Here is a 144,179-nt window from a genome sequence, read left to right as displayed (position 1 = left end):
GACTGGCTTTGTGATTTTAGGAAAACTTGATGTCTGGCCCCTTCTGGCCATTCCCCTCTACTGCCAGCATTTTTTCTATCAACAGAAATCAACACAAGTAATTAAATTGCTATCCCTGCCTGTCTTCTTACCTGCCAGGGTGGTCTATTATTCCCTATGCTTTTCAGGATTCTGTCTTTCCTGAATTCAAGTCTTCCTTGAAACTTAGTATTTCCTATCAGAAAAGGACAGCTCTCCCTTTTGTCTTTTTAAAAAATAAAAAAATAAAATTCCCCTCTCTACAATAATTTATTTTCTCTTCCGTAGTCAGGGTCTATTTGAAACTGTATATAGTACTCTCTCAAGACTGGCTATAAAGCGTTACCAGACCTGCCATTTAAAGTGATACATTGCTGGCTAAAATCTTTGCCACAGGTTGGTTCCAAAATGAGTCACAATGAAATCTAAAAGATGGTACAGTAACTCTTTCCCCCAAAATAATTTACTCCTGATACTGTCCCAAAGATTTCACCTAATTATACAGACCTCTTCATTTTCCTGTATTTGCCTCTAACCTTTGAGAGAAACTTTTATCTGTCAGAGTAGAAACAACATTTATTGAGCAACTGCTGGGCAGCTGGTACTTGTATTAGGCCCCGAGGATCCAAAGATGAAGCCCTCAGGCTGTGCCGGACACTGTGACCTCCGCCGGGCGGACCGGAAGCCGGAGGTCCGACTGGGAATGCAGGGTGAGGGTTCCCGCTCTCATCCGCTCCCCCGGATTCCAGGGTGCAGCACAGGGTGTGCCGCCGGTTACTGGGCAAGATATGGAACGGGTTCCTTTCCTGTTGTTAGGATGCACTTTTAAAGGGAATATCTCTATGTATTTTTTCCTCTGCCACTTTAGAAAACTAGGCTGTGATTGTGCTAAACTTGATGTTTTATCCCATTCCAGCTAGTGCAGTCTTTATACCATCAGCTACGTATGCTCCCTGACTTTTTCTGGCTGTGCTTTGTCCCCTCTGAGAATTTATATTTTTGTCTCTCATCCACCAGCCTTTCCCATGAACTCTCAGGCACATAATTTATTTCAATTTTCTGTAATTTCATTTTCTAACACCAATAAATAATTCACCTATCTCTATGAGGACCACTGACCTTTCTCTTCTTATTGGCTTGGCATAGTTTTATTTTTTTTTGTCTTTAGTGTGTACACATTTTTGTTTCAGTTCTCTGGTCTGGGTTATTTTTGTGCACCCTGACTGACTCCTGAATTTGACTTCTCAGACGCCAGCTTCCTCTTCTGTTTCCTTGCAGGGTCCTCTACCCCCAGGCTCTTCTGCATTTCTCACCAGGGGCCTGCTCTCTGCTTAGCTGCTGGGATTCCAGTTTCTCTGGGGCTCAATTCACTTATCCCTCTCCCCTTATTCTCCTCCTTGTCTCACCTGTGCTCACTGGATTACTCTTCTCTTACCTGAGTATGCAAAACAGGACATCCAGAGGTTGGGAAGCCCTGACTCACCTCCTCCCATCACTCGCTCATCCACTAAGACCCATGGAACAGTGGGCACTCACCACAGGCTGATTTTGTTGGACAATACTGTGAGAAATATTGGCAATGACTTACAGTGTCTCCCAGACACAGGGTCCCCTGCTCCCTATCTTTTCTTTATTGGCTCCCAGGAACATATTATGCCATGCAAAAGAGATTTGTTTAGTCCCGCCTGGTGTGGCTCAGTGGCTGAGTGTTGACCCATGCACCAAGAGGTCACTTGTTCGATTCCCAGTCAGGGCACATGCCCAGGTGGTGGGCCTGATCTCCTGTAGGATGCATACAGGAGGCAGCCAATCAATGTTCTCTCTCATCAATGTTTCTATCTCCCTCTCCCTTTCTGCCTCTCTAAAAATCAATAAAGAAAAAACAATTAAATTAAAAAAAGAATGATGTGTTTAATATTTTGATAGTCCCAACCTTATAGAAGAGAATAGTAGAAAAATCTCCATATACTCTGGACCTAGAGCCCCATTCCAATTTTGCTAAATGTCTCAGCAACATCCCGTATAACAGAAGGTCCACACCAGGATCACCCATTAAGTCTGATGTCAGTCTCTCCAGTCTTTCAACCTGGAATGGTCCTTCATCTTCCCTAACCTCCATGACATGGACATTTTCAAAGACCACAGACCAGTCCTTTTGGGGCATGTTTGTCGATGTGGGCTTTCCAGTGCTTCCTCATGACGAGGCCCCGTTGTACATCTTACAAAGGGATATCACTCCAGTGCATCCCATCCAGTGGCACAGATGTGTCTGCCCTATAAATGGCTCACGTAATTGAGATGGTGTCTGCCAGGCTTCACTGCTGTAAAATAACCCTTTTTTCTTTGTAATTAGTAAATTTATTGTAGGTGATATTTTGAGACTATATAAAATCCTATTCTTCATCCAATGATTTGTCCACAAATTTTAGCAACCTTTGCTGTGTTCCTTGCCTGAATTAATTATTGCTGTGATAGAGATGGTGGATTTCCACTACCATTATTCCTTTACATGGATTAGTTGATTTCCAATCCTAAGTAAGAGTGAGCTTAATTGTATTAATTTATTCATGTATTTATGTCAGTGTAGACTGATGGTTTCCTATTCTGTTCAGCATGTAATACATTCTCATATTACTTATTTTAAGGCTCAAATTGTCCATGTTTGGGCAGTGGAACTTTTGACATGTCCCATCATTTTTGTTTTTTAAATCATTTTCTTACTTTCTGTCGCAAAAACAGATGTTCCAGACTCACCTTGTTCTTTGTCTGACCCAGCCCTAGGGAATCAGTCATTTATATATAGTATATATGTGTAAGTATATGTGCGTCTGTGTGTGTGTGTACATATATATGTACACACACACACATCCTATATTTATTCTTTATCTGTTTAGCTATACTGGAAACCATTAGTGCTCCCTGATTCATCCAATTCCAATCTAACAGCACAGGGTTTACTCTAGCTTTCTTTCTTCCGGTATTTATATTTCCCTCCTCTGAGAGTAAGAAGCCGGCCCCCAGTACCTGCCTTGCCCAGTATGTAAGTGCTCTCCTGGCCCCACCTGCCGCTGCCCTCCTTTTCCACACCAACCCCTGCTGTGGGCCTGCCTCCTCTGGAGCAACTACGTATCTGGAACTGCCTGAATTGCTTCTTGATAAAGGGAGGAAAGAAACAAATGCTTTTTTTTTTTTTAAAGAAGAAAAGGGGCAGAGCCAAAGAACAGTGCTAAGAGTACTTACCCAAACTACGTTTGTTATTTCTGTCTCTTCGAACTTAGACAATTACTTAACTATTTATTTATTTATTCTAAATAAAATATATTTTGGGGGTTCCAAAATGGTGGCAGAGTGAATGGAAGCTGCACAGACCATCTCCCAGGACCTAACTGGAATTACAACTAAAATAAAGATGAATTGTTGGGAAAAAGCAACAGAAAAGCAGCTGGAGAGGATCCATATAAACAGGGACAGGAAAAATATGACACTGAATTGAGCCTAATAGGTCTGTGGAGGTGCAAGAGGGTGAGCTGGGAGCCCACAGACAGCAGCTGTTTTAGCTGTAAGCAGTTCCCTCAGGTTAAAATCCCAAGCTGACTCCACAGCCCAGAGGGCTGGGACAGAGCAGTGAATTAGCTACAGCCACTCACCTTGGGCTCCAGCAAAGGGAGGGCAAAGTGGACTGGAACTGTGTGGAGACACTCGGGATTTGGAGGGTGCTCAGAGTTTTTGCTGAGTCTTGGTCACACAAGATAGGAGCCATCTTGCTCCTTCCCAGAGCGCTGGGGAGAAGCAGCAACCCCTCCCTCGGTGATTTAACCCCACCCAGCTGGGCCAGAGAAATGCAAATTGAGGCTCATTGAAAAAACAGCATCTGCCCCACCCTCTGGAAATCCTCTTACCCTGAACACCTAAGGGAGTTTTTCTTTCACCTAAGGTCTACAATCAAAGGCTCATCAAGTAACTGAGCCTCATAGCCTCCAGGCAAAAAGCTAGAGGATAAGAACCTTTCCTGGGCTTGCAAATCTACCCAGGAAAGTAAGACTTGACAGTGGGATTTAACGTGGGCCCTCCCACACTCATCCAAACCCAGAAGAGGGAGCCACAAACAGCAGAACAGCAACACTCATAGGGAAAATAGGAAAGGCTCAAAAACCCACTGAGAAAGCCAAAATGGTGAAATAAAGAAACAAATCCCAAGTGAAGAAACAAGAGAACTATATTTAAGATGAGATAAATAAAATGCAGTTAAGCAAGTCATCAGAGGTAGAGTTCAGAGCCATGATCTTGAGGAAGCTCAACAGCATGAGTAAGGACATCAACAGCATGAGTAAGGATATAGAAACATTGAAAACCAACCAATGGAAATGAAGAATAACATAGCAGAAATAAAGAACACATCAGAAGGAATAACCAGCAGAGCAGATGAAGCTGAGGACCAGATCAGAAAATTAGAAGACAGGGTAGAAAAAAATCAACCAATCAGAAAACCAAAAGTAAAAAACAGGAAGACAGCCTAAGAGAACTGTGGGACAACTGGAAACATAACAACATTTGCATCATAGGAGTTCCAGAAGAAGAAGAAAATGAGCAAGGGTTAGAGAATATATTTAAAGAAATAGTGACCGAAAACTTCCCTAATTTGGCGAAGAAAGAAGGCATTCAAGTTCAAGAAGCACAGAGAGCCCCAAGTGAAAAAAACCCAAACAGCCCCACACCAAGACACATAGTAATTAAAATGCCAAAAATTAAAAACAAAAACAGAATCCTAAAGGCAGCTGTAAGAAAGAAAGATCTCTTATCTTTTGAGACAACACGGAGAGACCTCAAGAGTATTATGGTAAGTGAAATAAGCCAATCAAAGAAAGACAAATACCACATGATCTCATTTATTTGTGGAATATAATGAACAAGGTGGGCTGATGAACAAAATAGACCCAGAGACACAGAAAGGAGTATGGTTCAGACTGACAAACCTCAGAGTAGGGGGCAGGGGGATGGAAGAGATAAACCAAAGAATGTATATGCATGTATGCATAACCAATGGACATAGACAACAGTGCTGGGGAGGGGGGAAGGGGAGGAGGGTGTCTAGGGGGGAAAAAGGAGAAACATCAGTAATAAAAATAAAGTATTGAAAATTGGAGAAAAAATTAAATAATATATATATATATATATATATATATATATATTGGACTTTTTTGCTCTAATATTTTTATTTTGTTGACAGAATGTGTGGTTTCCACAAATAGTCACTGCTCAATAATCTTCGAGAGTGAATAGGAATATGAGACACCCAGTTTGGTGCTGTGAAGAGAATGATTTCTGTTTTGATTAAAATGGGTTGTTAGGCTAAACAAACATCCCTAAAATCTCAGTGGCTTAACACAGTGAAAGCTTAGTTCTTGTTCATGCTATGGACTGAAAGAAGGGGATGGGGATCTCCAAGACCTAGACTTATAGAGACTTCATTTCTAACTGTTCCCACGATCTGCATAGCTGTGGGAAGAGACTGGACTCCCTGCACACTGTTTCTACCAGGAAGGGAACCACATCATTTCTGCTCACATGCCATTGGCCAAAGCACATCCCATGACCATGCTTCCCAGGATGGGGAGAAGTGCTTTCCTATCAGTGTCTTGAAAGAAGAAAATATGAAATAGTCAGAGAAGAGCACAAATTACTCCCATAGTGTCCTTGGACAAGGGACAAATGTTGGTGCTCTGACTTTGGCTCAAACTACCAGTCTGAGTTTCTACTGTTTCTATGTCTTTATCTCAAAGCAGGAAAACCTAGCTCATGTTGTTATTATAAAAAAATACTGAAAGTGTTTTATAAAATATAAATACTATAAGAATCAGAAGGACATCATAAGTACCATTTCTAATATAAAGTCCCCAGTGGCAAGTACCTTCCGGAGAGCTGTGTGACCAGTGCATTGTGGACTCCAAGTGCTGAGGAAAAGTCTTTTTCTGATTATAAAAGTAAGAGGTGCTGAGTGTTGTTCATTTGCCCAATACAAAAACATATAAATAAGAAAATACCAACACCCATTATTTCAAAACAGAACAATGTTTACTTTTTTTTTTTTATTCTCACCCGAGGACATTTTTTTCCATTTTTTTGTTTAGGTAGAGTGAGAGGTAGAGAGAGGAAGAGAGAGAAACATCAATGTGAAAGGGACACATCGAGTGGCTGCCACCCGCAGGACCAACCAGGACCGGGGACAAACTGCAACCGAGGTACATGCCCTTAGTGGGAACTGAACCCGGGTCTCTCTGGACCGCAGACCGATGCTCTAACCGCTGAGCCAAACCGGCCAGGGCCAATGTTTACTTTTTAATATTCATTCTTCCAGCTTTTCTCTCTGTATAGTGTACATAGTTGAAATTATGCACAATATTTGTTGTAGTTATTTACAAAATTTGAACTTCTGTGCAATATTTTTCTCTTAAATTTTAAATATTTTTAAAACTTAATCTTAAACATTGACTATTTTCTCATATAATTACAAGTTTTTTTATTTTGTTTTTCAAAGCCGCATAGTATTTTATAATCAATTAAACATGTATCCATCATTGGGCATTTAGGTTGTTTTCACACACATGACATTCATGGTTACTTAACTCTGCTGATGATGAGAGAAGAAGTCCTTGCTTCTACATGGTACCAGGCCAGGACCTTAAATTCATTCCATACCTCCGCTCTGTCTGTGTTACAGGTCCCAGGGTCATTCGGCTGCTGGCCGGATCCACCGAGTGGAAGGCACTAACAAGTCTGCAGGACAAGGGGAAGGCAGGTGCCCAGCTATTTCTCCCCTTCCATCTGCCTTGGACGGTTCTCTGGCAGCAGCCGCGGCTCGTCCTTGGCTCCAGCTCTCACCAGACAGGGTGCCCCACATGACCCAACTCCTTGGTTCAAGTAACACTCCTTCCTCTGTGTCTCTTGCCTAGGGTAAGACAGTGACTTCCTGCCGTTGCTAACCTCCCCATTATCTCATTCTCCCCGGGCCCAGCTGCTTCGTCACCTGGGTTACCAAGCCCCTGCATTCACTTCCCTCTGATGGAAATATGGGGTGGGGCATACCGTTGTTTGTACGAAAAATAACACAAACATTCATAAATAATAACACAAGAATAAACTCTGTTTCTCATACTCACAACTGTTAACCTACTTTTGCCTCACCCTGTGCTTGGAAAGCTTCGTGTTTTCCTGGCTAGACTCCCCTTTATTCTCCCATCGGGCTCCTGTAGTTTCCATCACACTTTCTTTCTCAGGGGGACCCAGTTTAAGAAACAGAGAGCCATGAAGACTAGCAGTTCAAACAGACAAACAAAAAGGAGGCAGCCCCTGGAAGGATAAAGAAGCAGCACCCAGCACCCACAGGCAAGAAGTGCAGCTGAGAGTCAGCAGGGAAAGTTCAAGCTGCTCCCCTCAACCCTTTTCTCTGCGGAGCAGAGTCAACAGGAGAGAAAGTTGTACGTACCTGCAGCCCCATTTTCTGCTCAAACCCAGTGGTCAAGATGAACTAAGGAGATCTCTGTTTCTCCATTTTTTAAAAATTTAATTAACTTATTTTTGTTACAGATGTTTCTCCTTTTCCCCCCATTGACACCCGCCCCCCAGCATTGTTGTCTACGTCCATTGATTATGCTAAAATGCGTGAGTTCTTTGGTTTATCTCTTCCCTCCCTCCGCCCCCTCCTCGGAAGTTTGTCCGTCTGAACTCCATTTCTCCAGTTTTTATCCGTCTCCCTTGTCTCAGGTGTCTAAAACTGAAGCCATCGGCTGACAGCAGGAGTGGGGTGTGAACCAGGTCCCGCGCTCCCCTGCGCACTCGGCCGGATGCTCGGAGAACGGCCGCGGGAAAGCCCGCACCTTGACTCGCGCGTCCACCTCACACCTGTTATTTAGTGATATTAAAAACTATATGGACTTTCTGTTTCTGAAAATATGGCCTATCCCTGCCATAGAACACCCCTAAGACAGAGCACATAAACCTGCAGGATGAATGATGAAAGAACAGCAACATCAACACCCTTTTAGTTCATGGCTGAGCAGGCAGTCAAGGTAGGAAAACCACTGGGGCTGAAATGAAGGAAACTTTCCTCTGTGAATGGGAGGAGTGGGGGAAATTGATCAAGAGATGGATAACAAGTATTGGCATCGGTGATGTTTTATTAGATAAGCTTCGTGGTCAGTATAAGTGCATTCACTTTACTATTACTATTTAAACTAAGTTCAATGTGTATGCTTGCACATATGATATATTTAGTGAAATAAAGTTAATGTAATGTATATAACCTGGAAATACTTCTAAATCGCAGTTCATAACTGGACAAAGCTTAATTTCGAAAGAATACAGATTTCTAAATGTGCATTCCCTTGCTCTATTTTTATTATTGCGGCTCTAGGAAATCATTGACAGCTGCAAATCTCCACATTTTTTTTTTTCTACTCTAATATGAACATTCTTTCTAGAATGATTGTTATGAAATGCCTCCTTCTGTTTACTACTGTGGGAAGACGTTACTAAAAGTTTTCTTATCTTTTTGATGAAAAGAAAGTCATCTGTAAGACTCATTTTAGGACTTAAAGGTCTTGATTCCATGGTCATTTCCTGTGTCCCGACATCAAGCAAACCACCTGGCCGCAGCCGCTGGGGATGAAAGGAGTTCATTTCCCATCTCACTGGGCTTTTGTTGTTTAATGATTAATTCCTACTCCAAGTGAACTCTCTAGGGAAGGTGTGTCCACAGGTCCTGGGTCTTTGCATGAGTCACTCCTAGAGGTTTCTAGTCTATCGTCTAAATGTCTATCCTTCAGTCCTATGAAGTCCTCCAGACTCCCATTCTAGAGGAAGTTGCCCCTTGATCTCCCCAATAATTGGAATATTAGCAGAGCCTCTGCTTTCATACTAATTTCCAGGACAAAAGGTTGCTTATTTTAAGTGCTTTTATTTTATCGTAACTCTTATTTTAAACAAAAAACTTTTATTTTTTATTGTTGACAGTATTACAGATATCCCTCCTTTTCCCCATTGACATCCTCCTTCTTGCTCCCACCCCCCTCCTGCCTTCCCCAGCCTAGTGTCCTTGTCAATTGGTTGAGCACATATGCATATAAGTCCTCTGGTTTATCCCCCCCCCTCCCACCCCCACCCCTCGGAGGTTTGTCAGTCTGTTCCCTACTTCCGTGACCCTGGATCTCTCTTGGTCTCTTGCGTCACTCATAGCTGTACTTCTGTTTACATTAGCCACACTTGAGAGTCGGGTCAGGCTCTGCTGTCAGTCATGGTCACCGACTCTCCAATTTGGGTCGTCAAGTGTCCCTCAAAACATGGCATCTTTCCAATTTCCCCAGGAACAGCCTTTTCTAGAGGGTTTACGTCTTGCCACTTGCTCTCATGTGGCATTTGCAGAAGTGTGCCGGACGGAATCGGAATCGCTAGTGAGAGCTGATTGTTAAATATTCAGCAATTTCGTAAACCAGTCGTTAAGCCACTGGTCGCTTGATATTAGCCACGATGGACATATTTATACTGCGGACATTAGCACATCCTGTAAGGCAGGGCTTCCTTTGCCCCAGAGAGCCAGTTTCCAGCACACCACTGCTTTAGGTAATTAAAATGTAAATGATTAAAAAAAAAAAAATCACAACAACACGGCTATTCTTGTGAAGATGGAAAATCAGGAAATTTTTATTATTGAGAACACTTAGAAAATATTCTTTAAAATATTTCCATCAAAAAAGTCACCCAAACAGGTAAACAGAGATTTTCTAGAGGAAACAAAAAATGCTAAACATAAAAGAAACAAATCGACAAACTGGACTTTACCAAATCTAAAACTTCTTATTTAAAATACTGCCAAGGAAAGGGAAAGGAAAGCCGAGACTACGGACATATTTGCGATATGCAAAGAGCTTGTAGCTAGAATATGTATAGAAACTTCTACAAAAACGATAAAAAGATGACACAATGAAGTGGGAAAAATATCTGAATAGGCACTTCTCAAACAAAGACATGCAAAGGGCCAATAACTACATGACAAAGAGGCTCAGCTTCATTATCACCAGGGACAGGAACATGAAACCACAGTGAAATGCCACCTCACGTCTACCAGAATGGCTGAAATCAAAGACTGTGTCCAGGATGTGGAACTCCCAGAGTGCTATACTCGGTTGGAAATGAAAAATGTAACCGCTTTGGAAAAGTGTTTGGCAGTTCCTTATAACGTTAACACACGTCTCCTCTTTGATCTTGCCATGCTACTCCAACCCAGGAGGAATGAAAACATACCCACAAAAAGGCTTGCACAAGAATCTTTCCAGTAACTTTATTCATAATAGCCCCAAACTGGAAACTACCCAAGTGTCCATCAACAGGAGAAGGAATATACAAGTTCTGGTACATTCATACAGTGGAATACAACTCAACAATAAAAATAAACAAATCATTTACACAGGTAACATCATGGATGTATATTAAATACTTGTTGAGCAAAAAAATCAGGCACCAAGACTATATACAGTATGCTTCTATTTAAGAACAGATAAAATTAGCCTTTGAAATCAGAATAGGGGTTACCTGGCAATGCAGGGAGGTGGGGGGGATAACTGAGAAAGGACACAAAGCAACTTTCTGGGATGATGGGAATATTCCATGTCTTGATTAGGGAAGTGGTTACATAGGCATTTATCAAAACTCATTATCTGAATGTAAACTCAGCTTAGTAATAAAAATAATAGAAGGAAATAGCAACTTAAAGAACACAGCCACAATGAAGTAATTTGATCAAGTCTGAGGACAATGAAGAAGTAACACTGTATCTGGTTCAATGACGGAAAATACACATCATCAGGTGGTATCACGCCGAGAGTCAGACCAGAACACCGAAGGAGCAGAGAGCGGAGAGCAAGTCCACCTTGTGCTATTCCACAGTTAGCATGATATTACACAAAAGCTCTCCACCAATTATTTTATTTCAGCTTAACGGTATCTCAGGAGTTGTAGTTTCATCTCTGACCTTAAAAAAAAAAAAGCAATTTGGCCTGTTGACTCATATTGGTGGAAGTAATAAATCCAATAAATCATTGCAGCCTCCCACGCACCTTGGCTGGCGGGAGGCTGCTGACGCAGGCTGCTAATGGCTGCGCACCACGGAGATCTGTAGAGATTTGAGGAGAGGGGTTAAGGAGTTGAGGATGTTTCTCTGGGAATTTGTGGGGCCGGTATAGGCAATGACATCAGCATTGACGAAACAGACGTGGTTAGTCTGCCCTGCCGCGCACTTTGGGTCTGACTGTGCCCATAGACGGAAATGGTCTCTGTGTCACCGGTCACTAGGAGTGGCACTTCATGGTCTGGGGACTCAATGTCCTCCAGTCCTCGACTTTTGCGTTAGCTGTGGTTTTATTATTAAAGTGAGAGAGCTCCAGCCACCCCTCATTTTGACGATCACAGCTTTCGTGCCCTTCTGGGCATTTCTGAGAAGTCCTGAGTGGTCCTCGTGTGTCCTGATGTCACCCGTGAGCACCCTCTCCTAACCGGGCTCACTTTCTCCGTCGCCTTGGGCCTCCGGGGTGCTGGGACCTGCGACGTGAGCACAGCCACCCACAGCAGCACTGCCACCAGGTGGACCCTAGCCCTCACCGTTCACCAGGCTCTCTCGAAGGCTGGAGAAACGAGGGAGGGATCGGAGCCCAAACTGCAAACAGCGATGGTGGCCGTAGAACGTCAGGGTTACCGAACCCTCGCTGACCTGATTGACTCCCTTTCCTCCACTCCCGTCCTTCCTCTGTCACTGAGGCTGGATCAGAGGAGGCAAAACCTCATTTCTCATGAGCGCAAGCTCTCAGTCTCACCATCGCCTTGCTATGCACAGCCAGTTAGGTCCTTTTTCCATGACAATCCCACACCAGGCCGTGTCCCCGCCTCCCTGACCAAAACCCTTTGCAGGAAAGAGGAGCATCTGCCCGCCCTCGCTCACGACTTCTGCGCTCACAGACATCCTGCCTGTTGGGCTGAAAAACTGTCTCCGGTTGCATAAAGTGGTAGTTTCCCTACCTGTTCCTATATTCATTACACACTTTGCGTTTGCTCTCTTACTGCTGGGCCGGCTAGGCTGGACGATAGCGGCAGCTCAGCGTGCTATGGATCGCAGCCTAAGCCAGGGCCAGACGGACGGGCAGGAGAGCACACAGCTCACCCTTTCGCTGCCTGCATGTCCTCTTGCCTGGCCACGAAGCCAATTTTTATTTTCTTACTTTTCAGGTCTTCCTTTAATTTTCTCTATTTTACGGGCACTCAGATGAGATGAGTTAGTGCCTGCCTCAGTCACCGAGGGCCCTTCCTACAGGCCGGTGAGGCCCGTGGATACACACCGTTTCCACACTCAGCAGCGCAGAGCCCACGCTTGTATCAGATGCTTTGCCGCTGGTCAACTGCTTTCCCACCAGCTCTCCTCTCTGATCCTGCGTGAGGGGCCGGTAGAGGAATCACGGTTCTCCTTGCTGCTGAATCTAGCCTCATCGAACGCTTCCTGACCAGTTTTCTGAACCCCGGTCTCCCAAAGCTGTTTTGGAATAAGCTTTGCCAAATGATTTGGTGTCAAATAAAAAACCACCAAGGCCATTTACTCTTAGCCCCTGTGTCAGCCACCCTTGGCTTTCACGTTGCAGCAAACTCTTCCTCCACGAGACTTCTGACCCACCAGTGAGGCCGGAGCAGGGGACGGGGTCACTCCTGGCGGCCTGGCCTGAGGGGCCGGCAAGCTTGCCCACTGAGGCCAACTCGAAAGGAACCTGGACTAGCATTTTCAAACAGGCTTAGCAAAAAGGATAATCATTTGTGATAGAAAAACACCACTGATCACAGCACTCTCGGGCTGCCTACACCCAGGGACATCGTCCCACGCCCATGTTCAGCATTCCTGGTACCACATTATAATATTTACCAAAAAAGCTGAACGTGAACATGAGACCTCAGACATCCCACGTTCATTAGCCTCCTGTCTCTCTGGAACTGCAAGGAATAGAGAAACGGAAGCTGAACATAAAAATGTTCACTACTATCTTCTACAACAGTGCACCAGGAAAGCTCTTTTTTTTTTTAACAAGTAGCACTAAGAATTTCAGACATACAGCTCAGCGTGGGCAACTTTAAAAGGCCACCACCAGATCCCCACCAAGATAAGCGGCCCCCACGCTGAGGCGCTGCGTGCCTGATGCGGGGCTACCTGGGGCCGCCCCCAGGAGCCCAGGAGAGATGCTTTTACACGAACAACATAATGTGGCTCCCCGAGAAAAGGAAAGGCAAGATGCAGGCTCTGTTCCTTTTTCTCTCCCTTGCTTGCCTCCCTGGGTGGAAGCGTTAATAGGCTTAGTGCCTATTAAGGTGAAATAGAAATGAGAGACGGAGAAATGGCACAAATGATACCACTAGAGACCTCAAGTTTAAGGGTTTCCAGCTGGCTCCTTGGTTTCAAGGAAGGAGACTGGGGGAGCCCCTCTCTGCCTCAGTTCTGCTTCAAAAAGAAGAAAGGGGAGACGCACACAGCTCATGTCCACGGTGTGATCCAAAATGATGGGAGCGATCCCTTTACACTGCAACAAATACTGAACGCATGTGCCCAGCGCTGTGCTGGAGATGGGAGCTGTTGAAAAGGCTTCGTCGCCGATGTTGCTCTTAGCATGTTCATAACCTGATGTCTCCCGAGGTTGTCTTTGTGAAAGGAGGCCTTCCATTCCCCGACTGCGAGACAGCCGCGGGGGTTCACAGGGACCGGATGCTGGCAATAGTTGAAATGTCCAGTGGAGGGTCATTTCTGAGTCTCTGCAGTGGACTTACTGCAGTGATTTCAGGATCAAGCTAACCCACTCGAATTTGGGAGCTGTTTCTCTTTGCCCCTTTCCGCCGACATCCCAATTCCAACATGTTTGCACCGCACGGTCACCATTTATGGGGAACACGAACCCGGTTCCTTTCCCACATTCGACCTCCGTTTCTCCGTATGTTGTTACGGAGTCATCTGGCTCTCTGTCACCCCATCTCTTGGCAGCGGACCTTTCAAAGCCAGGACGTGCGTGTTTCAAGTCCTTACGGTTCAGTCCTGGCCTGTCAGTCAAGTGTATCTGCTTAGTATCTTTATGTGTTATAGCTATAAAGATGCCTTACTGGAAAAAAAAAAAAGTCCCTGGAAATACTCACCTGCTTCACAGTCTCTTTTCCAGTGACTGGGCGTTGTTTTCTGTTTAACAAATACCAAGTTTTCAGAAATATGGTGTGTTGTAATTTAAGGTCAAGACAGACTGACGTCAGGAAGAGCTGTTGGAATTCTTCCCACCGGAAAATAATCTGGCTGTGTGATACTACCAGCAGCTGTGGATGGCCATGCTCTCTCTGTTGTCTCTTCTAAGCTTGGCAGTGTGTGTGTGTGTGTGTGTGTGTGTGTGTGTGTGTGTGTGTGTGTTTGGAAAATGGGAATGGAAATAAAACTAGACATTTTTGCAGAAATTTAAAAAATTACTATTTGCGGATATAATGTCAATCCATAAGTGAGTCTTTCCCAGCATCAAAGCACATCACTTGAAAATTTAAAAACTAGCCACCTCATTGAGCGAGCAGATGTGTTTGTTTAGGTGAAGCATCCCAGAGTTACCTGGCCCCTCCCGCGAACCCGGACTGCAAAAGACAAGCCCCCCCGTGCCCGTCTGCCCAAGGAGGGCTCAGAAACCTCCACCGCCCATGGCCCACGGTTCTGACAGCAAAGTGAATCACTTCTGGGGAAGACAATGACTTGTTTACTTTTCATTGAATTGAAAATTGAAGATATTTCATAATAGGATCTGGGAAAATTTGCCAGGTGTTTCATTTCACTGGGTTCCTCTGGCAGGCCTACAAGACAGAATGCTGAGAAAGGCTAATAAATCAAGGTGGGTATAAAAAGCTTAGGGACAAAATTCATAAAGCTTGAACTGCGGGAGGACACCTTTCCCGGAGCTGCTGGAATGTGAAATTTTCTTACCTTTTTGCTGCTTTGGAGGCAGCTCATATAATCTATAGATCTCATTTTTACTCAATTCTCTTTCTCACCTTCTCTTTTCCTCCTTCTTCCCTTTCTTCTGCTCTAATTTTTTTCAATCAAAGAATCGCTAAGCCCAGAATTGGAAAATGAATCTTCTAAATTACTTGAAAGGATGATCATACGAATACAGAACTGTAGCTTTGACTATAACATCAACTGGAGGACTTTTTCACTTGGCCCAAGGAAAGGTACCCAGAGACAAGCACTGAATGGAAAGCATTGGGTTCATGTTCCTCTCCTTTCTCTTCAGATATTTCGAGACGCTAATGCACTGTGGCGTGACCTAGAAGAACACTGATTGAGACTTTATATTGGTCTTCTATTACTCTGGACCACTGTGTATCACGGTGACCACACTCCCAGTTGTCATAGTTACTGCATAACCCGTTACTCCAAAACATAGTGGCTTGAAACAATAAACCTATTATCTCACATGTGCTGCTGGTCGGAAATTTGGGAGCAGCTTATGAAGTGCTATGGCTCGGAGCACCCGTGAGTCTGGACTCAGGGTGTTGGCTGGGGCTGGAGGACCTGCTCTCTGGATGGTGCACTCACCTGGCTATGGGTGGGAGCCTCAGCTCCTCACTGTGTGGCCTCCTCACAGGCTGCCTGAGGGTCCCCACGCCATGGCAGCCGGCTTCCCCCAGAATGAATGCTCCAAGTCAGAGAGTGAAAGAAACAAGCATTAAGCCACAGGGCCTGCTCTGAACTAGTCTCCAAAGTCACTCACTGCTTTATTCTATTTGTTAGAAATAAGTCACTAAGTCCTGTCCATAGTGAAGGGGAGGGGAATTCATCTCCATTTCTGAAAGGAAGGTGTATTAAAGAATCTTCAGATTTATCTTAAAATCATCTCACTAGTTAAGTAGAATTTCTAATTTGTGCAGTTGATAGGGAGATATCAAGAAACAGTATGCAAAATGAAGAAGAATAAAAAGGAGGAGGAGGAAGAGGAAGTGGAGGAGGAGGAGGAGGAGGAGGAGGAGGAGTTGGAGGAGGAGGAGGAGGAAGACTTGGAGGAGGAGGAGGAGGAAGAGTTGGAGGAGGAAGAGGAAGAGGAGGAGGAGGAGGAGGAGAAGGAGGAGAAGGAGGAGGAGGAGGAGGAGGAGGAGGAGGAGAAAACTGCATTCATGTCACTCTCTATCCTGTTCCACTAGCTTCCATCCCAAGCCCCATCCTATCCCTTATCCCTCCTCCCTTATTCTGACACTGCTCATGGCTTTAACTAACTTCTCCACTCCAATCGTTGTTGAGATCTTACAGCATCCTCAACTTCTTGGGCTAAAGAACCCAATATAGGCAGAAGCCCAGGTACCCCTGAAGCCTAGACAAAAATCTCTGAATGAGAGAACAAAAGTGAAATTATATATGTAAAGAGAGACTTTTTCACATCTGTGGCCCTTTAACCTGACGTCTCCTGGAGTTCTGAGAGGATACCTTTGGTCCCTTCTAAGGACAAGAGTAGGCCATCTCACGTGTGCGGGGCCAGCGTATCTGATTTCTCATTCATCACCCCGCTGCAGCTCCTCTGAGCGTCGTGGGCCCAATGCTTCCAGCCTCCGTTGAGCAGTAATCACTGCACTAAATCACTCTCTGCCCATTATTCTCTGGAGTCGGCCCATGGACGTCTTTATATCCCACCAAGAAGTCTGTTCTGATCAGCCATTCACCCACCTCCTTTCATGCTTGCACCAGGCCAGGAGAGTGGCGTCAGGGACCACCGGCTTGCACGGTGCAGCCAGTCCTAATGGCCTATCACTCGGCTACCTGCTCTTCCTTCCCAAAGGGAACGCCAGTTAGTGTCTGTGAGGCAGCAAGTCTGACGGAACCATCCTATTACTGTTTTATATAAAGCACTTACTGAATTCCTAGAGGGAAAAGGAGCCTCCGAGGGGACTTGTCTCATTAAACCACTGTCTGCTCTGTAAGCAGGGGGTGAGGATCTGAGAGGTGGTGAGCAGAGAGGCAAGACCTTTGGGGGCCTTGGTGGTGCTAATGCACTGACTTCTGAGCACAAGGGCAGCATAAAGGGGGAATAACCTCAGAGGAATAAAGGAGAAATGTGCTTTTCTCTTTTGTCTCATCTAATGGGATTGAAATAGAAACAAAGACATTTTTATAGAGTGATAAAAATGTGCCCAATATCAAAGCATCTTGGTTCTTGTACCTAAAAACTCTTTGTGATTTTTATGTCTTTTTTTTTTCTTTTTAAATAAAGAAAATCCTCTTTGACTATCCTGCAGGATTCTCCACTTACCCTAGAAAGCTAAAGAAAATGGTCTCTGAAGATGTGGTCTTTTAAAAGCGAGAGAAGAAACAACAGAAATTTCTCTGAAAAGCCTCTGGCCCAAAGATGTCTTCCAACTTCGATTGAGGTTTACAGGAGCCATTCACAGGAACCCGCTGGAAAATGGCTTTTTTTTTTCTTGCTGAGAAAGCACCACCCAAAACAGGCTGACCCCCAGGCTGAAAGGATGCTGTCTGCAGAGAACTCGGGGGCTGCATTTGCAAAGGCTCCCAGAGCAGGTGGGTGCGTCTGCATGAAATGAACCTCCTGTGCACCTTGATCCTCCTGCTGGGGCTACGTCTGCAGAAAGAGGACAAGGAAGCCCTTGGCACCGTGGAGGACAGTGAAGGCATGATGTCCCAATACCATCTTCCCCCAGAATTGGGACGGCAAGCTTCTACTTCACCCACTTCCTAGCTCTGTTCAGCACAAAGAGGAGGAGTCCAATTCTCCTCCCTTTTCTATGGGTGGTGGTGGTGGTGAAGTAAACACTTACCCTGGGCATTCTGAGTGTGTGTGTGTGTGTGTGTGTGTGTGTGTGTTAGATTGTGCCCAGGGGTAGCACACCTCCCAGTATCTGAGAGCCCCTGGATATCTCCTACGACCTCAGCCAGGGCAAGCTGTGCTCAGAACAAAATGCTTCCTGACCTTCCTTCTCCAGGATGTAACTTCTTCCTTTGGTGATGGTGTATTGAGCCATAGTCATTAGGGCTAAAAGCAAATATGTATTTTTTTTAATTCTTTTCCCCTTTATTGATTTTAGAGAGAAAGGAAGTGAGAGGGAGAGATAGAAACATCGATGAGAGAGAACATTGATTGGCCACTTCCTGCACGCCCCCCACTGGGGACTTGGCCCACAACCTGGGCATGTGCCCTGACCAGGAATCGAACGAGTGACCTCTTGGTGCATGGGTCAGTGCTCAACCACTGAGCCGCACCTGCCGGACAAAGCAAATATTGCGATACTTCTTCTTCAGGAAATTTGGTAGAACCATTTTCCCCACCCCCTGGGAAATGAGCTATGGCCATCTGACTTGCTTTGCTCACTAAAATGTGAGTGGAAATAACTTGGGGACATTCTGTTGAAGCTTTAAGAGTTCAGGTTAATTCATCACCTCCTTTTTTACCTGCCAGGGTGGTTGGCAGTGATCCGGTGATGGTGGCTTCTGAAGGGAGGATGGCTTGGAGCAGAGCATCCCCATCCCCACCCCAACCCTTGATAGACCTGTAGAGAGAGTGAGGACTGAGCTTGTACTGTGAGAGGCTACAAAGATAATTGGATTATCGATTATTGCAGCAGTCTGTCCTGTCCTACCTGACTCTCACAATCCCTCTGGGAAGAGGGGGTGCTTTTAGCTGCCAAGGGGAGTATATTTCATGGGAAGAATCTATATTCATAGTTCACAGGAACATCTCTCTATGCAAAGGTTTGAAAAAGTCCTTCTCACGTCCAGTCCAGGGAAATTTATATTATCTAGGCCACAAGAAAGAGCCAAGTTTCCTTAAAAATTTAGCTATACATGATTTTGCTGTGGAAGGACAGAGAATGAACCGATGTTTTAATTGCTTTGTTAAAGTTTATGATTAAACTAATCTGTCTTTCTTCCCAGGCCTGTGCATAAGCCACAGCCTCTGAAACATATGCACAGAGGCGATTCCTACTCTTATCTGCATGCATTTATTGCTGGCCCGGGATTGGGATGGGAGACCGTGAGCTAACGATCATGCTTCGACAGTGATGAAACCCGGCAGCACTCTTATCTGGAGCATAATCATTTTCTTAATGAACTCTTACTTACATCTGTCCTCTGCAGGAGAGTGGTTGGAAACGATCTAATTTTGAAACCATAGAGTAAACAAAGGCTACAAACAGTGGCCTATCACAACTTCATTCTCACCCAAAGGGCAGTAGGAAGTATTGTGTGTGAGGAGTCTCTATAGTAAGGTTCAGTATACAAGGGCTATGATAATGACTGTTCATTTTTTTAAATATGTTTTCATTGACTTTTTTAGAGAGAGAGAAGAAGACAGAGAGAGACAGAAACATTGATGTGAGAAACATTGATCGGCTGCCTTCTGCACGCCCCTACCGGGGATTGAGCCTGAAAGTCAGGCATGTGTCCTGACTGGGAATCGAACCGTGACCTCTCAGTCCATGGGCTGATGGTCAGTCCACTCAATGATTATTTTAAAAACAGGAAAAAACCTTGAATATGTAGAGAGTTGTCAGGCTGGGTTCCCAGAACAGAATTTAAGGTAGAGGGTAAATGCCAGTCATGCATTGGGGGTGGGACAGGGGGTACAATTGCAGGGCACAGAAGTAAGGCTGAGAAGCAAGTCCAAGGAGGTGGTTTCAGAGCAGGACATATACCGCCAGAAAACACATCTAGTTGCTTCCAGGGCTCGGGACGTGTCTTGAGGAACATCGCACCTCAGAACCATATGCTGAGCGGAGGGCAGGAGCAGTGTTTTCCTGTTGGCTCCTTTCTGCCTCTTGCCTGTTAAGGGTCAGGTGTTGTCTCATTGGGTGTTAATCTTCCCCCTACCCCCTTAAGTCCCTCAGGCTGTGTTCCTCAGCCTTTCTGGGAAGGGGCTCATCCCCAGCCTTATGTCCTGGTGTTTCATCCACACCCCCAAGTGAGGAGGATCTGAGCCTTTATAGATCCAACAAGGTATGAATAGGGCACCTGAACGGCTGCTAGTGGGGACACAACACTGAGTGGCAGCAGCCAGGGTTCTCCACTGAGCAAAATCCAAGACCTAAGGGACATGTGGGGCAGAGAGATCTGCATCTGGAGAGGTACATAAGCTGAGTCCGACACAGATGTTTGGCATTTAATTGTAAGATGTACAATATGTCTACATGGAGACAATGATTATAGTCCCTGAAATTGTATTATATATGGGCAATTAAATACTTGTAATTATGGATGATTTTCAACCTGTTTTGAAGAACTGTCTTCTCAGAGGAAAAGAGCCGGAATGGAGTTTACAGTTAAGATACTGCCCGCTGGGTCAGAGCTGGCACACCTCAAATGCCCTGATTGTTGAAAACCACGAGGCCGTCAGCCTACTGGAAATTTTGAGGGCGATCTCTGCATCCGTTCTGTAAGAGTGGTCAGTAGGTCCTTTGTGGGAAACCTTTCAAAGACAAAAGGCTAGTAGTGATACTCATTGCAACCAAGTAGGGCTCGGCAGCCTACATGAACTACACACTCAAATGAACAAGCAAAGCCAAAGCCTTAGATTGCTGGTCACTGAATTAGTGCCAGTAGTAGGTTATGCCTACTTGGTACCAGAAGTCATCCCAAAACCCAAACTGTGGGCATGGTGTACACCAGTGAGTATCATCAGTGAGAGCATTCTCTAAGCTGCAAAACGACCTGGAAGTAAAGGTCTGTATGATCAAGTACATCTGGAATTGCTTCTGCTGCGTGCATTGCCTTGTCTTGGAACACCTAAGTAGCATGGCAATTCCAAAATATCTTAAGGAACCTGCTTAACCTAGCTTTCCCCAAACTTATTTCATCCTAGATCACTCCTTCTTGTATAACGGTTATCCACCTCCCGAGACACGGGCTATAGAGAAAGGCAGAGTGAGTGGGTAGGAATTCCGGCAGTGGACAGTCTGAGAACTGTGCCCTAGGACTGCTTTCCACATGGACCCGTGACTTTAAAAGCAAGCCACACAACCACATCCGGCCTCTGTGTCTGTTTTCCGAACGGAGATGCTAGCATGTTACGAGGTCAGCAGGAAGGCCAGAGGAAGGAAGAGATGTGGAGGTGTTTTGGAAAATTAAAAGGGAAGGGAAAACAAGTGAACTCGACTCTCCAGATTGGAGTTGTGGTCTGCAACGGGTTCAGTAAGCACTCTCTTTACAGGTGAGGCCCCGGCTGACCTGAGCAGGCCCTGCGTTCCCAGCAGGCTGCCCCAGCTCAGTAAACACACGAGCCCAGCAGAGCAGGTGTGGCCTCCAGAGTGAAGCAAAGCCCCGCCACCAGCTCCCCACCCGAAAGTGGATCCTCGGAACTTTTTATTCAAAACCAGCTCTTTGGAGGTATTAAGTGCTGAATAAATATCACTAAAACATGTGTGTGGCTTCTCTGCTTCGGAGATAGGAAGTGAATAATTGAGTTTTGGGTCCACCCCATCTACATATCTCTTCCTGCACATGTGTGTCCCTTCCTGCATGTTTTTTTCTGAGTCAATATGGAAAAAAAGTGTGAATCAAACCCCTAGAACGGCAGAACGGGCGGGGGGCTTGGGGCACGTCCTTTCCCTCTCTCCAGTTGGCAGAGGAATAAACAGAGACCCAGAATCTTTACCAACTCATCCCTGGTCCAAATGACTGTTGGGAGTGGAGCTCCAAGCCAGTACCCCTCCACTACCACGAAGCCTCATTTCCTGCTCCCCAGGGATCTGCAAACATCACTACTAGAAGCCCTCTGGCCCCTTAAATATAAACAAGCCATGGAGGAAATGTGCTAGAAATTACATAAAACCTCCAAAGGGCAGCCATGTAGCAAAGCAGTCTGCCTACCAGATGAAATGGTTTTTCTAGTAGGGGTCATGTGGCGTGACAGACAGAGGCCAGACAAGCTCAGTCAGCTCCCGGGAAGCAGAGCCTGACACAGCGTCGGGCAGGGAGAAGCCCAGCGAGGAGGGGCTCTTGGGAAAGGCCTCCCCGTGCTGGATCCGCGGGAGAAAGGTTCTGGAGCTCGCCCCACACAGAACAGCTCTCCCTCTTTAGACACGAAGATCGGCTTTCTGCAGGCCCCTGTATGTCAGGCATTGGCTGCGGGCTGCTGGGGAGGGAGCTTGTCCTTCCAGGCAAGAGCGCGCCTGTCCTCCGAGGGCGGTTCTCAGAGAAGGTTGCAGCAGCGAGGCCTTAGCGGCCAAATCTCCCTGCAGATGGGGTCGGTACGGCCTGGGAAAGGGGATCCGGGCCGGCTGCCGCAGCATCTACCACAGGAGCAGGCGTGGGTACAGGACGGGGAAAAGGTTTTAAGATGGGCGGAAAGAAAAAGTCGAGCCTATTATCACTCTCTGGACCCGTCAAGGCTGGACGTGCAATCAGGTTCCTCCATCAGAAGAACACGTTTGTCTTTCCTTCTGGGGCCCAGGTCAGAGAAGTGCGTCCTGCGTGGCTTTGCGTTTCCTGTAGGGTTTCTCCTACTTGTGGATGGCGAAGCCCAGGGCAGGCATGATGATACCCCTGGGTGTTTGGCGGCCATCCCGATCCTTCTGCTACAGAAGCCACCCAGAACCTGCCCGTTCTGCGGAGTGAGAGGGCATGAACACGGCACAGTGCCCCCACTTCGGTACACTGGGGAGCATTTCTGTCGTGCTCCTCCGGTAGGCGGACTTGGAATTCCAGGCCGAGCGAGCCAGTGAAGACGTCAGTGCCATTCTATTTGCATCAACATATGTCAAAAGTTCTCTAAAAAACCATAAAAACAAAAAGCAAAAAAACAAAACAAACCCATTCTTATCACACGGTGAAGAACCTATTAATTCTTTACTTTGGAGAGATCGGGCTAAGATGCTGTGACGTAGCATTTATTGTTGGGAAAGGCTTTAGGACAATTCTTGTCCAACTTTCTTATTTTAAAACGGAGGACGGCGAGGCCCAGAGAAACAGACACGATTCAGCTAAAAGCACAGGGTTATTTCATGTAAGTGTCACTGTTTAAAAAACAACACAAAACCTCCTTCTATGGAGAGTGAAAGTGCAAATCTTGTCCTGTGAGCCGGACATACTAAGTGAATGAGGCCCCGGGAGCCATTGGGGGCACAGCGCACCATGAGCGGCTCACTGAACACTCACCTGTGCTCTGTGTGAAGTCATCGGAGGAGGCTGGGGACACTGGGAGGCAGGGAGCGAGGTCGGCCCGGGAGAACTGGGGGGAAGTCTATGCAGAGGCGGGAATATTTATGTTGGCATTTAGAGGATGAGTCTGATTTTGAAATTCAGGAAAAGGGAGGGGAATCAGGGTGAAGAAGTCACCCCCACAAAACACACAGCCTGAATGAAGGCAGAGGAGAGCTGGAGGGGCTCTGGAGGGGAACTGGTGTGGGAGCCATAGCTTTGGGAACTCACCCTGGAAGGGGAGGTAGGAGAGAGAGAGAAATGAAGAAGATTGAACTCCCAAAGCAGATTTGACCTGTGAGCAGTGATTTAAAGAGCAAAATTAGGGCCTCTTAACCACAGAAATCTCTCTCTAACTCTTTCTAGCACCTTTTCAGCCATAATGCTTAAAATTCACTGTTCAGGATTTATTCCTTTGGGTGCTGAAGATGGCTGTTTCTGAAGTAAGCCCTATTAAAATGCAATGTCTCTGAGTGAGATAAGTATAATCCATCAGATAATACCTCCATAAATTTGTTGACATAGATGACAGCTAGCTGAAAACAAGATCTGGAGGGAAGAAAACAGGACACACATGTGGGGAGGGAACTGAACCCCAAGAGAAAGGAAAGGTGCTGAGAGGGGAGGCACGTGCCCGTGGCCGTCCCTGCCTGAGATGGTATGTAAGGGCCAGACGGAACGCTGTCTGGCCTGGAGACAGAGGGTGGTGCCCGCTCCCGGTTCTGAAGGGGCAGCCCACAGACTCAGGCAATGAGAGCGCCGTTTCTGGAAGTTTCCACCTTCCTGGATGTGAAGAGGAAAGGGAAGGAGTGCTAGCTCACGTCAGACTAGGTTCTCTTCTGCTCGTGGGGAAACATGATGAATGCAACCCCAAATCTGGATATTTTTAGACTGTTCGAAACTGTAAACTGGTACAGGCTTTACATTAAACTTGCTTCAATCATCCCCAGGTTATGCATTGCACTTATCTCCAGATCTGGAGGGTATTTCCTGCCTGTTCTGCAACGAAAATGCCACATAGCTATTAAGGGGCAGACGCAAAGCTCTGAGGCCGTTTCTGTTAAAAAAACAAACAAATATGAGTAATATCTGCCTCGAGGAGTCAGCCCCCAAGGTGGCCCGGGTATTCATGCCCTTGCTATTGTCCCCTCCCACAGGGAACAGGCTGGCTTGTGTAACCAACAGGACAGGATGGAGTGTGATTTCTGGGGCTGGGTCATAACACACAGTGTGGCTTCCAGCGCGTGTTCTTGATCACTGGCCCTGCGGGAAGGGAGGCGGCATGTTATGAGGACCTAGGCAGCCTGTGGACAGACTGATGCAGTGAAGACCTGAGGCCTCCTGCCAGCAGCCCTGTGAGCGAGTCATCTTGGAAATGGATCCTCTGGCTCCACTGAGCCTTCGAACGACTGCACACCGGCAACTACCTAGACGGTCACCCCTTGAGAGATTCTTAGCCACTTCCAAACTCCTGACCCCCAAATACAATGGATAATAAATATTTACTGTTCTAAATCTCTAAGTTTAAGAGTAACTTATTACACAGCAGCAGACATCTAGTATACTGACTAATACAATGAAATTTGGGATAAAATGTAGAACACTGAGTACCAATACAAATAGACTATAGGAAAGACATGGATTTCTCTAAACATGCCACAATTCTAAGAGGGCTTCCAATGAAGGGGCCTAGATGGGCCACTGAAGTAGTAGGGGAATGTGTCTATACAGGTTTATTTCTCTTCAACTTGGTAGATGGATATAAAGGGAAACAGACATGCCCTGCAGGTCCGATACGCAGGAGCGGCTATGAGAGGTACGCCCGATGGGAAAGGAAGTGAAGCAGTAATCCCATGGAGAGTCTAGACTCTAGAGCTTAGACAGCATTACTGTGACCCCCACTGACTTCATGTTTTCCCAGGAAATGGAAAATTAAATAAAAACTGGGGGTTGGGGGTGACTCGCCCCTAGGGAGATGTAGTCGATTTAGTGAGAACATGATTTACACAGCACACCCTAACTAAAACACGAACTTGGCCAATTCACCTCTCCCGCCCCGCCAGGTAATATTCCAGCTGGTCTCAAAACTGTCATTAAACAGAGAGAACTGTTATAGACGTCATACCTCAAGTCTCATGGCGAGAATGGGAGGAAGGAACACAGCAAAGGCAGATGGTCAACATTCCTTCTCCTAAATTTATAAATAGCATTCACTTTTCTTTTGGGAAACTAACTCATTCACTTTTCATGTGGCTTTGGCATGATTACCAATCACTCTCTCTCTTTTTCTGCCAGAGGTCTGTGATCCAAATCTAGTCAGTCAGAATAATCATTTATGAAGCCAGACTGATAGCATCAAGTTTGGGCATGTGACTGTCTCGGCCAATCAGAGTCTTCCCTGGAACTTGTGTTGGTACTCTGAGCAAAGATGCTCTTTTCTCTTTTTTTGTTTGTGGTACGTGCCCCTAGCGGGAATCAAACCCGGGACTCTCTGGTCCGCAGGCTGACGCTCAACCGCTGAGCCAAATTGACCAGGGCAAGATGCTCTTTTCTAAACTGTGTTGCTAAGCAGTAGAATATGAGTCTCGAGTTGGCAGCAGCCACTTGCAGAGAGCTTAACAAATAGATGGAGACTTGAAGACATCAGTTGAGATCCTAGATTTTCCTAAAAATTACATTGTTTTTGGAGTTTTCAGTGATATGAATATATAAATCCACCTTTACACCATGCTAGTTTGAGTTGAGTGTCTATCACTTGCAGCCAAGGAAGTACAAATGAATTCATTGCCACAGAAAAGTTCACAAGATTAGTCCCTTAGAGTCTTAGAGAAATAAAAGATGATGTAGACTTTCTGGAAGAAAAAAAACCCTCAAAAAGCAATAAGAAAGATCAAAGAAAAGATGGTGAGACAGCAGAAAAGTTGAAAAGTGAGCTGTAAGAGCATATAAATGAAAGAGAAAAACGAAACTATTGCAAAGAAGAAAGCCACATAAAAAAAATACATAGCAGAGAAAGAAATTGTATGTAAACATTGTCAGAGACATGGATAGCAAGTCTGAAGGAGTTACCAGTTTAGAATCACAGGATATAATTTTTAAAAATAAAGTGATAGCAATAAAATGATATATATGGGAAGTAGACATATCTTATATATGTGTATGTATATATATAATCATTAATGAAGATATATGTTATGTATATGTTATAAGTTATATGTATATCACACACACACATATATATAGCTGGTATTCATTTACAATAATAATAACTAGTATTTATATAATGCTTATTATACATCAGATATTTTCTAAGGCCTTACTAACTCCTTTATTCTTTATGAAAGTCAGTCTTTATTTCATGGGTGTTATGGACTAAATGTTTGTGTCCTCCCCAAATTTATAGGTTAAAGCACCAACTCCCAGTGTTGGACATGGGGTCTCTAAGGGAGTAATTAAGGTGAAATGAGGTCATAAGTGTGGGGCCCTGATCCGACAGGATTAGTGTCATTATAAGAAGAGACCCCAAAGAGCTTGCTGTTTGTTTGTATCAGGTTTTCTGTCCACATGGTGTTCTCTGTCACTTGACTTGTAAGTGACCTTGGATGAGTGGCAGCACTGAGATTTGAAACCTAGAGTCTGGCTCCAGGGTCTGTGTTTTAAACCACTATGCTATTGAGCCTCTCATATTCATAAGCTATACTGCTTCTTGTATTCAAAGATACAATAAAATATTTTTATTATAATGTTAGTTGTAATAGTAAAATATGGCATTTATGGTGTATTAAACTATCCAATATAGAAAACTGTGTCAGCAGAAAAACTAATACAAAATGATCTACAGCAAAGTAACTATGATAAAAGATAAAAAAAAAATCTTATGTTATCCAAGCAAATTAAAAGTACAAGAAAAAAATATCCAAGTGACCTCAAACTTCTTCATAACAACATGAAATGATAAATTGAAATTGATCACTAATATTAAAAATCCTTAAGAAAAAATTTTGATTTAAAAATTTTGTTTACATTAATTTATACTTTTGATGCAAACATATTTATATCTTAAATGAAAAATATATTGTATGCATTTTTGGTTCACTATTATCAGTAGAATAGTAATTACAGGTACGTGAAAATCTCAGTGATAAAATTATAATATGTGATTTGGCTAAAGTACAAAAAATAAATAGATAGTACTTTATAAATTATGCATGTGTTTATTTTATTACTTAAACATTGAAACACATCAGTAGGAGCAAAAGCAATTATATTCTGTTGTCTGTGATATTTCTCAGTGTTTAGCCAGATAAAAACTGACAGTTTAGCACATTGCTCAATTGTGTTATTATGATGGTATATTTGTCAAGGTAGAAGAATATAAATTTCATTTAATAGTTTGCATTTATAGCGCTTAAAAGCTTAGGCGCATGGTAAGTGAAGTTTCATTTCACTGTTGCCAGAGACCTCACAAATGTTAGGGCCAGACTTTATAGCATAAATAATAACCATAAGACAAAGAGAAAAAATTGAATGCTAATTTCCTTATAATTATAATTATAATAAAAAATCAATAAACACTGTTTAAAGTAAAAATAAGGATGTTTTCTTTTAAATGATTCTCAGTCTCTTCATGCTATTTATAATCTTCACTTTCAAATATTAGTCATCTTTTAGAAACTTTAAGAATGTTTATCTAAAGATCACTATGTTTTGTTTTATTTTACTTGTTTATATTCTGTTAACATTTATATAAATTAAACTTAAAAATTATAATATAAATAGCTTGCGTAGTAACTTCATTTCTGTGAAATTTTCTCCCAAACCTCCCTTATTCTCTCTGTACATAGATCGCTGTACTGATGTTCCCTCAAGTTCACTGACATCCCTGTTACAGCCTATTTCTACTGGGGAGCCTTTATATGATTTTCTTCCTTTGCTTTTTGCACTCTTGCTTGATTTTCTTTTTCTACCAGCAGCTATTATTTTCCCCCCAAATAAAAGCCTATGTGTGCTTAGAGGAAACAAGGACAATCCTATTAGCCTCACCTGTGAGGCAGCAGCCATTGTTCGGAGATTGTCGACGTGGGGTTCCCTGGCTTGATGGCATCAGCCTCGGCGTCTCGTTCAGACGCCACGTGAGGGGAACTGCGTCCTCCTTGCTGATTTGCACGGCACCATATGCCGCCCCGACTGAATCTTTGCACAGTGTGAAATAATTCCTTTTGACAGGATAACCACTATTGCAGCAGGTAGGCCAAACTGGGAGAAATCTGTAATCGAATTAAGGAAGCCGTAAGTAGACAATTAAGTTTACTCCACCACCAAATGCCGGCACTCATCTGCTCAGGACATCTAGAGAGCATTTGGTTGGAAGAGCTTGAGGGCTTCCCAGAATATCACTGCAGCGCGAACGCGGACCTCCTGCAGGCTCCTGTTCACATGCCGTGTGGGCCTTATCAGTGGCGTTAAATCCTGATTTTTGCCATATTTTGAAAAACAAACATTTTAGTTCAGACCTCAAACCGCAAAGGCATAATCCAAGGATCAAGAATGCAACTTTTCTGTTTAGCCTGCCGGCCTCATGCCTTGGTTTAATCACCACGTGTTTAAATGTTTGTGTCCTAGGTTAATATTTAATTATCTGACGGAAAGATACAGGCACATACTCTGGAATGTAAGGCCCAGATGATCTTCCAACCCTGCCCCCTCCCCTCCGCCCCTCCCGCGCTGACAGTGAGCAGAGCAAGCCGGTCAGTAGGCCGCAGAGAGAGGTTTTCAGAGGGACCCCGAGGTCCTGCTCGCGTGGGCTGGCCAGGGGCAACCTCACGCCTTTCCCTCGAGCAGCATGAGGGACTCCACGCTGAAGTGTCTGAGATGAAAATTCACTCTGGAGATGATGGAGGCGCCAGAGGTCAGCGCTGCCCGGGGGGACTCCTCTGTGAGGAGCACAGCTTCTGTCCCGAAGGGGCTGAGCCATCCTGAAGGGTGCCACCGAGGCGGGCGTGATTTTTCATGTCCCCTGAAGTTAGGAGGGAAACAAACCTCAAAGTGTAATTGTGGGGTCTGCTGACTTCTTTATACCCTGGGTCTTTGGAGCAGTCAATTAAGGCCTACCTGCTGGAGCATTTGCAAAACAAATCAATACCTCATTTATTAAAAATTAAGAACCCATAAGCTTCTAATATACAAGTGAAAAGCAAGGAAGTGGTGTAGAATGAAGCCTTGGGGGACCAAGGGGAACAGCACAACATACACTTACGATTTTAAACATACCACAGGATCGGGGTGTCGCCAGGCGGCACTGCCCGGCGTGAGCATACCCCAGGGTGCTTACTTTTAGTGTATGGGCTGCAGCTGCAGTGAAGCTTGGCTTGTATTCTGGCTCTTCGAACTCACAGGCTCAGCCCCGAAAGCAGGACAGGAACTGAAGAAGGATTCAGAGGCTGGAGAGAGGGAGCAGACTGCTGGTTTTCTCTGGAATGAAATAGAAAACAGAAAACGTGGCAGGGTGGAGACTGTTCTTATTGAACTTCCCATATGTGATGTGGACAGAAAGGAAAGAAAAAAAAGCCTTCTATGAAAAGTAACCTCACAGGGTGATCTGATCATAAATTCTTTTTTTTTTAGTTTTTTTTTTTTTTATCCTCACCTGAGGACATTTTTCCTGTTTTTATTCAGATAGAGCAGGAGGGAGAGAGAGGAAGAGAGAGAGAGAGAAACATTGATGTGAAAGGGACACATCGAGTGGTTGCCACCCGCACGACCCAACCAGGGCCGGGGACAAACTGCAACCGAGGTACGTGCCCTTAGCAGGAACCGAACCCGGGTCTCTCTGGACCGCAGGCCGACGCTCTAACCGCTGAGCCAAACCGGCCAGGACTGATCATAAATTCTTAACTGAGTAGGTCATGGTGGGTAGTCTGCCCCGGGCATATAACTTTTTTTTTAACTTTAAATAATTTTTTATTTTTCAATTACAGTTGACATACAATATTATATTAGTTTTAGGTGTACAATCCGGTGATTAGACATTATATAACTTACTAAGTGATCACCCCAATAAATCTAGCACCCATCTGATCCCATACATAGTTATTACAACACTATTAGCTGTATTCCCTAAACTGTACTTTATATCCCCATGTCTATTCTGCAACAACCAATTTGCACTTCTTAATCCCTTCACCTTTGTTATCCATTCCCCCAATACCCCTCCCATGTGGCAACCATCAACATGTTCTCTGTATTTATGAATCTGTTTCTGTTCTGCTTGTTGGTTATTTGGTTTTTGAGAATTTTTTTCCCCCTTATTGATTTTGAGAGAGAGCAAGTGAGAGGGAGAAAGAGATAGGAACATCAACAAGAGAGAACATTGATTGGCCGCCTCCTGCATGCCCCCCACTGGGGATCAGGCCCACAATATGGGCATGTGTCCCTACTGGGAATCGAACCAATGACCTCTTAGTGCATGGGGTCGATGCTCAACCACTGAGCCACACAAGCCGGACAAGTTCTATTTTGTTTGTTGCAAGTATAGCTACTCCAGCTTTTGTTTGTTAGTTTCCTTTTTTTTAAATCCTCACCCGAGGACCTTTTTGCATTTATCTTCAGATAGAGCAGGAGAAGAGAGGGAGGAAGAGGGAGAGAAACATGGATGTGAGAGAGACACATCGACTGATTGCCACCCACACAACCCCAACTGGGGCTGGGGACAAACTGCAACCGAGGTACGTGCCCTTAGCGGAAACCGAACCCGGGTCTCTCTGGTCTGCAGGCTGACGCTCTAACCACTGAGTCAAACTGGCCAGGGCAGTTTCCATTGTCTTAAAATATCTTTTTCCATCCCTTTACTTCTAGTCCGTGTGTGTCTTTCAATCTGAAGCAAGTCTCTTGTAGACAACATATGTAAAGGTCTTGTTTTGTTGTCCATTCAGCCACCATGTCTTTTGAATGGAGCATTTAATCCATTGGCATTTAAATTAATCATTGATAAATATGTATTTATTATCATTTTATTATTCATATTTTTTACCTTTCTTCTTCTTCTTATAAAAGCCCTTGGCCCTGGCCGGTTTGGTTCAGCGGTTAGAGCATCATCCTGTGGTCCCGAGAGACCCGGGTTAGGTTCCCGCTAAGGGCATGTACCTCGGTTGCAGTTTGTCCCCGGCCCTGGTTGGTCATGCAGGTGGCAACCACTCGATGTGTCCCTTTCACGTCGATGTTTCGCTCTCTTTCTCTCTCTGTTCCTCTCTCTCCCTCCCACTCTACCTGAACAAAAAATGGAAAAATGTCCTCGGGTGAGGATAAAAAAAAAATTTTTTTAAAAGACCCTTGAACATTTCTTGTAACACTGCTTTGGTGGTGATGGACTCTGTTAGCTTTCTCTTGTCTGAAAAGCTCTTTATCTGTCCTTTGGTTCTAAATGATAGCTTTGCTGGATACTATCACTTCTTTAGTAAAGTGTTTATCTTTGCCTTAAGCAAGCCCTGTCCATTGTTTCCTTAGGTTAACACACCTTTGAAACGGCTCTTTTCTGACCCTTCCAGAGAGCATGAAATCTTGTTAATTATTCTGTAATCCAAGCCCCACCTTGCTTCCTGCATGGTCACTTAATCTTCCTTACATTCATTCCTTAATTCCTAATGCATTAAAGGAACTGCACACTGCTGTTCTGGGGCATTTGAGATCTTGCTTCCTGGCAATGTCATTGGTTTTAGCTCAAATAAACTCATAAAGATTCTCTACAGGTTTCAATCTTCCTTCCTTCCTTCCTTCCTTCCTTCCTTCCTTCCTTCCTTCCTTCCTTCCTTCCTTCCTTCCTTCCTCTTTCTCTTTTTTCTTTTTCTTTTTTAAGTTAAAGATCTAATTGGCATTATTCAACAACTCAGGAACTGGACAGCATCCCAGCATCCCCTCTAGTAAATAGAAAGGAGCTCACCAGGTTTGGACATTTCGTATCTAGATACCACTCAAAGAAACTATCACCTCCCATTGAATTTGCCACTCCATCCTCAGTATGACATCCATATGCTATAAAAGACACACCTGGTGGGTACTCCTAATATACTTCTATCATTTTATCTTCATAAAATGATACACTCATACAACTCAATAGCAAAAAAATAAATCTGATTTAAAAATAGGCAGAGAACTTGACTAGACATTTTCCCAAAGACATATAAGTAGCTAACAGGTACATAAAAAGATGCTCAATGTCACCAATCACCAGGGAAATGCAAGTCAAAACCACAAGGAGATGTCACCTCACACCTGTTAGAATGGCTATCATGAAAAAGATAAGAGCTGACAAGTGGTGGGGATGTGGGGAAAAGAAGATCCTTGTGCACTGTTGGTGGAAATGTAACTTGGTGCAGCCACTATGGAAAATTGTATGAAGGTTTCTCAAATATTAAAAATAGAACTACTGTATGATCCATCAGTCCCTCTCCTGGGTATGTATCAGAATGAAATGAAATCACTGTCTTGAAAAGATATTTACACTCCAACGTTCATCGCAGCCATGACATGGAGACACCCTGCTTCTGTTGACAGATGAGTGGATAAAGATCTCTCTCTCTCTCTCTCTCTCTCTCTCTCTCTCTCTCTCTCTCAGAAATGTTATTCAGCCATAAAAAATAAGGAATTCCCACCATTTGTGACAAGATGGATAGACCACAAGGGCATTATAGTAAATTAAATGAGTGAGAGAGAAAGAAAATACTGTATGATTTCACTTATATGTGGAATCTAAAAGAGCCAAACTCAGGAATAGAGAGCAGGGTGGTGGCTGGTGGAGGTGGAGGGGTGGGGAGAGGAGGGGGAGGAGGGGAGGGGAGGGGTGGGGAGGGGTGAAGGTGGGGAGGGGAGGGGTGAGAGAGATGAGGGATGTTGATCAAAGGGAACAAGCTTCCACTTATAAAATGGGTAAGTTCTGGGGACCTAATGTACAGCATGGTGACTAGAGTTAACACTGATGTATTGTACACAGTCGGCCCTCGTTTATTGCAGTCAATCAGTTCCAGACTCTACCGCGATAAATGAATTTCCGCGAAGTAGGGTTCTTTATTTCTATACAGTCGTCCCTGGCCACTTTGTGCTTCGGCGTTCGCTCTACCGCGGTTTTGTATGGTATAGTATCGTATAGTATAGTACGGTACAGTATAGTACAGTATAGTACAGTACAGCATAGTATTTGAAAAAACCGCGATAGAGTGAAGCCGCGAAGCCGAAGCGCGAGGTGGCGAGGGCCGACTGTACCTGAAAGTAGCTAAGAGTAGATCCTAAATGCTCTCACCATACACACACACAAAATAGTACTTCTGTGAGGAGACGGATGTGTTAACCAACCTTATTGTGGTAATCATTTCATAATAGATACATGCATTAAGTCATTACATTGTATTCCTCAAGCATACACAATGCTATATGATAATTATATCTCAGTAAAGCTGAAAACATTTATTTAATCATTTGGGATATTCTACATATTCAACATCTATCTACACAGTGACTCACGGTCTCTTATTTTCCTCAGTTTTTATTTCCTTTGCAAGAGATGAATTAACTTTTAATCATGTTATCTGAGAGACTTAGTCTAATAAAAAGGGTAGTTAAATTGGTTATTAATATTTTAAACATATACACATACACATATTTGAAGTTTCTCAACTTTTTTTTTTTACTTTGGAACATTTAATTAATAAGATCATTTTTAATTTAAACAATTTATTCTCTTCTCAGTAATATAGCTGTCCTATTACAAGTTTTTTTCTCACTTTTATGACAAAATCATCTTAAAGTGGAGGAAGGAAAGAAAACTTTGAGCCCAGCACCTGCCTCCAGCTCATCAGCGTGATTCTGTTCCCGCCGCAGCGAGGGACGCCGAGTCACACTACAACTCAAGTAAGTACCTTTCAATAAATGACCTTTCAATAATGCTCTACTTTTAGACATTGAGTGGTTCACAGTTAAATTCTTCCAAGTGAGTTGCATGGTTAAAACTTCTAACACAAAGAATTGGAGGATGAAGGGGAGAAGGAGAAAGAGGAGAAAAAGGAAGACGATCAAGTAGCTTCTCTTTATTAAACTCCTTCCTTCACAAAGTACCATTTATCATGAGATGCAATATTCATAGTTTTGAGAAATAAACTAGAAGAGGGAACTAGCAAAAGATGAGTATGCATGATATTTCCATCAATAATTTCCATTCCTTTCAAGTGTCAGGTTTACAATTTCAACACATAACCCAAGAGCAAAACGATCCTAGGGGTGCTCAGCCCGTTTCTGGCCTGCGGCAGGATCAGTCTGTGGGTGCCTCAGGGATCCCTCCGAAAGCCTGGCACTGGAGCTCAGCAGCACAGTAAGGACCTCTTCCCACTGGGACTGAAACACCAATGTGCTGGTAGAGAAGCAAGGTGTGCAGAGTGGAATACAGGGGATTCACTTTACATCACTCTTCCATGGTTCGTACCTTTTCTTTTGCTAAGCCGGGTGTCAGTAGCTAGCTGATGTTTGAACTCTGTCCGCTAAAAAGAAAAAAATCCTATTTATGCAATGTGCCCATCTCAGCCTTCACCAGCCTGAAAGCACAGATTGAGTTTAAATATCTCAATCTCAATGGCTCCAAGCCCCTTGCCCATTTAACCCTGCCCCACCCATCCCCAGGGAAATTGGTCTGTGGCTCATCTCTCTGCTTTCTGAACTCATGCTCTTCATTTTTGAAAGACGGCTGCCCTACCCCGTGGTGTCCAGGGAGGGACCATTCTGATTCCAGAATGCAGCCCCTGTCTCCGTTGCTGTTGCCTGACTCCTGCAGGAACTGCAAATCAACTGTCGCCATGTTAAGGAAACTGGAACACTACCTCCAGCCTGGCTGCCAGAGACCCTGATCGCTGTCCTGTCCTCCAGAGTCAGAGGGGGAGGGCGGGGCTGATGAGGGTGGAAGAAAGACCTTCCCACAGAAGTTCAGCTTCGGGCCTCAAAATGCCACAATGAGTAGTGGTCTAGCTCCTTCCTCCTTCCTGGTGGTGAGCTCTGAGCTCAGATCAGCAGCCCGCAGGCCCGCAGCCTCAGAGATCCAGCTCCGAGGTGGACACGTCTCCACCACTGCCGCAATGAGCACTGTCACCGGACCAGGTCTAGGGTGACGCGCAAGACATGCTTAGGGCAACAAAAGTAAGGGTAGAAAAGGACTTTATTTTTACCTTGGAAAGTGAGTTGAGTTCCTAGATCACAGCAGTAACCCTCATGTATTTGGAGATATGTTCTTTCAACACACACACACACACACACACTGCTAGTGTGGCTGATTGGGGCAGATTAGAGATGGAAGCAAGTTCTTGGACACGTTTCCCACAGAGAGCAGGGCCTCTGCCGTCCTGGTGACTCTGGCTGGCCTGTGTGTGAGACACAGTGGAAGAAGTGAGCCCGCCCTGGCTCTGCCCCCGGGCTTTACAGGGCTGGCTGCTCCCGCCCTGGGTCACTCTGGGAGCCCTGCACCACCCACGGGGAGTCAGCTATGCGGAGACAACAAGGGCCCAGGGTCCAGCCTTCCAGCCATCCCTGCCAAGGCCAGGGCACATGAGCGAGGCCGCTGCCCCTCCAGATGAACCGGTCATCAGCAGAGTGCCCTCGGCCAACCCCACATGATGCAGGGAAATCGGCCAGTTCCTGACCTGCACACAATGGCCATGTTCTCACTAAGTTGGAGACTGCTCCGTTATGCGGCCATAGGCTCCTGGGTGAGGACACCTTCTGTAGGAACCTCCCGGCTGGGTCCAGAGCCGCACCCTCTCTCAGTACCCAGGCTCTGTTTTCTGTCTGTCCCTCCTCATCAGACTCCCCCGCTGGGTGCAGACCTCTGGGACCCTCAGAAGTATCGTCATCATGGGACCAAGCAGGTTCATTAGACAAGTTTCCACTTTTCTCTGCTCGCAGTTGTAGGCAGCGTGACCACATGCAGAGAGCCACTGAGACTCTCAGAGCCTCACTGGCTGCCCATCCGGTTAGACTGTGCTGGTTGCCATGATTGTTATTTTAAAGTTAAAGAAAAAAAAAAGGTAAAATTTCCATTTTTTTTTTCCTTCTTAGAAATTCAGTGGAAGGAAATGCTTCAGGAAGGGAAGTGCATAACTAATTATGGCATGCTAATCCTAATTTTTTTTTTCTCTGTAATCATCGTTCCTCTTCCCCAAATTCCAACTCCTAAAGCCTGTGCTGCATTTCAGGATATCAATCCCAAAGTTCCCAACAATTATTCTCAGTTAGAGCTATTTTTTTCCTCATTTTCTCTTTCTTTGCCCAGCTATAATTAGCGTTCCTAGCTTGGATCCGTAGTCGCTCTTAGCTCTGAGTCAGATGCCAAAAACACCTTTTCAGTCTGGCTCCCGGGGTGTTGGCATCGGTGAGCTATCCTGGGGCATCAGTCTGATGTTCAGTGATGCAGATTCTCTCTGTTCCAAGGGCCACCTTTGACTGTTATACAGCAGCAAGGAGCAGGGACAGCCTCATCCTCCCCTGCGGACAGAAGAATGTGAGTGAGATGCTTCTGGATTCATGGCACCAACCTTCCGTGCTCAGCCCGGTTCAGGTGCGGCTGCCCGTGGGCAGAACTTACTGGACGCCAGACCCCCGAGTGGCCTTGTCATTAGACGGGGGCATGAAGAGCCCTTTTCTCGGCTGGCTGAAGCCACAGGGGTTCAGGAATTTGCTGTGTCAAAGTTACCATGTTCCTTTCATCAGGGATCTTTCTTTTCTGATCGTCTCACGTCAAGTTGGAGGGTGTTGCAAAAAGTATTAAAAAAAAGACAAAATCTGACTAAGGAAGAATGGAATGGGGTAGTTAGGACTTGTTCCAAGTTATAGAAAAACTAGGGGGGTAGGCATGGGATTTATTATCCAGACTTTGAGAATATAAGGAGGCACTGCTAAGAGTTATACTAGGACAACAGGCAGAAACTTGGACTGTCCTGGGCAGACCGGGCATATTCCACATGAAGGGCCCCCATAAACAGCTCGACCAGTTTCCGGGGTCTCCGTGCTGCCTTCTGGCCGGTAGCTTTGTCCTGGGACTGGTCTCCCTGTGGGCCTGAGCCACATGCCGGCAGCCACTGTGCTCCGTGGGGCTCCTGTCCCTTCAGCGACAGGGAGGGCACTCCTGCTCCAGCCGACCCAGCAAGCATTTCAAGGGTGAGACACGTACGTCACATGCTCACACTATCCAAACGACATGTCTAAGGACATGAAATGCCTTGTCTGGGTTCACCAGCAAGGGCCCGCCGCTGGAGCTGTGAGTGGAACTCGTTTCTCACAAGAACTGGGGCAGTTAGAAGATGAGTGACTTTTTTTTTTTTTTCCAATTAAAATCTGGGTAATAATAATGTCGACGAAGGGATGTCCGGCCTAAGAAAAGGTTCTAGCACTGTTTATTTGCACCAAACTGACCACAAATGCTAAGGAATAAAATCTCAACGGATTGCGAAAATGCTTGGGATGATGGAAGTTTTGCAGCTGATTTTATGCATTGGAATTAAAGAGGGAGGCACAGGAGGGTTACGTGAAATCTATTTGGTGGTCGATCAGGGAGGAAGGAGAACACAAAGGAGAAATCTATTTGGTGGTCGATCAGGGAGGAAGGAGACGTCTCTGAGGTTGCCCTGACAATGGAAAGGGGAGACACACGGCTCTTCCCCATTGATGGGTAAGGAGAGTTCCTATCTGTAGAGCACAGAGATGGCGTGTGGGGAAGAGATGACAATGTGGTCCTGTGCTCTGGTCCCTGAGGTTGTTCCTTCCAGGGGCTTGGGAGAAAAACTCTTTGTAATTTCAAATGTATGTTACCTTAGATACACCAAGACAACAGACAATCTAAAAGTATAGATTGTATTCGTCCAGGTGGCTACACACTGAGGACGAGACTCCGCACTGTGACCCACTTCTAGCTGGGAATGTTTACGTTCAGACCACACCGTGTGCTGACTTTGGCCCTGGGAAGGCCTGCCATGTGGGCCTCCCCTCAGCGTGTCAGGTTTCCTGTGTGGCCCCTTTCTCATCCACATTAAGAAAGGAGTTGCAGCCCTGGCCGGTTTGGCTCAGCTGTTAGAGCGTCGGCCCGTGGACCAAAGAGTCGTGGGTTCGATTCCAGTCAAGAGCGTGTACCTCGGTTGCAGTTTGATCCCTGGCTCTGGTTGGGGTCATGCGGGAGGCAACCAATCGATGTGTCGCTCTTACGTCGATGTTTCTCTCTCGCACTCGCTCTCTCCCTCCCGTTCTATCTGGAAATCAGTGGAAAAATACCCTTGGGTGAGGAAGAAAGAAAGAAAGAAAGAAAGAAAGAAAGAAAGAAAGAAAGAAAGAAAGAAAGAAAGAAAGAAGTTGCATACTACATAGGTAAACAACAAACAAACCTGAAATTCAGTGGCTTCTTTTATGCTGTGGTAGCTAAGAAGGGGACTTCCTAGTGTAAATCCAGGTTTTACCACTTAATAGCCATGTGCCTTCGTACAAGTGGTTTAACTTATATCTCATTTTCCCAACTTGAAATATAAGATAATAGTAACTTCCTGATATGGTTATTATGGGATTAAATGAGATAATATATGCAAAATGTTTATAACATTGTCTGGCACGTGGTAAGTGCTTAATAAATACATATTAGTCTCTATTTAATAGTAATTTAATGATCCTTGAGGGGGATATTGATGGGAATTTGTAAAGAAATGCTAAGGCGTCAACAGTAGAGAAATCCTTTTACTCGGCTGAAGGAAAATAATGACGGCAGACATGTGAGCTGGAGGGGGAACGGGCAAGGACTGCCTACGAGGGAGGAGAAGAATGAGCCCAAATAAGCCGATGAATCAAGTCAGGTTTCAAAGTTTTTATTTTATTTTATTTTTTTTATCCTCACCTGAGGACATTTTTCTATTTTTTGTTCAGGTAGAGTGGGAGGGAGAGAGGAAGAGAGAGAGAAACATCGACGTGAAGGGACACATCGAGTGGCTGCCACCCGCACGACCAACCAGGGCCGGGGACAAACTGCAACCAAGGTACGTGCCCTTAGCGGGAACCGAACCCAGGTCTCTCGGGACCGCAGGCCGACGCTCCAACCGCTGAGCCAAACCGGCCAGGGCCAAAGTTTTTAAATGGTTCTTGTCCAGGTGAGTCTGCACTCTTAACCATTACAACAGTCTCCTTGGAGCCTTTCCCAGGGTTTCATGATCAAGAAATTCCCCCCTGATATCCAAGATGAATCCCTCTGGTTGTCACGGGAGCCCGTGGTGGGCGTTCACACGGATGAAGCGGGGGTCGGGCCTTAGCAGACGGGAGAGCTGGGGAGCAGAGGGGCAGTGACCGGGCAGTGCCGTCCGCTCCTCAGCGCAAGGGGAGGAGACCTGGCCGGTGCCGGCCTGTGACAGTGAACATAAAGACACCGTGGTATCTCCGCCAAAGAGGGGGAGGGCTGGGTCTGCTAGTTAAGAAGTTGGATTTATAATATACGGTATTACCGGGGCTTTGATAGTCAAATCACACTGGTGCCCGAGTAGCAAAGAAGACATTTTCTCTCGCTTTCTGTCCCCGGTAGAGAAGCAGGCAGTTGTTAACGAGAGGAGAGGAGAAACTTTTGCAAACTACGGGAACTGTTAGCAATCTGTACCCATTCTGGCAAGGTTCACTCATTAGAAAAACATCAGAAGTGGATATGATCACGTCTGACTTTTTCGTGAGTAGAGGGGTGGGGGTGGGGTGGGGGCTGGCTTCTCTCTGCCTCCAGGGACTTGGGGACAGAGCGGTTCTTACTGCACCAGCGTCAGTCAGGTCAGCCTCCACCTTATCCGAACAGTCCGACCACCCGTCACCACAGGTGTGGAGCACGTTACTTCTCACTTTTCTGGGTTTCCCTGTGGATTTTTTGGAGACTAGTCTCTCATATTTAAAGAATACACAAACTAGATGATCCAAATTTGGGCTGCTTATTCATCTACTTGCACTAAATGTAAGTCTCCAAAACTTAAATATATTCCAAAAGTTATCTGAGGTTTAACTTGCTGTGCACAGAGCACCTGGTCATTGTTTTGCATCACAAATAATAAAGAGTAAGGTTCTGCCTCTGAAGTCTGTGCGTTGATTTGAGAAGTGGACATATCTAGTGGCATCACTGATAGGAAACTGAAATCCCAAAGAGGATTGTGTTCCACAAGAAAAATATTAAAAGAATTTGGGGTTTTTTTGTTGTTGTTGTTGTTTTTACTTCTGTTCTTGCTCTCCCAGCATATTTTGCTTGTCACAAATTATGGAATTTTCCTATATAACTATCTTATTTCCATTATCAAATCAATGGCAAATAAGATTCTCTTTTTTTCCTTACAAATAATAGTTGCTTAAAAGGTCATTGCAAATGAATGAATAAATAAATCTATTGTACTTGAGAAAATAATTCAGAGTTCTGATTTGGTTCATGAGAAGCACTGAAATATTATGTAGATTGATGCAAATTTAGGGAGACAATAAAGTTGCATTTCATATTTTAAAATATATCTGACCCTAATTTATTATGTTTAAGAATTTAAACCTTGCTTAACCACCTGACCTACCAGTGTCCACTAGTCTCAGTTATTTAACAACTTAAACAGACACTTAATAAGTATGTAAATGAAAGCAACCTAACGTAATACAGGGATCTTCCCAAGTGCCAATTATATGCCTCAACATTCCCTTCAATTTGAATGTGTTAGTAAGAATCTAATTACGCTGGTTTATAGCTGATGGAATTACAGAAGGAGAAGGTTTCTCTCCTCCATACTTATTAGACCTCAATAAGTGTTCCTCTGCAATCTGTTGCTATTCAATTACCAAGTAATAACTGTCTTAATGAATCTAATTGAAATGCTTATTTCAGACTGCCACCACACACAGAAAGGAGGCTTCACTTGGAATGCTGCCACAGTCAGGGCCTGACTTGTTTATCCAGGAAGAAGTGACTTCCCTGGGAAGCCGTTCGCATGGTGAAAGCTTGCAGTATTAGGACGGTCCCTTCTCCATTGTCCACACATCGTGACCTCAGCTCCTCCACAGAACCTTGCTACCCCAGCTCATGTTTAAATAGGTTTCTATTGATTTTATACATATATATATGTGTATCTCTCTCTCTCTCTCTCTCTCTCTCTCTCTAGAGAGAGGGAGGGCGATAGAGAAAGAGAAACATTGATGTGAGAGAAACATCGATCGGTTGCCTCCGGCACGCCCCTACCCGGGATCGAACACACAACCCGGGCAGGTACCCCGACTGGGAATCCAACGAGTAACCTCTTGGTGCATGAGATGACACCCAAGCAACTGAGCCACACCAGCCAGGGCATCTGGACCACTTTTACATGAACAATCATTTGATCTGCATTATCCCTTATAATAAGAAATGTTGGTTTAGTTTTCCTCAACGAAGACAGAATAATAATAACAATAAAGCATGTCTCATATGTAGAGGGTACTTCCTAGTGCCAATGCTGCCTAAACACTTTACATATAGAAATTCATTTAAGCTCCACAAACTCCCTAAGAGGGATATATACTATTATTATACCCATTTAACAAATGACTAAACTGAGGATAGTTTATTTTTTGGAGAAGGGCTAATTCACATAGTTTATAGGCTATTAAATGACAGAGATGGTGGTGCCACCCCACGTCAACTGGCTCCCACTGCAAAAACAAGACATGAATGTTGGAGTTCAGCTGGTGCAACCTCTTGTTACTCAGGAAATGGAGGTACAGGCTCACAGGGCAAAGAAGGGACTGGATCCTGAGCCCCGGTCCTGTGCTCTTTGCCCTAACCTTGCTGCAGAATAGTTACAACACAGAAATACCAATGAACCTCGTGAGTTAGATGTTCTGTGAAACACCCCTCCATCTTCTTTGTAACTTTTGTTTGGATCAGCAACTGGGTCTTCAATCTCCTTCATCTCCAGATGAGGATAGAATTTGTTTGAAAGAATGTGTAAGGATAGCCCAAAACATACCACCGTGTTTATTTACTTTGTGGAGAAACTTGAATTTTATTGGCCCGAACACAAAAGAAAGATTGATTTAAGGAATTGCAGATCCCTGATCATTCATAATTTTTATACAGTTTTGCTCTAATACTGCCCCATTTAAAACCACCCCTGGACAACGGCGTAGCCATGGAGTTGCTGACGCAGCTGCATGAAGCCCAGAGACTCGCTGAAGGCAAGTGAGCCTCAGCAGGATGTTGTCCTTCTCAGGCTGTGCCCTCACAGTCACGCGGTGGACACACCCCACAGTCCAGCTTTGGGACATGTGCTGCACAGATTTCTTCTCCATATTTGATGATGTGGTCAGGTGACATCTCAGTGATTGCAAAGATCTCTGATGAAACAACGTCTGTGTAGAATTAACAAGGATTTTATATATAAAAAACCCATCTAACAAGAATAAAACCAACTCTGTATAGATAAATTACCTAGATTTGCTGATGTATCACCCTATGACTTACACAGGTGTGTTTTTTTTTTTTTTGTTGTTGTTGTTGTTTTTGTTGTTAACCATTGGTCCATCTCAGCTGCAACAGTGGTGTCATGCCTCCAGCTAAGAATAGCCAGAAAGGGAGTTGCTCAGCCTGTTCGTGTCTTACGTTATCATCTCTGCAGCATTCTTCTCATTTTAAATTGTGATACTTTCCTCCAGACGTCCAGGCTGGTCCATGCCAGTTCTAAGGGCTGTAAGACTCCTTCTGCGTTCAAGTAGGAACAGTTTTTAAGGAGCAAGGGTCATATTTATCTAGTCAATATGGTATGAAAACATGGAGACTCCGAACAGGGAAAGAACTCATCTTTTGTAGAAAGAAAACAACATGATACGAGTAAGCTGTTTATCCTCTCTAGAAAGCCTGAGTTCCCCCAGCCAGCCAACTTAATCAGTCGTTCTGAGTTTCATTAATGTGCCAAGCACTATACTAGGCTCCCTGGCTCAAGGACAGACAGCCTGGAGAACTACAACCTACAGGTTTTGGAAAGCTCCCAGAGATGTTCTTATAGCGACATCCATGGGAAAGTTCCAATGGGAACACGGAACACACAGGGAGAAATGAGAGTTTAACTTAATCCTGTTCTTCCTAAACCGAGACAGTGGGTTTATGGAACAAAAAGAACTGCCCAGAATTTTTTAAGTCAAAAATTATTATTATTATTATTATTATCTTGAAAAATGTTTGTATGTATAGAAGGATCATATGAATGGAAAATCTTTTTATTGGATATTTTAAATGTGGAATTCTGTAGGTATATACTATAGTTATAAGCAGTACATTTAGTAGAGTATGTGGACATTTTTTTCCCGCAAGGGAATCGATTGTATAGTATTTATAGAACATACAGTACATACTGTATTCCATTTTTCCTTTTTTTTTCTTATCCTCACCCGAGGACATTTTTCCATTTTTTGTTCAGATGGAGTGGGAGGGAGAGAGAGGAAGAGAGAGAGAGAAACATCGATGTGAAAGGGACACATCGAGAGGCTGCCACCCGCATGACCAACCAGGGCCGGGGACAAACTGCAACCGAGGTACGTGCCCTTAGTGGGAACCGAACCCGGATCTCTCTGGACTGCAGGCCGACGCTCCAACCGCTGAGCCAAACTGGCCAGGGCTCCTTTTTTTTTTTTTTTTGTATTTGACCCTAGTGGGAACCGAACCCGGGACTCTCTGGTCCTCAGGCCGATTCTCCAACCGCTGGGCCGAACCGGCCAGGGTCATACCATATTCTTATTTGATTCTTTTTAAGACAGTGGGTTGTTTGGTTTTGAACTTCTACAGGGACTATTGACTTATGAAATGTGACTATCTTTACTTTCTTATTGCTTTAAGGTACATTGTGTCAACAACCATTCAACAACGTTGAAGTGTTTGCATTATTTTGGGAATCACTCAAGGCCCCTCAGTGCCACCCAGAGGATTTATCAGGTTTGCATATCAGTGGCCCACAGGCAGCTCCCAGGGCGGCTGCAGCCCTGGACACCCTCACTTTGTCTCTTCCCGGTCTCCGTCTCCGTCTCCGTCTCCGTCTCCGTCTCCGTCTCCGTCTCCGTCTCCGTCTCCGTCTCTCTCTGCCTCCTTTTTGCTTCTTCGTGGCTCTTCCTTTCCTCTTAAACATCAGAATCAATTTGAGACTCCCTGCTTCTGGTCCAAGGAATTGATATGGGTAGAGTTTAATGATCTAAACTCTGGGTTTGAAGATCTAGAGGCAGATGGGAAGGAAATAATCCCAATCTGTTATGAGAGACACACAATACAAGGGAGGCACATGGGACTGGAGAAGGAGAATTGGTCATTTGTTCAACACACACTTCCTGAGTGTCAGGTGTGTCTCAAGGGTAAAGCCATGAAGGAAACAAACCCCACTCTGTGGAGCTCACATTGGATAAGACCAGTAGATAAAACACCAACAAGTAAGAGAAGGTCTGATGGTGATGCGGGTTACGAAGGGACAGAGAGTGACAGGTGGTGGGCTCAGGAGGAAAGGTTATCTATAATAGGAAGGTACCCCTTGAATTGCGTGAGACCTTACAAGCTGGGCAACGGTAGGTGAATTACCTAACCTTATTAAATATTTCAAAGGTAAAATCAAGTTAAAAGTACCCAGCTCTTAGTTTTTTGTGAGAGCAAAGGAAAGGCAAAAAAATATATGACATGGTCCAACAAGTAGTAGTTGTTATTGTCATTGGCAGTGAAGGTCTGAGCAAGAAAGTGACAACATGCCTGGCCGGCGTGGCTCAGTTGGCCGTCCCATGCACCAAGAGGTCACCAGTTCAGTTCCCAGTGCAGGCACATGCCCGGGTTGCAGGCTCGATACCCGGTTGTGGGGGGTGCAAGAGGCAGCCGATCTCTGTTTCTCTCTCATTGATGTTTCTCTCTCTCTCTCTCCCCCTTCCCCTCTCTCTAAAATCAATAAAAACACATTTTTAAAAAAGAAGAGAAAGTGACAACACCCTCAAATGAGAATAATTTTAGCAGAGTTTAATAAAGAAAGACACTAGGAAATTGTGGGCAGGGTGAAGGGAATGAGAGAGGAAAGGGCAGGGACGGGGTCTGTCAGGGCAGACAGCACCTGTCGTCCTTAGACCTGTGCGGGGGGAACAAACGTTCCTCTGCCCCAGGGCTCTTCCGGCGGTTCCGATAATCCGTCAACATGAGCTAGATTAGCAAGAGAAAATAACCACATTCAGTACGTGCACGTGTGCGGCAGCCCCACACACAGGGGAGAGTCAGACCCCACCCGCACAGGGGGCTCAGTTAGAAAGGGTGAGGTAAGGTGTCTTGGGGCTTCAGAGGGTCATTGCACTTCTTCCAGCTGGCACTGAGCCATGGGCATCTCTCGGGACAACTGGACCAAGCACTGCAAAACCTGGGGCAAGAGAAAGCCCTACCACATGGGCGAAGATGGGAGCGGGGACGCCCTGCGGCCACACGCAGATCCCCCCGGTCACACACACGGTCGCGTGCGGGAGGCCACAACAAGTCCTGCGCCTTGAGGCTGGACGTGGGCGACTTCTGGGGCTCAGAGTGCTGTCCGCACAAAACAAGGATCACAGGTGTTGTCCTGAACATGTCCAACAAGGAACGGGCCCACACCAAGGCCCCGGTAAAGGACCGCATGGTGCTCACTGACAGCACACCCTGCCCACAGGGTGCGAGTCCCACGAGGCTCGGTCCCTGGGCCGCAGGAGGGGCCAAGCTGACTCCAGAAAAGGAAGAGATTTTAAACAAAAAATGATCAAGGAAAATTCAGAAGAAATGTGATGGAAGGAAAGTGCCAGAATCAGCAGTCTTCTCGATGAGCCGGCCGGCGGGGTGAGCTCTCGCACACCTCACGTGGGACCGGCCGTGGGGCCCAGCAGGTGCGCGTGCTGGAGGGCAAGGAGCTGGAGTTCTCGCTGGGGCAAACCAAGGCCCGGAAGGGCAGGTAAATCCTCCTCCCCGCTACTTAGCTCAAGCTATAAAGGTGTTTATTGTTCTGGGGGGGTGGAAAGAAGGTCAGTGTACAATGATTAGACAAGCAGAACTTCAGGAAACAGAAGTTCGCCCTGCCCTATGGAGAGGTCAGAAGTTCTCTCTGGTGATAGTTCAGGTGAGGCCTCTAATTCAGATTCTTCTTGGTGGATAAGGGGGGAGGATGGGGCAGCAGATTTCTCCGGAGCTGGCTGCTGAACTCGCCTTCAGCTCAAGGCAATCCGCATACCACGAAGGCATGAAGGAAACAGTGTGGTTGCTGACACCTGGAGCAGACACGGAGGTATCGTGTTGAGCCATTTGAAGGTCTGATACGTGCAGGATTGGGTCAGGCACTCCTGGGGACTACAAAGGTGGGCTAGGTATGGAGTCCACCTCCAACAAATAGGCTTATAGTGAAGACTGGAAAATGACATGTAGGCATGTCGTTTGATGGCAGCCTAGAACACCAGGAGCCATAAAAGGAGTTCTGAGAAGAGCTACAGCGTCTGCAGGGGCTGTACTGCTTCTGGCCAGTGGCTCAGAGGAAGCTCCACAGAGGAGGTGGCGGCACAGAGGAGGTGGCGGCGCCTGCCCCGCACTTGAAGGAGAGACAGGATGCACACGCGTCGTAGTGATGATGGTGGGAAAAGCCTACGTGTGCAGAAAATTGACGGTTTAGTTCAACTGGAGACTCTGGCACACGAAAAGGATTTAGATTTTCTTATTTCTGGGAATCTGTTCTCTCTTCACCTTCTGGATGTTTTTTCTTCTTTCAACCTATATTTCTTCCCTCTTTCATTGCCTTTCTCAGTTTTCTTTTCCAATTGTCCTCCTTTATGAGAGGAGGATTTGGGTGTAGGGCAAATGGGCATGAAGGGGGGCTCCTTGGGGTATCAGAAAAGCATGCCAAGCCTAAAGAGCTGCCGGGGTGGGGGAGGGGGAGGGGGAGGGGAGGTGGTCAGGACCAGTCAAGCAGATAACTTTGATCTAAAGGCAATTTTAGCTTCAGGCACAAAGAAATTCCTGCTCCTACCTTTACCCAGAAGAACTTGAATTATAGGTCTTGCCTATAATAAGAGGTTAGCAGAGATAACTTCTTTTACTTAGATAGATGTAAGGCAGAGAAAACTTCTTATCTTATTATCAACCTGCAATGACCCTTTGAAGCCCCCAGGGCACCTTGCCTCCTGGCTAGCTCAGGATGGCTCATATGCACAATCCTCCTTTTCTTCTCTGCACCTGTCACGTATGCAAGCTCTGACTCTCCTATGTATGTGGGCTTCCCGTATGTAGGATGTTAAATTTGATTTTCTCTTGTCAATCTGCCCCCCATTGATTTGCTTATTGGCCAACCAAAAGAACCAGAGGAGGGAAAGGGGAGTTCTTCCCCTTCCCCACATTTCCCAAGCTCTAACTTCATTTTATATCAGGGATCACAGGTAGAAAATGATGGGTAATGATGGGGAAAAAGAACCAAAATAACCTCAGAGCACCGGTTACCTACTTTATCCCTTCAACCCAGTTCTTCTGCTTCTCTGCTCATTTCCTGAGACCTGAAACCTACATTTGCTCATCCCCGGATATGTGGCCCATAGCAGGCCCTCAATGCATACTTGTTAGGACAAATGAATGACTAAATCACTGAGCGAACAACCCTGCCTTCCAAGCACGACTTAGGAAAATGGAGAATAACGAGGACCCACCATTGAGGCCATGTTGGGAAGGGCTTTGTATATACAACTAAAGAAGTTGGACTATTATTTTTTCCCTCTACAGACCGACTGAAGCTTTATAAGCAATCAGGGAACATGTTAGCGACTAAGGCGGTTTCAGAAAGATCACTCTGATGGTTATATAGATCAGTAGGTGTGGTACAAAGTCTACTCACATCTAAGTTTCTGTAGCTTTCAAAAAGTGGCAATAAAAACTCTAGTGAATGGGCCCTGGGTTTGGCTCAGCGGTTAGAGTGTCGGCCTGCGGTCCAGAGAGACCCGGGTTTGGTTCCCGCTAAGGGCACGTACCTGGGTTGCAGTTTGTCCCCAGCCCTGGTTGGTCATGCGGGTGGCAACCAATTGATGTTTCCTTTTTACATCCATGTTTCTCTCTCTCTCTCTCTTCCTCTCTTTCCCTCCCACTCTGTCTGAACAAAAAAATGGAAAAATGTCCTCAGGTGAGGATAAACAAAAAACAAAAACAAAAAACAAAAACAAAAAACAACTAAAAACTCTAGTGAATGGCCCTGGCTGGTTCGGTTCAGCAGTTAGAGCATCGGCCTGCAGGCCAAAGAGTCTCGGGTTCGATTCTGTTCAAGGGCATGTACCTTGGTTGTGGTTTTGTCCCTGGCCCTGGTTGGGGTTGTGCAGGAGGCAGCCAATCGATGTGTCTCTCTCATATCTATTTCTCTCTCTCTCTCTCTCTCTGTCTCTCTTTTCCTTCCTCCTTCCCTCCCACTTTATTTGAAAATCAATGGAAAAATATCACTGGGTGAGAATTAAAAAAAAAAAAAAGCTTTAGTGAATGTCCTGGCCAGTATGGCTCAGTTGGGTGAGCATCATCCGGTGCACCAAAGGTTGCCAGTTTGATTCCTGGTCAGGGCACATGCCTGGGTTGCGGGCTTGACCCCCAGTAGTGGGCGTGCAGGAGGCAGCCAATTGATGTTTTGCTCTTGTATTGATGTTTCTCTCCCTATCCCTTCCTCTCTCTCTAAAAATCAATAAAAAAAAAAAATCTTTAAAAACCTTCGATGAACAAAGGGCTTTTTAGTTCAAACATAGATGTGGTGGCCTTAACCTCTATTATCTATTAATGGAAATAAATACACTTTCTCCACCTTTGTGGTCCAAGGGCTTTGTACAGCTTTGGAAGACCATGCGCCTTCATGAAACCGTGTGAACTAATCTGTTCAATTATGTATCATTTAAGTAAAGTATAAAGTCGCAAGGAATGCCTAGATCCTTAGTGGTGAACAAGGTTATCTTCAAACGAAGAAAGAAAAATGACCTCAGAGCAAAGGAAATCATCACCTTTCAACACCCCTGCGGGAAAGAGAATTCTTGGATGACTACGTCCCTTTAAAGTGCTGGCCATCAGGTTGCATGATTTTGTAGGCACCGCACTGTGAGATTTGAAAGGCCAGACTTGTAGAAGCAGATTGTTTTGTTTGTTTCTGCCGTGTGAGTAGCGGGCACCTCATGATCACACCTTAACGTACAGTTTTGGTTAGCCATCTAGAAACTTCTTCACCACAACCAACGGAAAGGTGGTGGGCTGTAGCCAAGGATAACGCAGGTCCATCTCCGTGGGCTCTTTGCATCTCTCAAACCATCCAAACACCTCTTTGTTAACATATCGTCGTAAATATTGATTACTCACTCTGACCTATTATACACGGCTATAAATGCTTTACAGCTCCTTCCCTCAGACAGTGGTGCCTCCCCCCCCCGCATCTGGCCGGCCTATGACCTGGTCTGAGCGGAGGAGGTGACGGTGTGGTGCCCAAGCCTCTGCCTAGAGGTCCTGCAGCTCCCTTCCCCCCTCTGAGAACTCTGCACCTCGAAGCAAGCCTAGGACGGCCTCTTTGGGGGGCGGGGTGAGAGAAAACACGGAGAGGAAGAGAGATGAGGCCAGACAAAGGGGTGGAGGTGGGGGTCCAGCTATCCCAGACCTCCTCGCTGATGCCCCGGTGTGTGAGGCCCTCGCAGACCAGCAGCCTCACAGCCCGCTCTACCAAGGGACCGACCTCCGAGCCTGCAGGAGGCGGAGCAGGGCTGAGCCGTCCCAGCCCCAATCGCCCGAATTGCCAACCGATAGGATTGTGAGGCAACAAACGGTGGCTGTTGTCAGCCGTTACGTTTTGGGATACCATGGTAGACAGAATTCCAAAGATGCCCTCTGACCCCCCAAGATTCCCATTCCCTGCGAATCAGTCAAATACTAACATAGATACTGCTGTGAAGGGATTTTTCAAAGGTATTTAAAGCCCTAAATCGGTTGCCTTGCGATATGGACCTGATGTGATCATTTAAAAGCAGCGAGTTGCCTCTGGCTGGTGGCTGAAGGGAATGTCATAGAGTCAAAGAAGGAGAAGGGGTTGTGGTCCCCTTGCTGCCATAAAGCTACAGCGGCCACAGGACGAGTATTGCGGCCTCCAGGGGCTGTGTGGCTCCAGGTGACACCAGCGAGGGAGCTGGGGCCTCTGTCGTACCCCCACACCGAGTTCCACCAGCAGCCTGAAAGGTGGAAGCGGGCTCTGTCCCAGCAGCTCAGATAGAACCTCGTTCAGCCGGGACCTTAACTTCTGCCCTGTGAGACCCTGAGCAGAGAGCCCAGCCCAGCCTGCCCACATCTTTGACTCAGAGAATGGTGTGCTGACATGTCTGTACATTTGCGCTAATGTGTTATAAAGCAACAGAAAACAAATACAAGTTGTTTATTTCAGCCACAGAGGACGATACATCCGCTAACATTTGTGCAACGCGTAGGAAAGAGCACAGAGCGGGGGATTCCAACTCCGGCTGCCCATCAGAACCTCGCGGGGAGCACTTCAAAAATGCCAATGCCTGCCCCCCCCCCCAGATGTGCTGATCTAATTGATTTGATTGTTCTGGGATGTGGCCCAGGCATTGGTATTTATGAAAAGCTCCCCAGGTAATTCTAATATGCAGCCAGATTTGAAAACCACAAACATAGAGCAGATTCTATAAGGCAGAGAGGTCGATGAGAGAGAAGACTCTACCTTACGGTCCCTCTGCTGTGAGGTAACCGCCCGGAGCATGTCCGTGATTCTCAAGCTGCCTTCAGCTGGAGGAGACGCTATCTGATCAGCAGTAGGACCCCAAGAACCGTCAGCTCTCCCTTAGTAGAAAATCCGAGGGCTTCCAGTTGCTGAGATCAGCAGCTCTCTGCATCGTCGAGGACCCGAGGGCTTCCTGTCTCTGCTCTGCCATCTCCCAGGTCACCTTCATGCTGCCAAGTGGCAGCTGCTGATATGTACCCTCTGCCACCCACCACCATCCTAAGGAAGAGAGTGTCTCCTCATGCACCCTCTTTGTTAGGGATGGAAACCTTTCCGAAAGCCTTCCCAGACTTTGGTTCAGATTCTGCTGGCTAGAATTGGGTTGCTTCCATGATCTCACTGTCAGAGAGACTGGAGAAGAGGTCAAGCAGGTATTTGAACAACACCATCTTGTCCTGCATTGAAGAAGCCCAACCCTTGTTCAAATCAATTTGCCTGTGGTCAACGGCTTTGTTATGCCTTTTCTCTGCAGTTCGAAGAACCTATCGACAATGTTAAACGAGGACTGTCGCACTTCGCATTTTTAGCCTCCGTTAAATTATTCACTTGGGGTGATAGCACATGTAAAGGTGAGAAAAGTACCCTTCCTCTGGAGATAGCTCTTCATTCCTCCGGACTAGGTGACTAATCTAAAACCAAGAGACACACATCCAGTCATGTGATTGATTTAAAATGTTTAACAATGTGGGTAGTGTTCTTCTGTTGGCATCTGAAGAGAACAGGATCTATCTATTGAATGTCTTGGCTGTTGACACCTTTGATATAAGTTAGAACAGTGGAGACACCAATGGCCAAAATATGATGACATCTAGTTAGGCCTCTAAATGCCAGTTTAGAAGTTGAATTTCATTTGGGCGGGCTACTGGTTAAGATTATCTAAAAGAATGTCTTTAATCTCTTCAAGGTGGCACACACTATAACAGACAGGAGGGGCAAAGTCACTTCTAAGGGAGAACTTGTTCAATTGAAAAAATTCACTGCTAAAAAAAATATTTTTTGAAAAAATTTACTTTTTAAAGAGTGGGCAGAAGGGAGGAACCCAAGGGAACGGGAAAGGGGTGTGGTTTTCCCACAGCCTCCACTGGCCCTGTCACAGAAGGGAGGGCTGTGCTCCACTAAGTACCTGCTCCTCTCACAAGTCTGACATTACGCAGAATCTCCTCGTCCTCAGACTTGCCTGCGCTCTGTTCACAGGCTTCCTTGCTTTCTGTTATTCTGGAATCCAGGGAGGAGAAGACAAAGAAAATCTGGCTTTGTGTGGTAGGTTTCGGTGTCCCTGCCCTTTGGGACAGGAAGAAAGCTGAGCAGACGCAGTTTCTCGGTTGAGTTCCACTCTGCCTGGGTCATAGTCCTATTCCTCAGAAACTTCTTTCCTGCCTTTTAGAAATGTCCACATTTCATCAGTTAAGTCTTAGTATCTCCAGAAAAATAAATAAATAAATAAATAAATAAATAAATAAATAAATAAATAAAATAAATAAAATAAAAAAGAAAAATACACTGCTTATACACTTTAGAAACCTAAGGATCTTGTGTTCCATCGTGATCAGTGACCTCTCCCTTTCCGCTGAATCACACCTTCAGGGAGTTGGTTCCCAGCAGTGAACAGAGTCCCACTTTTCTTGAAACCAACTGACTCAAACAACTAAATAAGGTCAGGGGCTGTTTCTGGGATAATTTTCTTTTCTTTTTTTTTTTATCCTCACCCGAGGATATTTTTGTACAGATAGAGTGGGAGGGAGAGAGAGGAAGGGAGAGAGAGAGAAACATCGACGTGAAGGGACACATCGAGTGACTGCCACCCGCCCGACCAACCAGGACCGGGGACAAACTGCAACCGAGGTACATGCCCTTAGCGGGAACCGAACCCGGGTCTCTCCGGACTGCAGACCGACGCTCTAACCGCTGAGCCAAACTGGCCAGGGCTGGCATAATTTTCTTTTTTAAAAACAAATTTAGAATCAGTCTTAGCGTCTTTCCCCAAATACAGGTTTGAATGGAGCATAGTTCAACATATGTTAGTTTTAATGATTTTAACCAGCTTTAATATTTTTGTGTTTCTTTCTAGACTCTTCTATGTGTATATTGACGTTTAAGATAATTTGAATTCTATCACATTCTTCAGTTAAGTATTTTGCTATTTTCATTAAATTCATTTTATGATAAATATTAATGCAAATTAAACAGACATCCAGAGTTCAACTGTCTCTACCTCTCTGGAGGTGGGTTGCATAGGTAATTGGAAACAGTAGCTTAGTAAGTCTTGAAATGCAGATGGACTTACACAGTGCAGCCTTCACTTAGGCAGTCTGAAGAAGCCATCAAGTCAGGTTCAATCCTAAATTTTGATTTTAATGTTAGGAATTGCCGCAGGTATGTGCTGACCAACAAAGGTCCAGATTGCTGGGACCAGATGTCACTGAACTTCGGAGCCTGCTTCAATTTCCAAATGCTCACTCACACCTGAGGTTTTCAAATTTGCACAAGTACCCTAAGGGTTCCATTTCCTTTTTACACTTTGTAAAGCTGTCCCAAACCCATGGAGCGCCCCTTTCAGAATGTTTAACGATGTCAAGAATTCTGTAATCCTCTTACTTGCAAACCTGATTTGCAAACCCTAAGAAGGGGGCGGGGGCAAGGCATGCTTCTACTAAGTTTATCAGAATACCTGGCCAGGCCCTGCCCTCTGACAGGATAAAATTCTGAGAGGCTGTCACCGAATTGATTCCTTTGACACATTCTCTATGTACTTGCTCTGTGCCTCACAGAAGACTAGGCAGCTCAGATCCTCAGAAAACATTCTCCTCTGAGATAAAGCCTGACTCTGGTAGCTCCCCAACCACAGGGAGCAGTGCAAAAATTACAGCTCAGTTGAACTCCCAATATGCGACCTCAGCTCAACATGAGGAAATCCCAACATAAGAAATACAGTGAGTTCTCCCGCAAGACTCTGACTGTCCACAGAGGTAGATCATGCCCAGAAACTCAGATGGGTACAGGTCAGTTTCTTCTAATGTTGTGGTGTCCATCCTCTGATTGCTTTCCACCTACACATCAATCCATGGTTTTTTTCCAAATAGTTGACTTGGCTGTGTTCATGACCAGGGCCCAGCATGTGATTGATTCCCTGACTGTTTCATTTTTCACTGGATGTTTGGCACATACCCCTGGATACAGTGTTTGTCTCTCCTCTTAGACATGAAGTGCTGGACAGAGGCCCTCCACTCTGATTAAATACTGATACTCTCTTTCAGCCCTTTCATGGAGCGCTCTGGGAATGAACCCTGATTTTTGAAGTGGCCACCATCTGTATTTCTATAGTCATCAAGGACCCCAATTTCCGTACCTTGAAAATGGAAATGACAAGTCTTGCCCCTTCCCAACAGAAAGCACGTTGATAATTAACTGGATAGGCCTCAAAAGCTCCAAAACAACCTCAGAGAAGCAAAGCCCTGTCCATGCAACCCAAGTGCTGGCCCACCCTCAGGCACCAATGGAGGCGCTCAACACCGTTTCCAAATAGGAAAACAACACACCACCTCCGGCTGGCTCTGTGACTGACTGGTGAGCAGCTGTGAGCCCAGCTGCCAGCGAGGCACGGGAGATGGACAGGACGTCCAAAGCAGGTCTCACCTTTTGATCAGAGTGCTGTGCCCCTGGGAATTGCTGCATTCAGGGCAGCAGCCTGGCAGACGTGTGGCAGCAGCGGCGGCTTTCTAGACCAGCGGTGGCTTTCAGACCACCTCGGTGGCCCTGGCTACGTTTTAAGTGTCCAGAAGCCATACATGCTAGTGACTACCATGTTGAGCAGTCCAGGGAGAGGACATGTCCATGAGCACAGAAGGCTCCACTGGACAGGGCTGCTGGAACTGACAGACCTTCCCTCTTGCCACTACTCTCACTGGCCTCAGGTTAGTCTTTCCAGTAGCATCGGGTGGGTCCGCCTCACACACATGAAGAACAGTTACAAGTAACAGTGTATGGAAACAAATGTCATGTTTTCATACTTTCCTTCCCTTAAACCCAGCATGAGAGGCTAACATGAACCACACTGCATGTTACAAATAGATTGATCAACCCGTAATCAATACCTGATTTTAAAAAGAATCATATCACGCCCTGGCCAGTGTGGTTCAGTTGGTTGGGCATCATTCTATGCTCTGAAAGGTTGCTGGTTTGATTCCTGGTCAGAGTACATGCCTGGTTGCAGGCTCAATTCCTGGTAGGGGGCATGCAGGAGGAAGCCCATCAATGTTTCACTCTCACATTGATGTTTCTGTCTCTCTCCTTCTCCTTTCCTCTCTCTCTAAAAATCAATTAAAAATCTTAAAATAGCCCTGGCCGGTTTGGCTCAGCGGTTGGAGCGTTGACCTGTGGTACAGAGAGACCCGGGTTCGGTTCCCGCTAAGGGCACGTACCTCGGTTGCAGTTTGTCCCCGGCCCTGGTTGGTCGTGCGGGTGGCAGCCACTCGATGTGTCCCTTCACATGGATGTTTCTCTCTCTCTCTCTCTCGCTCCCTCCCACTCTATCTGAACGAAAAATGTCCTCGGGTGAGGATAAAAAAAAAAAAAATCTTAAAATAAATAAATAAATAGAATCCTATCATGGGACAGTGTCTAAAATATCCTATTTTTCTGCATGTGTGAATTTCAGTTGATTCATGGTCTACAAAGCCAGTATTTGACCACTCCCAACCCCCTTATGTCTATTCCCATGTGAATTAATGGTTGATTTTGTTACAGGTCCAATTCTTCCTTGTTTATGGTACCATATCTATTGTACCATAAAGCATGCAACTTTGGCCGAGATTTGTTTTGCATGTTATATATGCAGAAAGGATAAACCTCATGAATAGACCCCAGCTAAATGGCTTCAAGTGCATTGTTTATCATGCCTTATTTTATTGCTAATTTCACGTCTAATAGAAACAGACCTCACACACCCATAAAAAGCCCACAAACCCAGCTATTGAAAAAGTAATATTTAAGCATAGCATCCATAAAATAAGTAATAGAATTATAGAGTTGACAGGTTACATAAAACTGTCAGAGATATGGATGTCAAACCTTCTCTTTTCAAAAATGAGAAAACTGAAGTTGAGAGAGGGGCAGGACCACAAAGTTGCTTGATGATTGATGGAGTCAGGATTAGGACCCAGCTCCCAGACCTGGACCCAGGGCTATTTTGGACATCTTGTTCTGTTTCCTCCTCTGACAAAGAGGATGAAGATGAGCTGGGAAGGGAGGGGATAAAGTTGGCCTCTCTCTGATGACCGGAAGGTCAGTCCTTCTGGGATTTGGCCAGCACCTTGACCACCAGGTCACTGCCTTGCATGGAAGACAACCTTTCTTCTTAGCCCGTACCAGCACTGCAAGTGTTCCCTCTGGCTTCAAAACCGTCACACCCCAGAGTAACCTAAATGCCTAATCAATGGGATTTCTGGACCAGAGAACAGGTGGTCTCTCTTGGTTAATTAATTTGTGCCTTTACAATGTCTTTCTTATGAAAAGCTCTTTCTTTCCAACGACAGTGAAGTATTTATCCTGAAGAGTGTGATAGTTTTAGGGTTCTGTAAATCTGAAAAGTGAAATTCAGCTCAGTCTGTAGCATTCATTAAATGATCAAAGACATCCACAATTAAAAAAGGTTAAGTCTGTCTATCAGGGGAGAAGAGAAAGATGCACTTTTTAAAAGAAAAAACAAACAAACAAAAAACCCAAAGAACCCAGGAAAACTGGTATAATGGCCATAAGGTATAATAAACACCAATTTCATGAAAATTGAGAATGTAAATGAAAGAATTACAATGCTCAAGAAGCCCAGAAAGAAACAAGGATGAAGATATATTTCCCTTATCTTGTTCTTCATTCGTGTGTTTCAATTCTAAGAGTTTCAAATGGACTTCTGCAAGTCAGTGAGGAGTGAGGACTTCCGGTGCCCCCCTCCCCAGCACCGAGGGGCTCAGCTCACAGACTTCTGCAGTGGGGGCAGGGCGCGCATTGGGCCCCAGGACCGGTGGCGCCGCCTTGCTGCCTACACAGGCGCAGTGGTGGGAGCTGTGGGAAGGGCGAACAGGCCTTCCAGCAGTCTTTCCCCTGAGGGGATCCCTGCACTCTTCCTCCCACCTCCACACTGAAACAGGCCCTGATAGGCATGGAAAGCACTCCTGGTGCCCGAACACTGAAATGCAGCTCCCTCATCAGATGATGGTATGAAAACAAGGATCAACATCTGCGCCTGCAGAGATGCTGCCGGGGCTCTTGGAAACAAAGTGGCCACGGAGGAGGTGCGGAGGGGCTTCGGCCAAGGCAGCCACTGGACCCAAGAGGCAGCAGTTGCTGCAAACACTCCTACTGTCTCTCCCAGAAGTGGCGTGACACCTTCGACATGCACAAGAGCCAACGACAGCAGACACCAGCTCATCCTATGCTAAGGGAAGAACCAAATGGAATCATAATTATACCTTCCATTTCAATATTTGGGGAAGCTAGCTATTAACATGTTCTGTTCAGTTAAAACAATAGAAATGAGAAATGCCATATATCAAGTAGCAGGAAGTGTTCACAGAAACCTGGTATACCAGCTATAATATTGGACTTAAAATGACATTGAAAAAAAAATGTGGGAATACAAATCATGGATCTTAGAAATGTCCATTGCACTAGATCTGTGGACATGTGAGCCAGTAATATGTTTGCCCTGTGGCATCTGACTGTTGGTGTAACAGCATTCATTTGGTGTTGGAACTGTTTCTCTGTTTCAGGACCTGCCCATCAGTGAAAATCTTCCAAGAAGAGATTGGTGGTGTAACCCCGACTGGGTAGTAAATATTCCAGATAAGAATACTTTGGTAGATTTTTTTTTTAAAGATACTCTCCCTGGTGTTGACTCAAAACTATTTTAAAAAGATGATATGCTGAAACTCTCCAATATCAAAAGGCAGGAAATAATGATTTATATATTTTATTTTGACTTTACATGCGGTGTTAAAAACCCAAAGTACATATTATTTACACATCCACAATACAAGTTTACAAGGTATCTATACAGGTTAAAGTTCTCTATAAAACAGTATAGAGCCACTTCACGTTAGGGTTACTTTTTATGCCGTAACATTAAAAAAGATACAATCTGTGTTTACCTTTGCACAAATGGATAAAGCATTTAAAAATTAAATTAACAGGATAGAGACTAGATTTAGTGTTAGAAATTTCAACATAAATACCGAAAGAACTCACATTACAAACGACAAGGCAGCACAATGTTACAAAATGTTACCCGGGAATCACACAGTTACTGTTCCGTTTTCCGCACACCGGGATTAATATTGGTAAGGTGACGGTGGACTGAGTAATGTCTATCGTTGGTTGGTTTAATTTATTATTAATCTGTAATATTTTAGTTGCAAAACCGAAGTGTTTCAAGAACAGAAGTTTTAGCTTCCAGAGATCTCAGGGAATCATGTTCTTTATAAAACAATATTCTCAAAGGAAAAGATTAACTGTATCAGTATTCTACATTTTGTATAAAAATGCTCTGGTCTTCTGCCACCCATCCTCCCCCAAGTGATGTGTACCGTCAGCATTATCACAAGAAGTCAGTTGAGCTTATTTGTCTGACTAAGTCAGGAGCCTTCCCCTGCCTCGACACTGTCTAGGTTAGGGTTAATACATCATGGCGTGATGTGCAGCATCGTAACTGAAACAGTCATTGGGACTGCCCGTCAACAACTGTAAGTGGCTTCTGCAACGCTGCGAATAAATGACTGTGGTATCCACAGGTGTCACGTTACCCAGGAAACCTCATTTGACTTCACATTATCACTGTTTCATCCTTAGGAAAGCAGGAGCGGAATGTTTATCATGGCAAAGGACATAATGCTGCTATCTGAGTGGACTGTTTGACAATTAACTGTTCTAGGTTGCTCTTAGGATTTTTTTTTTTTTTCCGAAAGTCTTCAGGTGCTGGTTGAAAAACGTTTACAACTGGCACTCAGTAAATGATGTGCTATACTGAAAACACTGGACATATTTTAGTACTTCTATCATTCTCATGAATAAGGCACAAAATGCACAGATTCAGGTAAACTCACATGTAATATTTACATATATTGTCATTACCTGCATGACTTGGGAGAAAATTCTCACACAACACGACATAGACAACAGGATTGCACCACTGAGGTTTTCATGGACTGTGTCTGTTAAGCCAATTGCAATTCTTTTCACATTTCCTTCTTTTGTGTTTTACATTATTTTATTTTTAAATCTTGGGGGTAGGAGGAGTTCAAGGAAGAGAAATTTTACTACACGGGAAAAACCAAACACAATGAAAATAAAACCTTATCAGTGTGTCCAAGGATAAATAGAGTGACTCAGGCTCGGATTCACAGTGGACAGGTAAATTTTACTACTGAATACTGTTGGATAAATCAAGGATACCTCTTAACATCTCCGTCTCTTTAAGCTGGCAAGACTGTAATCGAAGTTTTAATGAATAGCAGCACAAAATGACTTCGAACTCTTTACATTCTGGCATTGGGTACCACATACGTCAATCATACTGATGGTCAAATCAGCCTTGATTTCTTTCTTTCTTTCTCAAAGCTGAACCCAATGGACTGCAGTGGGAAGTAGTTATCATCCCTGTTCAGTCATACTCAATGTAAACAACTCCGCAGCACAAAAAGATGCAATGGGCACCTAAACACATCCTGGTGGATACGGGACACACGCACACTCACACACACGCTCACACACTTGCACGCACGCAACACAGTTCATTGGTGGCATGAAAAAAATTGCCCCACATGAAAAAAAAATGCTACAGTTTGGGTCAAAGACTGATTTCTTAGCAAATTGTTTGGTAATCCACAAGTTTGTTTCTTTGAGACATTACCATTGTTTTTGACATTTGTGCAAGAGGCAAGGTGAATGCATACATATTAAAATGTTCACATTGAATGGGAAGACCACGCATAATGGCAGTCTAAGTTGAACCCATTTTCAAGTATTTACTCACAGATTCTTCTGCGTACTGTATCAGCTCTTTACCCCGGAAGGCAGCCCCTCAGAGCTACACCTCTGCTTAGCTTCAAACAAAAGAAATGGAATGTCCAGCACCTTCCTTTGTTTTGGGTGCGTACACAGAAGCCTTGTTGCAGTAGCTACATGTGCTAAGTTCTGATGTTGCCAAAGTGAGAGAGTTTCTTTGGCCACTTGGTTCTCTTAAAATACAAGTGAGTCTCTTATCTTAAGGTACCCTTACAACATCATCCTTGCAACAATGTGGACTGGATAAAGCCACATGGGAACAGCACACTTGCGGCCTAGTAAGTGTATTTGTTCAGTGGTCTGACAGAGGTTGTTTGAGGAGCAAATGAAGGCTTTGGTGGCACGTCAGGTTTTAAGGAGGGTGTCCTCTTTAGCCCCGTCCTAGGAAGGGTGCCATTACTGGTGTAGCTGCTCTGTCTGGAGAGGGCAGGCTGCAGGTGAACACTCACCGGTGCTCCCTGAATATAGTCCACCTTCGCCCCTGTCGACGTGGGCATGTACCCACCACGGTTCATGCTGGGCTGTCTAGATAACAAAACACCGTTTGGTGAGTTTAAGTTTTTAGGCAGAGCAGATATAGAGTGCCTCTGGGAGGAGTTTTTGTGGTAACCTCTCTGTCTTTCCAGAGAAGTCATTGGCACCCCGGGCGTGGTGGGGACATCCACTCGCTTGGTTGGGCTATTTCTGGGGAGAGTTGAAGGAGGAGAGTAGAGCGATGCCTCCCGATTGGGGACCTTGGGCGGGACCTCAGACATAGGTCCCACGGGATCCAGCATTAGGGTCTGGTGGGCCATTTGGATGTCTCCCATAATGGCTTTGGGGTTACTATTTGGGTCATTTAGATGCTTCAGGAGATCATTGAGGGTATTTCTGGAATCCACAGAATGCCGGTGATCTCTCTTACTGGATGACTTTGTAAGAGGGTGGTCAATGTGTTGAAGCTTTTTTTCAGCTTTGTGAGCATTGGAGTTTGAGAAGGATGTGTTGTAGTCATGGGTAGCGTTAGGAAGAACAATGGCACTGGGGATATGCCCGTGACTTAATGGAGAGTGGGGTGGAGGACTGGAAGGAAAAAACTGGGGGTTTTCTTTCCTTGAAGCTCCATGGCCATGGGCCTTGTCTGCGTGGCTCTTCATGGCCTGCAGGGTCTTCTGGTGCAGCACAGGTGTGGACTCAGGTGTGGGGAGCGCAGCCAGTTCAGGAGGTTGGCCTCGATGGTCCATGACCATGGATTTCGTGTCTCCAGTGGGCGGCAGCTCTTTCCGACTGGTCAGCAAGTTACTGTATAACTTGGGAGAATCAATATTCTGCTGATATTCCTTGACCGGGCTATCAAAGAGACCATTCAGTTTGGCGAAACTTCCACTAGAGTCTGTGCACGACTGGGCAGATTCTGCATCTTTACGGATCTTCCTGTTTTTCTGAACAAACATGTCACGGTAGCAGTAGACGGCCACCCCTGCAATGAATGCACCCAAAACAAAAGCGGCAAAGACACAGGTGATGAGGACATTCATGTGGACCATCTGGTTGGACTCTCCAGACTGGACTTCCCACCGCACACCTGCAACAGACACAGGGAGAGTCTGAGTGAGGTGCTCTCGAAAACCATCTCAGCCAGCCAATGGCTCCCACTGAGCCAACACTCCCTTCGCATGGTCTATGTGCTAAGCTTGGAGGCTCAAGAAGACTCTAACATTCCATAAAGACTTTTTTCTCTCATCAGAGTAGAATCCCCAGAGACATCTGATTCCTGCAAATGCCAGGATAATTCTAACCTCCCACTGAGCTGTATTCTCCGTCTCTTCCCCCCAACCACCCCGAAACAGTTGTTATATAACATTAGAAATTCCTAGAGTTTCTACCCAAAAATTAGTATTAGAAAGTGTATATTTTCTAAATGGCCTGTTTTAAACTCACACAATGTTTTATCTCATGGTTTTCTCCAAATTCATAAATCAGGATTAAAAGGCAGATGCTAGGATTAGGGAAATGTACGAATTGGCATAAATGTATATTATGCAAACGTAATTATGCTACCTTAACTGGAATAAAAACACGTAATTGTTTTCACAAACCAAAAGCACCGGCTTGCTCATCGTTAGCTACAAATACAGACTTCCACGTTTGCTTTTACAGTTTGTTTTTTCATTCCACCTTGGGAGGAAGCACCTTTGAACTGTCTGCTATGAAGGAAATCTAAACAGTCTAAGGAAATCTACTTTGTATTTGTTAAGTAATATGACTCAAATATCTTGAGATATTTAGAAATATTTATGTTAGACTAGAAGAAGAGTGAATTAGTTCTAATTATTGGGATTTTTAATGCAACCACAGACATCTAACAGTCAACCAAAGAAATGTTAGTTTCAGAGGTATCCAAGTCTGTTACATGCTATAAATACAGCTATCCCAGGATCAGGTAAGCCAGAGTCATTCTGAAGGTTTGATTCTGTAGGTTAGTACCAAGGCCTTGGAACGTTAGTCATTTTTAATCACTGTCCAGGGTTATGAGAGTCAGTGGCACTTTGAAAGAGAATAAAGGTAGAAATGGTACTACTAAAGGAAACAAAGCAGGAAGAAGGACTATAAAACTGTTTACAATGAAAACATATAAAACCAAAATCAACAGGTGTAAATCATAAATGACAATGCATTGTCATAGAAACTGATTGGAAACCTGATCCCATAGTTTAGTAAGCACTAAAGAGCAGATTTTTTTTTTCTTTTTTTCTCTGGAGTAATATATCTAATAAGCCGACACAGGCATCTGGGTTATAACGGTTTCCATTACGGCCTGTTATATTTCATTGCTTGTGGCATTCAAGCAGCTTAGCACCTCGTAGATCCTTTCCATACGGCGCTGTGAACTGTAGCTAATCAAAAGACTGGGAACAGCTCTTAGGCAAAATATCTGATATCTGGGTATTCGCAATTTAGGAGTTTTGTTTTTTGATGTGGCTGGGTGACCCTCGCAATTCTCTGATCTCCAGAAGTCTCCAGCTTCTTCAGACAGAAATCAACAGACTATTTTGTCGGAGACATGGCCCTTTCTCTAACAGTCTTACACCTTCACCTTTCAGGGAATGCACCCCAACTTATGCACAGAAGAGTGAAGTGACTGCGGCCCGTCGAGGTGGGGAACAGACAGCAGCTCCTTCCTGCTGCACCGCCACAGCCCTAAGTTCTTGGGCTCCCCAGAGATGTTAGGAATCAGGTTTCCACTCAATGAGAGATGATTTCCCTGGTGAGGCCTTACCCTTTGGGATACCTGATAAAGGATCAGTAAAATCAGAAGTGTTTGGGTCATCTTGAACTACAAATTTCCGGGAGCTCGTCAGTTTAGGTCTCCAGGTATCAATCACTTTGGGTGTGATTTGTGGGATGCTTGTTACTGTGGTAACAGAAGATGAAGATACCTCCATGTCTGTGGTGGCAAACAGATGTTTATTAATGTGGGCAGTGCCAGCAGATTTTTCTGACTGATCTGTTGCATTTCTATGTACAGTTGAAGTCAATTTTAGGAGAAAACCAGTTCTAGGATTTCATAAAAATGCATCGACAGAGACTAGACAAAATACTTTCCTTGCAAGGGAAAACTAAAAACTAAAATTAACAATAAAGCTATAGTAAGCAGATTTAAAAATTAAGCATACTCCAAATGCTCCAATGGAAGCCCCTGGGTGACGAATGACACTCATGAAAAAAGAAATGCAAATCCTAAAGATTCATTGGTACATTTTTCATCTCTTTGTGCGACAACATCATTTCATTTCTTTCTGTGTCTGTTTTTCAAGCACTTTCATAGACAGCTGGAGTCTGCCTATCCCTCACTGGGGAACCTAAGTGTAGCTTCATCAGAAAGCTCCTGGGTAAGTCCATGTAAACACTTGGTTTGGGACCTGACGAACCAGCTCTGCCTACGTTGTCCTGCTTTGCCATGGACCCCTACCCACTGCACTGAGGGCTCACTGTCCACGGGAAAGCACTGGAGCAGAGATGAGTCTCGCCCGTGCCTTCCAAAATGCCCAGGGCGTTCCTTCCAAAGAGTCAGTGGAAATTTATGTAAAAGAAACAGCATTTACAAGTGGAATTAGGATGTTCTGGTGCATGAGATTCGACATCCCCCGAAACTGCTAGTGACTTGGAGAAGCAGCCACAGGGCTGGGAGTGACGTCACATCCTAGCATGTCTATTACCGATTCCCACCAAATGGACTTTCCCTCAAAAATGTAAGCATATGATTTTAGTGTTAAACCTCCGGAGACCCCAATTCAGACTGGTGCAATGATCACAGATGAAGACTCCGAAACAGATACCGAGAGAGGGGTGTGGGGAGCCCAGTGAGCGCCTTAACACATCAGACACCAGCTTCATTCAACCAGGAGCCCCTTTTCATACCACGGAGACCACAACATTCAACGTTCCCTGGGATTACCGCAAACCATTCCAAAAAGATCTCTAAAATGTATAAATACACATTTTGAAGAAATGCGTATTTGTTTACTAGGTCTGAGGGGAGGCGAGGAGAGAAGGGGGGAATAATGACATTCTGCCATCCATTCAGTACGGATGGCCAGAGGGGACATTCACAATGCACAGGAGGGAAGAAAGCTCGGGGGCCGCGTGCAGCTGGAATGCAGTCTATGTGAACTCATTTGCGTTTCCTCGGAGGATGTGCCTTGGCCAATGATGGACTGTTAACATGCTCCACAGGGTGAAGTTCTGAGTAAGAAAAAGTCCTTTGGTACCATCAGTGGGGTTATGAGTTAAAGCACAAAAATGAAGGGCTGCCAAACTGCAAAAGGAGGGGACAGGGGGCTGAAAATGCTGAACTGAAGGAAAGAAAAGGTTGTTAATTCAAAAAAATTAAAAAAACTAACCAGATGTTGGACCGCCAAATATTTTGTAATCTGGTGTAGTTGAAGTAGGCAAAATTTCTAAAAGAATTAAAGGAACAAGTAATCAGTAAAAAAGTAACCGAAAGAAAGCAAAAATGTATGAATTCGAATCAACTGAAAAAGTCAAAAGAAAAGACTATAAATGAAAAGATTTACCTACTGGTTAGACTACCTTTCTCTAGATTTCCTACGCAATTGTAAATGGTGAAGAAAAAAAAAAGTAAGATTCTCTAAGGGAAAAAAAATATATATAGATTCTTCTCTAACGTATCCCCACGACCAAACAGCTCAGCTTTTGAGAAGTTTAAGTTAAATGCTAGGGGGTAGGTGTCCTGAGTCATTAAAAGGCTGGTTGTAAAACAATGTTCACGTGCAAGTGTGGTCAAAAAGAAAGGCCGGGAGGGCGGGGCGGTGGGTCTTACCGTGGCAGTCCCCTAGGTGCGCCGCGTTGCCGTATTCCGTGTCTTGTTCGTACCCTCCAGTGCTGTGGTTATGGAAAGCAAAGAAGTCTTCAGTTAACAGCCTTCATAGAAACACAGTGACAACCAGAGCAGAACCAAAAACACAACTCGATTAGTAGTCAGCATGGGCAGAGAGGGGAAAAATGGACATTTCAACATAGCTTGCTTGTTAACTGGAGGGTTTCTGTTCAACGTTTGGTAACTGGAATGTTGAAGAGAGAAGAGAATTGTCTATTCCCTTAGGTTTATACTTTCTATCACCTTCCTTCCCTCTCACAGCTCCAGATTTTCCTTTTCTTTTTGTTTTTTTAATACTTCTCCCATGACAAAAAAAAGGGGGGGGTGTAATAATAGTGTTATTGGAAGTTTTCTAAAATGTCAAGCTTTCCAGAGCCTGGTGACGACAGACGCAGATGTGGAGATCTTGGTTCATGTGACAAAGGTACTTACAGCATCCCCGGGGTGACTCTGCCACAGCCCCCCTGGCTCAACCAGCCGCAGTACGGGTCTCGCGATGCAATGCAAGACCTGCACATAACCAAACCGAAAGTGACTTGGATTTTCTTGTCGTCAAAGGTCTTAGTGCTGCAAGACCCAGGGTAAGAACGGAAATATCAGCTTACTTTTTACATGATCCATAACGCTCGCAGCGGCTGAGGGGCATGCGGATAACACAGCTAGAGAACGCCACATATAAAGTGTGACGGTCTTTATCCAACTGTAATGAGATGACCTTTTTGTCTTCCTCATTCTCAGGATTGCACCTATATCATGGGATACATTTTGAAGCCATATGTTTAGTTAAGTCAAAAGCTGTCTGAACTATCCAAGGCAAGTGGGGTTTGGGGTTTGCGATTACTGAGAGCTGGGGAGGTCCTAAGGAATATTCTCGGTAGCAAGCTGGGCAAGTACATAGTTTGGGAAATAATGATTATGCGATTCATCTTCTACTGCTCTGCACGGTTGGTTAAATTTCAGGCTGGATAAAGGTTTTTTTTTTTTTTTTTTTTTTTAAGATTGCTTCCTGTTCTGATGATTGAAGGGAATTATAATTATGAAGACTATGTTGGACTATAGCGGGGGAAAAGGATAATGTTTTAATGCATTTAAATCTTCCTGTGCTAGATGTTTCTCCTCGGTCTCTTTTGCTCCATGTCTCTCATGTATTTCTTGTCTGTCTTAATGGTCTGTAAAATCTTTTATATCAGTGGTTGAAAGAACTGTATTCTGTGTGTGTGTGTGTGTGTGTGTGTGTGTGCCTGCAACTGTCTGCTGCGTGTCTGCTGCGTGCGCATCCCGGCGGAGTTTGCCTACCAGGTAGGAGGGGTGGTGCTAAAGTGCTCTCATCTTCCACAGGTGAAATTCAAGGGCTGAATTATTTTTAAACTCATCAAATGCCCATCTCTAAGCCCCAGTGGACTCAGGAAGTAAACAAGGCCAGGATTTATTTCAGCGAGGAAAAAAAACACACACACACAACAGAACCCAAACCACTAATATGCCAAACCACTGCTAATTTAGAGGGCTGAAAGGAAATGACTAGATGAAATAAACTCCGGAAAATTTTGAGCAGGGCTGAAGAGTATTCTCGTAAAATACACCTACTTTGCATGGTTGTACGCGTCAATCTCTTCCAGTAACACGCTGTCATTCAGAGAGAAAGAACTGGTCTTTGCCAGAACTTTAAGTACCATGCCAGCTTCTGAGCCAACGAAGATGACAGTGTAGTTCTGGTAGGGCCCGGCAGAGTGGTCCACAGCCACAGCCGTCAGTCTGTACCTGCGGGCGAGGCAGCCAGGTCGGAGGGGGCGACCAATGGGAAGAGGCGTCCGAATGGGAGTGGGCGGAGCCGTCTTACCTGATCCGGGTCTTCGTGAACCAGGGCTCCTCTGCAATGGGTGGGACGGCGGAGTCCATCAGGGGGTGGGATTTGATGAACGACAGGGTTTCATCCGGGAAATCAATGGAGGTTTTATAAGCTTCCGCAAGGCCATGCTTTGCACAACAGCCAGGCCTGAAAGGAAAACAGTGTGTTTTTTTCTGCACCGTAAGTTGTATCTAAGGAATAAGTGTTCCTTCTGAAAGAAGAGATCGAGAGAGAAAGGAGAGTGAGCGAAACCCAAGGAGCAGGGCTGGCTCCGGAGCCCAGCGGGTCTCCTCCGTCCTGCTGCACGGCGACCCCCGCCCAGCCTGGGGGGTTGGCCCGCCGCTCTCCGGGGGTGCATGCTTCCAGTGGCCAGATGGTTTTGTTAAAGCCAAAATCCCTTTTTGTCATATCTCTTTACCTTGGCTTTGGTACTTTGTCTTCGGGGACTGCTGTCCAAACAGAATCTGGAGTTTTCTGTTCTTTAAACCGTCCTTTGAATACTTTCTCAATGTCATCCATGCTAAACGCACAGACTGCAGAACCAGGAATGCTGCAAAGGGGGAAAACCGTCAGAAAACCATCAGGTGGGCCCGTTGGTGGGTCCCACCAGCAAGGACAGAAGATCTTTGAGGTGCCAAGGATCTGTTCTCACCTGTTGAGCTGTGTGGTGAACACCCCGACCACCGTGGGGATGCCATTGATTTGTATGATGTTTGTAATAGACTGCAGAACATCAAAGTAGAAAAACGAGTCCCCGGGGACAGAGCAGTTAAGCCGAGCCTTCAGAAATGAAGTCCAGTGTTTCTCCAGGACCCGCTGGGAGCCACCCATGTCGTTTTTACATATGCGGGCCACACGGGAATAGACAGCCTGCCCAGGGACGAAGCAGAGCACGGGGTTATGAGCACGGGGAGGGAATGAAAACCAAAAGCTGCTGTTTATGGGAGGGACAAGAAATGCTGAAGAAACATCTGGTTCAAAAGAATCTAGCAGTCTTCTCTCTAAGGATCGGTAGTCTAAGAATGCAAACTAGATTTACCTGTGAGAGAAAAGGGTCACTTTTTTCCAAAAACCTTCCTAAGAAGTGAGCTACTGAGCTGCCTGGCTGAGCGGAAACTGTTCCTGTGCTCCGTCTCTCACTTGGCTTCTCACATTGCGAATGAGATGTGCCTTAAACCTGTCCAGAAGGGTTGGCAACACTTCAAACTCACATGGGCTTTTACCAAAGCCCCCAAAGTTGAACAAGGGCCTCTACTTCCCATCCTGCCTCTGACAGAGAGAAACAATAAACCGGCCCCGGATTGCTAAAGCCTTAAAGAAGCAATCGGAGCTCCAGGTGCCTCTAGAGCACCCTCTGCAGAGACAGGAAGCAGAAAGCTTCTCAAGGCCCAAGGCTGCTGTTCTCATCCAAGCCGCTGTTCAGGTGTTTGCAGCAATTACTCTCACGATAACTCCTCACCTCTCTGCACCTGGCCCGCACCGCAGTGAATGCGGAGAAACACGCAAGGACCTGCGCTCAATTCCACGCAGGACAAGCCCACAGTAGAAGTCGGGCGTGTATACTTACCTTGCCTAAGTTGTTATGTTCCACAGCAATTTCTCGAAAGAAGAAATAGACGTAGTTTCCATATTCTATGGCGTGAAGAAAGTGCGGCTCTGAAAGAAAAATTATGAACAAACTGGTTCTGAAAAGGTAATTCAGTGAGTATACAACCTGGACTGCGGGGCATGACTGACAGATGTCACCGAGCTCCATTCAAGCCAGGGAGAACTGGGCACGCCCCTGAGTTGCGGAGGCCCGGCTGGGCGAGCTGGAGCTCCGGGGACGCCGAGCCTTTAATGTCAGCTAATGGACTGTAAAAAGCCTACCGGGAACTGAACTGCGGCAAAGGTCTCTGTTTCAACAGATTTATTCATTAACCTATTTAACTAGGGAAGAAAACCTCTTATGTTGAGAATTAAAAAAAAAAAAAATCTTGATTTCTAGACTCTGAAGAATAGATGACTCTGCAGACATGACCTAACGGACTCTCCCTGTTAATGCTCCAGGATAAGTAGATGCGAGCGGGCAAGGGGATCGTGTGCATTGAGGATTCGGCAAATTGGCACATCGAAATGAGATTTTTTTTTTTTAATCCTCACCCGAGGACATTTTTTTTTTTTTTTTTTTTTTGATATTTTGTTCAGATAGAGTGGGAGGGAGAGAGAAAGACAGAAACATGGACGTGAAAGAAAGGGACACATCGAGTGGTTGCCACCCACATGATCCAACCAGGGCCGGGGACAAACTGCAACCAGAGTATGTGCCCTTAGCGGAACCGAACCCGGGTCTCTTCAGACTGCAGGCCGACGCTCTAACCGCTGAGCCAAACCGGCCAGGGCGAGATTTTTTTTTTAAAGTCACCTAAGATAAAGATCTACTTTCTTGCCTGGGCTATGGGTCTCTTCATTCCTTGTCGATGCCCCTGTTCACAACCAAAACAGCTTATAATTGCTCTAAATAAATAATATAAAGCCTTGCACGCAATCTCCTGATGCCCAGGGTGCCTGTTCCCACTCGGCCTTCCCACTGCCCTCGGCGACCCCACAACGTGCTCTTCAGAGATACCTTTTATCCATTTGGAATCATATTTGATTGTACGAAGGGCAGATCCATCGCCCATGCTTCGATAAATAACAGCATCACTGGCCAAGAAGTCAGCCACTGTGGCAGAATACAGCTTCCCATCTGAAACCAAGTTATAATTTGAGGAAAATAACCATAATTATCCTGTAGTGTGTTGCCCTATGTAGTGTAGTACATAGTCTTGGGAGTGCTTTCCCCCATTATCCCTACATATAGAAATAAGGCTAAACCTGATGCTCGTAATCAACCTGTCACAGGTTGGCCCATAATATCACCTAATTTTACAGATGAGGAATCTAAGCAACAAAAAGTTAAGCAACTTATTCCGGGCCACTGGCTTAATTAACAACAGAACCAAGTGTCAGAAAACTATGTTATACTATGCTCACTTTTAATTCTTTCTTGATTAATTTTTCATAGTTTTTAAACTCTGGAACCCCTATTTTGAGGTAGCTATTCCATTTATGAGCTATTTGTCTTCCTTGAAATTCCTTTTGGGCCTTCAACGTCATCACTCGTTTATATTCATTACACTAAAGAATCTTACCAGCAAAAAGGGCAACGTTGGTTTGTTTGGCATCGAATGGGCATCTTGCCAGGCCACTAATTTCTTCCCCATCATACTCTAAGGTATTCAACTGCAAAGGAAAAATAAATAGCTGGTGTCACAGCTGTTCAATGTACCTGTTTGAAGGCAATACCGCTTTATTTGTACTGAAATTCTATTTGAAAAAGTCTGTCTTTATTCTTGCATAGCATTAGAGCTAAAGCACATTACTAGGTAATAGCAGAGAGAATTCAACTCACTGCATACTAGCGAAGGAAGAAACACTGGTAACAACAAGCACGTCATATGAAAGATGCTCACCCGATAGTATCTGCACATGGGATTAAATGCATTGGTCCCACACACAAACACCATCTCATCATTCCGTGGAACAAATACTTTGATAAAGTTGTGGCATTCGTCCTAAAGCAAGTAATAATTACATTAACATTAGACATTTCATTGGCTGACAAGGTGGGTTCCAGACCACAGAAAGACCCACAGTAGCAGACATGTGTCCGTTTTACTTACTTTATGTTTGCCTTTCATCGCGCAGTTTTCGCGATCCTGTTGTCTTGACCGCCACGTCAGTTTCTGCGTTAAACAAGCAAAACCAAACTTTAGTTTTCCACCGCGGACGTTCTGGGAGGGGAGGGGGCATTAGCCAAGTTCTGAGGGAATGCAGGTAACTTTGCCAATGACACGAGCTTACCTTGCTCGGTATTACTTCTGTTTTGGGGATTTCATTTAAGTTTACTGTATAAACTTGATCCCTGTAGGAAACAAGGCAGTAAGTCATGGCCAGCGAATACATGAAAATGTTAAGCTGCTTCTTATTTTATTTTTACAGATCTGCCTTTGTTGTGTTTTGGAGATCATTTGGATTTTCTCTGTCTCCAACAAAGTCAACAGAGGGTACTTTTTCATTAGTGAGAAGCTTTTATATATCACTGCGGTCAGGGAGCAGAGAAAGCTCTTTCTTCAGCCGTGGATCAAACTGCTTCTTGCATTAGCATAGACATACTTCTAATATTTGCTTGAATAATTCCAAGTTTAAAAAGAGTAAAGGAAGATCCCCCCCCCCACCCCCGGCTGCTTTAGGAATAAAGGACGATGTATGATTTCTTGATGGCAGTAATAAAACAGCCCAGCTGAAGGTTTTTGCTCTGTATTTTCTTCCTGGTACACAACACTGACTCTTCTCCGTGAATATTTTTGGCTACTTGCAATTTTTGATCACAATCACATATTAGTTTTTCATGAACTAGACACATTAATGCAAGCGCCACAAGAGAGAAGAATTTTAATCTAATAAACCAACGAGAGGAAAATTACCTGCCAGCAATATAAAGTGTGTCTCGAATTTTCAACATCAGCTGAAAGTCCAGCCGGTGCTGCGATTCATTGCCTGAAGGGCGTCCTCTAAAAACCGGATATTGCCTTGAATCTGCAAGTAAAAATGGGCTAAACCATCAGTCAGGATTATAGAGCTAAAGAATCAATATCCTGCATTGATTAGCTGTATATACTAGTTGTAGAGGGGTTTTAACTAAATTCCTATCTTCAGGTCTTGAATATAAATGAATAAAAGACAGTAAATGTCAGCAAACGGTCTTTTTCTTTTCACTGGAAATATATAACCTATATAACGGGCTGTTTTAGAAAAGCACCCAACAAAACTGTCCCATTGTCTCCAAACACAGTTATGGATACATTAATATGCAAAACATGTTTAAGGCATATAAAACTCTCATTCTAAAAATGAATACGCTTAGAAAAACCACCACCAAGATAGCTTCCTTCTTAGAAAAGGGGCGCGTCCTTTAGATGACTTACAGTGATAGTCAACAATGTTAAGGGGTTCATCATCTTCGGGGAAGCTGACTGCCCTCAGAGGGGAAACCATCGCGAGCAGCATGTAGGCACAGGGCAGGAAGAACCTCATGGTGGGCCGCGGTCGGTCAGGGCAGCCCCTCCTCAGAAATCCCACTTGGCTGCCTGGAAGACAGAAGCAGTTGGGAAGGACCTCCGTGCTGTGGTGAACCTGTTTCTCACTTGTAATCAGCTCAGTTTTCACCACCAGCTCTCTCCAACACCCTCCTCCCCTCGGGAGCCCTGGCCTGGGTGAAGGAGGTGCCACAGGCAAAACATGGCCGTGTGCCAGGCCTGATGACAGCATCTGGTGAGCATATGGAAGGTTTAGGCACATGTGCAAGAGTTTTTGAGGTAACCATGTATGTCATCACGGCAAAATCCCCAGAACCACAAACAGAAATGCTGGCTGCTGACTTGGCAAGAAGATGGGCAATGTTGGGATTAGAATTTTAATTAAACCCCAATCTGTTCCCTGCCCCCAGCCCTGAAATACATCCAGTCCAGCTTGCCTCTGCCCCTCGTAAATGCCCAGGCTGCCTTGCAAATATCCTGCCTCCCCTCATCTGAGCTTTGCTTAAGGCATTGCCAAATTCCCAGCGCTGCTCAAGCCTTAGCCCGAGATTCTTAAGTAGATCAGTTCCCTAAGCTTAGTAACACCAACATGGAAGCAATGCCATGAACGACCTTGAATCAGGGTGGCAGAGAATTAAAAGAAATGAAATGATTTCACGATCAATCAATCAAGCAAAGCAGGGCAGGGATGAAACGCACAGCTGCCACCAGACCACGAGGGATTTCTACACTTTACATAAAACCATCTGGACACAAACCAATACCCTAAGTACGCCTGTCCTCTTAGCTTTAGTAAACTTTAGAGTCATAGGGGGCCTTTGGGACCATCTAGTCCAACCTCCTTATTTTTCAGATGAGAAAACTAAGGTCTGGAAAAATTCAGGGACTCAGTGAATTTCATGGAGCTATTTAGAAAAAGAGTCCAGTCCAGACCACATCACCTGGGTCCCCATCCAGTCTCTTTTTATCAAATTAGATGATGGGTTTTTATCTTCAAAAGTATAGCATCACAACATATCTTCTTGGGATAATAAATACGTCCATTATTTTTACTGAAGTGGTGTTTCACGGGTGTATGCACATGTTAAATTTTATCAAAATGTACATTTACACATGTGTAGTATATTGTATATTAATATCTTAACCAAGATTACATCATTAATTGTATAATATTAATTGTCAAATTGAAAAAAAATCTTTAAGTGACATCCACTTATTAAAAAAATAAATCAGGGCCCTGCTGGGCCAAGGGGATGGGTATTTTTGTGAAACTGTAAATGCTCCCCTTTGCCATCTACCACCCTGTCCTGCACCCACACTGTCACAACCACTGCACCGAACAGTAAGAACATTGACACTTATCTTCACGTTCCTTTATCTAAGAACTTTAGGGGAGAGGATGAGGGTCACTTCAGATTCTGGGGAGTGCAAGCACCCAGCCAGGTACTTACTATGCCTCTTTTACTTTCTTTCTTTTTTTTTTTTTTTTTATCCTCACCCGAGGACATTTTTCCATTTTTTGTTCAGGTAGAGTGGGAGGGAGAGAGAGGAACAGAGAGAGAGAGAGAAACATCAATGTGAAAGGGACACATCGAGTGGCTGCCACCCGCACAACCGACCAGGGCTGGGGACAAACTGCAACCGAGGTACACGCCCTTAGCGGGAACCGAACCCGGGTCTCTGTGGACCGCAGACCGACGCTCTAACCGCTGAGCCAAACCGGCCAGGGCCCTCTTTTACTTTCTTAATGTCAAACCACAGAGGCACATGTATGCAATGCAATGTTTTCAGTATTTCTCTTTCTCACTAAAGTCAAAGCCAAGTCTATGTGAGTTGTAGAACCCTAGTTCTACAAAAAAAGGGAACACTATTGCAGTACAATGTTTCTTAATGGATAATTAATTGCACAGTAAATGAGTGGGGTCTGGGGCAGCAGCATTTTGGACGGGGTTGAAAGACTGCAGACTTTGCTGGAGGTCTGACTCGGAGGGAACTCGATCGCTTACTACCTGATTGACCCAGCAAAGCTTCTTCAATCTCTATGAGCAGGAGTTTATCTCCAACATGTGGATAACACCACCTCCTACACAGGATAAAAAAAGAACTAAACACCTGGCATAAATAGATTCTGAAGCAGTCAGTACTCCTCACCTATTGTTTACTGGACACCATGCATATTAGGACCAAATTGACCTAAGAGTCTGAGAAGGGTCTGGGGAAAAGATGTAAAATATTAAAGCTACTTGGTCAATCCCACCCCCCCACCCCCCCAACACACACTCAAATGAATAGTTACTTTCAAATACTAAAAGATTATGTTTAGAATACATTTTACAACTCAAGTCCTCACAACCCTGGAAAGGCAAGCAAAAAAACAAAACCCAAGAAGCCCAGCACCCTAACCCAGCAACTGTGCATATGTGGTTCTGGTCTTCTTGCCACAGGCTCTTAATTTCCAATCATGGCAAGATGACCTCTTCCAACCTACCACTTCCCCCGAAGGAGCAGCTTCCTGCCTTTCTCTCCCCCAGTGTCTTGCCATTCATAAAGACCCCAGAAAGTTGAAGCAGTGGTAAAATACAAAAATGTTGCCTAAGAACCAACTTCTGTTATGACATCAATCCCAAACCTCACTCTCTGGAAGTGAAGTCACGGGATGCTCTGCAGGGTATCAGCGTGAAAATTAAGAATGACCAATCAATCCTGAGGAAACTCAGACATAACTGCCTGAAAACAAGAAGACAGTTCTGTGACTCTCACTCCACCACGACAGGTATCTGAACGGTGCAGGTCCCGGGGACAGAGCCTCCGTGCCCCAGACACCAGGGCAGGGAGGGGCCTGACCGGGAAGAGTGTCTGTCACAGCTTGAGTCCAGCACGGGGACTGAGGATGGTGTCACTGCTGACTCACTGGCAAGTATGAAGCTGCAGGCTGAGTGATCATTTCCTATAACTCCTTCATCTGACACTGCAGAAAGCGATTTCTCCTCAGACCCCGCCCCCTGCCAATCTCATCCTCCAAAAATAAAGCCCTGCCACTAATTGCTTCCTGTCCCTGCAGAAAGCCTTATTTTTAAAAAGAATTACTTTTAGATTTCCCATAAAAATTATAAGTGAAAGTATTTAATGTAAAATATATATAAAGTAAGGCTGAGTAGGGGAGGGAAGGATCTGGAAATATCTGAGAGAAACGTACCAGGAAGGAGATTTATTTGCATGTAAACCCCCTCAGACTAGCTCTTACCTTATTTAAGGAAGTATCTCTGAATTCTAGGATTTAGTAAAACCATGAAACATGGTTATGTTGGAAGAGGGCCAATTAAGAGGCAGGACAAAATGTTGGACAAGAACATAGACCCTGGGGTTAGAAGAATCTAAGTTCACACTTTCTTGTGCCATTTACTTCCTGGCACTGGGACTTAAATACACTTAACCTCAAGTGTAAAATAAAAATAATTACATTTTCTACATCATGGGCTCTTCTATGGATTAAATGAAATAATCTATACAAAACATCTAATATAGAACCTGGTCCACAGTAAATCTCTAGTAAAAATTTAAGAATATTATCATGACTATTATTGTTATATCTTGCTGGGCAAAAATGTAAAAAAAAAAAAGATGTGTGTGGGGGGAATGTTTACTTGTATAACTATTTGCAAAACTATTTATGTATGCCATCGTAACAATGTTAGGGGTGTTCTAGGAGGATCGAGGTACAGCTTCATAGACACAGATACCTCCAAGGGAGAGGAGGGAACCACCTTCCTTAAGTGTAAAATTAAAGAACACAACTATATTATGATATTCCTTTCAGTCAGAGAACAAGGATACCTCAGTATTATATGAGCTTCTCCAATATATTACTGATGTTAAAACCAAATTATAATGAGAAAAGCTCTTGAAGGGAGTTCAGAGATACGAAGACAGCCAGGTTGGACGGGCAGGATCCTTGGGGAAAGGGCAGGAAAAGGAAATGAGCCCCACAGTCAGCACTTGAGTTCACATTACGGGGTTTGTTAGTTCTTAAACTATAAAAAGATGAAAGGGTAGTTAAAAGCTTGGCAGTCTCCAGTGTAGGACCCACCAAGAAGGAGGAGTTCTCGTACATGTCTACAGGCTCTCATTTGGGCGTCCGAGGACCTACACCCCAAGGAGAGCAGGCACATGTGACAGGCCAAACCTTACAAAACTCCAGCTTGATCTCTGATAAGCTAAGTGCTAGGTTGGATAGATACTATCTCCTCCTACTCTGGCTACTTGCAGAAAAGATAAGATGAATCTTCTCTAGAGAAAGATAACATCATCCAGAGACTACAATTTTTTATAAAAATTTTTTAAAAATAAAATGCTTAACATATGAGCAGCAATTATTAGACACTCCAAGAACTAAGACTAAGAAAGAAAGAAAGAAAGAAAGAAAGAAAGAAAGAAAGAAAGAAAGAAAGAAAGAAAGAAAGAAAAAAAGACAATAGAAATAGGTCCATAGGTAACCCAGCTATTAGAGTTATTCAACATAGATTTTAAAAATAACTGTGTTTATTTTGTCTAAGAGAAAAGATGATAAGATGGAGAATTTACCAGAGAAATGGAATCTATTTAAAAAGAATTAGGTGAAAATTATACAACTGAAAAGCACAATACCTAAAGCTTCTTAATAGATGATTTTTTAGCAACATATTTCTTGTAGCTGAAGAGAGGTCTAAGGTCTATGTTTCAACTGGAAGATGGGTTAGTAGAAAATATCAGACAGAAACTCAGAGAGAAAAAAAAACAGATGAGAGAATAAGGGACAGATAGGATCTTGTGAAAAAAGCCAACATACTGGAATCCCTGAGAGAGAGAGAGAGAGAGAGAGAGAGAGAGAGAGAGAGAGAGAGAAGCAATATTGACAAGATAATGGCCGCATTCTTTTTCAAAACAAACAAAACACTATTAAGTCACACGTTCAAGAAACTCTAAAAACTTTTAAATATAAAGAAAAACACATTTAAACACACCATAGTCAAGATGCCAAACACAATGACAAAAAGACTGTTGAAAGTTGAAACATATACCTTCAGAGAAGAATACTGACAGCTGACTTATCAATAGAAACAATGGATTCCAGTAAACCAGAGTGACATATTTAAAAATGCTGAAACAAAATAAATGTCCAGCCTAGAATTTTATTATCAGTAAATATATTCTTCAAAAATGAAGGTAAAACAAAGATGCTATAGACGAATAAAAACTGAGGGATTTGTTGTTAGCAGACCCAAATGAAAAAAAAAATACTAAAAGGGATTCTTTAAGCAGGAGAATTTACAGGGTTGGTTAATGCAAGTTCTTTTTATTGTTACAGCACAGCGGCCGCATTTTTTAAACAGAGAAATTGGTATATAGTCTTTGCTTCCCTGAAAGCTGTATTAGATCAGAGAAGGTGAAAATTTAGATATGTAGGAGACCGACTTTACTCCCAGGACAAAGAACCCAAGAGGATACCTTGCCGCTGGTCCAGCTCTCCACTGGCTCTCTTCTAGAGAGGCCACTTCTCAAAAAGGAGATGTTTAGACTCTCATATTCCATCTACCTCAGGATCTGAAAGGGGAGTCAGTCCTCCCTGTTTTCCAATGGTACTTCCAGACCCTGAACTTCCATAATCTTACCAAAAAAATTCTTTGCTTACTTGACATTCTGCCTTTCCTTTCTTTTAGCTGATAACTTCCCAGTCACTTTCTTTAAGAAAGACATTTCAAAGACTTCAGTAGGCCCAGAGCATGGTTCCCCTCTGGGACTTATTATCAGCTGTAGCTTCTTCACCTTGAAATAATAAAATCAAGTATTATATGATCCCATCTCTTGATTCCCATCGCTTGTTTTTCCAGCCTGTCTGTCTGACCACTTCACCACGACTGCTCATCCTTCTCACCCGGGCCTTCTGTTCTACTACCTGCTCTCCTTCTTTCAATTCAATAGCCTTCCCCAATCTTGACATACACCTTTATCCATCTTACATGTCATAGTCCATAGTCAATTATTTCAAGAATACACTTCTCTATACTCTGAATTCCCTCAACTTTTGTCTCTGTGTCAGACTTTCTTACCTTGAATGAACTTGGCCATTTACCTTCTGTACCCATTGGGAGCAACTGAGCACTCGTGAAGGCATCCCTCCTCTGGGGCAATTTGGTAGTAATATCACAGAATTCTTGATCACCAACTACAGCTAGCACTCCTAAACCTCCGTGCTTCTCTCGTGGATTTGCTCACTCCCCACATCAGTAAGCTGAATTTTTTCCCATTTTTCCTCAAGGCCCTAATCAGGTCTCTCTTCCTCCTCTACTACAATCTTCCCTCCTGTCCCCCACCCCCAGCTCCATCACATATAAAAGTTATGGATAGGAATATCCTCCATACCCTCACTTCACAGTACCAAATCTATCAATTTAATTGCATCTTCATCTAGTTTTTCCTCCCTTTATCCTGTTTTAAGAGATTTCACTCCCTAACTTCTTTCCATATGTTTAAACCCATCCCCCTTTGTCTTTCCTGAAACAGAAAAATTCAATATTTTTCTCTTTATATATATTCTGCACCTTTGTATTGATTAAATACTATACAGCAAACACATAAAGTTGTTAATCTTCTCTCATCTAAAAAAAAAAAATAGGGTAAAAAAGTTCCAGTAACCCCAGATCCTTCTCCGGCCACCACCTATCTGTTTCCTTCCATTCACAGATACTGAAAAATAGGTGTTTTTTTTTTGTTTGTTTTTTTAATTTTTTTTCCTTTATTGATTTTAGAGTGAGAGGAAGTGAGAGGGAGAGAGAGATAGAAACATTGATGAGAGAGAGCATCGATTGGTCGCCTCCTGCATGCCTCCCACTGGGGATTTGGCCCTGACTGGGAATCAAATTGGTGACCTCTTGGTGCATGGGTCGATGCTCAACCACTGAGCCACACCAGCTCGGCTGAAAAACAGGTTTTTAAAATTCATTTCCTCACCTCCTACTCATTCTTCTACTTTCTCTGTTTAGCTTCTCTCTCAATACCGCCTTTCAGTAAAGTCACTGATGGCCTCCAGGTGACTAAACGCAACAGTCCTGTCTCATGTAATTGCTCAACAGCTCTAGACACAAGCTGAGTGTCCACAGCTTTTGAAAACACTTCCATTGCTTGCCTTTTATTCTATCACATAATTCTGCCCTTTTTCCTACCTTTCTGACTATTCCTTGTTTGTTTCCCATTCACTTTCTAGATGAAGCAAGAATTAGCTTTTTTACAAAATAAATGTCATCGCATAATCACACAATCCTCCAATAACTTCCTAGTCCTCTAAGGACGAAGCCCTGGTCTCTGTAGTGCGGCCTGGCGTGTTCTGGGTCCTGCCTCCCTCTCCAGTCTTACCTTGAGTCCCTCTCCCTCTCTTCCTGTGCTTCTAGCACCCTGGCTCGGTTTCTGGCCCTGGAATGTGTCATGCCACCTACTTCCATCCAGCCTCTTCTCCTACTTTCATTCTGGGAAGTTCCTCTTCTCTCCCATCTTTGGCCTGGTCAAATCCTCCTAATTTTTCAGAGCCTAGGGAAGCTTCTTCCCAGTCCCCTGGGGCAAGCATGTCTCCCAGTTTCAATACTTGAGAAAACTGTGAATGAAGTGTGGAGGAAGGAATAAACAGAAGAACTAGTCCTGTGCCCTGAATCACCAAAGCCCTGCAGAACCTCTCAGGGCAAGATTAACATTTTGGACTCTTGCCTAATTTAGGTTTACTTAATACTGTTAAATAAGTAGGACAACAACAACAAAAGGGGCCAGTAGACCCAGGGAGGGTGGGTACCTACTCCAGAGAGCGTTCATTATTTCAGCTGAGAGTGCTGTGAACTACAGGAGGGAAAGGGGGTACAACTAGATCTGCAGCATGAGAGGCACCATCCACTCCACTGGCCAGGACACTCAAGGGCACACGGTTCACACTGAGGTCAATGGGAATGAGAGTCCCCGGAGTTACAGGACTTACAGGGCCACCATCCAACAGCCCCACATGAACGGATGGAAAAGGAGCGAGCACTGGGTTTGGGTGGACTGGAAAAGAGCAGAGAAACAAGTTAATTGCTGTTTCCTGGAGTCTACCAAGACACAGGGTGACTGAAGGCCAATTACGAAAGAGGATGATATGTATATAGATACACATTTCTACATGCTAGGCAGTGTGTTCTCTGTAGGTCATGGATTTTCAACAGTCTCAACGTCAGTATTTAATCAGAACTGTATGATCACCAGGCTGACAGCACAGAGTTTGGAGTATAAGACAGTGAAAAGGGATGATGGACCCCCACTAGATACATACGGGTTCCAGAAGACCCATAGGCAAAGTTGAGGCAAGGGCCTTCTGAACAATGTGGATAGCTACCTGCATCCAGGCTCACCGGGTGACTTACCGATGAGGTCTCTTGGGAGAGCACTGGCTCTCGCATTTAAGGAATCTCTGCTGCTACCCCACTCCCCCGCCCCACACAATGGTCCTCTGCACCCGGGCCTGGGGATCCGGGGCCGTGTATGAACAGATGCGCCCTCCCCTACTGTGGATGGGGAAGAGGTGGCTGACAGGCCCTGAACGCTGAGCCCCTTCCTCCCTCTAGGAACTTGGGTGCTCAGGTGAGACAAAGAGGCGTCCAGCACTGCTGTGTGAATGACACTTCATAATTAACCACATAAAACCTTGCCCCCGGGCATGCTGAGGAAATGACCGCAGCTCTCGGACCCTGTCTGCAGGGTGGGCATGGCCGCAACTGAAAGGACACGCATTCTGAGCAAGGAGAGCCACTCCGGAGACCTAGGGACTGGAAACCAGGGCAGCATCTCAGGGATCCTTCCCCCACTGATAATATAATGGCAGCAGGAGAGGAAAGGGACCAGGCACCAGGAGATCTGGGGTCATGAGTGTGCTGTGTGACTATGGACAGGTCACCGAGTTTCCTCACATAATGAAAGGTGGGTAAACTGTAGGTATAGAACACCTTTTTTCACGATGGGTCCATGATCTCCTTCTGTGGGTGGGAAGGGAGAATCCCACTTCCCCTACCTACTCAGATAAATGTCCTTGTGTGACACCCTTGCTTCTCAGGTGTTTTCTCTTCTACCTACACACCAGCATCTGCCGTGGCCCCCATCACAGACAGCACTGTCCCTGTTTCTGAGCTGCCTCCATTATCTCCCTGTTGCTCCCCAAGTTCTTGAAACTCCACCTTTGGCTTTCGTAGTTATCTCATCCACGTAGGCGCCCCCTGCAGCAACAATCCCGAACTCGTCCAGACACATACACCCTGGTCTGTGGTTCTTCACGGTTCCATGGGGCTCTTTTGAGATTCACCCCACATTACACCCACCTTCTTCACGACCACCAATTAATTGAGGAATCCCGACTGTACATGTCCAGCACAGACCACACCCTTCGGTTCCAGATCCAGCTGTCCAACCCTCTGCTAGATATTTTGACCTCAGTAAATATAGGCAACTTAAATTTGGTATGTGCAAAAGGTTCAAACCCATGCACTTAACCAGCCATGGGGCCTTGGACATGCCTGTTACTTCACTCCTCAAAGTCTCAAGTTTTCCTGCCTAAAGTGAAGGTAATTACAGGACTAATATTATTATGATTTTCCAATGAAATAATCTGTATAAAGCACATAGCCAAACACCTGGTCAGGATCCAATAATTACTGCCATCATTGCCATTCCTAATGTCGTTGTTGATGTTTTGATTTAAGCCTTCACCTGGGCGTCGGCCTAGATCTCTCCCTTTCCATGTGCTCTTTCCAGGCTGTCAGTGTGGCCCCCTGATTCTTTCTTGTCATCGTTCTAGAGTCAACTCTGCACTGGCTTCTGCTTTCCTAGACTTCTACCTCATTCACCACAAAGCCACCAGCACGACCTTTCCAAAGCACAAAACGTATCATGTTACTTCCCTAGAAGCAGTTTCATGGTTCCCGAAGTCCAAATTCATTTCCAAGGTTCACAAGGTCTTCCACAATCTTGCCAGATTCTGTTTCAGCTGCCGATGCTTCCCACCTCAGCCCCAACGCAGCGTCTTCTATAGACACTGTTCTCTCGAAAATGCCCTTCCTGGAAACGGTCTACTCACCAGGTCAAAACATCCCTGGATTCCCCCCTTTCCCATTCTTCCTCCTACCCCAAACCCCTCTTCCTTGGCCACACTGCTCTGGTCCGGATGGCTGATCATACCAGGACACCACGGAAATACTTCCATTACAGAACTTATCACTTCCTAGTGATGCTACTTATTTTCGCATTTGCTCTATCAACCTGGGCTACGGGAGGGCCAGAGGACATCTTACTCACCCTCCATCTCCAGCCTCGGGCACAGGGCTTGGCGACTAGGAGGTCCTCAGTCAATCTTTATGAACAGAGAAAGAAATCAAAGAAGGGAGCGGTATATGGGACCAGACAGCCGTGGCCCAGGTGCCACAGGATGGCGCCTCTCCACCATCGCCCCAAACCCCCAGTCTCGGGTCTGCCGCTGCTTTCCTCCAGCGCCGGCGCACGGTCCCCGTTAGCTCCCAGTGCACGGTGCCCGGGTGCCGCAGAACCGAGAGGTTCTCACAATCAGCAGCAGATGCCTCTTCTCACACCGCCCCATCATCAGCAAAGTGCTCTTGGTGCAAGACAGATGGGCAACACCGGCCAAAGGCGTAAGTGCTTTGAGTCACCTCCTGCTGTTCTTCCTGCCCATTTTGCAGCTTCCCAGAACAAAGGAAAGGGGAGCCGTTCCTGAGACTAAAGACGGGGACCTAGGGGAGTGGCAGAGAAGGAAGCCTACTTGACTCCCCACTACCAGCAAAAATAAAATAAAAGCCAACCTGCCTAATGGCTGGCTGACGCTGGAGATTCTGCAATAGGAAATTCTTTTCTTTGGCTGATGGCCTTTTCTCCAGTTATAAAGTAAGTAGTGTTAGAGTGTAATATAAGCCAGAAATCAGTATGAATACCTTTATATGATTTTTTTTTTTGTAGCTAGATTCGGATAGAAGAGACACGCGAGGACGGCGGCGGTGGATGCCACGGGAGGGAGAAAAGGGTGCACGTGGGGTGCACAGCCTGCTGTGTTCTGTATCGATGCCTTGTTTTTATACCCAATGTTTTCCAAAAAGTTGGGTCCATTGTGTTTATTTTCATTATATTTTATATGCATGAGGAAAGCTGGCCATTTAAAGGACTTTCTTGAAAATTAAAGCAGCTCTTACTGAAGATTTTTTGCTTTGTGTCTGAAGAAGGTTCGATGCTTCTGGACAAATATTAATCATTCAAAGGGGAACTGAACTTAAACTGGGCAGGAAGGGACATAAAACAGGATCCAATCCGTCGTTGCCAAATTCTAAGCAAGTCTGAACAGGGATCCCAGAATCCGACCTCTGACCAGAACCATGGCTCTAAGGAGCAAAATCCTACCGACAAGTTGCCTACAGGTTTTTGCCTGTCCGCCCTTACCCAAAGCAGGTAACATTTCAAAGCCCAGAAACAGTCTTCATTTAAAGTGAAAAGCACACAAGAGACTAATGACAGGATGAGCCCCATATGGAAGCAGAAAGAACGAGAGAATCTGCTATCCAGGCAGATGACAAAACACATCGACTTCTTAAGAGCTCAAGCTGAGGACTAGCTCTGTGAAAATATACAACCTAGGAACCCTGTACAATAACAAAAGAACAATGGAGAGCGGAAGAGCCAGGGCCGACCTGAGCACGACCGGGTCGTTTTCCAGGGAGGACACAGGGCTTTCGGGCTCACTCCTGACACGAGAACCTGAAGGCCTTTCCTTTGTTATTTCCCCGGCACGGCCCTCCCGGGCCGGCTGCTCCCCTCCGGCCTCCAGGAAAGGAACCGTCCCAGACAAAGGAAGGGCTCAGGGTTCCCAGGGATGAGGGAGATGCCAAAGGACTCAGCCTGTCTTTGGAACACGGGCTTATTCAACCAGACGACCTGCTGGGGCTGCCATATGGCCTGCGTGTGACATTCTGCTCAGGATAACAGGGCCTGGGTCCAGGCTTGGCTCTGCCCTCTGGGCAGGAGACAGAAGTAGAGCATGTTTGTTCCGATTCTACCGACCTGTCCGATGGCACCGCTATGCCAGGCCTCTCAGTACCCCCACGGTGCCGTTCCAGGTTTTCAAAGAGTGTGACGGGTACCCAGGCCAGGAAGGACTGGGGATGGGCTGCTGCTACTATTCCTGGGGGAGAATAAGATAAATTCAGGGACTTATGATCCCAGAGTGGTTAAGCCTGCGCAGAACCCAGATGTCATGAGAGTCCGATGATCTATGTTCGTCATCACTGCCAACAACAACAACAGGCATTTGCTCGATACGAAGGAACTCGTGTCTTCATGGTTTATATTCTGCAAACCACCTCACCAGAGGTTCCCAGGTGATGTCATGATTTAGAACAGTGGTTGAAGGGTTCACAGAAGGGGTAAACAACTCTTTGAGGAAGAAAAATGGTCTTTTAACAGTTTTTTAGAGCCAAGAATTTCTGGTCCCAGTCCTGTGGTTTTTGGTTGCCAAAAATATGGCTTTTGTATCTGCCCCCTGCGTTTGAAAGCATAGTAACAGTTGTTTGTGGAAATGTGGTGAATGATTACTAATTGTTCCGAAAAGCATTACCATCATCCGTGTGGCCTTAGAAAATTCAGTCGACTTGTTTTTAAAAATGCACTTCCTGGGTGGAGAGGACACAGAACCCTGCTATTGTTACAACTCCCCGTGATACATCTGTATAGATATATATACAGTGATACATCTATACTGAGGGTGCTTTGTCCTACTGATGGAAATGAGGCCCCAGGGAGTTAGGTTCAGCCCACAGCCCTGGGCTGAACAAGAAGCTGTAACCATGAGTGAGGACGGTAAATGGCCCTGGTGAATTTTGCGGACAGTAAACGCTCTCCGAGGACCCAGACTGGGCCTGAGTCAGTTTTAGATGACTCACCTGCAGACCTTTGTCTGGGCTTCACATCTGATATCCATGAGCTTTCGAAACCTCTGGGTCCACAGAGGCCAAATGGGAGTCTAGGTATATTGGTGTCAGTGGCTGATTTTCCTAAATGGACTGAACACCCGAGGGTGTGAGGAACACTGGGCAGCCCTGGGGAGGGGGGGAGGCGGGGGGTCCTCAGTGGGGCACGTGCTCACAAGCACAAACCCGGAGTCGATGCCCAGGGAGGAGTTCCGGCTCTTCCACAAACTAGCTGCAAACCTGTCTCTGATCAGTAACCACAGTACAGATTTGTGTAGACACAAAAACCACTAGGTTCCACAGTGACCTTCAGAAGTGATCTGACAAACCTGAGGCCCAAGCGGGACCAGATGACAGCCCTCGGTGATGCTTCTCTTAGCACCCCACGTTCTGGGTGTCCGGATTCACCTCACTCCCCAACACGTTGGCTTCTCCCGCCCCTCTGGCTTTGCATGTGCTGTGCCCACCACCTGGAATGCCCTTCTGGTACTTTTCCTTCTGTACCTGCCCTTGAGCAAGCTGGTTAACTGCTCTGTGCCTCAGTTTCCCTGTCAACTGGGGAGAACACTAGCAGCCATCGCAGAGTTGCTGTGAGGGTGCCATGAGTTACTGAAGGAGCGTACCCGGCACGTGCCGTAAGGTCAGATGACCGCCAGGAAGCCTGTGCATGGCTAAGGGTGCTGAGGAAGGGCTGTGCGGTGCTCATGTTGTTGCTGGGGAGAGTTATGCTTCAAGCATCATGTGACCCTTATCTACCTTTATTCTTGCCTCCATTTATGAATCACCTCAGGGGATGTTAATCTTTTTCCAGACAGCAAACACACCTGGAGGTCACAGCGAGTTGGGAAATCTGGATTCGACTCCTGACTCACCTTCAGCCAAGCCCAGAGGCCACGAGAAGGCCAGTTCACCCTCTCCGGCTTCAGTTTCCTCGTCTGTGCAGGGAGAGGCTGGGCCAGCATCTCAATAACCTCGCCTCACCCCAAAACCACCCCCACTGTCCCAGTCATTAGATTCTGTGATTCTGAGTTTAGAGTCTGGGTTGCAAAATGTTCTTTACCCTAAGTAAAAATGATTCCCAATGAACACTTCTAAGTTTTTCCCAGAGCACTGGCCTTGGATACAGAGTGCACGTGCTCCCCCTGAGCCCCGAGACAGGACACTCTGTCATCTTGCCTCTGATCTATAACTGCTCCTGGGCTCTGTCGTACAGACTGGCTGATGCACAGCGGATGAGCTCTGCTGACACCGTGACTGTGGACTTGGCATTGTCACGGTGCCCAGTTGGGGAGGCAGGGGTTGCCTTTTCCCCCCTCACAATCATGTGGCCTTGGGACGTACCGCCTTTATATGTCGCCTCTAGCTTCCCAGGACCCGGGCGGAGGTGGTGCAGGCCCTCCCACAGGTCGATATATCACTTCCAATTTCTTCTTTAAATTGTGCGATATGTTTCTGGGAAGCTCGGGTCGGAAGCACCCAGGACCTCCCTGTTTCACGGTCTCCCCACACGTACTCTGTAGCTGATGAAGGTATTTCATTAACTGCTGTGTGAGAGGCTGGGGACCAGGGACGCCCAGGCCTCAGCAACATTCATCAGAGGCCAGCGACTGGGCAGTGACCTTCCATGTTTACAGCCTCTCATGCTCTCCAGAGCAAACACCTCTCGTCTATTTTGGTCCTTAAATGTTTAGGGCAGAAACGATCATCTCTACTGCACTTGATGTCAGCATCACGAGGACACCTGTGCTATTCTCCTCTTTATCTTTACCCCCCACCATGGTGTCGGTGACTGGTACCTACTCGAACAATGTTTGCGGAGTTGGTCAATCATCTCCGTGGCACCAGAGGAGAATCAAAGAACTGCTCGAGGTGAGGCTGTTAACGAAGGCTCCTGGAACACCTGTCTCGGGTTCACTGCTCCATCAGTGGCTAATCGCACAGAGGCCCAAGGCGGATTTGTGCAGACAAAAAGAAAAACTGGGTTCCACACAGCGACATTCAGAAGCAATCTTACAAACCTGAGCCCCAAGCAGAGCCAGACGACAGCCCTCGGAGATGCTTCTCTTAGCGCCCCATGTTCTGGGTGTACGGACCCCCTCACCCCCCAGCACGCCGGCTTCTCCCGCCTCTCTGGCTTTGCATGCGCTGCGCCCACCACATGGATGCCCTTCTGGTCCTTTCCATGGCCAATCCCTAATCAGAAACCACTTCCCACCAGGCTTTTCCCTCTTTTCCTCCTTCTGCCACCAAAATCTGGGCTCATTTTTTATCAGTGCGCAAAGCAAACAATATTACATTTCCTCGCCTTGTCAACTTCCTCTCTCCTCCCCCAGCCCCGCACTGGGAGTTCCTTGAATGCAGAGACTGTGTCCTCCATGGTCATGAATAAATTCCTCCACAAGTGGTTGGGACACAGGTTTTTAATTGTTGCTTGTTGAATGGATTGTTACATGCAACCCTGTGCTTTATCAAGAAAAATAAAAGAGTTGAAAAATCTCCAAAGAGCACTTTTCCCACTGCTGGTGAACGGCTAGAGGGAGGCGGCCACGGTCTGCGGTGGTGACCACAGGCGCACACAGCGGCACGAGTGAGCTGTGGATGTGCGGAAGGCGTTCCCCTTACAGCTGCTGGTCCGCCCACAGTCCGCCGTGGGCTTCCTCTACTGCCACCTGGGACGCACACCTGGGCCGGACAATGACCCGGCGATGTCCTCCGGCCCACTGCCTACTCTGACCAGTGCCTTGGGGCTGGGGTCGCAGACGGTCCCAGTCACCGAGACAGCCTGGGGAGGTATGGAAAAGACTTGCTTTAGTCATGCACACAGGCTGAACCCGGATGAAGAGACTGAAACAGCTCAGTGACCGTTGGAGGGAAAGTGTGGCTGGCTTTCCTTGTACTGCCCACCCTGCCTACAGACGTGTGGCTCCTCGAGAAAAAAGGAAGGGATTATAAAACCAGGGAAGGCGGAGGGTTTGATCTGTTCAAAAAAAGTTTTTTTTTTTTTTCCCCTTTATTGATTTTTAGAGAAAGAGGAAGTGAGAAGGAGAGAGAGATAGAAACATCAATGAGAGAGAACATCGATTGGCTGCCGGACTGGTCTTTTGTACAAAGGATGAAGTGGGGTTACAACCAGAGTCAGCAAAGAAATCTGCAGGCCGCTGACAAGGGTGGAAGGGATCCCGCTGCCAGGGCTTCTATGACCCCCACACACCTCTTTTCACGTGAGATAAGGGAGTGTCGCTGCTGACTCCCTCCCCCTGGTTTTTGGAAGGGACATGTGAGAAATGTGAATAAAAATACTTTGTCAATTGTAAAGGTGCTATACAAGTGTGAAGAAGTAGTATTATTATCAGCGCTTGATGTAGTTGCCGTTTGCGGCAGCGCGGTACACTGATAACCCTTGCACTTTGCCCCCAATAAACACGAACGCTCCTGTTTCCGTGCAGTGCAGCGACTCTCGGCCCGTCTCGGCCCACTGAGCGCCTGCCGTGGGATCCGCTGTTCCGGACCTGGGCCACCTTCCGAGGCTCCTCTGACTGGCCAGTGCCTGCTATCCCTTAGGACCCATGCCCAGTTTGGGCCCCTTTCCATCTCTCTCTGGTCTCTTTGTGCAATGCTCCACCCATTTGGACCAGAGGTTTACCATGGTGAGTAGCACTGGGCACCTACGTGCTTGTCTTTTTGATTAGTCTGAGTTCCTGGAGGCAGAATCTATGACATGTCAGGGGGTACAAGTTCACGCACCAGCACATGAAACATTCCCTGAGCCCGCCCACTAAGAGAGCAGTTTGCCTAACAACACACTAATTTCTGTCTCCATGCGGCACCTGGAGTTCTGTGTAACACGCACATGCTGGAGACGGGAAAGGAGAGACAGTCATGGTCATAACAAGCCACGGCTGAATGCTAAGCAAACACTAGGCATTGCAATAAGCACCCCTATCTTTCCCAATTAGCGGAGGAGGAAATCAAGAGAGAATCTGCCGTCAGCCACAAAACGAAGGCTCATGGCTCCAGTGTCTGTGGTCTTTCTAAAAAAAAAATTTTTTTCCTTTATTGACTTTAGAGAGAGAGAAAGTGAGAGGGAGAGAGAGATAGAAACATCGATGAGAGAGAACATCGACTGGCCGCCTCCTGCACGCTCCCCACTGGGGATTGGGACCCACACCCTGGGCATGTGCCCTGACCAGGAATCAAACTGGCGACCTCTTGGTACACGGGTTGATGCTCAACCACTGAGCCACGCTGGCTGGACCAGTTGTCTGTGGTCTTAATCGCGGCACCAGAAGATGGCAATGCAGGACAAAGAGGTAGAAATACTGCCCTATTTGTGGCTTGATTTTCTTGGTGTTATTTTCAGATGCAGACAGTACTACTTCCCCCACATCCCTTCTCTAGTCTAACTGTATCAGACAAATAAATAATGTTTCAATGAAACAATAAAATAATATGCAGAGTTTCATGTGGGAAGTGAGCTCAGATCCTGCCTCCGTAGGTCTTGGGAGTTGGTTCACACCTTTGAAGTGGTCAGAGGCCTCTTCCCTGCCATCTCTGAGCCAGCATCAAAGTCTTTAAGTTGTTTCCAGAAATGGCAGGGCAGGGGAGCAGCAGCGACCCCCTTGGGGGTCAGGGAACCTCCTTGCTCAGGGGTCTTGCGTGGAACAGATCGAGGGTGGAAGGATGGGCTCCCAGGCTCCTGGGTCATTCATGGTCATACACAGGCTCCCTCCGAACTCTCTTCCTCAGAGTGGACATGAGGGGATGCACGTCCTTCCTCTGGGAGGCCGGTCCACTTCCCCTACTTTCTATCTTCAGTGACCAAAAAGAGAACAGTGAAGGGTGAGCATCTCCTCCATACCCCATGACATGGCTGAAAAAGGGGTGTCAGTGTGTGAGACCCAAGGGAGGAGCCATAGGATGCTGGGTCATCTTCTCCCCAGGCCTGAGTAAAAACACCCTCATGCAATCCAATGAGGAAACTCGGTTTAAGGAAATTCTGGCTCCACCATCTATTTGCTATGTGACCTTGAAATAACTACTTCACCTTGCATCTGTCAAAAATAGAACCTAATTGGATTTATTTTAAAGGGTTTTGAGGGCTATAGGCTTACTAGACAGAAACCCTTTGGAACAGTGCCTGGCAAGTGGGTACAATAACCATTAGCTATTATCATGGTCATTGCTGTTGGTATTGTCATTAGCATCTCTCTGCTTTCTCTCCACTGTGCGCCTCCCTTCCCTGGGACCATTGAGTCCTTCCTGAAGACCACCTCTATGAGTCCATCTCCTATGTTCCGTGTTCTCTCTTGGGACAGTCTCTGGAAGCCCGGATGAAGAAGCTGCTTTCCAGTGATTTCCTTTTCCTGGCTCTTACTAGTAACAGGAACGGCCACATCAACCACTTCGCAACCAGGTGAGATTCTCATAAAGACAGCTGTCAGCTCCCGAGAAGGTAAGCATTTTGCCTGTACACACATGCCAAGTACATTCACTGTCATCACTCGGGCCCGCCTCTAATCTCTCTCTTCCTAGCAAAGAGCCATGACACAGAGGCTGACGGCCCCGAGACCTGGCTTCTGGGGAAGGCTGGGCTGCGATGAGCCCCCTAGATTCCCAGGCAGGTCAGGCCCAGAGACCCTGGCCAGAGCTCGCTGTGGTGAGAAAGGGGGATCGGTAAGAGGAGAACTCCTGCTGGAGTATTCTGGAAAGCAGGCTGGAGGTCAGTGCTGCCATAGCCCCAGTCCAGATGGTGCATCAAGAGGTCGCTGGTTCGATTCTTGGCCAGGACACATGCCCTGGGTGTGGGCTCAATCCCCAGTGGGGGGCGTGCAGGAGGTGGCCAGTTGATGTTCTCTCTCATCGATGTTTCCATCTCTCTCTCCCTCTTACTTCGTCTCTCTCTAGAAATCAATAAAGGGAAAATGCCCTTGAATCTGGGATCTGACCGCCTGAATAATAGAAGATGGTGGGAGTGATGTGTCAGCTTCTGGGCTCACAACATAGTAAATGGGCAACTTGTTGAACCCAGCCACCATCGCACGGGGGAGCCTGAGGTGCTTGTGGAGAGGCTTTTGTGAAGAGGCCCATGTGGGGAAGCCGAGCCCCCAGCTGGCAGGCATCACTGGCCCCCAGGGGAGTGGGCCGTCTCAGAAGGGGATCCTCCACCCCACTTGGGCCACCCCAGTTGACACCACGTGGAACAGAGATGAGTCTCTCTGCTGAGCTCTGCCCAAGTTGTAGATTCATGAATCAAATGAATGATCATTTTACACACTTGGTTTTGCAATGGTTTCTAATGTAACTAGATAATTGATATACATCCTTTCGGGCATTCTCTCTATCCTGAAATATTGCTTTCTCTGCTCTCTCCTGTTAGGCCAGCTGAAGACTGAAATGAGCTGTCAAAGCTGGATATAGTGCAGAAACACAGGGAGCCTTTGGTCAGAATGCAGATGCTATGACAATTCCCTCAGTAACAATCTTCAGATGGTCTTTCTACGTGTCAGGCAGTACAAAACTTGTCCCTAAAAGGACTTATCCCAGTCTCTTGAAATCAGGCTTCTTCTTATTAATCATAGAAATACGTATTATCAACAAGGTACAATTTCACACTGGTCAACTTAGCTGGCTTTTTTTAAAGAATAATATTTAATGCCGGGGAAGTTGGGATGAAATTAATATATTGCCCATGGCAGGATAAATGAGTAAAACCATTTGGAAAATAATTTGGCAATGTGTAACACACACACTCCCGTCCATGCGTATTAACAGTACTAACCTCTGATTCAGTAATTTCACTTCTCATAATTTATCCTAATCGAATAATCTAAAGTAAGAAAGAAAAAAAATGAACCTTATTAGAGGAAGATGCTTATTGCAGCTTTATTTATCATGGTGAAAAAAATAGGAAACAGGTTGAATTCCTAGATATGGAGAAGTAGTTTAAATAAAGGTATATTATACCAGACTCATGGAATCTTATGCAGTCATTAAGGTGACAATAATGAAGACCAGTAATCCTCAGCTTATGATATAATACTAAGTGGGAGAAAATCAGAATACATATAAAACTATATGCCCACTGATTACAATTTTATAAAAACAGAGACACACATAAATACAGTAAAAGGGAACAGATAAAAGACAAAATAAGTTATTTTATATAATAGTTTATATTGAATTTTTTTCCTCTTTAAAAACAAAACTATTTTTTTTTTTCAAACATTTTAAAAAGAAGGGATAGAGAAATGATCTGTAAAAACAACAAAATCACCCTCCAACCCAACTGGCTGAGCATTTTTTTGGTGAAAACAGTTATTGCCCTTCTGTTGAACAAAACCAAGAACGAATGCTTGGATCTCATGGCTATGTTTGTTGAAACAGATAACTTAATGCTAAGTTGCTTTGGTAACTTCCTAGGGAATAAGCCCTCTATCATTTTATGAGCCATATTTATACTCTGGGTGTTCAGTAAGAGAGGGGAGGTAATTCAGAGATTGCAGTTAAATTAGCATATTATAATTTTGGCTTTGTTTCTCTCCCCTTCCAACCTCCTCCTTTCTTCTTCCTGGGCTTCTAAAATATAAAGTGCTAAAATAAAACCAGCAACAACAATTCGTATTTTTAGAGTGAACTTTAATCTGATTTTCACAAAGATTCATGCCAATTCAAAATCGCTGCTGTTCTCTTAGTGCTAGTAATACAGTGACCGTCTTTTGCATTAACAATTAGGAATGACAGTCACACCAGAGAAAGAAAACCTGGCTGAGACTTCTCCAGGAAACGGACACCAGCAACAGCAAACGGAAAACTGACTGCAATTGTGTACTTGGATATTTAAAGCCCCAATCATCTGTACCCCGGTGGTTCAGATACAGTAGAGAAGGTCTCCCTTCTCTACTCTGAGAACAGGCACAGAAAAACGAAGAAGGAAAACCTGGTTCTTTCAAATCCCAAACTTCCTCTTAAAGTCCTGGGAGTGAGCAGCAGGAAGACAGCTCTCTGCCAGCCTTCCCGCTCTTTGCTGGAGTCGGCACCCGGATTTCACCACCATCCAAATACCAAATACCTGTCCATGTAAGGTGCTAAGTAAACTTTTTATTTGAATGTGTAGCAAAACATTTATACCTGGCCACCTAAGGCCGCGGTTCTCAACCTGTGGGTCGTGACCCCTTTGGGGGTCGAACAACCCTTTCACAGGGGTCGCCTAAGACTATCGGAAAACACATATTTCCGATGGCGATTCATAACAGTAGCAAAATTACAGTTACAAAGTAGCAACCAAAATAATTTTTTGGTTGGGGGTCACCACAACATGAGGAACTGTATTCAAGGGTGGCGGCATTAGGAAGGTTGAGAACCACTGATCTAAGGCATTCAGTAAACTTTTTATTTGAATGTGTAGCAAAACATTAAGTACATGTTTTCATACACTAATTCCCAAGTGGAACTGTTCACATTTTACCTTAACGATAAATGGCTGCTGGAACACTGAATCTATTTCGGAATTTTACTCACATGGAGCCATTTTTCTTAGTCATAAAATAAACACCATGGCAGATAAGGATAATTCTGTAATTCTGCCTCTAGCTGTGAGAGCAAGAAGAAGCCAGAGTTCAGCTCTCTCTGTGGCCCCCTTCAAATCAGCCCACTCAGTGTTAATACAGATATAAACACGTCCGTCAATCAACCATCACGGCTGCAGAAATGTCTTGGGAGCTAAAGTGTAAACTCCTATTTGGTTCCAAGGCTTCTAGGCTAAGCATCCTACTGCACATAATAAAACAGGCAGAGGTCGAGATGTTCTCCACCATGATAAAATAAAACTAAATAAGGTTACATTAGATTAAGGAAATAAACCCCTAAATTGAGTAACTTTTAGGAGGCCCAAAGACATGATACTTCTAGCTCTTGAAAGAAAACAAATTATCATTCTTGCTCTTTCTGTCTAAATTATTTGAGTTGTTTAAAAGAATCTACATTAACACCTCTTGATCAATGTCAAAGTAAAGACTGCTTAATATTTAAGTGATAAAATCGGTAATACTAAGCATCATGGCTTTGATCTTAATTGGCTCCTGGTACTGTGACTTACACTGGAGTTGTGTGTGGGTTTTTAACACCTCAGAAAGTCCCCACTTTGCTCAAACAGGCAGACCAGCATGCTTTGTAAAGGGGAACGGCCCACTAATGATGCAAATGTTTAGGGAATGATTAGAGACACTTTGAGCTGCAAATTCTCTTGTGATCTAAAATTTGTTCAAGTAGAAGGTGGCTTCAGGCAGAACCGAAGGTGTATCTACAAATGATGATTGCTGAATCTCAGTTAATTTAGAGTTGTTTTTCTTTCAAATGTCTTTATTCACTGCAATTTGCTGGTTACCTCAACTTGATTTTAAAAAAAAACAACATCCAAAACATGATTTGTATCTGAGTCTTTGCTTGCCATTCAACAACTGTAAGTTTTAATTTGGAAACTGTAACAGTTTCCAAAGGTGTGAGAATGACTGAACCAGAAAAGACCCTGGTTCCCACACTGAGTAAACAGTGGTACCTCTTTCTTACACTCTGGAGACTGGGTCTCTGTAGAACTGGATATTTGGGCTACTGTGAGCACACTGGCACTCTTTCAAAAAGTTAACATTGAAGTGTAAGGCTACCTGGACCACACCCAGAGATGGCATTCACTGGGTACCAAACTGTGGTGTTCATTTTAATTAGTCAACACCTACACCAGAGAGCTGGTTAAATAGTTTGATTATCATATTGCACTATATAAAACTTCTTGGACTGTAAATTAGAGAATTTTCAAGGATGGCAATATTTATGTATTAGAATTTTAAAGTCTTTGATATAGATTTTTTTTTTTTTTTTTAAGTGTGGCAAAAGTATTGAAGTGAGTTAAATCTCCTCTGGGATATTAGCATAAAATCTATCGAAAGGAGAGTTCAGATCCAAATGAAATGAGCATAATAACGCCAATGCTCAATCAATTTGATTTTATGTTGCAAAACCACCAAACAGCATGATTACGTAGGCCTAGTCTAGAGGTCAAAGGTTTCAACGACACAGCTCAACTTTTCAAGAAGGGTTCTGGTTTCAACTTTCTTTCTTTTGATCCCATAATCCCCATGTCCTGATTCTGAGTTCTCAGAGTGTGGTCACGATAGCCACCATCCAAATTCAGGCTTGACATCCTTTTACACTCCTGCCTTACTGTCCGGAGGTGTGAAGGCTACCAGCAGTGGCCCTGGAGACCGATCTGTTCTGCCTCCGTTGACAGCCGACAGAACGAGGCCTGGGGAGAGAAGGCCTTGCCTCCGCACAGTGGAAACTGAGACCCAGCCTGTGACTCTTTCCAAAAACTCGTGTCTGGCCACTCAGATCAACACACCACTGGTGAAAAGGAGCAGTCAGAACAGGCTCCATGATTTGCAGAGGTCAATGCAAAGTGAAAATGCGGGGCTCCTTACTCAGAAAGTATTCAACATTCCAAGAAGGCTGCCGCAGAGCATTCTGGGCAGATGGCCCAGCGAGATGCGCAGGTCGACACGCCCATAAACTGGCCCCCAGGGCAGTCTCCTCATTTACTGGGCTCTGACTCCACCGAGGCACAGGGGAAGAATGGCTCTTTAATCACTGAAAAAGCTCAAACATTACTGTTGCGTAGATAAATGAATGAATAAATGAAGGAGTGAAGGAAGGCACCTGGAAAATCACTAGGACCTCGCGTCAGGCTGAGTTAATACAGAAAGACACCAGAAGTACCTGGTCCATTATCTAAGTGTCACAATTCATAATCTGAAAATACGTCACAACATAAAAAACTTCCCAAGCCCCAACACAAATAAGTGGCCAGAATCATGCCCCAAACGTGAGTTGCAATGTACACATGTGGTAGCATTACTGTGCTTTTATGTGCTCATAAAATGCCAACTTCTTATCAAAATTATTTTGTCTTTTTTTCTCTGGACCACAGGTCGACGCTCTAACTGCTGAGCCAAACCGGCCAGGGCTTGTCTTTTTTTCTGCCTCTATCTGCAGTTAGATGTTGTATGGAACCTATCTGTATGCAAAATCTACAAGCCCTTTAGATATGAATATTTCACACATTGCTAGGCATCCTTGATTTGAAAACAAGGGTACTAATAACAAAACTTTGCATTGCGTTTTTATTATGTCTGATACCATGCTAAGTACTTGGCATACATTTTCTCCTGAAGAAAGACATCCTAACATCTCTATGGGTAGATATAGTCTCCTGATTTTTCCATAAGGAAAACAAGGCTCTGTGTGGTTGAGTGGCAGAATCAGAATTTGACCTGGGGGCCATTTGGACCCCTGGAGAGATTAAGAGATTTTTGGAAGGTAAATAGTGCAGGCTAGATATTCGGAGAACACACGGCAGGGGCTACCTGTGGCTGGTCTTAAGCAATATGACAGGCATTTGATACGGCCTGGGTGAAGGTTCACTTGAGTGAACAAAAACACAACCATAAAGCTCTGAAAGTAAACATCTCCGATAGTGAAAACCGATGGTTCATTTTCCAGCGTCCTGCCAAGGCACACCCGTTGTATGAAGACAGGTACAAAGTTGAACACACATACAGCCTCCTCACCCATATTTTATGGGAGCTTCAGGAATGATTTATTGCATTACTGTACCAAGAAAAGAGGTTAAACTGTCGGGAGTGAAGGAAGAACCAGGCTAAGATTTCCAGTCAGGGAACCTGCAATATATTTCATTAAGGGATAAGAAAGAAAAATAGTGGGTAAATATCCTCTGTACCTATAGGATGTACAATATGTAGCCAAAACACAAGAAACTAACTTTAGATCTTCAGGGGCTAATGGCTGTTTTGAAGTAGGAACCATGAGAACATGTGAATTTATAGTCATGAAATGTCTGAGTTGAAGAGAACAGAGTTAGTGTTACTGTCTCTACTTCTCAAGAGATGAAAGTGCCTTCGCAATGATGGCTTGTAGTTACTATGATGCTTCAAAGTGTGAATATGACAGAGGTATCTCATTTCTCATTTAAAACAAGCTACAGGGAAAAAAAAATTGAAAAAAATATGGAAGCATAATGAAGGTACATGCATTTTATATATTCTTCACTTTTTGTAGTATTGTCCTCCAGTGTCATGTCTTTGATAGTTTTTAATTGCTTCATTAAATGACAGGTACACAAAATTTTCTAGGTATACAAAATTTTCAAATAATGGCAGAAAGAAATTTCTGGCCAAACACATAAATATGTTTATGTACTATATACACTGTGTGTATACAGTATGCTTATGTAACCATGTAAAATACAAACGCTTTGTAACAAAATGCTGATTTTGTTCCTGTATCCATTGGTGAGTCTCCTCCATTTAAGTCGATGGCGGTGGTGGCCCCCTCTCCCGCCCGAGGCTGCACTAGGCTCAGGGCGTGAGCAGGTGCCACGATCCTATCCATGCAGACCGAGGGGAGGTCTATTGCAGGAAAGGTTTCTTAGGGAGACTTGGTCTCTTGCTCTGCTTCATTCTCACCTGCAGTGTGCCAGTCTCAGTGGGAACGTGCAAAGAGCTAGCCAAGGAGAGGCTGATGGGCCGAGAAGGGCAGAGAGCACAGAAAGCATGGGCATCTGTGATGACATCGCTGAGACACCTCATCTTCATATCATGTGCCTTAACGTGTCTTCATTGTTTAAGCAATTCTGAGTTGGGTTTTCTGCTCCTTTAGACAAAACCTGCTTGACTGAGTACCTGTTGTGTTCTAAGAACCATGCTGGCCAGTTTGCACTTGTTCTCTCTAAGTTAACATCTCTTTAAGATAAGGGCTGTTTTCTCCACTAGAGACAAGGAACTGAGACTCAGAGAAACCAGTGATATACCCAGTTCCTCACATCTAGTTAACAGACAGGGCAGGATTCCAACCTAGTCTCTCTGACTTCGGGGGTTACCATTTAAATGCTCCGTATGTGTTTGTGTATATGTGTGGTAGTGTGTGTTTTTATATATGTCCACACTTATACACCTCTGTGGAAGGTGTTATTTTTAGCAGCACAATCATTTATCTCATTCTTGGCTCTCTGATAAAATTTTAAAAACAGTGGGGCATAATTGAGGGTCTGTGCAATAAAATAAGGCAAATGGTAGGGACTGGGAGAAGGGATCATTACCAAAGTGCCTTATCCAGTGGGAGTTACTTATTTCCCTTCTGGTGGGTCAGATATTTCAAAATCTGTTCTTGAGGCTAGATAACATCCGCATTAAACACTTATCATGAAGACCATTTACGGGTAAGGGTTTTTAGGGAGGTATGTGTCTCTAAAGAAAATGCTGAGTCAAAGGTGGTGGATGTTCTGTGTGGAGGCCACCATGCACCCTCCCTTTTCCACAGAGACGTTTGCTGATCAATCAGGGCCCTCTGCTTCTCCCCGGCCTTGGCCGTGGCCCTACACATTTCTGCGACACAAGCTTCAGCAGCCACCCAGCAGTCAGCTTTGGCTTCTACTTTGAAACTCATTGGCCGTCTGTCCCGTACATAGGTCCAGTGGGGGACGGCTCCTCAGGGGTGTAACTGAAAATTACAGGGACATCGTGCAATGGTAGCGTGTCGACCCCTGAGAGCCGAATGAGGTGCAGTTACTGCTAACTGGAAACATTATCTATGTATGTCTGAAAATCGAGACTAAAAACGATATTAGCGGCAATGAAGTTTAAGTGATCCCGAAAGAAAAGGGCAGAGTGTCGTAAAATGTAAATGGCAATAATAAATTTGAGAAGTTGGACTATTTTTTGTCTGTCTCTTTTGAAAAGTAGCTATACGCACATTCATAAAGTGGATGCGTAGTTTTTAAATCACCATTAGATTTTATGCTATGACCTAGGTAATTAAAATATAAAAATAAATATCACATTAAGGAATCCTACTGCTGAAAAGAACCGCTGAGATCATCTAGACTCTGCTGCCTGTTCCCACCTTACTTGGTTCTAATGAGAACACCAAGGCCAGCAAGGCCAGTGCCCTGTCCATAGATACGTGGTTGGCTAATAGTGGAACTAGGTTTCGACTCCCAGCTCTGTCCTCTTGCTCCTTGTTCAACTGCTCTGACAGCCCTGTCAGTGATGGGCGCACTCTGACCTCCACAATTACATGAAGCCTTAGACATTAGCTGAGTGTGGGGGAGAGAGAGAGAGAGAGAGAGAGGGAGGGAGGGAGGAGGGGAGAGAGGGAGGGGGAGAGAGATGAAGAGCGTGAGGAAGAGATCTCTGACAACTTTTTACAGTTCTTTAGAGACTTGGGTGAACACAGGCTCCTGATTTTCTCATTGACGTCTGAGCACATCAAGCCCCATGAGCTGGACATGGTCTTGGCTTTCAGTGAAGGGGTGGAGTAGTTTTCCCTGAGGCACCCCATCCAATTGGCCAAGAGTCCAGCAAAGCCAGAGCCAATGCCAGCACCAGCAAAGGATGACCAGTTATCGCCATCGCCTTCTTACAGTCAATCTTTGCTGAAGTGGTAGCACCATTAGAACACCTTCCTATAGTCTTTCAAACTCGTCCCCTGCTCCCCAACATGCTCATTCATTCAGTCACCTCACGAAAGACAACTGGATTCACAGACCCTATACATGCAATTAACTAGATAAATATTTGCTCTCACAAGAAAGAAATGACTATATATAGTATTCTTACTAGAAAGTAGGACATGAAGATCAGTAAGGTTAACTTTTGTGTCATTACTACAATAGTGTTTATATTTAAAGGTCCCCAATTGATTAGTCTAAAAGTAACAGAGCCCTCCTCCCCACTTACGTACTAGGATTTTGTTTCTTCCACTGATTGAATCGAAGGGTTTCAGAGTAAGTGGTTGCGATTATGGGCTCTAAAGTCAGACAGGCTTAGGCATGAATTCTGCTCTGCCTCTGTGTGCTCCTCACAAGGTACTTAACTGGGATAGACAGAATAATGTCTCCATCCCTCCCGAAGAGTCTCTCCCCTAATCCCGGACCTGTCAATATGCCACCATAAATGGCAGGAGGGACTTTGCATATGTGATTAAATAAAGGCTCTTAAAATAGGGAGATTATCGGTGTGGGCCCAATGCAATCACAGGGTCTTTAAAAATGGAAGAGGGGAGGCCCTGGTCCAAGGAGATGTGACTATGGACACAGAAGTCGGAGTCTTGGGACAGCCGACTTTGAAGATGGAGGAAGGGACCCCAAGCGCAGAAAGAAAGACAGCTCCTAGAAGCTGCAGGGCAAGAAAATGGATTCTCCCTTGGGGCGTGGAGAAGGAACAGCCCTTGACTTTGTCCCAGTGACACCCATCTGGGCCTTGTGACCTCCAGACCTGTAAGGTACTGTATTGGTGCTGTCTGCGGCTCCCAGGGGGTGGTACTTTGTTAAAACAGCAATAGCTAACTGATGCTCCTTCAACACCTGTGCCTCCACCTAGACCATGGTAAAAAATAAAAGTATGTGCCCCAAAGGGCTCATATGAGGAGGATTATATAAGAGAATGTAAATAAAACACTTCAGTGATTGGCAGAGATTAAGAACTCAATCATTCACTGTCATTATGCATATGACATCATCATATAGAGTAGGGATTTATCCATTGCTGATTATGATAAATGGCGATTCCATCAAGTGTAATTCGTGTATCGTAATAATACCTCACATGTAAGCAGCACTTACTTTGTTTTTACAAAGCACTCTCACCTCTGCTGTCTCATTTGATGCTCGTTATCATTTTGAGTCCAAGATGAGGGGACAGTGCTTTCCCTGGGTCACGCAGACAATGCTGCTGGCCAGAGCTGGGATCTAGGTCATCTGATTCTAAATACAGTAGGCTGCCAATGTCACCATATAGCTTAGAGAAATACTCACAGAACGCAGTATGAAACAGAAATGCTGCCAGACGATGATGGGGTTGTTCATCACACAGCAGACCATTCCCCTGTGGTGTTAGCCAGGGTTTTCTGCCAGGGCCGCAAGCCCTTGTTTCTTCAAACTCAGCCCGAGCCCTTTCTGTAATGCATCTAGTCAACTGTGCAAAACACAAGGGGAAAAAGTCCATCCTGACCACAGCAGGCAATCACCTTACGCCCTGAAGCATGAAGTTTGATTGCCCTTATCTCAGTTTATCATTAAATCAAAAAATGTTGCTCTGAATGCTGACCCAGGACTCCACTTATGAAATGATATAGGCCAGTCAGCAGAAATAAGTGAGTGCCCTTTTTCTTTCTTAATTTCTGATCTTTCGCCAACTGGGGAAAAAAAAAAAGCCCCCTCAGTTTTGAGCAGATTTTATTACTTTGTTTGCTCTTTCATGAGCTAGCCAGGAAGCCTTCAGCTCATAACCGTTCTCCGGGTGCTGTAGGCAAAAGGTTTCAGATCGGCTACCCAGGGGCTGCCCACGCTGGCCTTGGAGCCCCGTGCCTTGCTTGGGTGACAGTCGGTGCTGTGGCTATACTAAAGCATTGTTTCTCCAAGTGTGGTAGAGGTACAAGACCGGGCACAAGCCCCTTGCAGTGTTTGTTAAAAATGGCAACTTTGCCCTGGCCAGTTTGGCTCAGCGGTTAGAGTGTCGGCCCGCAGACCGGAGAGTCCCAGGTTAGGTTCCCGCTAAGGGCATGTACCTCAGTTGCAGTTTGTCCCTGGCCCCGGTTGGGGTTGTGTGGGTGGCAGCCACTCGATGTGTCTCTCTCACATCCATGTGTCTCTCTCTCTCTTCCTCCCTGTCTCCCTCCCACTCAATCTCAAGATAAATGCAAAAATGTCCTCTAGTGAGGATTAAAAAATGCCGACTCCTGGGCCCCGTTCCAGACCCATTGGTGCCAGGGCCCTGGGAATTTGCATTTTCACCCTATATGATTCTGATGCATTTTTTTTTAATATTTTTTTTTCTTTATTGATGTTAGAGAGAGAGAAAAGGAGAGGGAGAGAGAGAGAGAGAAACATCGATGAGAGAGAACATCGACTGGCTGCCTCCTGCATGCCCCCCACTGGGGATCGGGCCCACAACCTGGGCATGTGCCTTTCCAGGAATTGAACCGGCGACCTCTTGGTGCATGGGTCGATGTTCAACCACTGAGCCACACTGGCCGCATTTGAACATTTGAGGACCACTGGTAGAGATCAAAGATGTGGGCGATGGCAGGAATGGTTTAGAAGTGTGCCTGAATTCCCAGAGGCCACTAACATAGAACACATGCCCATCATCTACATTTGTCCTTCAACACCACCAACAGCGGCAGCCAGATTTCTGACATCATGAATCTGAAACAGCTGAACTCTAGGTTAGGGATATGCAATTAGGCGTCAGGGTCTGGGGTAAATCTGCAAACCACTGGACCTCTCCAGCCAAACTTCCCTTTCCAATCCAGCTGAGTCTGCGGCGTCATGGGTGGGGGTTGGAGGGTGGCTGGTTGTGAAACTGGCTTCCAGGTTTATGTACCAGTTAAAGAGGTGATACGATCACAGGTAAAGAATAGCACAGTATAAGGGGTGAGCACGTGGGCTCTGGACCCAGACTGCACTCACATTTATTTGATAGACACTGGGATCTATACAGCACTCACTGCATGCCAAGCACTACTTACTCTCAATGCTGTACAAATATTAATTCATTTATGTTCACGACAACCCTACCAGGTAGGTACTACCATCATCACCCACTTTTTATACAGTGAAACTGAGTCTCAGAGATGTTGTGTCATTTGTTCAAGATCACACAGCTTATCACTCACGTAGCCAGTGCCCACAGAACAAAAAGGTGGCTTCAGAGTTCTTGTCTTTTTTGTTTTTGGTACATGCCCCTAGCGGGAACTGAACCCAGGACTCTCTGGTCTGCACGTTGATGCTCCAACCGCTGAGCCAAACCGGCCAGGGTGCCTTGTCCTTTTTAAAAAAAGTTTGTAAAGATGTTCTCAAGGATTTTTTAGAGAGAGAGGACAGTAGAGAGAGATAGAAACATTGATGTGAGAGAGAAACATCAATCGGCTGCCTCCTGCATGCTCCTTACTGGGGATCGAGCCCACAACCCGGGTATGTGCCCTGACCAGGAATCAGACCAGGACCTCTCAGTGTACAGGATGACGTTCAGTGCACTGAGCTACACTGGCGGGGCAAGAGTTCATGTTATTAACCCCCCTACTACGCTGTTCCTCAGGGATCCAAGTCCCCGGGTTCCACCACTCATCAGCTGTTCAGCCCTGGGGAAATCACTCAAATATCTCATCCCTCAGTCTCCCCTGTGTAAAACAAGGCTATTATTAATAACAGTACCCACTTCACAGAATGCTGATCAAATAATTTAATATATGCATTTAACTGAGTATCAGGCACATAGTAAGCACTCAATAAATGCTAGCTCTTAGCTATTAGTCCCACACTCTCAGGGGCAGTGTGAGGATTAAATTAGACCACATATGTAAAGCACGAGGCGCAGTGCCATGGCGCTAGGCAAGCAGTAATGCTGGCTGTTATTATTAGTCCCGTTGAGCCACGCCAGGTTATTTTAGGTCCTGTCTGGAAGGCAACTGTGCTCAAAGAAGGGGGAGGGAGCATGCCCTTCACTTCAAAACGTAACTGGGTGGGAGCCAGACTAATTACTAGACTCAACAGGTTCTCTGCTGTACGTCCCTGGAATATTCCTGAGAAGTCCCTGATATTGAACTTGTGGAGGCTTAGTCCATTTCCCCCACTGACCTATTTTATAATTTCTGATTGATCTTTCATTCGCAGCATTTCTTCAGACTTGAGAGTCTTCTCGTAGACTGTCATGTAACTATTAACTTGTAAAAGACTTAAATATACAAAGAGAAATAAAACTATTGGGGTAATTCTTGGCAAAGCAATTGGCTTAATTATTCTGTAGTGTAAATGTTTTCGTTCTACTTTTTCTTTATTATGTGTTCTAATAAGCATGATTATACTACACCAAACTTCCAGTCTTTCCTCCCACAAAGCTTATCAATTCCACTATTAAAAATAATTTTTTTCTTTATTAATTTTAGAGAGAGAGGAAAGGAGAGGGAGAAAGGGATGGAAACATCGATGAGAGAGAACATCAACTGACTGCCTCCTGCAAGCCCCCAACTGAGGATCAGGCCCACAACCTGGGCATGTGCCCTGACCGGGAATCGAGCCGGCCACCTCCTGGTGCATGGGTCAACGCTCAAGCACTGAGCCACACTGGCTGGGCTCAATTCCACTATTAAACTTAACCACTGGTAACTTATATTTTATGTTAACTCAAGGGGTTAATGAAGTCTTGGAAGCAATCCTGATACCCAAACAGCATATCTTGGAGTAGGGATGGACATGGAGGGGAGGAGGGAGAAGGTGAGGAGGCTGGGCACGTGGGGTGCTAGGTAGCCACTGATGGGGGATGAGTTTGTCCCGAAAGCCCAGATCCAGAAAGGGTGCCGAATCTCCGGGACTCTCAAGGATGGGGTTTTCTAAAAGGAAGTACTAGTACCTTCCCAAATCACTTACAATGTTTTCCTCCCTATCATGAAAAGACATCAATAGCTCCAACCTCGTTTCTTACACAGTCTAAGAGCCACCATAGGCTACAACTGCAATGTAACAAAAAGTTTAACTTAACTAACAAATTTACTGAAATACTCGCTGCACATCTACGATGTGTCCCTCACTCTGCTGACTCCCAGGGGTGTGCAGGCCGCCTAGCCGTGTGGGCTGTCGACTAACGAGCACCTAGAGTCCAGCTCTTGCCATTCGCACAGTTTCAACAAGTTTCTGCTCTCTCGTCCATCTCCACATTCCCTCCTCCCACCACCCAAATCCCCGCATAGACGCGATGTATTCTTTATTACAGTCCATGTCTAGAGTCTTTTCAAGTGAAACAATTCAAAAAGGAGGAAGCCTATGAGGCAGCAACCTTCTAGTTTGGTTCGCTGCGGGAGAAACCATCTTCCCAAGAAATCTGAGGCAAATCACGCCATCCTCTGAAGTGTTCACATAACGCTGAACCGTTGGGCAGTGGACATGGGGTGGGGGGTTCAGTTCTGATCCTGGAACAGTTACTCACTAAAACATCACAAGATTGATCCCGTTCATTCTGATGGCTTAAGCAGCGGAGCTGTCCACTGAATGGCTAAGTACAGTAGACCAGAGACACTGCCAATGAAAGATCAATCAGAAATGAGAAATATTTGTGGACTGCATGGCAAACTGCCTCTTCACACCTGAAACTCAAGTCTGTCCTAGGTTAGGACTCAAACGTGGACAACTAACCTCCACCCCCACCCCAGGGCCTTTGCCTAAGCTGTTCTCTATGCCTGGAATGCCTTCCTTCTCATCACCTCCCCCACCGCCCCTCACTGTCCACCTGTCCAAATCCTACCTAGTTCAAGGACCAGCTCAAATATCAGTGGCTCCACAAAGCCTTCCCTGACCACCCTGGCCAGAAATAACCTCTCACTCCTCTCAGTTTCCATAGGTCTGTGTGTATACTTGTGACACTTAAAACACTTGCCATTTTATTTTGGCTAAGTGTTGGCCTCGCCTTTTCCATATACCCCTCAGTAAGACCCTTGAGCTCTGGAACTGGGTCACGTTCCTCTCTGAACCCTCTCCCCACCCTGGCACCTATTTGTACAGCTCAGACACTTGGTAAAAGTTAGCTGGGTGAACAAATGCTTCCCCAGCAATGGCAAAAACAGAAACATCCTTTCTGTGACATTCTTTATTTATACTGTAAAAACAGTGCATTCTTTATGCCTCCCTCTGCCTCCCTCCTCCTGTAGCTTTAAAAATATATTTATTCTATCGACCGATTACCCAGGAGAGGTCTGGGGACTTACTGATAGATGTAGACAACTCTGCAGACCTACAGAGCTCCCTGAGACCCTTAGACTGGGAAAGGCCTGGGCCAGTGCAGACTCCGGGGGAGTCTGAGCCCCTGGCTCGCTGACAGCCGGCACCTGGGGAATGGAAGTGTTATTTTTCTCAAAGAGCTTCATCTGCTCTGGCTCCTATGTGCCAGTTCCCCGGCGAAGTCGAAACTCCAGACTTTATTTTTACATACAGACTCCAATAATAGGCTAAGTAATTGCAGATCATCCTGAGGCCTTATTATACATGTACTGACACACTGGACTTTTGAAAACCCATATTTCCATCAACATAAATATATGTTGAAGACCTTACATTTCAGCATTATTGTAGTGGTAATGTGTATTTGCTTTTCTTCCCTTCTACAGGGATCCTGAACAAGAAGAAAAAATAAATGCTGATGCATGGGTGACAATTTCTCCACCACGCGTCTGAGGACTCACAGAGGTAAAAGGATTCTCTCACAATCATAACGAAGAAAAATGCCTATTACCACACAACGCACAGTTAAACTTCAGGAACACACTTTCCCTCCTGGTGCCGCGAACGCGCCAACAGCTGCTGCTCACTGTCTTTGCGGATGGGCCCATAAATTCTCCTGGGAAATGGGACAAGGATACATAATGGGTCTTCACCTGCCAAGACCAGGGAAATGAATGTCACTCGCACCCCGATGCAGAAGCGCTGTGTGCTGGAGAGTGATGAATATTGCCATTTGTCCTCTGCCACTGTGATTTTGGACAGGAAAGCCGGACGTGGAGAAAAACGGTGGGGGGAGATGACGGCTCTAGGACACTTGAAAAGAGGGCGTGTCATAATTATTTGGCCAACAGGAATAAAAATGAAAGAAGAGTGCAATGATACCACTCAGTTCAGAGAAAGGTTAACGTGGAAGAGCCTACCTATGGGGTAGATATCGTTTCCTTCAGTAGCAAATTTTTCTCAAACTCTGACTCTTACATTGAAAAGCAAATGTTGGAAATACCGGGGGCTCAGAAAACTGCAGGGCTCCTGTGCCTGGAGACAGGTCAGGGCAGCGGTTACAGGTAAGGCAGACCTGTTGCAAGTCGCACATACCTTCCTGCTGTGTGACCTTGGGAAAATGACTTGACTTCTCGGGTGTCTGGGCTTCTTTTCTGATAATGCACTGATGCTAACAGAACCTACCTCATGCAGTTGTTTGGAGGGAACATGATACAAGAAAGATAAAGATCTTAGATGTTGCCTAGAATTTAGTCAGCTGACCAACAGTAAGTGGCTGCCTGTTTCTCCTCCTCCTTTTCCCCTCCTCCTCATTCAGAGGGGACCACAGTTCTGCCACGCTGAAGCAGCCTTTTGGGATCCTGATTTTAAGCTATATATTAAGCCAAAAACTCAGAAAGAACCTTTGATCCTACTCCCCCTCCCCCAACCTTTTCTGCCGAAGAGACTCAGACAGATAACCCAGCTTCAGGAAGGAGATTTCAGGCTATTTACCTTAGCCAAATTCGAATTAAGTATGGTAAATAAGAGGGCTTCCAGGCAGGGGCCTATTAGCTAGACACCACCTGCGCCCCATTGTTCCTGGTGACCTGGCAAGGACTTTCCTGATACGTGTGTTCCCCTCTTCCTCAATGACCCTAAATCGACCATTCTCCCTTCTGACATCTAATACCCATTCTACCCCTTTATCCTTTGTCCAAAAGTGTCTTCTGTACCCCATATTGCCTCACTGTGTCTGCAAGTTTCATGCCTATGTGAATTACCCGTGCACATGTATTACAATTTGATTTTCTCCTGTTAACCTCTCTGTTAATTTGATGATTAGCTCGGCCAGAAGAACTTGCGAGGAAAAGCATTTTTTTTTTTTTTAAGTCCTGACCATATCATCCCAGCTGTTTTGTGGCTGATTTCATTAGTAAATATTAGGAAAAGAAGCAAGAATACTATCTCCCGCCAATACACGAGGCTCATCAAACTCCCCTCCCTACATCAAACTCTAAGGGCAGGACTTCTAATTATAAAAGTTGTTTTTTTTTTAAGGTTGGCAATGTAACCTAACAAATATATCCACCTGATTCATGTCCTTCTTGCTTTAATATGCCCTGACTACTGCAGCAGATCTCTTACTGAGGAAGAAGAAGTAAACAAACAAAACAAGTGATAGAAAGCATTGAGCACTACCCGACACGTGTCCCGGATTTAGGCACAGCACATGTTCTTTCTGAAAAGGGATGAAGCTGCAACCTGTTCAGTTCCCCGAAGAACTACACAAGGTCTTTTCTGTTTTCAGCCTTTTGGGATCACAAGCTATAGGATGCTTCATTTTTTTCTTCCTCTTTTCAAATAGAGTGAATTCTGAAGGTCGAGGATTGAGTGGTGTCTGAATGGCTCCTTCTAATGGTGCCGCTTTAATCGTATCAAGCCTCAGGAGGTTTCCCGGTGGGTGTGTAAGTCTGGGACAAGCCCCCTCTTCCTGGAACACACCAGTTCCAGCCAGCCTTTCCGCAGGTGTGCCCCCAGAGCTGGATGAGGGGCCCAGCACAGGTTGCCAAACAATGGAAACTTCCCGTTCTGGGTGTTAACTTTAGTTACCACAGCCAGACAATGTTGCCAGTGGTGTGGAAGAACAAACTGCTGTAGCCAGCTGTGCTGTTCACAGTCGGATGGATTCTGTGTAGCTCCAAATGGTGATGGAGCCAGCAGCCCGTTGTAGCCAAGGACAGGATGATGGATGATCTACATACTGTGTCCAAGTAGAGAGAATGGCAGAAGTTCACTTCAGGGTTGTTAAAATGCTAATTTGGGGGAGTTCACAGAAGCTTAATAGAAAAGAGAAGTTTGAGAACAAAGTCCACCTCATGTGGTACCTACGTGGGCCACTCGTTTGACCGCCTCTGGCTGCGCACACAGCTGCCTTTCGAAGCAGACTGTTTGCTGGTTTTCCTGTTGGGATGAATGGAAGCAGCTTCAGTTATCAGCTGCTCAGCCACTGTCATCAGGGGCTGAAGAGGAAAAGTCAGCCAGACAACAGCCACCTCAACTGAAAAGGATTATGATAGGCTCACTACTACGTGATTTTTATTCCCTCTGCATGTCATGGGAATAAATCAAAACACACTTTTTTTTCCAACTGGAAGTTGGCAGCACTTCACAACATGAGCAGGAACCTCAGACTTGGGCTTTAGTAGATTGTAATGCGCTTCGTCTCCATTCATGTGAGATGGGAAAGTGAGGTCTCCCACTCGAATGACACGTTGAGTACATGACTTACACCTACAGTACATTGGATTATTGGTGTTAAAAGCAGGAAGGCTGGACCTCTGTAAATATTAGGTGTAATTAATCTTGGTTTAAATTTTCTAGGAAAAGGAAAGCATATTATTTCTGGCCTGGTGGTATGTGCTGCCATTCTCTATTTCTGTTCATTCTTACTTAAATGGAACATACAGAAACATGTCTGCCTCACCTGGTGTTGGAACATTGGCTAGCATAGCTCCTTGCAAAGGATAATGCTCAATAAATACTGAGTGGTTGGCATACCCCAAGTGCCTCTTGCTTCCTCTAGAAATGAATCTAGAAGGTGAAGGTTTAAAGTCTATTCATTGAAATAAAAAGTAATATTTTATTCTGCAATATGCTAAGGGAGGAGTTCACCTCCTATGGTTATACCAATAACGGTTAGGCATTCAGCCAGGCTCTTTACTCTGCACAAAATGCATCAGAAGGGTGAAAAATGACCCCATTTCACATGCATTTTTCACTCTTTGTATCTTAGTGAAATTCACATGCAAGAACAATGACTAAGCTAATTACCAAGATTCATTATGATATAGCAGCAAGAAGTGAAGAACTTCCCCAGCTTCAGTAAGTCCTTAAAAATTATGGGCGTCTTTTGTGAATCAGGGCTCTACTCCTGCCTACTTGCCTGCGCGCCTTTCAAGCAGCAGCAACCACAGCGCCGGATTCAGGGGCCCACTTACCCAGAGCAGTTACTGGACAGATCCCTCCCATGCAGCAAGCAGCCACTGAGCCACTGAACTGAAGTCCACTGGATTTCTAAGTTGCCCTCCCTGGACTAATAGGTTTGCGTCACAGCCATCTTTCAAATCTATCAAACCAGGCGAGGAGACATGACCAAAACAACAAAACAAAACAAAAACAACAACAAAAAAACAAAAACAAGGAAGAGGGCAGAATGCCCACAGATCTGACTCAAACTCGAATGAACCAGATGTTTGGCTTTGGGGAAGTCACAATATTCCTGGCACACTGTCCTGCATCCCAGAAAGGTTCCCTCAAAAAGGTAATCTATGTAGCGCCCCCAGAAGAAAGGAGGACAGGTAGCAATATTCTGCAGGAACCAATAAGAAGCAGTAGTTGGTGGTTAATCTAACTAAATGTGCCCGTGGAGGAAAATGGTCTGCTAAACAACACATTTTGGAAATCTGAGTGTTACTTCTTTAACTGTCTTTCGAAGGGCACATTCTAGAGACTTGAATCAAAACACAAACACTCAATATAGAAAAATAAGACTCAGCAATGGCTGAGCTATACTTATCTTCAGATGTTTAAATTCATGATAATATAGGCCCAAATCTCAGAGCTTATCTGGCAATTTCTATTTATCTAAGCCAGTGTAAACGTTTGTGTAGTATTTGCCAGCCTGACAGAATATGCCTGTCACTCACTACACTAAACATGACTACACACAACTTAATTTCCTGAGTTGGACAGCTAAGAGAGCTAAGGAATTTTTTAACAACATGTATAAACCAGCATTAAGATCTATTGTTTCAACTGCCGACAAGGATAGTAAAATCATCATCTTGAGCTGTCTGAGATAAGATTTCTCAATTCTACTAATAAGAAACCTTGAAAAAATTCTCCAAACAAGTATTCCTCCTACTCTGAGAAACAGAGGTTAATCCAATTTAGAAAAATGTTAAGCCTTTCCCTAGGACTTCAGCCTTGAAATAAACAAAACAATCTACTCCATCACCCCAAATATCGGGTAAATACTGCAGACTTAAGATTCTTAGCTGGAAGTTCTGGGGGAAATTGCCCTAGACACTTATTTTCCCTAGAAACAGGAAACATTACCATTATTTTTATGGGAGAGTAGCCGCCTGTAGAGGTGGACATAGGTCCAATTACTGTTTACAAAGTCTATATATCTACAAAAATGATCCACTGTCCCTTCTGCGTGGAAATCCCCCAACTGAGAGCGGTGAGGGGTTGGGATGCTGGAACTTGGGTTCCTGACTGGTCACCTCAGAACAGGGAGCTCTCCCCAAGCTTCCTCTAATGCTGTAATTAACACCCCTACTTCATCCCGCGTTAGCTCCAAGGCATTGAGCTTTTCCCAAGTTCAGGATTTAAAAATCACCTGACAGCACTGGTTGCGAGGGTCGATTTAGCAGAAAAATTTTCAAACCGCGTTCTCATCCACACCTTTAAATCCTTTGTGACCTTTCATTTCAATCCAAGAGTTAGACACGACAGAGGAAGCGTCCCCCCCACCCCCTTCCCCGAGTTCCCCCAAGGCGGCGACTGTATCAGTCTCCGTAGCCCAGGAACAAACATCGCTGTCAAGACTGGAAATAAAAGTTTCCCTACCTTCCTCCTCACCATCCCTGTGCCAGCGGCTGGCGACGTGAGCGGAGGCTCCCTCCCGGCCGCAGGACGCCTCTCGCCGCCTGAGAAGGGGCTCATGCAAAATTGACTCTTCCTTATTTGTTTCCATCCATAATTGATGGGTAGATGAGAACGTAACACATCTCAGCGCCGGGCTCTTGCCGCCTGGCGGAGACCCTGTCCAAGACGCTTCCGTAAATCATTTCCAGCCCGAGAACAAAGCACGGAAAGTTGCGGGGGAGAGTGGCCGGGGAAGAAACCCCGGCGCCGGGTGGGAGGTGGGGTGGGCGGCGGGCAGCTCCGGGCCCCAGAGCCCATCCGCCGAGCGCTCTGTCTGCAGGGGCAGAGGGAGGGTGGGCAGGGGCCGCCCTCTAGGCAGGAGCCGGTGCTGAAGCCTGGAGGGTGGAGGTGGCCGAGTCCCCCGAGCTCCCGCTCCAAGGCACCGGGCGCAACAACCGGGCGCACTGACAGGTAGCGAGTGCGCTGGAAGCTGCCAGGTCTCTGCCGCTGCGCTGCGCCCCTTCGCCAGGCGCCGGGCAGCGCTGCCCGATTCCGGCGGTCCCAGCGCCGGCTACGGGGCCGGCGGGCAGAAGGGGGCAGCCGAGCCTGCAGCCGGCTCCGCTGGCCTCAGTTCAGTCCTTTGCTGGCTGGAGACGCTGTGCCCAGCACCGTAGCAGCCTGGATTGCCCCTGAGAATGTACGGGGCAGCGCGGAGCTGGCGCTGCCTGGCAAGAAACTTTTACTTGCCCCCTTCTTCCGCTATTTTTCCCCCAAGGGGGTGCACAGTGCAGGGGGGCCTCCAGGTCCACTTGCCCCTCCCCCCAAGCTCCCAGTTCTGCCAGTTTTGACGGGTCCGCCAAACCTCTCCAGCCTTCTGCACGTCCCTTGCACGACAGGCGGAGAAACCTGGTTAGAAAGGAAATCAACTCTCCGGTGACCACGCACACACACGCGCACACTGGCTGCGATCCGGGCTCGGAGGATCTAGGTCCGAGCCCCACCGGGCGCCCAGAGCATTAGCATATTTTCACAAGAGGGTCTTACCTCATGGGGGGAGGCTGGCAAAAATAAAGCTTGTCACGTGCAAGGAAAAAGAAAATAAAGAAAAAAGAGAAAACAGACATATATATCCCTCTGTCTCTTCAGGTCTTGGCTCCCTGGATATAAGCCTGAAACTCGCCACCGCCAGTCCTTGCAGCAGCGTCAGCAGCAGCAGCAGCGGCGGCGGCGGCGGCGGCGGGACGAAGCAGGAGCAAAACAAATCGAGGCACGGCAAATGGTGTAATTCGATCCATCTCCAAGTCAATCCGTCAGGCGGCGCGGGCCCACCCCCAGGCGCGGACAGCAGGAGGCGCGGGTGGCCCGGCGCGCTCGCCGAGCCCGAGCCCCGCGGCCAGCGCCGCCTGGAGGCCCCCAGCCCGGCGCCGCGGCCCCGCTGACCCCTCGGTGGCCTCCGCGTCCCTCCGCCCGGGCGCTCCGCGGCGCACCCTCCCTGTCCCCACCTCTGAAGAGCTGCTCCTTCCAGCAACTCCCAGCGCGTCAGTCATCCAGCTCGCGGTGGCCGCTGCAGCCTGCGAAGCAGCCTTTTCGCTTTCCTCCCTCTTCCCCTCTCCCTCACTTTCCTCCGGCTGTCCAGAGGACAAATTATTGCAGCCCAGATGAGCTGCAGGCTCAGTAGCTCTGTGAAGTTCTGCCTTAGTTTCCTAATCTGAGCTTTATTTTTTAAGCACATCTTTACAAACCCTCCCCCATATTACCTTTCTCGCCCTCCCCCTTCCAATTTCTCTTTATAACCACTAACTAAAACAGCTGGGAAGAAGCAATCAAACATTGCTTTATCTTTATAAAAATACAGAAATTGCCTACTAAAAATCCCATTTCTACTTTGAATGAAAGCCATTCAGTACAGTATAATTTTGCAGGCTAATGAGCCGGTATTACAGGCAACTGTTTCGTGTAATATGTTGTGGGAGAAATGAAAATGTCCTTGAAGTGACATCATTTAAAATTGACTGTCACAAATGAAAGAAAAAAGTCATATAGTCCAAATCAAGGGGATCTGAACCCAAACTTCTTTTTCAAGAACAGGCTGTGTTTTATTAATTTCCAGTTGAATTATGAATCACTGAGGGCTCTAAATAGCTGGAATGAACCATGTTGCCCTATTTAAAGAAAAAGAAAAAGAGAGAGCTTTTTCTGCCAAACTTTTAATTTTTATTTGAGTATGGTTAATTACCGTGAAAGAGAGAAGAAAGGGGCAGAGAAAAGATTTTCCTTTCCTTTAGGGTTCCTGCTTTCTCCTCAGCACAAAGTTACATGTTTACATTTAGGAAAATGTCCTATTCCGAGTTGTTTCAGAGCCTTCTACTGACAGCCTTGAAAAAGGAACTCAAAAAAGACACCCGGATGCTGCAGGACTGTTAACCCTTTGTTACCAAAATGAAGGAGGAAGGAGGAGGGGGTGTCTTTTAAAATATAAACTCTACTCCTGCTGTTCTTTCTATTGGAAGAAAGGGGTAGGGGGCAGAAAGAACAGCTTTGGCAACACAGCTCTCTGATTTTGCTATTGTTGTTAAGGCTTTTGTTGGCTGGCTGGCTGGTGGTTTTTGGTTGTGCTGGGTTCTGACATTATTGCAAGGTACTTGGCAGTCAGGGCCCTTTCCCAGCCAACTTCTGACCCAGAAAGCTGTGCCTACTTGACGGCATCCAGTCATTCCTGCACTCTCCATCCAGGGGGCCAGCCCTGCTGCAGGCAGAGGCCTCTGTGCGCTGAATGAAGATGCAAGACGGTGACCATTGGTTTGATGAGGAATCAAATTGCCACCTACCTCTCCAGAAAGCTCATGAGTTGTCCTGGGTCTGCTGCCACAGCCAATTAAAAATGTTCAATCCCCTAGATTCCTAAGTCTTCCATGAAATTCAGTGATGGCCAACTCTCCAAAGTGCTCCCCCAGGAAGTGCATTTGACAGGGTCTTAGACTGAGTTCTTAGATCCAGAAATGAAAAACCTTTAGGTTGCAGAAGGATGTGGTGACAGGTCACTTTAAGCCAAAAATCAGACCTGTTTTCATTTTCATTGTCAGTCTAGACCTTAGAGCCAACCCGGTGTCTGCTGGGGGAAGAGAGTTCAGGAAGTGGACAATTCACTGTCATCCAAAGAACAGCCTTTCATCTTTTGGTTAGGATAAAAAATAATTTTGATTTATTAAGGGAAATGACACTCTTTTTACTCAGATTTTAGTGGAAAGAATTCTAAGGAAACTGCTCACACCTTATGCAGTTTATAGGCATCTGGCCCTTTCAGTTGATTTTATACACTTTGAACCTGTCAGCCTTGTTTACTTCTCTAGCCACACCCCCTCCATGCTGTATGTAGTTCCATGCGATATCCCACTGTTTCATGTCTCTACGTCTTCACGTGTGGCGTCTGTGATTTCTGGGGTACTCATTCACCATGACTTGATGCACTTTTATTTCTGCTTTTTTTAACTTTTATTTATCTATTTAAAATATATTTTCTTTATTGATTTGAGAGAGAGAGGAAGGGAGAGGGAGAGAGAGATAGAAACATTGATGAGAGAAAATATCGACTGGCTGCCTCCTGCATGCCCCCCACGGGGGATCGGGCCCACAACCTGGGCATGTGCCCTGACCGTGACTCGAACCAGTGACCTCTTCGTGCATAGGTCGACACTCAACCACTGAGCCACACCGGCCGGGCGTGCTTTTCTTAACTTTTAACAAAACTTTTGTTTAGGTGTCAAAATTTCCTCCATCCCACTACCTTTGGGATAGGTATAAACACCTCTCTTCTGTATCCTTATATAACTTACAAATTGAAGGGAAAATGTCTGTTTAGGATGTCTTCACTACTGGCTGCTTCTTAGGAACAAGGATCGTGTCCTGTTCACCTGGACAGCTCAATGCCTAACCCAGTGCCTGTTATTTAATGGGTACTCAGTAAGTACTTGTTAAACAGATCTGATTATGGAACCCACAACTTTTTACCTTCTTTTATGTGCCAAACCAGAGCGTATAGTCATCTCTAGATTGCATGGTCCTCTGGAGCAGGGCTCTCTTCACCTGGATGCCCAGACAGGCATAGTATCTGTATGAGGATGTTTGTTGATGAGTAAATAATAAAGGAAGGTTGGGGAGGAAGATATTTGGTTCTTTGACTACCCAGAAATAATACTTAAAGGGCTCAATGCTGTAGATGGTTAATGACTATGCTTTATAGTGTTATCTGCATACATCTCTCATCCATGATAAATAGTAACCTAATTCACAATATTTTTTTGTTTGTTTATTTACTTCAGGAGTAAAGTTCACAATTTTATTTCTATGTTTTATTTCCAATCTAGTCTTGGTTTGTTTCTTTAAATTATTTTAGAGAGAAGGAGAGAGAGAAGAGAGAGAGAGAGACCGATCAGTTGCCTCCCAAACGCTCCCAGACCAGGGATCAAACCTGAAACCTGGGTATGTGTCCTGACCTGACCAGGAATCAAACCCACCACCTTTTGGTGCACGGGACAACACTCAACCAACTGAGCCACACTGGCTAGGGCTGCAATATAATTTTAAGAATAAAAGTTACCTGAAAATTATAGAAAATCTGTGTGTAAGAGTCAATGAAAGTTGATCAATCATCAGAGAATACCACTCTTTAATTATTACAATAATTAAGCACAGCATTAATGCTAAATATGTGCCAAACTCTGTTCTAAGCATTTTACAAATATTAAATCACAACCAGTCTATGAGGTAAGTACTATTATTATCTTCATCTTACAGAAGAGGAAACTGAGGCTTAGAGAGTTTAAGGGACCTAAGGCCACACAGGTAGTAACTAAGTAGGATCTGAACCCTACCTCTTACTTCATTTTTTTTTTTAATTTATTTTTATTATTGAAAGTATTACAGAAGTCCCCCCCTTCCCCCATTGACACCCTCCTCCCTGCTCCCGCCACCCCCTGCCTTCACTACACTGTTGTCTGTGCCCATTGGTTATGCATATAGGCATAGAAGTCAGAAGGCTTTGGAACATCAGACAACCTGGATTCAAATTCAGACACCTCCTCTAGGTATAATTCGACTACACCGTCTTCAGTTTTCTCATCTGTGAGACAGGGGTGATAACATTTCAAGGGTATTTCATGAAGACTCCGTGTGATAATGCGTGTGAAGTGTTTAGCATCGTACCTGGCACGCAGCAAGCACCGAATACACATTAGCTAATGTTATCGCATATGCCCTGAACACCGCGCAATCTTGGAATCCTGCAGAGCTGGATTAGAAACTTAATCCAACCTCACATTGTGAGATTTAAAGTAAAAGTACAGGGATACCGTCAGTTTGCGATGCATTTCTTTGGTTCCATTCCACTGCCTTCCTTTCCTCATCTATGTGTATGTGTTTATTAATTCAGATATGCTCTTCACTATCCAGTTGTTGATATAAAAATCACATTTTGTATGGATGTTAATGAACCAGACAGATTAGGGTGCAGAATTTCATGTCTCAAAATAAAAAGAGAGCGGCATTGGCGTTTCAGAGGCAGCTATGGCTTCTGTGATTACTTTAATTTGAAGAGCACGTATAGCATTCTCTGTGTTCGCACATTATAGAAAGTGCTGTTGTGGCAAGGAATTGCTTTCAGAACCAATCTAGGCTCCACGACACGATGCATCATTAATAATATAGACCTGCATCTCGGCATCTGCACAGGCACAGCTGGCCTCCTTGTGTCGACAGTCTGCACATGAAAGTGACTCTGCTAAGATATTTCACTTTAATGAAAAATATTTATCATGGTAAATCTTCAACCTCAAGAGTTTACTGACACAATTCATTTCTATTATTATGTACTATGATAGTATACCACCACAGCGAGGCTTATGTTTGGAATGATAAAAATGTGCTTTTTTAAGTCATTTTGGTTACTCTCCCTTAGTTTGAACAATATTTTTTTTCTGTACCCTCTGAGTAAAGGGGATACACCATGCATTGACAGAAATGATAAATCAGTTACTTACCTAATTTTACTAATGATTCTGCAGGTGTCAGGGTGGAGGGACGCTGCCCAAGTGAAATAAAAAGAGTTAAGTTTTTTTGTTTTCTCCTGTTGTTTTTTTCCCCATCAGAAAGATGGATAGCAAATAGCCTTTAATAATGCTAGCTCTTTTGAAAACAGACAGGAGATAGGAAGGCTATCACCATTTTATCAAAAATCTTTTGAACAAACAGAAGCAAAATAATTTTTTTTTCAGGGAAGATCAAATAAAAAGATGATAACTCAGTTGGCATTGCTTAATTGTACTTCTATGTACTTTGGGAAGATATATTTAGGATACAGGGATGCCAGCTTACATCCCAGCAGATGTTAAATTCCTGACAGCCTTCTCTCCACACATTTACCCAAAGCCTCTGACCTTCAAGAATTGGGGCTGAATAGTATCTGTTAAATGTTAGAATGTCTTAACAAAGAAGAAAGGGAATGAAAATAACCCAAAGTAGTAGAGAATGACAACTTTTTATCTGTTTTTTAAAAACACTTTTTAATTTGTTTTTAAAAACAAACCTCCTAATCTTCTTTCTTTCTTTTTGTTGCTTAAGGCAATGTTAAAATTCAAATCAACAAACGGAGAAGAAATTAACTGGGTACCTATTGCATCCAGATCCTGGCTGGCCACAGTAGTGCCACTTAATTTGTACCCCAGCTCCTGGAGGCAGGCATTTGGAAACAAAGACACCAGGCTTGTTTAAGTTAACCATCTTAGCAGGATTACAGCCTAGTGGATGATGGAGTCTAGGGTCTAATACCCGCCTGCTTAGCTCTCAAGCCAAATTTTCTTTCTAGGACACCGTGCTATGGAAAAGAAAAAGAGTATAGATTTGCAAAAATATGTCTTGAGTAACACAGAAAATAACAACATTATAAAACCCACACCTAGACGCTCAAAGCTAGGTTAAAAATGTGCTTTGGTTTCTAATTCTTTGCTATTTTTTGCTTGTCACATACAAACCAGTGTCAGGAACTCTGCAATGTGGTTTATAGCATAATTTAAACCTCTCTACAGTATATGAATGCTATTATGCATCTCTGAATCACTTATAAATAATGAGGAAAATGGCCCATTTAACAGCATGCACGTTTTTATTAAAATAAACCTTACTAGTTAAGTCATAAATGTTGCAATTAATGGTTAGGGCCATACAACTGTACCTTTCACAACAAAACAAAACAAAAGCAAAACACCCTAGTCGCTGAATGCTGTACACAGAAGAATGACTGTACTATGTAGGTACAGAGCCGGTTCATTGCCAGGAACCACTAGTTAGAGAGAGAGAGAGAGAGAGAGAGAGAGAGAGAGAGAGAATAAGATTCTGTGTAATTTATGTCTTTCCAAATAAAGGAACACAAAGGATACTACTTTTGTTTCTTTCTTTCCTGTGTCTTCTCAGATAGGATGTTTACTATTATGGCCATCTTATTAATATTGAATATATTAGATTCATTTAAAAAATTACACTGCTAAGCCCAGCTGGTGTGGCTCAGTGGTTGAGCACTGACCCATGCACCAGGAGGTCGCTGGTTCGATTCCTGGTCAGGGCACATGCCCAGGTTGTGGGCCCGATCCCCAGTGGGGGGCATGCAAGAAGTAGCCAATCGATGTTCTTGCTAATCGATGTGTCTCTCTCTCTCTCCCTCTCCCTTCCTCTCTCTCTCAAATCAATAAAGAAAAGACATTTACGCTGCTAATATGCAAGGGATTGAAGGGTGGTAGTGTACGGGGGACGGGAAGAAGCTGGCGTTCTGAGATAAAGCTCAGCGGCACATGCTTTAATTCCAGGACTTGTCTAACATCCGAACACCCCAGTAGGCTGGGACGTGGTGGCAAGCCCCGGAAGCACGTGGGGAGATACACTTGGTACCAGCGTTTAAATCTGGGTCTGGGCTATGGTGTCACTGAGTCAGCAACAACACAAGAAGTAACAGGAGGCAGCTCTCTCTAGCAGCCCCGGGCACGGGGGTTTCACCTGTGTCCCAGGAGAAGGCTCAGCAGAAACCGACCATTGTCTCACCCGGTGGGTTCCGCCAAGTGGTCTGCTCAGGCTCTCCTTGTCCCCAGAGCTCTTTGGCCTTTGAACCAAGAACCCAGCGTCAGGTGACAGCCACCAAGCAAAGACATTGAAGGCCTGTTATTTTTTATAACCTACTTTCTTACCAGGTTGACCCTCGAAAAGAGTTAGATTTAAACATCACCTGATTCACTTAACTGTCATCCAGAATGAGCCCCTCCCCAGGGCGGTGTACTAAAGCATGGATTGTGAAGGGTGCTGAAAAAATCCCTTCCAACTTATCTTCTTGAGGAAGCTTTGAAACGGAGCCGTACAGAGTTAGCCATTGTCTGAATTACAAAGTTAAAGGAAGAAACTGTTTGGCTGAGAGCCTTCCTGGAAAATCCAGAAAGGGCCAGAAGGACTGTTTAGAGGTTTTTAACGGCATCACACATCCACTAAGTCAGAGTATTTCCATGCTAGGGTTGTATTGTACTTTTAAATCTTATTGCATCTGGATCCATGCACACACACAGGGTGTGTATGTGTGTGTGTTTCTCTCAGAGTTCCCGTTTGAAAGCTTTGTGAATTCTTTGCTATATTAAAATCTTTGAAGCTGGGTTCATAAACTACCCCAATATGTTCTGAACTTCTGGGTCATAATTACAGAATAAACAGATTCATTTCTCATCAAAAATTTTAATTAAGAATTCCAGTTATGCAATTATTTGCTAATGAATAATACCTACTCAGCACCAAAGCATACTATTAAATGTGTTTACTCAAAAGTATGTTTTATAAAAATAGTTCCCATGGGTTAGTTTCTCATTTTTAAATCATCAACTTTACATTAAAATAAGAGGAAAATGCTTATCTTCTATTTTATTGATGTACATGAGGATTCAGGAGAAAGGATAGTCTATAATTTCTGGGAATAACTTAATTTACTATTAAAGTCTAGTCAGTCATGATTTTGGCTCCTCGTAAATATCGAGCTACTGAATTCTGTGATTTAAATGTGTTTAGATCATGTGGTGAGGCCTGGTTGTCCATTCTCTGTCTAGGTTTCCCCTAGAAAAAGGGGTTGTGGAGGCAATGATTTGTGTTTTTACTGTGCTTTTGCAAAAAACGACCCCAGTCGAAGCTACTGATGCCTTAAATATGCTCTTGGTTCCCATTTAATAAGGGGAATAATCCATTTGCTTGCTTTGGACTAATTCACCATCTTTTATGTGGATGAACAAAAGATACAAATAAATGAACAAACATGTAATCCATTTTTGCTACCAGGTAATTGTGCAGTCTGTAGAAGGAGGGTATTTCTAGAAATTGCAAAAAAAGTTAACCCTTTCACTCTTATCCACTAGAAACATATAAGGGCTGAGATACACTATCTGCAGAAATGTTTTCCCGAAGAGACAGTGCGTTCCGAGGGAACAGCGGCCCTTGCGAATCCAATCAGGCATCACACAATCCAGTCAAGGTGAGGAGGGGGTCCTCCCGGGGACGCAGCTGCGCGGAAGCCTGCAGGATCCTCACTCATTCATCCTTGCACGCATCCATTTCACTGTTCGCTACTAATAGCAGTAATCTACTTTGTGTAAAACCCTGTGCAGAGATAAATGAGAGATGCCTTGCATTTAGACAGCAACTTAAAGTTTCAAAAGCATTTTTATCAATCGAGTCCTGGCAGGGAACAGATGGCACGTTTGACTTGGGTAATCTGCAGGGCCTTTAATAAAGGGACTATTTGCAGAGGTGCTGGCAGAGCGCAGGGAAACCACAGGCAGGGTTAGCCTGGGGCCCGACTACCCCTGAGAGGGGAGCCGGAGGAGAAAGCAATTAGCAGAACCTGGAGACATGGAGGTGATGTGGCCAGGACCCTCCTGCTCAGAGGTCACCTTCTAGAGGCACAGAGTAGAGAAAAAGAACAGAGAGCGGAGCTGGTGAAGCAAATGAAAACTCACTCTTTAATTTTAGTCTGATGCTTCTAGAACACGTGGCGGTAGGGATCCTGATTTGGCGAGGGGAAAACTGAAATGAGATTTGCTTATTAGAACTTAGATACATAGCAGAGCCCGACCTTGAACCCCTGAATCTTTTGAATCTGGGTCCTGTGCTTCCACTGTCTCTCCTTTGGACTTTCTGATGACAGGTATCTCACCCTCTTGCATTATTAACATATTTTTATCACCTACTGGATTGAGAGTCTTGAGAGAGAGACTAGGTCTTTGTATCATTAGTGTCTAGAATAGCAGCTGGGAATCTGACAGGTGGCAGAAAGAGTGAGAGAATGTGCAACCTTTGACAGGTGTGCCAGAGGCTAACTTCACACGTGCAGAATGCTGCAGATGCTGATCCAGAGGTGGAGGGAAAGCGCTCTGCACAGAAAAGGGGGAGTGAATAATAGTGTGGGCTGTGAAAGACTTCTTGACCCGGGGGCACAGCAGCTGAGCCAAGCTAGAGGAACATAACCAAGTTAACGTGGGCCGAGGGTCCGCAAAGGCAGGAGAGGGTGGGAGGGCCTGGTGCAGCGGGGGCATGATGGGCACACCTGGGGGGAAGCAGTGGAGATGTGGCGGCAGGACAGGACAGAATCACCGGATGGAATTTCTGAATTGGCAGTTGCTGAAGGTAGAATGTTTTTCTTGGGATGTTTAGAAGCCATAGATTTTGGAGGAAAAGATCATCATAATCTAGCCCGTGCTTTGGAGAGACAATAGTCACACCAGAGGGAGGGGCAGGTTGGAGAAGCAGGATTCAGAGGTAAGGCGGCAGAGGTCAGGCCAGAAGACGACTTCAGTGGTGGTGGGATGGATAGAAAAATAGGAGTATGTAGCAGAGTGGCCTGGTCCTTGGATGTCAGCGGGGGCAGGGGAGATTTTTCCAAGTGTGTAAGTCTGGCCAAATTTGAGAAGAGTTGAGTTATTTAAGAGATGGAGACACAGGAGGTGGAGGAGGTTTGCAGGGGGCATAATTGAGTTTGGGTTGGGATAAGTGGAGCTTGAAGTACTGGTATGATGTCCATGGGGCATGCCCAGCAGCAAAATGGGAAACTGTTATTACAACCACAGTTGTGGGCAGGAGAAACTTGCTGTCTTCCGAGAGACATCAAAATCTAAATGAGCCGAATATGTACAAGAAAATAAGAGGAAATTTGCTTTCCATCCAACGGCCTGGGTGAGCCTACATGATGCTGAAGGCTCATGTGCTCAGAAACACTGAAGTGAGGACCGGAATCCCTCCCTCCTGGACTGTTTCATCCAACATGGAAACCATACTGTGGAAAAGAAGGAGTCATCCTCATTCCTCGCTCATGTCTTACAAACACAGGAAAGGTAGACCTAACAATTCATCAAAATTTATCTAATTCCTTTAAAAAACCTTTTTTTCTTTATTGATTTTAGAGATAGAGGAAAGGAGAGGGAGAGAGAGATAGAAACATTGATGAGAGAGAACATCGATTGGCCGCCTCCTGCATGCCCCCCACTGGGGATTTGGCCCACAGCCTGGGCATGTGTCCTGACCAGGAATCGAACCAGCGACCTCTTGGTGCGTGGGTCAATGCTCAAGCACTGAGCCACACTGGCCGGGCTCTAATTCCTTTTTAAGCCAGCTGTACCTTTTCAGACAATGCTGATCGTTGCTTTTAAAATATTTTGTGAAACTATCCCAACTATTGTTGCAGAAGTGTGAAGGGAACCTTCGTCTTAGTGTGGTGAAGATGACAAAAATGCTCAAAAGTTAATTTACTTCCACTAGTATCACTCCATGTAAAGGAAGGCATCCTTCAATGCTGATGATCAATCTTTGCTGCCAAAGTCTAAATGAACTTAGAGAAATACAGTTCAGTGGCTTCTTCTCGTAATTATCTTAAACAACACGAACATTACCGTGTTTCTTGATTTGAAATGTTAACGTGACACATGAGAGAGAGTGGATCCTTTCAGAATAAGAAATCACATCTTGACAGTCAGATGATAATATGTGATAACAATAAAGATTAGATCACTTCCAATTCTCTTTACAAAAAAAAAAGCTCTGGGAGAAAAATAGACTATGATTTTAATTCTTCAAGCATAGTTTTTCTTTTTATTTAGAAAATGAAAGTGTTTGAAGAGAGAGCCGGGACCACATGCATCATATTGTTTAATGGTAGCTTTGAACTAACAGTACTTTACAGATAATGTATAGTGTAATAGGTACAGGATTAGAACAGTGACCACTTTATTTTTTCTTATGGTGATTAGTTTCTTCGTTTGTATGATGTAGGCCTTGTCAAAACATATAGTGTCCTCCTAGTATTTAAGGGAGACAGAGAGGAGAGATAAAGGGGGAAAGGCAGAAAAAAAAAAGAAAGAGTGAATGAAAAGAAAGGACAAATGAGAAATCTAATTAAATTTAATGTCGAATTTTCAAGAAAAACATAGTCTTTAGCAACATCTACAGCTTTAATTTTCGAACTGTAGGTATTTACAATGGTAGAAACTTACTAACTAACATCCTCCCCCCTTTTTGTTTTATTATTTGCCATTAATGGAACGAGAAATAAAATAGATATAAGTATTTGTTAATTCCTTGCAAACCATTCCAAATTACACAGAATGTCATAGAATTTATGCTTAATTACATGAGCAACCTTTGTATTAAAAACATCATTTTATTACCCTCTATAAACATTTTATGGATCCGTTTAGTTTATGGTTAAATTAAGAGGAAATGAAAGGCAGGGATAAACTACAAAGGATTCTTTCCTCATCTTTTAAACCGACTTCATTAGAACTGTAATTTAGTGCTATGTATATGTGAGCAAATCGAAAGTAGAGATAGGGCAAATCTACACTTGTATTATTCAGTCAAATGTTGAAAAAGTAGTGTTTAGCTTTTGATGAATATTTAATATGCCAGAGAGCTCTCAAGACTCCACTTTAGCAGTGAGATCTGGAGCAGTTTTCAGCAGGGACTGAATTGCTGATCTGGCCTCCCGAGCTCTCTCGACCACTTTTCTTCCTCTGATGTTCCTTAAGTTGCAGAGAGGTGGAGAAATACAGCATTCTGTTGCTGAAACAGTCTCCTCTGTGTGCTCTGTGCATGAAGCAGATGAGGAAAAGGGCTCTGGGACTGAGGCAGTCCCCGCTCTAGAGGAGGAGGAGGGGCAGGTTCCCCTTGGTCTGAGGTTAAGGGAGTATGGCTATCCAGCAAAGGGTTCTGACTCTGGTGAAAGCTATCAGGGCTCGATAGAAAGCCAACATTCTTCAAACCACAGCATTGAATTTGGCCCTGATTTGAGCACCTCCTCCATGGCCTCTCAATCAGCACAAGTCAACTTGGGACACGAATACAGGATTTTCACAGAGGACTGGTCTTAGGTATTCCTGCAATTCAGAGAGACTGGAAAAGTACCGGTTGGGATGGCCTGTGTGATTAACAGGTGATTCTCTGATGGAACCGAGAAAGGGGGAACTCTGGGGTTAAACATCATGGGAGAATGAATTCTAGAACTCTGCTAAAGATGATGAAATTATTAAATCGTATATTATGTTGTTCAATTGTTTTATTAGGGTACGTGCAAAGAGCACAGATTTTCTTTTTGCTTAGCTTTGGTATTCTAACAATCCCAAGTTTTAATTTCCTCTTCTGTAATGTTGAGATAATATTTAACTGAGGTTATTGTTAGAAGTAAAGTGTTTAATGTTTGTGAAAACATTATACAAGGTTTATAAAGTAAAACTGTAAAACCTTATATTGCATTTAGATATTACTAAAGTCCAGTGACCAACCTGATGGCCATATAAGACTTGGGGTACTTTGGTAAGTGATACCTGCCTCTTTCCTTCACCTCGAGTCTGCTTCTTCTCTTCTCTCTCACTGAGTATCATTGCTTTAGTGATCCACTCTTATACTGTGTCCCATGAATTCTTCAGAGTAATCAAAGGGTTAAAGTAACTGCCCTTAGCAGTGAGTGCTAGAAAGCTGGGGCACTATTTGTACCCCTAGTGCTTAGGACAGTGTCTGGCTAAATACATATTAATTTAATATACAGGGTGAGTGATAGATAACACAGAGATTATTACCAATGTATTTCTACTACTATAGCACATCTTTTAAAACAAAACTAAAATAATATAATTCTTTATATAGTAAAAATGTATACTGCTCATATCAAAATCAAATATGATTCTTAGTGGTGAAATATAGAATTCTTTTTTTAAAAAAAGTCATGGATATCAGTCATCAATTGCTGCTATTATAGCCCATGATTTTGAATGTGCTAGCCAAAGCAATAAGTCAAGAAAGTGAAATATAGTAAAAAATACTAGAAAAAAGTAGGCAAACATTATAATTTTTTTCAGAAGGAATGAGAGTTTATCAAAGTTAATAGTTTAAAAATAATGCAAAATTAATAGCTTTTCTATATGCCAAATACCACACAAATATTATCACAACATATAATGGGGAAAATACCATATACACAAAGGCAAATTAAACATAGATCCCCTGAGGATAAACTTAGAAAGGAATGTGCTGGACATATATGAAGAAAACTATAATGCTCTTCAGAGGAACATAAAAGAAGACAAGTATCTGAAGAACCAGATGTTATTCTTATTTGAGAAATCTTAATGTGATAAATATGTCCATGATCTCTAGATTAAGCTCTAAAGTGTAATTGTAATTAAATTCCCAATGCTTTTTTTCTTTGTGAGGGTATTTATGACTGCTTTTAAAAAACATTTAAAACTATACTTATACTATATGACTAGTTTGAATAGTTCTTGACATAGAAGGTTATGTGTATTTTAAAGCTACAACAAATAAGTGTTGTAGGAAGAAGCATCAAAGTCAATGGAACAGAGTACAGGATAGACACAAATTTTAATATAAAAGTTGAAATCATCTTACTATGCAAATGAAAATATAAATATGGTAGCATTTCAAGCAATAGTGAAAAGATAAATTATTAAATAACCAAGTTGAAACAACTGGTTATCTATAAAAAAAGCTAGAATCCCATTTTGAACTTTGTTGCCCACTAAAATATAAATTTTTAATTAATCAAATATTTAAATTTTCAAACAAGATTATAATAAAACACAAGTGATTCTTTTTACAAACCTAAAAAATGGAAATGATTTCCAAATATGACACAATCAAAAATAACAGAAAAAGACTGATATATTTTCTATAAAGATACAAAAATTATGCACAGTGAAAAACAATAAAACTTGAACCAAGTGAAAACCATTTGCAATATATAAGAACATAATATAAGAAGAAAAAGATTATTTTAAAAATAGCAGCCACATGGAGACGTAATTCATATACTAAAAAGTTTACTCTTTTACAGTATACAATTCAGTGATTTTTTAGTGTATTGATAGAATGGTGCTTCCACCTCAATCTAACTCCAATACATTCTCATTATCCCCCAAAGAAACCCTGTACTCATTAGCATCCTTCCCCTGCTCCTGGTAACCACTAATCTGCTTTTTGTTTCTATAGATTTGCCTATTCTGGAAATTTCCTACAAATGGAAAGTTTTCAATGTTCATCCATAATCGATCATTTATCAGTACGGTTATATTTTTATGGCTGAATAATATTCCTTCATATGAATATATATTTTATTTACCCATTCATCAGTTTTTGGACATTTGAGTTGTTTTTAATTTTTGGCTATTGTGAATAATACTGTTAGGAACATTTGTGTACAAGATTTTGGATACATGTTTTCATGTGTATACCTAGGAGCGAAATTGCTATGATAACCCTATGTTTATTTTGTTGAGGGAGCGCCGAACTGTTTTTCACATTGGCTGCATAATTTTATATTTCTACCAGCAATGTATGAGGGCTCTAATTTCTCTACATTCTCACCAACACTTGTTATTTCCTGCTTTTTGAATACAGCCATCTTAGTGGGTGTGAAATATCTCATTGTGGTATTGCTTTGCATTTTTCTAATGATTAAATATTTTAAACATTTTTAAAAATGTGCTGATTAGCCTTGTGTATATTGTCTTTGGAGAAATGTCCATTCAAATTTTTTGCCTATTTTAAAATGGGATTATTTGCCTTTTTATTAATGAGCCATAATAGGTCATTATATATTATGGATAAAAGTCACTTTCCAGATAGATACATGATTTGTAAATGTTTTCTTTCATTCCATGAATTGTCCTCTCACTTTCTTGATAGTGTCCTTTGATACACAAAAGTTTTAAATTTTGATGAAGTCCAATTTATTTTGTATTTTGTTGCCTGCATTTTCAGTGTCATATCTAAGATACGATTGCCTAATCCAAGGTCATGGGCTTTACCTCCATGTTTTCTTTTAAGAACATAATAACTTTAGCTTTCGCATGCAGGGCTATGATCCGTTTTGAGTTAAGTCTACATGGTGTGATTTAGAGTTCCAAATTCACTCTTTTACATATGGAAGGACTTATATTCTTAATATATTAAGTGTACTTCTATAAAAAAAGTACAAATATGTCAACAATTAAATGGGCAAATGTTATTGAGCAGATAATTTCAACCAACTGATCTATAAAAAGATATTGAATTAAACAATAATAAAAATTATAACAATGAGTTATTTATATTCAGTAGGTTGGCATAATTCAAAAGAGTGGTAAAATCCAATGTTGAGGTTGGATGGGGACATAAGCATACTTGAATGTGTGGTTGGGGGCCGTTTGAGACAGTGTATCTGAATGAAAGATGTCCTTATCCTTTTAACCAGAAGGTCCACCTTTGTGAATTAAGGTTTTTATAGTTTTTAAAGTGAATTTATTGGGGTGGCATTGGTTCCCAAAACCACACAGGTTTCAAGTGTGCAACTTAATGAAACATCATCTGCACACTGTATCATGTGCCCATCACCCCAAGCAAAGTCTCTTCCCAAGCCCGCTTCCCCTCCTTTGCCTACCTCCCGTTGCCTCTGTCTATCACGCACTGTTGTCTCTGTGTATGTGTTATGTATATATGTTCCCCCAAACCTCCTTTCCTCTGACAGCTGTCAGTCTGTTCCATGTATCCATGCCCCTGTTTCTGTCTTGTTCATCAGTTTATCTTGTTCATGAGATTCCACATATAAGTGAGATCATATGGTATTTACTTTTCTCTCACTGGCTTATTTCACTTAGCATAATAACCTCCAGGTACATCCATGCTGTAGCAGAAGGTAAGATTTCATTTGTTTTTATGGCCATGTAGTATTCCATTGTGTAAGGAGCACAGCTTTTTATCCACTCCTCTAGTGACAGGAACTTGAGCTGTTACCAGGTCTTGGCTATTGTAAATAATGCTGCAATGAACATAGGGGTGCATATATTCTTTTGAATTGATATTTTGGGTTTCTTCAGATATATTCCCAGAAGTGGAATTGCTGGGTCAAAGGAAGTTCCATTTTTAATTTTGAGGAAACATCATAATGTTTTCCACAGTGGCTGCACGAGTCTGCATTCCAACCAACAGTGCATGAGGGTTCCCTCTTCTCCCCATCCTCACCAGCACTTGTTGTTTGTTGATTTATTCATGATAGCCATTCTGGTAGGAGTAAGGTGATATCTCCTTGTGGTTTTAATTTGCATCTCTCTGATGATTAGTGATGTTGAGCATTTTTTCATAATTTTATTGGCCATTAGTATGTTCTCTTTGGAGAAGTGTTTTTTCAGGTCCTTTGCCCATTTTTAATTGGATTGTTTGTCTTCCTGGTGTTGAGTTGTATAAGTTCTTTATATATTTTGGAAATCAACACCTTATGAGATGTATCTTTGGCAAATATGTTCTCCCATTCAGTGGGCTGCCTTTTCATTCTGTTGATGGTTTCTTTTGCTGTGAAGAAACTTTTTAGTTTGATGAAGTCCCATTTGTTTATTTTTTCCTGTTTCCCTTGCTTGAGGATATATGTTGCAAAGATATTGCTATGAGAGACATCTGAGATTTTACTGCCTATGTTTTTTTCTAAGATTTTTCTGGTTTCACAATTTCTATTAAAATTTCAATGGCATATTTCATAGGTCTAGAACAAATATTCCAAAAATTTATATGGAACCAAAAAAAAAAAAAAAAAAAAGACCCCGAATAGCCTCAGCAATCTTGAGAAAAAAGAACAAAGTTGGAGGTATGACAATACCTTATATCAAACTATACTACAAAGCCACTGTAATCAAAACAGCCTGGTGCCGGCATAAGAACAGACATATAGACCAGTGGAACAGAACAGAGAGCCAAGAAATAAGCCCACACCTTTATGGTTAATTAGTATTTGACAAAGGAGGCAAGAGCATATAGTGGAGTAACGACAGTCTCTTCAATAAATGGTGCCGGGAAAATTGGACAGATACATGCAAAAAACTTAAAAGTAGATCACCAACACAAGAATAAATTCAAAGTGCACGTGAATTAATTCTTTAAATGAGAATTAAGCAACTGCACATAATATATGAATACTTAGGGCTACTTATAATAGCAATAAGTTCAAAACAACCTAAATATCTATCAACAGGGGAATATTTACATCATGTGTGTGTGTTCTGTCAGTGGACCACCGTACAACTATTTAAAGTGATGGAACATATTAATATTTTGTGCACAGAAATACATGTACTATATACTAAGAGATAAAGATAGGCTATGAAAAAGCTTATTTTATATGCTTCCATTTTTGAAAAACAAAACCAAAATGAGGGTTGTGTGTCTATAGATACATCAAAATGTTTAAATATCCCAAAGTTTTAAAAATAAATAATTTTCTTTCTTTTACACACTCCATGTACTATCAGAAACCTTTCTTCTTTCATCAAGCAACAATTAATTTTATTAGCAGAATATCTTAATCTTTATTAAGAAAATCTCAAACCATTTGAAACTTTTCAATATGTTCCCACACATAATACACATGCACACATAACCCTACCCCATCTTTCCTCCTCTCTAAAAAAAGAGAGAAAACTAGGCCATTATTTAGTAGTGGACCCAAACATTATTTTTATCTTTATTATTGATTTGGATATTTCAGGGAGGGTTCATTTATTTATTTATGTTTGTCAGAATTATCTAGCTAATTATATTAATTTTGTACTTTGCTTTATAAAAATATAAATTCAAAGAGTAGGAGTCACATTTCACAGGCATTATTTTTCCCTGCAAGAAGTTTCTGGAAATTGTCACAAAGTGCGTGGTTTCATAATGGGTTCTTTTCTCTTTTTCCATAGGAATAGTGATTACCTGAGAGATTGCATAGCTAATGAAAACTGGGTTATGTTATTGATATTCATGACATAAATAACAGCTATAGCCAATGTCATAAATTTAAATATGCAAATGTGCACCTTGATATTTCACATCCCTTTGTAAAAGCATAAAAATATTTTTATTGATTAAACAAAAGGCCCCAACGTACTATAAAATGAATGTATAGCCAATAAAAATACAATTTCACCCTGCCACAAATTACAGTTAGCTAAAGCTAATGAGCTAGTTATAGCAAATATTAAACACTTGATTAACAATATACACTTCAGCTTTAGAATTTAGTCATTCTTTTGGAGGATTATGTCAGTAGACTGTGTCTTTTCTGAAAAAGTTGTACATGGAAATTTTAAATAAAAATGCTTTTACTCTTAATAATAAATTCATAGAGCTGTATTCAAAACCCTTCCATCCATCTTTTTCTTTAAACATGCACGCATACACATTTGCATCATAATCAGTTTTTGGAATTGTTGACAAACATTCTGCTTTAAGAGGATGATTGGAAAGTAGGACTAACTTGAATTTTCTTGCTTTTCCTCTGTTTTTTTTTTTCTCCCCTAAACATTTTTCTTCCTTTTCTACTGAACTGATGCTAAATGCACGAGGACAATTTAAGGTACATGTTTAGGCAGAGTGTGGAGGGGCAGCCCTGTTCTCTGTTGCTGGTAGCTGAGGTCTCCAGGACTCAGTTTGCTTTTCTGTTAACAGAAGGAGTGCCAAATGCCTCGGGTGTTGTTTTTTTTAAGGTACTTTGGTGTGGTAGAAAGAACACTGCCAGAGACACATAAAGCCAGGTGTATATCCCAATTCCATTTCTTGATAGCTATTTGACCTTGGGAAGGTTCCTTTAATGAATTTTGAATTTCTCACGTATAAAATAGGAATAATATCAATCTTCACAGGGTTGTTAAAGACTTATATGAGATAACATTGACAAAGCACTTAGCACAGCGCTTGGCACTTAGTAGGCTTGCAACTAGGTCTCAGGCTCTTTTACCTAAACCATATGATTCTATGGAGGTTAGTTTCAGAGCTGTAACATAGGTGTGAACTGAACCATGTTAAATAAACGGAGAAGTGAAATGAAGGCCTCTGGAAGCCTGGCATAGGTGTACCCTTCTCATCTTCACTGGATGGGTGCAGAGTAGATGTCAGTAACTTGTATAGATAATTAGAATAAACAAGCAATTTAGGAATTATTCTTTCTCCATGTTCGCTCTCTTTTATAATCCTAGTCAATTCCTTTAAGTCTGCCTTGCTCTCACAGCTATTTTTAAATTTAAGTGTATTGAATGGAGAATATTACAGCTATTACTTTGGGGGGGTGGTGGTGGTAGGCTAACTGGGCCTGCAAAGCCATATTATTATGATCAGGAACCTAGTTCTTTTCTACTTTATGGGAGGCCAGTAAGTGTGATATGTTGTGTCAACTTTGATAGATAGTGGTTACATGAAATGTTGCATTGACAAAGATGCTGAGGCTGCAGGAGGAGACATGGGGAAAGAGAACTGTGATTGATTAGTTATGCCTGCCATGGGTACAGCAAAAGACACTAGAGGCCTGTGCACCATGTATTTCTATTTTATATACGTGAATCAGCTACACCACAGAAGAAATGGAGGAAGAGAAAAAGTAACAGGTGATTTCCAGACAGGAAGGGGATAATCAAGTTTGTAAACGGTCCTCATTTAGTAGATTCACTTTTTTAGGTTTCATCTATATCAAAATTTTTTTTATTTCCCTCTTGAGAAGTTTTCCCTGGGAGGAAGATTTTAGCAGCCATGCTATAAAGAAATCTTAAGAGAGTTTTATTTTTATTGCTAGAGGTTTTGCAGTAGAAGCAAAAAGCATTTATAAAATTTCACTCTTGCCATCGGAGAATTTGACCATTTTGTCTGTTAAATAATATCTAAGCTTACACTGGCCTTCTTTTTCTCATTTCTCGTCTCTTCCATTGGTTACATAAAGAGAGAGGCAGAGCATCTAAAATCGTTTGCATTTAAATGTTTATTGGCCATCTCCCACTTCATCATGTGCACTGTTCAAATGTGAAATTTCATGGATTATGCAGAAAATATGTAACCCCGAAGGGATCTCACTAAACCCATATTTTAATAATAGAAAATACCACTTTGAGGGAAAATTTCAAAGTGCACTTAGTTTCTACACACGTGCTAGGGATCAAGTGATATCGGATAGACTCGATATTGAACCGATTCTAGAGGTCATCTGTGGCTAAGTCCTCGGTTTTACTGATGGGAAAGCTGAGCAGGGGACTGAATGGTCTTCCTGCTTTAGTCAGTCAGGCACACACCGCGCTGAACTGGAATCCGCGCCTCCTGGACGCACTCGCAGCCTTTTCTACTAAGTGTTGCTCCTAAAAGAGCTGTCAGAAATAAGATGTATTAAGCATATGTATTAAGGATGCTAGGAGGCTTGTTTCAGGGAAAGGGTGAGTAGGTCGAAGTGGAACAAGGAAGAAGGTTTAGATAGTAACAGACAAAATTAGATTAATTAGAATTCATCTCAAATCTGCAGAGCTTCTCGATGTAAGGAAAATAGATTTGGAAAGAGACTGAATGATAATTGAAAAACAAATAATGGGCTACAGGGGTTTTGGAGTCTGAATTCTAACAAATATAGTTTATCTGATTATTATCTGAAAATAATTAGATGTTAGAAGTAAAATAGAATCAACTTTGAAACCCAGTGAATATTAGTCAATAATCAACCAATGAGAAAAAACTGTCCCGACCTTTGCCAGCAGGAGAGGAGAAGAGAACAAGCCATCAGCAGGGCGCTCTGGCCATCCTGAGTCCTTATGGGAGTTCAGAGGACAGGACAGGGCTTGTTCTTTTCAGGAGCAGGACAACTGTGACCCTTGGACTGCACACCTGTGAACAGACGGGCCCTCCCAGTGCTTCTCGGCCCCAGCAGTGAGGAAGAGAGATGTTCAGGTCCCTACATCCCACTCCCTTGTTCCCAGCAAGTTCACAGATATGCACGGTCCTTGCCTTTCCTGCACAAGGGATAGCAGCCAGCACATCCCACTGTGTTCTTCAAGACCTGGGCCTGATGCGAGAGTGAGAGGAGCAAGAAACACATCCTTTTCCCAATTCGATAATTTCACAAAAATGTATCGGAAATCTATGCAGTGCCAAGCGAAGCGTACCATGACACAGTAATAGGGCCGGGGTAGAACTTACAAGATCATGATGATGGTAACAACAACAACAAGAGCACTTTCCATCTGTTTGGTCCCTATTATGTCAAGTACTTAATTATAGGTGTTTATAACAAGTCTATGAGACACATTATTGTCACCTGTGTTACATGCATATTGTATGTGTAGGCTGTCCCTACAGCAGTGGCTCAAATGTCAGGTCTATCACTACCTATGTGACCTACAGAAAATAAGTGAACCGAGTCTCAGTTTCTTATGTGCAAAATGGGAGGATTAATCCCACATTGCTGGGTTATTGGTAAAGTGTCTTTCACAGCGCTTTGCCTCCAAGAAGCTGCAGAGCAGATGTCGGATCCTTACCACTGCCTCTGTCCTTTCTCTTCATTTTGGCAGCAAGGAAGTCACTAGGAGCTCTTGCCAAGTTTTCTCACCACAGAGAGCCCCTCTCGCTGCCCCCTCCCATCCCCACTTCTAAAAATAACTGCTGAGAGTTGCAATCCCTGAGAGCAATGTGGAAAGTGTGCTGTTCAGGCTGAGACAAAGCCCTAAAAATCCCTCCACCCCTTGAACTTAGCAAGAGACCTCGTTGTTCAGATTTGCAGAATTTCAGCAACAGACAACGTTGACTTCTGGGGATAGGTGGAGATTGCAGAATGTCCAACCAACACTGAGAGTAGATAATATGACCTGCTGGATTTGACGGCTGAGTCATCTAAAGAGACTTCGGACTGCAAACAAGTTTTTCAGTTCCTAATAAAATTGGAGTTCGGGTCATCATCTTAACCCATCAACTGATGTCAAGAAAGCATGTTGGGGGTGAGTGAAGAGAATACGTGTTAAGGAAAAATGTATTTCCTCGTGGGTAGAGGAGAGACTTAAACACGTAGATATGCCCTGTTGCAAATATGCCTGTTCTTTATGTGTCCCACATTCCAGTGACCTGATTGTAACAATACATTACTGAAACCTATGCTTACTGGATATACTGATGGCTTCCTGGTTACAAAAATGTCAGCGTCATTTATCACAGATCAATAATTCATCACATGCCCAGAATATACAAAATCCAATGAGTCAACCTACTGTCACATCCAGGCTCTCAATTCCCACACCAATATGGACCTTCAGTCATGAGACTATTTTTCCTCCTCATACTAACTTTGGGGATTAAAATACATTTTCTGTTTTGTTAGATAGAAAAACAATAAATACTGGTTTTAGATTTCGTCTGGAAATGTTGACAGGTGAAGGGAAGGCCTCAGATGCAGATAAGAATTAAGAACTTCATTTCACAATGCCCATACGTTGTGTGGTTGTGTAGGGGCAATGGTGTGTGTACACACAGCCCCTGCCCTTCCTAGTTAGAAGTTACCAGGGCTTCCATAATTCAAATCAGCAAATCTTTTCCAGCTGATTTTAGCTGAGACCATTCTTGGCATCTGGCAAGGGAATGAAGATACCCACATGTCCCTAGGTCGTTGATCCCATAAACCGTGAGAAGCCGAAATACAGCTTCATTGAAGGGAACGTAATTGACATGGCTACGCTAGCAAGATGCATCAAGGTGAACGGGAACATGTTCCCTTTTCCAAAATCTTTCCTGCGTTTGCAAAATTAGGATTTGGGTTTGGCATTGGTATGACCAATCCCCTTGAGTCCACAAAAGTTCGATTTACATTTGGAAACAGATGAGAAACTTCATGAAGTGTGTCCACCAAACAAGCATTGACTACCTAGTGGCTGGGCAATCTGCTTGCCTGGGTAACTTAGGTTTGAAGCCCCGAGTGTATATGCCAGACACAGCGTTGCCATTTAATGAATAAATAATCTCCATCAATATTAACTTTAATTTTTGCCTAAGGCTGTGCCCTGCTCAAAATTCTATGGTGTCTGGGGCTCTGGATCCTCCCCGTTACCCACACACGTTACTCCTATCTCAGTAATTGTAACATGCACTCTAATCGAATACAGATGTATTTTAATTGCCAACTATCATGAAAGCTGTATTTTCAGTGACTTTTTTGTCTTTGTCACTTTTCTATAAAAATGATTTCAACTTGAGGAAAGCTGTTGTGCTCTTTGTAGGCCCTGCTGCAAAACATCACCCGCGGCGGCCTGGCCACCACACACACGTCGATCTCACAGCGGGGCCGTTTGGACTCACGTGAGCCTCATTCCGGAGAAGTACTGCCCTTTCTTTCCACCAGGTGAGCGAGCACACTGCTCCACCCCAGGGCTGCAAAGCTCAACGGGGAAATCGATGGCTGGGCAGGAGGCTGGGGCTTTACCCAGGCAGCCCTGACTTCGCTGGAGAGGGGACGTGAGCAGGCAGGGCAAGGTTTTCCTGGGGAGTTTGCTTATTTTGTGGTTCAGAAAAGGCAAAAAGCCCTCTTCTAAATTTACGGTTTGTTGGGTCGGAGGTAGAGAGGAGTATCAAGTTCTTAAACGGAGATCTTCAGACCCTGAGATGTCCATGGACCAAGGTAGACCTTGAATTGTCTGATAGTAAATAAAAAACTATGCACAGATGCATTTTTTTTTTTTTCAGGCTCTATGAGCTGCCATCACGTACAACATCAATGTGCCAGACCAATCTTCTTCAAAGATGAGCATGCATCGGCATCACCTGGGGGGCTGAGGAAACACTGACCCACCCCAGGAGGTTCTGACTCAGGAGGGCTGCTGGGGGCCTGAGAATGTGCATTTCTAACAGGTTCCCAAGTGCTGCAGATGCAGCTGGCTGGGGACCACCTGCTGAGGACCACTGAACTGAACTGATGCCAGGTTCCCAAACCCACTGTCACATGGAATCACTTTAAGAACTTAAAGAAATACCAGAGGAAAGGATCTGCTCTAGGTCTTTCTCCCCAGCTAGTAGGTGGCAGTCTTGTTCCTGTGTCTATTCCCATTGTCTTCCATCTGTGAGAATTCCTTTCGGGGCTCACTTCCATGTCCAAATCACCCATGGGTCATGTTAGATTAGGGCCCACTGTGATGACCTCATTTTAATGTGATTATCTCTGTGAAGATTCTCTTTCCATCTATGTCATACTCTGAGGTACTGGGGGTCAGGACTTCAACATGAATTTGGAGGGGGTGAAGAATTCAACCTATAACACTAATAACTGTTCTTTCTAACATTGCCAATATCTGGGGGTTGGGGAAGGGATACTCTCTACTCCTTTTTGCAGATTTCTTATTCAAACCAAAGCCTTTTATAATCACAGAGAATCAATCTTTTGTACATATTCTCTTCTCAGCCTATGATCACAGATTCCAAGTTTTTCATACCATGCTTTGAGGCAGAGCAGGGAGATACCAGAATGAATCTCCAGGGTCATTGCTACACAACTAGAAAATAGATGGTCATTGGTATGCATTGCGATACGCTCATCCAGGTGACACCCTGGCTTGTATCTCAAACAGACCCCAAGACCATGTGAGCACCTTTTCCAGTTCAGCCAGCCAAGAATTTTCCAAGAGGTTTACATGACTGCTTTGCTCTGAGCATCGAAGAGTCAGGTCTAATGTGTTTTTGTTGTAATGTGACAATATTTAAGGTGCCAGACAACCTTGTTTTTGCAGTTTAACTCTCTGTGCTGAAGGGGTGTTATGTTTGCAGCATGCTTAGGGGTTTTTAAAAGCAGAGCAAATTGTGTAATCAGCAAGTGGACCTTAGCAAGATCATTACCAGGGTGGCAGAACCGTAGTTGGCATGGGAGAGTGGGAACGCAAAGACAGCGAGTGCACATTCCATATTCTGATATGTTCACAGAGCAGGAAGGAAAACTCTGTGGAATAAATAACACTTTCAACCATGAACAGAATTAAGATAAGGGCTAGTGGGGGTGGGGAGAGCAATACATTTCTAATAACAGCAGTGACTTAGAAAAATGCCTAACACTGAGCAGAATTCTCGATGATCATTAACCAAGGGAAGAAGAAATACGTGAATAAGCTCTCTGAAGAGTTTGGGCTGTTAAGTACAGGTAGCCCTTCAATTCTTCTCTGTGTTCCACTACTCTGGTCATCTTCCATTTCCTGAAACACCCCAAGCTTTTTCCCACCTTAGAGTCTTTGTCTTTGCTGTTCCTGCTGCTAGAAACACTTTTCCTTTGGCTCTTTGCACTGAGAAATCCCTGCCATCCTTTGGGTGTCATCGTAAATGTCATCTCTTCAGTACAGTTTTCTTTGTCTTTTTCTTTTTTAAATATGTTTTTATTGACTTTTTAGAGAGAGAGAAATAGAAGCACAGATGTGAGAGAGAAACCTCGATCGGCTGCCTCCTGCATGCTACCCACCGGGGATCGAGCCCGCAACCCGGGCATCTGCCCTGACTGGGAATCAAACTGGGACCTCTCAGTCCATGGGACGATGCTCAGTCCACTGAGCCACACTAGTTGGGCAATACAGTTTTCTTTTACCATTCCATCTAAATATGTTCCTTCTCCCATTATTCCTTTCATGTGAGCTCCACATTGTATGTGTTTTCCATTCATTTGTTGGCATTTCTTTCACTGGCCCATAAGACCCATAGAGGCAGGGACTTACAACCAGCACCTGGCCTGTGTTCGGCACTCAGCACAGAGTTTTTGAATGAATAAACCAGGCTAATAAAGGTTTCAAGAATATGGACAGCTGACCAATGTTTCACTGGAACAGAAACATCTACCCCATCTCCCATCAGACATGACTAATACTTTTTATTAAGTACCAACTATGAGCCTGGCCTCACATGGGACCCTTATCTTTATCATCTCAAATATTTAAATCTGTCCTGCAAGATAGATACCATTATCATTCTTTTTCAGACAAGCAGGTTAGTAACTTGTCGAGGACCACAGACCTGTGATTCGAACCGGGGAATGCGACTCATTCATCTCTTTCTCATCTTGGCACGGGAATCACTGTCCCTGCAGTCACTATCGAGTATCCAGTCCCGCAGCTGCGGCCGAACGCGGCCAGCGCCCTGCAGAGACAGGAGACGTGCGCACACCGCCTCCGCCTCTGTAGAAGCAGAAACAGCCGGCACGTTTCGGCTTCCCTGCCCTCCCTTCATTTCGAGTACCTGGGGTGCTCCATGATAACTATACGGACTTATGTGGGTTTTTGGGTATCATCCTGGGACCCTATCTTTCAAAAGTAATAGTTTCAAAGGGAAAAATAGTAAGTTTTACAGTGGAGAAACCTGGGAGACACCATCACCAGTAATACGATGCTGACGTTAAATACCTTCTGAGACGACGCTCTGAGGGGGGCTCACTATTACTTCTTTGTTACTTTTGGGAAAAGTGCATAGATGGCCTCATTGTAATCGCAAGGCGACCTAGATCACTCCGAAGGAGGCCCACTCTAGCAAGTAACTAGCCAGGACTCCAAAAGCGGCCTGTGGTCATGCTGAAGGTCCCAGCTGGCAGGGCACTGAAGAGACTTGACAACTCAGTGAAAGTGGATGTTGGACTGACTCCTGAGCCAGAGAAGGACGTTGTGGAGACAACTGGGGAAGTTCAAATGCAGTCTGCACAGCAGTGAATGTGACTGTGTTGACGATTATTCTGTGGTTATGCAGACTGTTGCCATGAGGGGAAAAGTTGGGCAAAGGTAATAGTAGCACTCAGTATATTTTTGTAACTTTTTAAAGTTTAAAATGATTACAAAATGAAAAAGTTTTTTTTTAAACCAGCCTAGTTTCTACAAAAAACAAAAAACCAACAATGATGTCCCAATGTCTAAAAATTAAAACTAAAACAAAAACCCACCCAAGGGAGCTGAGAACGTTGCCTGTACGCTGGGCTATCTGAGTTTGGTGCTGCCGGGACCACTGTGCAGCGCCAGGCCGTTTAGAGTCTGAAGGCACCGTGTGGTCATGCTTTGCTAGTACTGCATCTCCTAGAAAAGGAATCAAGAAAAAAAATGTGTGGCATCTACAAGCTACCCCCCGGTCCCCCATTTCTTGGGAAGATGAGGAATTCCTTGTGGAGAATATGAATCAAGTCTGAAATCAAGAAAGGAAATGGATACTAATTGTCTATGTAATGACTATACCATCTCTTAAGATTTATGGTTTCTCTTTCCTCCATCTATCATGAAAGATTAATTCAGATGTTACCCGGTCAGTGTCTTTACTATACATACCACACCTAAAGCAGACCAGGAAGAGGTTCACAATAATTTAATTATGAGCCAGCCTCTGGGAGCAATGACTTCTCAGAGCCGCCAGGGAGAGTCACCTGGGCGTTGAGCTCCTGGCTTTGCGGTAGCTGCCAGCTGTCCCCTGTGGCTGGCGTTCGCTTCACAAACAGGCAAACGCTGTGCCTGCAGACGGGCAGCATGGGGTGCTGCTGATGGAGGGAGCCCGTGCCGCTGTCTCTGTGACAGTGACATAAAGGAATGGAGACTCACGGCCCTGGAGGAGCTTTTCCACAGCAGAACCAGCCTGCCCAGGTAGTGTTTCAGGGAAACCACTTTGCTCTAAACCCCTGCTTTCTCCCGGGAAGCCCCCGAGGAGCTGTGAATGGGGGAGATGACATGAGCAAGTCCATGCATACAGAAAAGCTGTGTGCCCAGCAGGCTCCTTTCATCAGACTCTTCTGGAAGCTGGCGCTCTGAGGAAAGGCATGCCAAGGAGAAGGGACGGAGTCAGGACCTTGCTCTGACACGTACAGGTCAGCTCATTTCCCAAATAAGCCGGCAGTACACTGCCAGGAGGTGGCAGGGCCAGAGGAAACTGGCTACTTAAAGGCCAAATCCCCCTTTTGCTAGAGCTTTTAGACAGACTGGGACTCCACTGAAGGCTCTGAAGGGAGGCGAGGCGCTGTCTCATTTTGTCCAATGCCCAGGGCCACTCTGGGACGTTCTGGGGAAGACACTGAGAAGCAATGCAAGAGACGACCTCTTTTCCAATGACCTTTCCTGCCCCTCGGTGGCCTGGACGCTGACTTTACAAGGCCAGGATCCCTGCTCTAAGATATCACACTTGGGCAAACAGAACGACATTCTCTGGGAATTGCCATCTGATTGGTGTCATTTCATTTGTGCTCATTTATGAAAGAACCAAGCCAACCTTTACTAAGGAATTCACTGACATGCTGTTTGAGGGCAACTTTGAGGATTTTAGCCCTTTCTGCACAGGTCATCAAAACCTAGAGATGTTTCAACTCTTCATATACAAATGAAATTCACAGGACTTACTAAAAGGAGAAGAATACATTGTAACAATCTACATGTAAATGTGACTGTTGAGCACGATGAGTGTCAACCAGTATCATGCACACTCACTGCAACGCAAAATCTAAGCTGGTGTCCGCCACTGGCCTCTGGACCCTCCTTTTCCTGGGTGGGTCTCTGAGCAACATTAAATTCGTTAAACTCACCATGATTCAAAACGTTTTATCCATGACTCAAAATTGGTGCACACTGCCTTTGCCAACTTGCACAACAAGCCAAGACGTATTCCTTCGCCTCCACAGTCCTCTTTTTCAAAAGTCCTCCCATCCAACCAAAATAGGCATGTAATACATTTGCATAATTAAAGTGTATTGGTTACATGTGGGAAGAAAGTTGAGCCAGAAAAAATAGCTCAAGAGTATGAACTTTCACAGAATGGAAGGACCTTAGCAAACACTGTCACTCCCTCATCTTCAGGGAAGAGACCAGAGAGCAGCCTGGTGAGATTGCTGGGTTATACTATGAAAGGGTCAACTCAAAGCCACAAAACAAGACCTGTTCCAGGTAGTCCACTAAACCTGCGCTGCCTCATACATGTTCCTTTCTCATCCCCAGTGTGAATCATAGCATCTCAAGGTTGGACAGTGCATGCACGGTTCGTTCACCTACCCATTTATCTGAACTTGTCATCCTCTCTACAAAGATTTTACCAGCGTATGCTTAAATAACCCTGTGACAAGGAATGTACTACCTCTACGACTTTAATAAATAATTGTGGAATAAGTGAATGCATAATAACTTTAACACAGCTTCTACCTGATTGCCTTTTTACTCTTTGAAGAAGAATCATCTTTTATTGAAATGGAACATTCATGCTTGCTTTAGTAAGTCTTAGGTTTCTTCTTGGTTTTCAGTTTCCTTATCACCTGGACCCTCTCTTCTGAATCTGCTTCTAGTGTCGTGCCCCATACGATGCTTAGCATGGTCTGGTTCTGCTCCAAGGAGAACGGGCTGTCTGATACCTGATTCAGAGTCAAATGCTGTATGAATACACACTGTCCTCACTTTGCCTTTTGGGTGGCCACATCACCTTGTTGACTTTGTGAACGCAGTGTATATTCAAATCCTGTCTCTTAAATGTTCTGTCTCCAATCCTCTGGTTTTATTTACTCCCGTGGCTTTAGTTATCACATTTTGTTGACTCTCAAATGTGTACCTCAGAGAGCTTAGCCCTCATTCACGACTTCCAGATTCTTATGTCCAACTAATATACCCTGGTTGTCTGTCCTTGGATAGCCTATAGTTACATCAAATTCCAGCCCTTCTCTCAGATTTTAGTCCTTCTCTTCTCTCCTTAAACTCTGTCTCTCTAATATTTTCATCTCAGTGAATGGCATAATCATATAATCATGTGCTCAACTGGGAATATTGGAATCATCAACGAGTTTCCCCATCCCTTCACCTCTCAGAGCCAATGGCTTACCATGCCCAGCTGCTTCAACTTCATACATCCCTCTGCCTCTCTCCATTCTTGCTGTTATTGGCCATCAGTCTGGATTACTACTACACATGCCTGTATGGCAAAGGCTTCCAGGTTAATACTTCTAAGACTCATATCTACTCATGTCACTTTCCTGCTTAAAACTGTTCCATGGGCTGCCATCGCTTTAATGATAAAACCTGATCACTTAATATGGCTTTCATGATCTGGCTTCTGCTGCACTTTCCAATTCTTTGAATAAACCATGCCACATACTGTTCCCGTCTGAAACGGTCTACAACTCTGCCGCACCTCGCTAACTAGCTTTGGAGTCTAGCCTAAAGGTCATTTCTTAAGGCTTGCAAGACATCCTCCAGAGAAGTCGGGCACCCTAACACTATTTCTAATATCATCACATGAGGCCACACATTTCATTCTGATAGCTAATGGCTCTCCTTCCCTGCGGAGAGTCCCGGCTGAATCCTGAGTGCTTTGAGGGCAGAACATCTCAAGCACGCCCCTGATGTATCCACAGGGCCTGGCACAGTGGCTGGTGTACAACAGATGCTCAGAATTATTATTATTATTATTTTTTTTATCCTCACCCGAGGATATTTTTTCCATTTTTGGTACAGATAGAATGGGAGGGAGAGAGAGGAAGGGAGAGAGAGTGAGAAACATCGACGTGAAGGGACACATCGAGTGGCTGCCACCCGCACGACCAACCAGGGCCGGGGACAAACTGCAACCGAGGTACATGCCCTTAGCGGGAACCGAACCCGGGTCTCTCCAGACCGCAGGCCGACGCTCTAACCGCTGAGCCAAACCGGCCAGGGCAGAATTATTTGTAAAAGAATAAAAGTGCAGGAACTTCTGTTTTATCTCTATAATTGCTTCCTAGTCCTAGCTCTGTTCCATTGCTTAAGTCCTTCAAATTCTTTTAGGACATTCTGTCTGCCACAATTAACATCACCTTAGTTTTAAGTCCCCTCATGTATTGATAAGGCTATCTGGTGTGTGTTTCTTCAAGGAATCTGGCACACCTGTCAGAGGAGTGATGCACCCGGATGCTGAGCGACGGCTGTGATTGGGAAGTTGG

The 144,179-nt window shown here is 44.4% G+C and overlaps 1 protein-coding gene across 3 annotated transcripts; it reads right to left on the bottom strand.

The window, feature by feature from the left end:
• Positions 1-57,992: 57,992 nt before the first annotated feature.
• Positions 57,993-113,003, bottom strand: SEMA6D (semaphorin 6D). 3 transcript variants are annotated; one of them, XM_036270652.1, is made up of 19 exons: positions 112,970-113,003; positions 72,338-72,499; positions 71,837-71,948; positions 71,214-71,274; positions 71,033-71,095; positions 70,823-70,924; positions 70,502-70,592; positions 69,937-70,056; positions 68,896-68,984; positions 67,981-68,198; positions 67,747-67,878; positions 67,320-67,475; positions 67,067-67,240; positions 66,085-66,225; positions 65,912-65,989; positions 65,423-65,484; positions 64,983-65,039; positions 63,359-63,526; positions 57,993-61,663 (listed from the first exon to the last, which is right to left on the bottom strand). In XM_036270652.1, exons 2-19 carry the CDS (start codon positions 72,444-72,446, stop codon positions 60,375-60,377), a joined length of 3,222 nt encoding a protein of 1,073 aa, XP_036126545.1. In that variant the 5' UTR covers positions 72,447-72,499; positions 112,970-113,003; the 3' UTR covers positions 57,993-60,374. The 3 variants fall into 3 exon arrangements, with proteins under 3 accessions (XP_036126545.1, XP_036126536.1, XP_036126553.1); XM_036270643.1 differs by lacking the exon at positions 112,970-113,003 and adding an exon at positions 111,908-112,455; XM_036270660.1 differs by lacking the exons at positions 63,359-63,526; positions 64,983-65,039; positions 112,970-113,003 and adding an exon at positions 111,908-112,455.
• Positions 113,004-144,179: the final 31,176 nt, after the last annotated feature.

Source organism: Molossus molossus, unplaced genomic scaffold (genome assembly GCF_014108415.1).
Source record: "Molossus molossus isolate mMolMol1 unplaced genomic scaffold, mMolMol1.p scaffold_m16_p_1, whole genome shotgun sequence".
Lineage (NCBI taxonomy): Eukaryota > Metazoa > Chordata > Mammalia > Chiroptera > Molossidae > Molossus > Molossus molossus.
Note: the sequence above shows the minus strand (reverse complement) of the source record. Positions and strands in the feature narration are given on the sequence as shown.

Excerpts from the sequence above, each read along its gene's own strand:
- SEMA6D (XM_036270643.1), bottom strand. The coding sequence starts at position 112,034 with ATGGAAACAAATAAGGAAGAGTCAATTTTGCATGAGCCCCTTCTCAGG. Across the intron at positions 68,985-69,936 it reads TGATTCCAAATGGATAAAAG|AGCCGCACTTTCTTCACGCC; the intron begins GTATCTCTGAAG and ends TTTTTCTTTCAG. Across the intron at positions 65,990-66,084 it reads CGTTATGGATCATGTAAAAA|GTCTTGCATTGCATCGCGAG; the intron begins GTAAGCTGATAT and ends GGTTATGTGCAG.